This window comes from Eleutherodactylus coqui, chromosome 7 (genome assembly GCF_035609145.1).
Source record: "Eleutherodactylus coqui strain aEleCoq1 chromosome 7, aEleCoq1.hap1, whole genome shotgun sequence".
NCBI classification, from domain to species: Eukaryota; Metazoa; Chordata; class Amphibia; order Anura; family Eleutherodactylidae; genus Eleutherodactylus; species Eleutherodactylus coqui.
The window spans coordinates 65,109,521-65,228,283 of NC_089843.1; the positions used below are offsets into that span (position 1 = coordinate 65,109,521).

The 118,763-nt window shown below is 43.2% G+C and overlaps 1 protein-coding gene across 6 annotated transcripts; it reads left to right on the forward strand.

Moving 5' to 3' along the window:
• Positions 1 to 1,537: 1,537 nt before the first annotated feature.
• RBM47 (RNA binding motif protein 47) lies at positions 1,538 to 118,403 on the forward strand. Of its 6 annotated transcripts, none has more exons than XM_066573164.1 (6): positions 1,538 to 2,169; positions 50,189 to 50,388; positions 102,669 to 103,831; positions 110,729 to 110,935; positions 113,465 to 113,655; positions 117,804 to 118,403. In XM_066573164.1, the coding sequence occupies exons 3-6, from the start codon at positions 102,700 to 102,702 to the stop codon at positions 118,041 to 118,043; spliced, it is 1,770 nt and encodes a 589-aa protein (XP_066429261.1). In that variant the 5' UTR covers positions 1,538 to 2,169; positions 50,189 to 50,388; positions 102,669 to 102,699; the 3' UTR covers positions 118,044 to 118,403. The 6 variants fall into 6 exon arrangements, with proteins under 6 accessions (XP_066429261.1, XP_066429256.1, XP_066429262.1 ...); XM_066573159.1 differs by having other exon boundaries at positions 1,539 to 2,169; positions 110,726 to 110,935; XM_066573165.1 differs by lacking the exon at positions 110,729 to 110,935 and having other exon boundaries at positions 1,540 to 2,169.
• Positions 118,404 to 118,763: the final 360 nt, after the last annotated feature.

Here is a 118,763-nt window from a genome sequence, read left to right on the forward strand (position 1 = left end):
CATGGTCTATAATAGCTAAGAAGCTACTAAAGAGCTATGCAGGCAGAGCAGGACACCGCTGCTATCACTCAGCGAACAATACAGCTGTTCTGCATAAGCAAACAGCTGTATTGTTCTCTGCGATTACAGCTCACGTCCCACTGTGAACTACCAGCAGGACACGGGCTGTAAGAATACTATCAGCGCTGCCAACTGTGATAACAGCCTGCACTGCCGATAAGAGTTCATCGCTCAATTCAAGAAAACTAGAATTGAGCGAGGAACGACTCGTACACGAAAACTGCATGATGTCCGTGCATTTAGACACAACCGTTAGCACTGAAAAGACGGCTTTGAGTAATTTTGAGCGAGACACGTTGGGTCTAAATGGGCCTTTACATGCACAACAAATCTCCTTTTACCAAAAGAAGCCTTCCTCCCAAGCTCCTCCTTAATTTCCCTGCTTGTATACTCCTCCTAGCCTTACTCCACCCCCTTTCACCGTTAGCCTTACTCCACCCCCAGAATTGTAGCACTGTGATTGGCTGCAATTGATAAAACCTGCTGACAGTTTCCTTTTAAATCTTGAGAAGCTTGCATCCCAGCTACCTATGCTTCACACTGCTGCCCCTGTCATGTGCCTCACCCTGCTATACCTGTGGCTATGCTCTAGGGGCTATGCTCTTTCTTTATATTTTATCCAATGTACTTCAGAACTACATGGCTTCAGAACAGTTCTACCCTTTCTGTCGGGACGAGTGATGAGACTACGTGCTGGAATTTCCTTGTCTTTAAGGCCATATTTTATATTTGTATACTCTCATTGTCTTTATTATGTCTATACTGGCCACATTTATCATTCTGTGAAATTAAACAGACAGTGGAGTAATCTAAGGCCAGGGTTCGGCTCCGACATACTCTGTAAATCCGATTATTTTTTTTTTTCATTCAAGAGCTTATTGTTTTGTGTTCATATCTCTTCCCTGACTGTTAACTGACTCTGTTTACTATAAACGGTGTCTGTGTGTTTTAGCTAAGCATGCAATGAGGTTTGTCACTTGCTTCACCCCTGAAATATCTTTGTGCCCTTATTGTGCTGGGAGAAGTAAAAACAGCGTTTGGCTCAGTAGATCTGGGCATGGTTAAAACTAGGCTTGGCAGTGGTAGAACTGGTTTGACCTCCTGTTTTCTCTCCCTCGTTTCCATTTTGTATAGGATCTATAAATGAAACTTTAAGGTACAGAATTGAATTGGCCGTAACGTTAGTCGCCCCATGGTATTGTCACCGGTGGGCATCACCTGTATGGCTTGAGCTTCGGTTGTGTAAGCATGACCTACTATTAGATTATGGAAGTTTGGTAAATGCTAAGAAAAGGAAACAGGTGCCTTGACAGCAAAAAAAAAAACTAAACAAGTTAAACTATGCATGAAGCGTAGACGGTAAAATATGGAACTCCCTCCGTCAGTAGCTAAGACGAACCCAAATGAGCACACTATGATCAATTTTTCCTTTGTAGTAAAAGGTATCTGGAGAGGAATGTTGTACTGGCCCATGGCCAGTAAGGGCTCACTGAGCAGGATAAGATTTCAGTTTGGATGTGCGGGAAGTTGCTTGTGTTAGTTGGAAGTTTAGATTCTGGTTTGGTGAGTTTAAGGGCAGGGAGTATACCAGCGAGAGACGGGCTTTTCACTGCAAGGGAGCAGAGTGAAACCGATAAGACTGCCCCAGCCAACCTCAAGAGCCTGACTCTTAATACTACTTTTTTGCTTTTCTTTATAAAGAGTGGGCATTCGGTATGCCTTACGAGGATCATATACCTCTAATGATTTCCGTCTACTCAGGCTTTTATTAATTAAACACATCCTTCCATCTGCAGCCCTCTTTAAAATATTGGAATGTGCAGCGTTTGGGCAGGGAGGATTTGAGATTAGTGGAAACCTGCTAATTGAGAAAAAAAGTTTTCTTCGCTGTGCATTTTTCCGGGTTCTCAGAAGGAAAGAAAAAAAATTAAGAGGGTGAAGACTGAAGTGAGCGTTCAGGCTAGAGGGTTTGGTTGCTATCAACGACAGGAGGTGCTCCGAGATCTTTCTCCTGCAAGGAAAGCAGGAGATGCAGTAGTTTTTCGAGTCGCGCAGAGTGCAGGTTTATAGCACAAGGAAGCAACTTGGCCTGCAGAAACACGAAACCAGGTAAGTGTTCAACTTGAGTAAACGTGTTTATTGCAGATCATCAGTGAATAGAACAGTGCTTGCCCCAACATACTGTGCTAAGAAAGTTAAATATTACTTTTTGTACACTTTGACTATCTTGTGACATGCCGATGTTTTGCAAGGGGTTTATATTAAGGAATATTTTATTGTCCCGGTCTTCACTTATTGTACCAGTATATAGCAGGTAAACACGTGTTGCCATATGTTTAAAGGCTACTTTAGTGACAGATGATGTTTTCACATTAGGATCCCTGATGCTGTAGAGTATTCGTACCTAAAATTTTTGGACCGGAATTGCTTATTTTTGGGAATGTTCAGAAGTGAGACTTCTGCTAGAGACGGCGTAGCATATTAAACAGATTCTGGGGCACAGATAATAAAATTGGTGCTGAAAATGGCACATAGGCTTTCATCGGGATTGACCATTTACAATTTGGGGGTTTGGTTTTATCTGTCAAATGTCAGCACCAAGTATATATAAATACGGGAAACCAAAATCAGCCTATGCCATTTAGGGGTGCACAAGCAAATGGGTACAGGTGCAACATTTACAGCAATTTTATGACACATTGACATGCATCAAATCTACTTATAAGCCTATGACAGGTTAAGGAATTTAGCACACATCTGGTATATTTCGCCCCATTTTTAAAGTTGGCCCTTTTTCCCCATGTGCTCCATTGTTTTATGAAATACGAAGTTAACTTTTTTTTAGGGCTTTTTAAATAGTGGGGAATTGTATTTACTTTAGGTATTTTCATACACCCTTTATTGACCATTCTGTGCTATGTAGCATGCGGTCAGTGTATTGCTTACTGCATAAGTAGCATGTCCTTGAAATTGGGCAGATATGCCCTTATGACCAATACCTTTCCCCAGTTGTTATGTTATGCTGTCGATAAAAAGGTTCTCTTCTACATGTTGGCATCTAAGTTGTCTGGGATCTCTCTAGAAAACCCACTCATTCACCTGTTACCATAGACTTGGTATGAATATCCCACCCAGCAGGTGTAACTGTGTTAAAGGGAATTTTCTGCCCTGTCCTTATACCTACTTCCTGGAGTTTACATGTAAATTACCTGCATGCCACATCATCTTGTACCCATTGAAAGGGAAAGTACTTGACATGTTATGAGTGAATCTATTCATGCCAGAGCAAGGAGCTTACAGTTCTAATACCTGATTTGATACTTTTTAATGCTTATTGCTGTTTGAAAGAACACAGATTGTTCAATAGAATTATACAATATTACTGGTTAGATCCATCCACTACCCGGAGGTTGTCATGGGAAAGATTTATTTGCAAATCGCATTTCTCTGGTGGCCTCTTATTGCATAATGTATGATTTTTAGGTTGGTTTATTGTCACAGAACTAAGGAAGCATTGGGCAAAGAAGTATACTATCCTACCAAAAGTATTGGGACGCCCCTATCAGTAGAATCAATTGTGTCTTCTTAGCATGTCACGTGCCCTAAACCATGCTACATAAGATGCTGACCCTTGAGGTTTCAGCCATAGTTTTTTGATGGGTACTGCGCGCTATTGGATATACCATGGGTTATGCCGTTGCACACAAGCCGTCCATCACAAAGTGCAATGTATCGTGTCATCTACAATGGTACAATGAGCATCATCATTGGACAGTTGAGCAATGAGAGAACGTTCAATGGAGGAATCATACTAGTCCATCTTTAAATCAGATCGATGTACCTGAGTGTACTGTGCCAATAGTACGGTTGAGGTTATGTTATGGTCTGGGGAAAGTTTTACGTGGCATGGTCTCGGTCCGTTGGTTGTAGTGACAAGAACCGTGGACACACAGGTGTACCCTGACATTCTAGACAATAATGTGCTGCTGACAATGTGGAAATGCTCTGAAAACGGTCAGCAATACTTCCAACAAGACAACACGCCTTGTCACACATCCAACACCGTTTTAGGTTTGAGGACATGGATGTTCCACGATTGGACTGCCTACACAGAGTCCTGACCTGAAAAGCAGATTTATCTAGATGTTATGGTCCTTTATACCGTTTATCAGCCTGTACTTTCCCCCCAACACTTGTCCGCTAGACAATCAGACCGTGTAAAGGCCCATTTACACCAGTCGATGATCGCTAAAAAAAAAAAATCGCTAATCGGCAATCATTTTAGCAATAATCGGTGCGTGTAAATGTGCGCCCATGGTGCGCTTTTCGGGCATCGGCTGGCTGATCGTTAAATTCAGTCCAACCTAAAAATCGTCCTTCACTCTTATCAGAAGTTCTCCACGGGGAGTGCTGATAGCATTCTTTCCCCGTGGAGAACAAAGGATCTGAGCGCAGATAATAGCCTTGGGCTATTAACTGCATTCAGCGAAGGCTTCATTTGCGCACCTAATTGGTACTTAAGTAGCGATCTTTGAGCGATCATCTGCTGGTGTAAATGGGCCTTAAAAGGACTTACGATTAGTCAACAAATGAGCAAACGAGCAGCTCGTTTTATTGGCTGATCTTCAGTTTCAACGAGCTTAAAATACTGGCTGATTGGCTGTACTGTACATCTTCCCATGTGAACAGGGATGTACAACCAGCCTATGGTGATGAACAATGATATTTATGACCATTTGTCCTATGTGAATGAAAATGAAATGAGCGCCGATCAACATGTGTTTTGATTGGCATTTGTTAGACTGGCCTAAGAAATTGATTGCCTAAAAGGACACTTAGTTGGTGTGGAACATCAGACTCATTAACAGAACACTTGTTCTCAGCTATCTCTAGTAGTCCCACTGAACTGAATGGAGCAGTAGTGAGTGCACACATGACCACCTCTCCATTTATTCGGGGATCTTTGAGAGTTCCATTCTGGTGATTGGTGGAGGTCTCCATAGTCAGAGCCACCACCAATCAGACTTATCGCATATTCTGTGGTTAAACTTGCTTTGCGGGATGAAACCTTTAAATGTCAACTTTTATAAATTGGAGATTCCAGAAATTATCTGGTATTAGAATGTACTTTTTTCATGGCACCATTGAGCTTTGCATTTGGGTACAGGATTCTGTAAATGTTGATATGTAGTAATCAGTTACTCTTTGACCTCCCTACCTCTAGTTCTTCATGTAAGACAACACATGGAGGAAAGAGTGTTTGTATTTTCATATCTACTTTCTCTCCCAGTCCCAATTAGAACCAAATTATTCCAATATATTCATATCTGAATGGCTCTATAGCACAGGAGGTAAGAGCCCTCCTATGTAGTAGGGACAAGTCACTTATGTGGAGCACAGGTTTGCTGCAGATAGGATGCTACCTACAACCAGTCATGTGTCTGCTGTAAATGGGGGCTTCTTAATTGCATGTTTCAGTACATTTTCGATGTAAAAGGCCATGTCCACACAGAACAGATTTGCCAAAGATTTGCAATACAAACCCAACACACGGAAAATTAGCAGTATTTACAGTAGACGAGATTTCCAAAATTTGTTCCATACGCTGCAGAAAATATCCACACAAAACCTGTACAGAAATTGACATGCGATGCGGATTTCAAATCCACAACATGGCAATTATAGCACCACATAAGCTGCTGAATTCGGCCAATACACTGTAATGAAGGGGCCGAAATCAAGAGTCACTCCGTATCAAATCCGCAACAGCAGCTGTGGATTTGATGCGGATTTTCTTCAGTAGAGAATCCACGTCTGTACTAAATCTATAGCTGTGGATTTGAAAAGCAGATTTTCCATACGGGAATGCTGCAGATCGTCCGTACCCAAAATTTATGCAAAATCTGCGGCAAATCCGCACAATGTGAACATAACCTAAAGGTTGTCCATTTATTCCACTCTCCTATTGGCTAGAACGAAAAGCTATATTTTTGACAACTCTCAAATCTGAAGGACTGTAGGCGCTCAATGAAAACACTCATTGCTCTGTAATGCCTTATTCCACAATTTGGTTAAAATGTAGCAAAAAACAATGAAAATTGTTGCACAATCCTTGCATCAATACAGCCTTATATAAGTCGTATTCTTGATTGGAATCTTAGATAGTAAGACTTTTTTTGACTCACAAGGACTTGTAATCTTGTATTATAGAAGTATTGCCTTTAGGAGAAATTGCCACTGAATGAAATTGGAGTCATACAGAAGTGCGGTGTGGCCCTATAGACTTCTGTGAGTGCTGGATTACGTCTCTTGACAATCCAGAGCTTAGATTTTCTTAGTATTGCCCTTTACATGAGACTGATTCCATTAGGAAATGGAAATTATTTTTCCACTGGGAATATTGTCACCACTATTGCAAATAGTGGGGCAGATTTATGTATAGTGTCTCCAATTTGGACAATTTAAAATTAGACCAAGTAAGGATAAGATGCACCAAATGTACCGTAGTAGTGCACGCTGGTGCTTCTTACAGACATGTCAGACACTTTTCTCTATTTTATACCACCCTTTGGTTGTCTTACAATAGACAAGTATCTTTTGCCAAAATAATAATACATATTTTTCACAACTTGAGCCATATTTTTACATTTTACACTGAAAAAGCCAAAATGCAATACCTGATAGTCTGCAAAGCAGACATGGTCGCCATAGGTATGATCACCATAAGGCAGGCACAATCGCCACCGGCACAATCGCCGCAGGGCAGGCGCAATGGCCATAAGCCTTAAAGATATGCAGTCAGCCATTGTTTCCTCAGCTGGTAATTAGTAATCAATGGACATAAAGAAAACTTTTTTCCATTATTTGTACTATCTAAACTGGAAAATGATTGTTCCGGTGGATTATCAGGTCTTTAATCATTGATTGCTACTGGTTGCCATGCACCGAGTGCGCCGTGGCATGGTCATATCCTACACTTATAAGAAAAAGACAAGCACCTCATCTGAAGTCTCCAAGGGCACCAATATTAAAGGGGTTTGCCAGGCAAAGACTATTGATGATCTATCCTCAAGATAAATCATCAATAGTTAATTACTGGGGGCCCGACACACGGCGATCAGCTGATTGCCCGGCCCGCTGTCAGTGCAGTGGACCAGATGTCGTCATCAGGGGCAAGAGTGGATGTGCCATAACGGGCTTCACACCCAATGAAATCAATGGGAGATGAAGCCGGCTATTAAACTTCTGGTACTTCCACCTCCAACCACAGGGTCAGATGCAGAAGTGTAATAGGAGGCTTCAGTTCCCATTGATTTCAATAGAAGTGAAGCTGGCTATGGCACTTCCGCTGCCTATCCTGATGACGATGTCCGGGAAGCACTGACAGTAGGCTGTATGATCAGCTGATCCCTTTAGATCCCAAACGGCGGGTCCCCACGGATTAACTACTGAGGAGCTATCCTGAAGAGATGACGGACTGCCTGTTTACACGGGCTGATTGTCGTCTGATTTTCCATGCCTGCACAATCCGAATAACGAATGAATTATCTTTCCTCATTCAGATTGTGCTGGCATTTACATTGAATGATTACCGTTGAGCTTCCCATGATCTAAACGATAGTGAGAGCCTAAATGATAATCGTTCAGTGTGAAAGGGCCCTAAGAGTGCTTTTTAGTACTTTAGTACTGTTACATGAGAAAGAAACTTTCCAGATTCAAAGCATGTTGTCTCATGTACTTGAATAAAGGATATTAAATACAGTCACTGTGTCTACCGTGTTTCCCCAAAAATAAGACAGTGTTTTATATTAATTTTTGTTCAAAAAGGTTTAACTTTTTTACATGTATAGCTGCCTGGACACTGTTTAAATTGACTTTTTAAATTAACTGTTAGCAGGGCTTAATTTTGGAGTAGGGCTTATATTTCAAGCATCCTCAAAAAGCCTGAAAAATCATTTTGCATCCTCTAAAATTCTGGAAAATCATGCTATGTCTTATTTTCAGGGAAACAGGGTAATCAATCATATCCGAACTTATATCATTCAGTGCTCCGTTCCTCTACAGCATAGTCCTCTCCTAGCAATTTATGAATGAATTGACAACTTGGTGTTACTATTCTCCTTGTCATTGAGTTTGGTGATGGCAGCAATGCAGTCTGGTATCAGAGGGTGTAGAGACACAATCCAACCAGTAACACGCAGCTGTCAATTTATTCATACATTTCTAGGAGGAACAATACAACTGTTATAAGACATGATGCTCCCCAATTGTTTCATGGGAAATATAATGCTATACTAAAACGGACATGTCAGGAGAGCCAATAGGTAATCTTAACAGCCATAAGCATAGCCAGTGCAAATGATGCATAAGTGCATAGAGATTTGGGTAAATGGGGCAATCTAGTTTTCACCAGATTGTCCCAAATTTATATGAAAAAACTACAAACTTCTTATGCAGGGAAGTAACTATAGGGGATGCAGGGGATGCAGTTGCACCCAGGTCCTCTAGGTCCCATAAGACCTATTTTCTCCATATAGGGAGCCTTGTAGTATGAATAAAGCATCATAGTTGGGGGGCCCTGCTAGATTTTGCATTGGGGCCCCAAATCTTCACATTACGCCTCTGGTATGGGTACAGATGGAGGGAGGGGGGCAGCTGAACTTTTGCACCCAGGCCCCTGAGCCCTTAGTTACGCCACTGCTTTACTGCCCTGTTATGTGAATATTTTACATTGTTTTGTAGGAACAGGTTGCACAACCATGATCTTCTTTGGTTATTGTGGTGCAATAAGTCCCACTATATGAGGCTGGCAGGATATGTTCAAGCATGTAGTTTTACAGCAGCAGTAGGGTCAGTATTCGCTATAACTGAGTTAATAGATAAGCAGTCTTGGAGTTAGGTAGGAAATTTTCAAATGTTGATCCAGGAATTATTCTGACTGCCACTATGGAGTCAAGAAGGATTTTTCTCCCCAAAATGGGGTAAATTGGCTTCTGCCTCATTTTTTGCCTTCCTCTGGATCAACAAGGGTGAGGGGAGGGTGGAAACAGGCTAAACTGGATGGACTTTTTTCAGCCTATATTACTATGTAGCTGGACATTATGCTTGTAGTACCCATGAAAGCTTTTTTTTACAGCTCTTTAAAAGGATTGTCTCATGAAGACAATCCCTATCCATATGGGCAACATAGTGGGAGGGGTTTTGAGCTGGGAACTCCCCTGAGGTTCTTCCTTTGAAAGACTTAAGCCATCCTTGTTTTATATGGTCAGCCATCAGCTTGTTGGGCAAGTAATACTATAATTCCATAGGCAGCGTCAGCTTTCCCAGGCAATAATAGCTCATCAATGATTTAGATTAAACATCCCCTTTAACTTTTACAGGAAAAAATGTATAGTTTATGGCAGCTTCTACTGCATTTAAAGGGGTTGTAGCGGAATTCCAAGTTATTCCTTATCTACAGGACAGGCGCTTACAAGACCTTCATACTCCTCCTCACTGCAGGGGGTTCAATCAGCCCACAGTGAGGAGGGCAGGGGACATGGGACCGCCATGTTCAGGATCGCTGTGGGTCTCAGTGGTTAGAACCCCCACTGATCAGCAAGTTTTCCCCTATCTTCTAAATAGGAGAAAACATGTAATTCTGGTACAACCCCTCGAAGATGAATCCGCATAGAAATTAGTCTTGAAGTGGTTATTCAAGCTTTAAAAACTGATGGCCTAGCCTCAGGATTAGGTCATTATTACCTGATCAGTGGGGGTCTTCCGTCTGGGATCCCTGCCGGTCAGTTGATTGAGGCCGGCTTCAAACGAGCAGATTTTTGCTGATGAATCAGCAGTTGGCATCCGTACAGAGGTTCCACAGCAAATACCTTTCATAACACGTTATGTAAACTCGCTTTTTCCTCTACACTTGCGGAAACGCATTGAGATGTGCGCAAGCAGAGCAAAAACCTGCAGCATGCTCTATTTTGCTGTGGACTCCGCACGGATGGCTTCCATTGTAGTCAATGGAAGACGTCTGACCTGCAGCCCATCCTCAGTTGACATTGCTGATAGGTCGTGAGTACCCGCATCATCACCTAGCGACGGCAGCGGAAAAACGCGTATTAGAAAAAAAAATCTGTACTGCGCATGACCGGCGGTGAGCGTCTGATCAACTGCAGTACAGCAAAAGCAGATACATGGGGCCACCGGCTGGGATCATAGCGGTGGGAAACCGCATGCAGAATCCGTCTCTGCCATGTGCTGCCAGCTTAAAGGGGTCACCACACTTGTGCCAGTGCTGCCTCCTCTTCACTGTGTACATCTGAGTACAATCCTGCGATTACTCACAATACTACAGTTTTTACAGCAGCCGGTCTGAAGTGATTGGCACAACATCTAAATTGTATAAGCAGACATTGAGTTAATTCCTCTTCAGATCCCTTGAGGTTTAGGAAGCGTATCGGTCCTATTAGCTATAAACAATGGGTTTCGATTTTTTTGGATGGAATGTTACAAGTTTCTTGGATTCATCTTGGATTTATTATGTAAATATATGAAGTCCTAAAAGAGAATCTCATGGAAAGACATAGCTGGTATCATGCACAGCCTGGTATTGGAGGAAGGGGAGTCAAAACTGTGCTGCGCAGACATGACAGATAAGGTCTTGTGGTGGACGATGTCCAAAAATAAGGCAAAGCCCCGTTCAGATGTTTTCTCATACTACACTAGTGAAGCAGTGGGATCATCTTGTAAACTGTGAATTCCTTTCCCAGCTGAGCATCGATGCAAACATGCATGGACTGACTTCATATACACATCAGGCGGTGAGTATTACCAGGATACAATATATTGGGGAGGTGCAACTGAATCCTTAAAGGTTTTTTGCTGACCTTTAATATTGATGATCAACTGAAAAATGAGGTTGAGAACTGCATCTCCTTTATGGTTTACCCAGGCGCAACCCTGTCCAGTCTACTGTCCACGTGAATGGGACTGATTGCAGTACCAGGCACAGCCACACTTGGGTGGAGGGGGTTAGAAATGGAATATATTAACTATAAGGTTTCTACTAATTATAACCAGATGGTGAAACATTTTCCATATTTCTAATCTGTTTTTATTTTCTGATTATAGATTTTGTTATTCTATTGTCTATACATGCTGGCTGCCTTCTTGCCCAAGCTGCATGTGACAGCATTTAGAGATATGCTTTACAGCAGCCTCATTGGCCATTAACACAATGGACAAGAGGGGACCCATTGACATCTATTCATTGATTGTACTAGGCATGTTCTGTACCCTGTGCTGAGTTCATTATGCAGGGAGGGGGAAGAGGTGAGCTGTGATAATCACCTATTGCGAATAATGGAGCCTGTTTTATCTATATAGAGGTTTATATTTGGCTATAATGTGTGTGTGTTGTCCGTGGAATACACAGATTTCCCTCACTGTTACCAAGTGAGGTGCACTACACAACAATGCTTATCATAAATGGTGATGGTGCTAATGCTATTTACAGCGGGCTCGTTAAGATGAATAATAAACGGGCAAATATTGTGCAGTGTAAACTGTCCTTAAAGGGAAGGTGTCGTCAGAAAATGACTGTCGCTCGGGCAGCCTGTCTGTATATAAATTTGGTGCATTTTACTACACTCAACATTTTAAAACTACCTTACATTACTTTAAAAGTCTGACATATGAAACACCAGCCTTAGGGCAGCTTGACCATATATCGGACGGGTTTTCATGCCTGGCCGATATACGGCGTCCCTCTCTGCAGGGGGAGGAGGCTGGAAGAGGCGGGAGCAGTACACTGAGCTCCCGCCCCCTATTTGCCCCCTCTCCGCCCATCACCACCTTTTGCAATGGGAGGGGCGTGGCTAAGTTCTGGGACTTGGTCCCGCCCCCATCCCGACCCTCCCATTGCAAGTAGTGCCTCTTCCAGCCTCCTCCCCCTGCACAGAGGGACACAGTATATCGGCCGGGCTTGAAAACCCTTGAAAACCCGTCTGATATATGGTCGTCTTCGAAATTCAAACCGATATCGCCGGTTCTAGGCCTCTTTCACACGGGCAATAGCAGTATCGCCGCAAGAAAATCACAGCGATATTGCATCCGTGTTCTGTGCGATATCACTGAGTTTTCTCGCGGTGATATTGTGATTTTGGGTTGCTACAAAGTTGCACAACTTTGTATCGCTCTTTTCCTGGAATTTTGAGGGGGGCTTGAAATATAAGCCTTAGCCCGATAATAAGCCCTGGCTACATAAAAAAAGACAATACATCACCTAAGAGGCGCTGTCTGCTTTGTCTCCTTCTGAAGCTCCGGAACACTTGTCTGTAGACTTTTGTCAGCACTTCCTGGTCAGGGGTTTCAAAAACCCGCCCCGAGGAAGTGCTGGCTCTGATTGATTCTCAAGCGCCGCCTCTCAGCCAATCCCTGCATCACTCAATAAACCAATCACAGCCATCACATTGAATGGCTGTGATTGGTTCATCGAGCACTGCAGTGATTGGTTCTCTAGCGCTGTGGTTCAGCCAATCAGAGCCAACGCTTCCTGGAGGCAGGATTTTTTAACCTCCTGACCAGTAAGCGGTGGCTGAAGAGTACAAACAAGTGCAACAAAAATGCTGGAGAAGTACGGTGGAGCGGACAGCGCCGGTTAGTTACGGTTGCCCGTGTGAAAAAGGCCTTACTATAGAAGTGATGCAGTCGCTGATCTGTCACTGCGTACGAGACAAAAAAAGAGAGTCCAGAGTATAAAAGGCAGTGATTGGCTGAGCCGCGGCGCTTGAAAACTATTCGATTGTTGGCTGCGTTTACGCTGAACGATTGTCATTTGTTTTTGCTCGTTTGAAGGATATTTTTGAACGATAATCGTTCCGTGTAAAAGTGTCTTTATATTATACAGTTTGCAGTGCCAACATAATGTTTACTGGGAGGGAGACAATCATGTTTAGAATCCGTTAAAGCTGTTATCTCATGAAGATGACCCTTCTTGCAGATGCAGCTCATCCCTCAGTCTCGCAAACTCCTGTCAATCAGCTGCCGTCATAGGAAGTTTTACCTGCCAGACATTTGTCATACATGCAGCTGCATTCTGGCAAAAGGTGCAGATTGAGCAACCCCTTTAAGAGCGTGTAAAGTAATAATAATGTGCATGTATAAATACAATGAGTTCAATACAAGCTGTGGCTGTAGTACCAACCCAGGCCTCTGCAGTGTTGACAGCGCTATTTGCTTCCAATGCTGTCCACGATGACAACGGCCCAGCAAACAGCTGATCTGCAGGGATCCCAAGCGGCGGACCCCCGTTGATCAATTGTTAATTAATATAGATGAGCGAGTATACTCGCTAAAGGCAATTGCTCGAGCGAGCATTGCCTTTAGCGAGTATCTCCCCCGCTCGAGACTGCAGAGGGAAGGAGTTTAGCAGCCACGCTTCTAAATCCCCTCCCACCTACGGCCGCTGCCATGGGCTCCCATAGGAGCCTGTACAGCAGCTGGACGTATTCCGGTCAAAACACAGATCCAGAACTATGTTTTGGGTCTGACGTATAAAGCCCAGCGCTATATTGGCCGGCTGGCATTTTTACGTCTCACAAATACGCCCATGTGATCTGATGCATTGGAATTCAATGCATCAGATCACAGTGCTTATCGGCCGTCCGTGAAAATGCCGGCCGATATGCGCTCATGTGAAAGAAGCGTAATGCAATAGCTTGGCTGACTACTGACAGCCAGGCTTCTGCTCTAACAGCCAGTAGCAGCGGAACTGCAGAACCTGAGTGCCACATCTGCTTACATTCCACAAGCAATAGCAACTGCAACATGTAAGCAGATAACAAATGGAGGGGGTTCCTTCTGTTACCCATCGGCACCACGCAACGTGATCGCAAAGTAACAATGAGTTCCCATGCTAGCTGGAAGCCTGACAAAGTCCTCCATGTCTGTCATGTAACTCAGCCTATTAGGCCCCGCCTCTTGTGGAGTCTAATACACTGCTGTCATAGGCTTAGTAGAATGCACTATATAAGTAATGCAGTGTACTATACTAGGTATCGAACAATTGCCGCTTGTGTCAAAAAGTTTAATATAAAGAAAAAAAATCCAGTTAAAAAAACGTGCATTTTTCCCCAGAATAAAAAATGGAAAAAAGCAACACCTGATAGGAATTACCACATTCATAATGATCCAGACAATGAAAATATGTTGTTTTTTATCTCCCATGGAAGAAGTTATAATATTAGTTTAAAAAAAGCACTGCTGGAATTGTTATTTTTTTTGTTTACCACCTAAACAATAAAAAGCAATCCAAAAGTCACATGTACCTCAGGGTGCATTCAGACGACTGTATATCGGCTGGGTATTCACGCCCAGCCGATATACGGCGTCTCTCTGTGCAGGGGGAGGAGGCTGGAAAAGCCATGAGCAGTGCTCTGAGCTCCCACCCCCTCTCCGTGCCCTCTGCACTATTTGCAATGAAAGGAGGCAGAAAGGGGCGGGGCTAAGTTTTGGGAATTAGCTCCGCCCCATTCCGCCTCTCCTCATTGAAAATAGTGCAGGGGGTGGAGAGGGGGCAGGAGCTCAGAACATTGCTCTCAGCTCTTCCAGCCTCCTCCCCCTGCAGAGAGAGACGCCGTATATCGGCTGGGCGTGAAAACCCAGCTGATATACGGTTGTCTGAATGCACCCTCAAACCAATAAAAATGATAACTTTTCCTGCAACTTTTAATATGCAAACATGAAAAATAGAATATACTGCAAAATTTTATTATATTGTAGAAGTGAACAAATGATTGCGGATTCAAGTCCCCCAGGGGCCTAAAAAATTTAAAATGTAAGTGAAATAGAAAATAAATAAAAAAATGTTTAGAAAAAAATTTCAAAAACATCCCCCTTTTTATTTCCCCCCCCCAAAATAATGACAAAATTAATATAATTGTCATCACCATGTATGAAAAAGCCCAAACTATCAAAATAAAAAATACATAATGCCAGAACTGCGTTTTTTTTAACCTGTCTCCCCCCAAAAAATCTTCATAAAAAGTGATCAAAAAGCTGTGTTTATGCAAAAAGGGTAAACATAATCTGTCCCAAATCACAATCAATGGTTCCTAGCTATTAATTGGGACATGCTCTTATACTACAATGGCACCAAATATTCCTCGGGTGGTAACATTTGGTACTGTATTTGTTTTTTGAGAAATCTAAGCCCCACCCCCACTGGGTATACACACCAACGTTTTGCCGCACAGTTTATTCGCCAAAGGTCTTCTAGTTTAATTATCATCACCTTGTACTCCAGTTTCTTCCCAAACTCCAAGGAAAAAAGGATTTCTGTGACACGGGGCATAATCTGTGTGTAAGGGGGATATTATTGTGTAAGCGATAATTGTGAGTGAACGCAATCACAGCGCTGCAGAATGGTAAATACATTGTAGCAAATCTCATCTTGGCGCCGTCTATGTAGATACATTGCATAAGATTTCATCCATTTACATAGGTTTCATCAGTGCACTTCTCTGCTGTGTAATACATTTCGTTCTCGGCTGGCAGAGGAGTTATGGCCTGTGTGTCAAGGTCACCTTGTGAGGAACAATGCTGCTGGCAGTGCACTTTATTATATTTAGTTTGGTAACATTTGTCCTCCGTTCCAATTTTATATATAAAAAAAGTCATAAAAATGCACAGTGCCGCCATTCTTCGGGGTCAGAGGTAGACTGTTCATTTAACTTTAAAGTTGTACAAAAACTTATTCATAGAAAATACTATAAATTAAACAGGGACTTGCGTCAGAGGATATTGATCTATTGTGCCACACACTGGTTTCACTTTGAGCTTAACCCTTTCCAATCCACTGTCTGACATCTGAAGATATTATGATTTAAGGCTGTGCAGCTCCGATGTTGGCAGACGTCCGTCGGGGTTCTCTTACTGTATATTGCCAGCCTCTCTGCTGTCGGAGCCTATCCAACGTATCACCTCATGCAGTACTGGCTTTAGCCAGCATATAGCGCTGTTGTATAATGGCAGAAAAAGAGTAAGCCCCCTAGGAAAACTAGGATACAAATTGGATTGGAAAGGGTTAATCCAGAGGTAACAAATCAGGAACCCCGGTCTTCACCCTTACACTCCACCAGTCGGGATCTACGCTTCGCTGTGGGGTCTCCAGGCTGTTACATGAGAAGTGGTCCCAATTATGTGACTGCTAATGCAGCTAGTGACCAAGACATGGTACCAGAGGAGTCCCGGATCGAGGTAGGGCACACAGAATGTATTCAGACTGGTACAAACAGGCCAGGAGTCAAGACAAACAGGAGAATAGTCAATATAACGAGCCGAGGTCAGGAGTGGAGAATGTAGAGAAGTTGGGGTACAGCCAGAATTGGTAACTAGGAAATCAGCACAGGTGAACAGCACCTTCTGCACCTGTACCAAAACGACCAAAAGCTTCGGCACCTTCCTGAAGGTAAAAGCATCTGATATAAGCCTCCAGACTGGTGGGAGATCAAATTACACGACACAGCCCTGTAGCTGGCCCTTTAAGATTGCAGGAGTGAGTGCTCACACCCTTCGGGCAGCAGAGAGAGACTGACAAGGGGGGGTTGTTTATATTTCAGAGTGTTTGTTTTTTGGGAGGTTTTATGTTTTCTCTCCTGTCAGTTACTCATTAGCTCAAGTCCAAACACACCAGTCTATACTTTCCATTTCTGATGCCTTGTCTCTGTTATATTGCACTTTAGAGACCTGTGGTGACAATTTAAAAGGGTATTCTGGGCTTTTGGAACTGATTACCTATCTCCTGGGTAGGTCATCAGTAGTTGGTCGACGGCAGTCGATGGCTTGGGACCCCTGTCCATCAGTTGATCGCCCGCCCCACTACCAGTACCGTAGGTCATAGAGAATAGGTCATCAGTTCAAAAAACATGGAATACTCCCTTAAAAGGAGAAATCCATTCAAAATTGATCTTCAGCCATGACATATAGATGCCAGAAGATAATAATATTTTACTCCATTAGCTTGGACCACCAGCGATCTTTACTATAGAGGGGCAGGATTGCTCCTTGAGCCCTCAAACCTATTTTGCATCATTCAGACGCTTCAGAGAAATTGACAAAACATTCTAAACGAAGGGCCATTTAAATCAGGGGTAATTTAGCATGGCTTTACACCACACATGTCAACACACAAGGCCCACGAGTCGAGTCTGGCCCTCAACCTCATTTTATGTGGCTCACTGGCCGTGCAGCAACCTAACAGGCAATTCACTCACTTAGCCTGCAGCAGCGGTCAGACTGCAGCAGTGCAGAGTCTGTGACCACTGACCTCTCCCACAGACTCTGCACTGCCGCCGCCAGACTGGGGCTGCAGGCTGGGTAAGTGAAACACCTCTAGGGATGCTGCCGGACTAGAGGCCAATAAGGGGGTCACTATTACTACTATGGGAGTGACTATTACTACTGGGACCACAATGGGAGTCACTATTACTACTGGGGCCCCAATGGGGGTCACTATTACTACTGGGGCCTCAATGGGTTACACTATTACTACTGAGGCCTCAATGGGTTTCACTATTACTACTGAGGCCACTCTGTGAGACCCTATTACTACTGGAGCCACTATGGAGGTCATAATTATTACTGAGGTCATAATGATATCACTATTACTACTACGGCCACTATGGGGGACCTTATTTGTTATGGAGACCACTACGGGGTGTCACTATTATTACTGGGGCCACTATTGAGTACCCTATTACTACAGGGGCCACTAGGGGGTCATTAATACTACTGGGGCCACTATGAAGGTCACTATTATTACTGGGGTCACTATGGGAGTAAATATTATTACTGGGGCCACTATGGAGGTCATTATTACTATACAGCCTTACTATATAATCAGCCCTTTGAAGGCAACGATAAGGCTGATATAGCCCTAAGTGAAAAGGAGTTTGATAGCCCTGCTTTACATTACCATCCAAATAGTTGCTCGATGTGCATATGTAGGCGAGAGTTGTTCTCTGTGAACACGACCACCAACCAGGTGGTGAGCGAGCCTATGGCCAATCCACCTCTGACCCACGCCAAAAACAGGTGAGGGGTTCACGTTGACATAACCATGACATACAGCTTTGATTTAAGGACATAACAAAGACATAAAAAATGGAAACATACAGCAGAGGTTAAACACCACATTTCTGTTTCTTTTTCGTTCACATTGTACTATCGAAAGAGTTTGAAAACTGCTGTAAATGACTCGTTCTTTATCAGACATCCAAAAACAAAAAAGGGGGCACCCTAGTTCTCCTCTTTACCTTTCTTCTTGCACCTGTTTTTCCTATTTGCTGCGTAATCTGCACATATTTTTACACACAAAACTGTTGTTTTCCCACAGACTTTATAGCCTATAATGCCACAAACATGGCTGCCCTCACGGCTTGCATGGGATAGGTAAACTTTGGCAAACAATTGTCGATTCTTTGCCAAGCCTTCTCACTAATTGCAATAAAACGTATTTACTCCCTGTTGCTTATATAGCGTTTACATATCCTGCATCTCTGGACAAAGATCAACCCATTTCTTTACCCTGAGCCCAGGGGGTTCAAAATCTAATTTCCATGTGTCAAAACCAGGTCCAGTTACATAGGATGTTAATTATCCTTGTGATCCTATAGCATTAGGAGGTTGACTTACAACTTGAGAATGTTGTGTCGCTCCGGCCTCCTGTTAGTCAACTCTATTCTTCAAGCATAATGTCCCTTTAAATGAATGAGGGGTTAGTAATGGACTCTGCAAAAGTGAAATGTCTGCTGTGGGAAAGCCCACTTGACAATTATCAAGCAGCATGAATATCTTTTTGTTTTGGTATTTCTTTAATAGCTAGCTTCAGAGTACACCTAGACCTTGCCAAGATCAGGGGCATCTTCTCAGTATCCTACTCGGCACAATGTGAGCTTTGTGTTTTTAAGACAGGAGGGTTCAGTGACACAGTGAAGTCAATGGAGCAGTAAGATCTCCTTTTTAACCCTGCGCTGTTCAACCTGAAGCTTGCATAATTTCCAAGAAGCTGGCCAATGCCTTTCAGTCCTCGTCTCCTGCAACCCAACTGACCCCATTCAGAGTCGGTCTAAGGAATGTGCAGTTAGAAGTCATGACGCGGGTATATCGGATGTGACCTCTGTGACCTAACCCAAACCTCCCCCTTTCTTCAATTAAAACGCTGCAACTTCTAGCTTGGATAAATTTTTGGCCACAGCGGCCATTTATTAAAATTCTTATTAACAATTGATAAAAACATCAAATAAAACAACCCACTGAAAAGGGGGAAGTCCCCGGAGCCTCCAACCCCCTCTGTCGCCTCCCCAACAGGGAAAAGGATTTCCGTCCTGCCTCCCGCCGCTCTCTCCCTCTATCCGACTCGGGAGACTGAAATCCTTCCCGCTAAAACCCTCCCGTCGCAAGACAGCCGACTCGGGAGGCAACACACAACCGGTTGCCCCTAGTCGCCCTCCTCCTCCCGACTCAGAGAGGCGCGAGCCGTTCCTCGGCTAGCCACGTTTCTCTGCAGGGACTACGGCCTGACAGAGCCGGGAGGCGACAGGCTGACCACACACACTATACCAAAAAGGGGGAGGGGGGGGGGAGGTAGCCATCAGCCCCCGTTCCCCCCCCCCCGCCCCGCACATCAGCTGGCTCCAAGAACTCCCCCCCCCCCCCTTCCGAACGCCGCTATGACAATGTTACGATACCTCTACGACCCTTTCTACTAACTAAACTGCCCCCTATATGCTAAAGTAAGGGCGGGTGGGTGGGACTTCCTCGTGGCCTCCGTCTTCTCCTTCTGCTTCTTCTTCCTCCGTTGCCGCCTAGGGATGCTCCTCCCCCTGCTGTTCCCGCACTTTCTCTCTAACTTCCCCCTCTACTACACCCCCCCCTCTTCACCCTTCCATTAACCCTGGCCTCCCCGTTAACCCTGTCATGGGCTGCCTCCATATATATCCCCGGGGGCTACTATTCCGGCGCCTCTTTCTTGAGTTATAAGCACCTCAAGTATTACGATATTTCATTAAGACTATGTGATTAGAATAAATGAAGCAGTCACTGGACTCACGGCTAGTAAAAACAGAGCTAAAGTCATGGGAGAGAGGAAATAATACACGCCTTTGTTAGAAAATTTGCTGTTTCATGGTTGAAATGCACAGCAAGTGTCACTGGTATATACAGCCACTAAGAAGACTATAGCTTATTGTACCATATGTCATAGTAATAGTAACCTGTAATGCAACCATACAGTATATTGTTGGCTTAAAGGGAAACTGTCACCCACACCAAAAAACAATGAAGTATTGTACATTTCCAATGTTACTTTGTTAGACATCCTTGTGAATTCATACCTTTATCCCCTTAACCCTCCATGATGTAAAATTTTGTATGGAGTTGGACCGGGAGTCAATCCCCACTCTATACAATGCAGGTATTGGATGATCACAGCTGTTAACCCTTTAAATGCGGTTGTCAACTCTGACATAGGCATTTAAATGCCCTGATAGTAGATTGAGGGTCAAGAATGGGCAGGTTGTGGGGTGCCGTTCGGTTCCCATTGCAGACAAGGGTCTTCCGGGTATTATTGTATCTTGACGCCACCAGGAAGTCCTGGTGGAGCCAAGATTGACTGGACAGATATGGCATCTCCCATGGAGTACAGTGCCTCAGGGTTGGAATGGCCAATTTAATGGTCCAAATTCTCATGCAATAATAGGGCCCAGCCAGACTGTAGCTCATAGGGCCCAGCAAGTAACAATCTCATCAGAAGCAGACAATCGGTGCAGATCACACCAAGACTGCGAACTCTGAATTTTTGTATACCTTGGACATCTTGGCCTTAGGTCATTTTCACACACCACCGAATATTTCCATGCTAGGTGGAATCTACAACAACAAAAAAAGCGGAAGAAATTCTCCACTACATATACTGTGAATATAAAAGGTTGCAACATGATCTTAAGGCCTCTTTCACATGGGTGAAAGCTATATAGTAGTGGTATCGCATCTGTGTCCTATTCGATATTGCTGCATTTTCTCACGGCGATATCGCGATTGCTGTGATTTTGTGATGGGGCTTGAAATATAAGCCACACCCCGAAAATAAGCCCAAGCTGCATAAAAATACCCAATACATCACCTAACAGGCGCTGTCAGGTTCGCTACACATCTCCTCTGCAGCTCCAGCAGACTTGCTTGCAGTTTTCAGCCAGCACTTCCTGGACAGAGGTTCTAAATCCCCGCCTCCAGGAAGCGCTGGCTGTGATTGGTTCTCGAGCGTCGCGGATCAGCCAATCACTGCAGTGCTCGATGAACCAATCACAGCTATTCAATGCGATGGCACATACATGCAATTTGTAGCACTGTTGCATCACGAGAAAATCATGCGATTTTGTTGCCCGTGTGAAACTGGTTTTCATCTGTATGAGTTACTTTCTACAGCATGGGAATGGGTTTTTATTAAAAATAAATTCTGTAACGATCCGTGGAAAAAAATTTTAAACAAATTATAACATTTTGAAAGTTTACGATATGCAAGACATTGTGAATTAAAACTTAAATTTTTTGCAACTTGCTACTTTTTATACATTTCCAGCTGAGTCAGGCCTGCTTCTACCGCAATATTTGAGCAAAATAACACCTAAAATTGACACTTGTAATCCCTGGTACACCGGATTACATTGTTCCCTTTGTCAAACTGAAACGTATATTTTAATTCCCCATGAGAAAACAAACAAGCAAAAAGAAAAGGATAATTTTCTGGTCGTCTATCACTGTACAATCCCTCCTAGTTGCACAATAGGAGCCTAAGGATTTGTGTAAGAAAGTTAATCTAATGCTATTTTTTTCATGAATTATGGACTATAATGGATTTTTTTAAGTGTCCAACACAAATTGTGTTATATAAGAGCCCTTTTACATGGGACGAGTGTTGGGTGCACATGTGTCCACTAGTGGTACCAGTGATGATCGTTCCTGTGCTTTTATATAGGAGCGATCATCGCTCAGTGAATAGAGGTGGAGCAGTTTGGGGATCGTTCCGGGCCACCCACCTCCATTCACAGTACACAAACAGTATATATCTGTTTACACGGACTGATGTATACATCATTCGCTGGTCACTTGGTGCATGCATTTACACTGAATGATCATCTTTAAGGTTGCTGCAAACCAATGACAATCTGATTGATGATCAGCCCATGTAGAAGGGCCCTAAAGCGTCCAATTTGGGATGCAGATGGCTGCCCCAACCTTCCTACTTCTGTCTCAATAAAGCTGACCATATACCTTAGATAGCTGTCACTCAGCTGAACATGTATATGTTCTTGATGGGGAGAGAGGAATGAGCTGCTGCCAGATACCTCCGGCAACAGCTTATTGCCCTGAGAACAAAAGGATCAAGCATGTTGACATTCAGCTGCCCGATCCTGATTGGGCATGTTGACATGTAGCTGCCCGATCCTTTTCTCCCCTGACACCTGCCATTGTGTTAAGTGTTAAGAGGTCACAATACACATTGGATGGTCAGAGAAAATCAGCGGGTTTGGTCGATATATATATTTAATTTGTATGGTCAGTGTAAAAGGGTTGTACACTATTGACGACCTGTTCTGAGCATCGGCCATCAACAGTTTACAATTGGACAACCGCTTTAAAGCATCATACGCACAGCTGCATTTACAAAGGTGCACACAGTCCTGTGGCTTCATCCAACAGAACCATATCATGGTAGTCCCACCCCAGCAGGACTGTGTTCCAATTCATGGAGTTGTAGGATGCACAGAAAATAAAGTGATTGGCAATATTTGCTTTTTTTTTTTTTTTTTTTACTTAAAACATGATTATAAAGCAACAGTGTTCTGGCTTCATCGTATAGGGGACTACTGGAACAGCTCATAAATGGATAGTAATAAGATGGAGAATGGTCAAGTTATCTATAGTCGATCTGCTACACTACGACTACTGGTGATTTATTGCACCAGCAGGACCCCAGTACAAAAAGTGAAATCTCTTGGGAAGCGATCGACAAAGAGTTAAGTTAAATGATTTTTAATCTTTTGATCCTTGTCACACCACCCTGGTGCTATGCAGTAATACACTAAGGAATTTTCAGAAAGTAATATTTAGGGACTTAACTACTTCACTGCCTGGGTGGTCTGCAGCTTAAAGAGACTGTCACCATCTTTTTGCACCCCTCACCGAGGGCAGTATAAGGCAGTGACAGGCACAATGATTACACTGATATGTCTGTTGTGTGAATCTGAGCAGTAGTAATTTATATTTTATTTGTAGCTACAAATACAGAGAGGCCTACTTAAAGTAGTCCTGGATATTCATGAGCTGCAGGCTGGCTACACCCACCCCACCATCCAACCACTGACTGGCAGCTGTGTGCCTATTACTTGGAGCTGCCAATCATTGGCTGGAGGGTGTGTCTAGCTGCAGCTCATGGATGAACACGACTAGTTTTGTGTCTGGGTCCTACAAATTAAATGCAAGTTTCTCCCAAACTACTGCACAGATACACACAACAGATATATCACTGCGTGTGTGTGACAGGCACTACCTTATGGTGTTCTCAGTGATGGCTGCAAAATGATATTGATAGATTACCTTTATGTTTTTTTTACTATATTCATAACATATCTGATCATTTTAGTGGTCTGGTTTAACTGGCCAAAGACAAGCCGATGTCCCACTCGTAAAACAGTCAGTAAGAGATCTGCCTGTTCTCTGACTCAATGAAGATGTGTACTGAATCCTACTATGAGAAGAAAATAAGGAGGAATTATTAAGTGGCTATGGTATTATTGTATCTTGACACCACCAGAAACTTGTGCTTTGACAGGGGTTTTTAGGCAGAAATGCCCCTGTCACACCCATAGGTCCGGATTGGGTGAATTCCCAATTGTCCTGGAAGCTGGACGTCAAGATACAATAATAGGCATACAGGGCACCGGTGCTCCCAATACTGTGGTCCCCCATGCTGCGGGTCTGAGCGGTGCGCGCGGCCCAGTGTTGCGCAGCAGCGCTTACATGTGGGTACCGCTGGGTCTATCGCTTGTCATCTCCCAGACAGTGTAACGAGGTGCACGGATGGTTGCAGTGCAGACAGGTTGCGACTGGCGGCAGAAGCGCTCACATGTGGGGATCGCCAGGTCTATCTCCTGCCTTTTTCCACATTGCAAACCGCCGGGTGTATCGCCTGCCTTGTCCCACACTGCTTGATGTGGCGCATGGACTGTAGGAACGCAGACAGGTGCCAACCGGCGGCTGTCTGTGCTACCTTGGATGAGGAGGCTGAACGCCGACAGCTGCCCAGCTACAAAAAGAGGAGGTGGGACGCTACAGCCGCCAGGGAAGAATGCGCTGTTGCAGGTAGGCTGGGAAAGGGAATGGGAGCTGCCACTGGTGATCTATACTTGCCTACCAGCGGGGATCTGGAGTAGCTGCGGCAAAGGGCAGGACAACCAACTGCACCATCGGGAACCACACTGTACTGGCTGGGAGGTTTGCACACAGACAGCAGCAATCAGGTTCAATCACACCCTGCACCCAGGACAGCAGCCAGCACATGACACTTATAGTGGGCTGCCATGACCTACCGGGGAGCCTTCTATGCAGCCAATCAGCTACAGGGGGTGTCACCCCCCTGTCACTCTTGTCTCCACCAGGACTTCTTGGTGGCGTCAAGATACAATAATACCAGTGGTTAAACCAGTTTTATGGTGTAGGAAACTCACAAATTATGCACACTATATTTGCACTAGAATTTATGACTTTTCTCTCTTTAAAAGGGGAGAGGGCGTGGCCTAAAATGGTCCAACAAATTTACAGCACATTGAGCAAGTGGTGTAAACAGTGGTACAAATATACCTGTACATCTGCTTCAGGACAGTCTAAGATTTGTCAAATACAATTATGCACCTCTCAATAAATTTGAAGTGTATTATTCAACACACTTCAGATTACAACTAGTATATGAAACTCCAATCTTAAGGCGACCCTTCAGTTTTGGTACAAAATTTTGTCTTAGGACCGGAAGTAGGAGGAGTAGGTAGTATATTACCTACAGTTGTTCTTCTATGCCATCCCTCTGATCCGCCAGTTAATGGTCTTGTTATCAGCCATCCAAGATGGCCAATGCAAATTTCAAACTATCCAATCCCCACAGTGCATTGGTTGTGTTAGACTATCAATGCACTATATCTGTTCTCTAATTGGCTAGCAGTGCTCAAGTGATCAGCACTGCCCAATTAGAGAGAAGTACACATTGTGCATTAGTTAGTTAGAAAATTGTTTTGGCCCTCTTGGATGACCAAAAATGGGACCAGGAGCAGATCGGAGGGACAACAGAGAACAACTGCAGGTATTATACTCCCCATCCCCTTCTGGTCCTGAGACAGAATTTTTTCTTGGAACCAAAGGGTCGTATTTAATACATAGAAATTGTTCAGCATATTTTTTAGCCATCTGAAATATGCATTTCATAGAACATAGAACATAGAACCTAATTGTTAGGACATCACTTCACGCCATATATCTTGCACATACGTGTACATACTTAATATATTGCACCTTCTGAGAGAATAACGGCATGTGCTGCATGTGAGGCTAAAAGGACCCCATTGCCTGGTAGCTACCGCAGAGTTCTGGATATTTCTGGAATTTTTGATTCTTGGACACATTGCAAATAACCATTATTGCTGTTGAAAAACAAGGAACTGGAAGCATTACATCTGCCTACTGAAATAACTACTGTAGGCATTGGTGTGATGCAATGGTTGTATCAGTTCTCTACTCTGTTTCATAGAACACTTAACCCTGTATAACCTACAATATATGACACAATAGTGCATTTTAATCTTCTACAGAGTAACTGCAATTTCCAAAAACATTTAACACATCAAAAGTTTTAATCAGTGGGGAGTCTGGGTGCTGAGAAGCTCACTGATATGAAGGAGCTGTAGTACTGTGCACTTTCAGCTGCGTTCCTTGCTCTTCAGCAGCGATCAGTGAGGGTCCCAGCACCCAGACCCCCACTGATCAAAACTTTTGACCTTCCTCTATGAAGTATCAAATGTTGTACAAAAGTCCAGTTACTCTATAAGGAGAATAATTCATCTTCACATTTTGGTAAATGCATTAGGATTGTGACAGCCGTCAGCCCCGATGATATAGTAGTTAATTACATAGATTTGTAATGGAGTGGACTTGAAGAATTCTGTCACGGGTGACGCCACCATTCCTTATTCTGCGGGATGTCCAATGGGAATTTTAAAAGTCTGCATACGGTTAACTTGATAAACTCAGTTGCTGGGAATGGTCAACAACTGGAACTTTACTTGAAGATAGATAGCTTGATACAGGCTCACAATTTTCTGTGGGTAATTTTACACACCAGTGCAGGAAAGACAAGGATGGAGGTCAGGGAGGAAACACAAGATGACACCGGGCCTACAGTCGAGTTATCTGTATGACTCTGGAGGAGGACAAAACTCCACTGAACACTCACTTTTGGGAAGCTTCTAGACATTGCATGATGGACTCACTCTCTCTAGGGGTCCTGGGCATGAACCTCCAGGGTACCTTTCCTCTGCTTCCATTTTTTACCACATGAGGGTTGAAGGTACCCCCATGTGGCTGGCATTCACTCTCTGACCCTCTCAGACTGGTGAAACAGAACAGAAGACCACATTTGCACCTTGCAAACACATATATCAATAATGCTTACATGACCCCACAAATTGTTAGTTTCCAAACATATCCCAGACATTAACCTCTTACGTGCTGCAGCTGTGCAATACACATAACTAAAGACAAAACAATTTGCACAGAGCATCCACACTAAATACATGACATTTACAGCAGTTATAGACAATTATGAAATGGCCAGGAAAAGGCCCCCAAATCCATCCAGTCTTTTTCTCTTATGTGAGAAAACACATGTGAATAGCCTCATTGACTATAATAGGTCCGTATGCTGCCCATGCAAACTACATTGTGAACTTTGCATCATTTCTGACCATCTGTTGATATTATCATAAATGATGCTCATTTTAATTCCACTTCTTGTAATGGGCTTTTATCCAGCTTGTTAGAATGCTCCGTGGCTGTGTGACTCTTGGCTCACTTCTTTGCTCCTGTTAGGAGGAAAACTAACTCCATCTCAATTATCTGAACTTCATTTTGTATACACAAAGGCTAGGTGCACACTAGCCATGATCCAAGTTGAGCCCGAGAGACAGACATATGATTAGTACTTGCCATGGGTTTTTCACATGGACTATATACATAGCCTCACAGGTTATAATAAGGGCCTGTACTGTCTGTGGAGTGACACGGACAGCACACAGTCCCAAATATGTTTGTGTGTCGGAGGCCTTACAGACACAATACGGTTAGTATATTGAATGTAGATTAAGCCGTTTCTTTCCTTCTCTGGGTACAGGTGTATGATAGTGTTCTCTTATGCATGTGGCACACAAAATGAAAGTAAATACTAAAGACTTTTGCTTAACGGTGTTTAAAAGTTAAGGAAACCTTTGTTCATGAATAATCAATACACACATATCTTGCTAAGTCTCTGCAAAAATAATGATGCGCTAATCTGTTTTTTTATTCATTGAGTTTTCCTTCTCATGCATTTAGAAAGCATCATATATGGCTTGTAGGCTCTCCTACATTCATGTTTCTGGTTCAGGAAGGGGGGGATGTTCCCGGCATTGATCAGCTAGTCACTACCATGAATGCACATAAGCTCAGCTCCCCCTCCCTTCTCCTCTTTCAGAGGCCTGACCATGCCCACTCAATACCACACAGCTATCTCTCTATTCTCTCTCTGAGTAGCTACTAGTCTGTTCTCCCTCACTGGTGATAGGAGCAGAAAATTTACCCAAACTGAATCACAGCTTTCTGTAACAATAGCTTTCTCTGCTCTGCATCCTCCTGATCTCCTCCACCATCCCCAGCTAACATCATGATAGTCGTCCATCTGTCTACCATATTGACAAGTGCAGAACATGTTGACCTAGATCCACATAAACCTTCCAAACCCAGTTAGCTTGAAATTTGTCCAAGTTTGCCTGGTACTGATGTCACCCTTTCTGAAAGCCAATGTCCACATGGAGCAGATTTTCCAGTACAGATTTCGTCTTACACAAAAGATTTCACTAGCCTCTTGGCATCATAAGCATGTCACAGTCCTTGGGCCGTTAGAAGTCCTCTGCACGTGGCCCGTATGTTGTGCAGGCCTGATATACACATTGACATAAAATGCATGTATTGTATATACATTAACTCCATGTACCCTTGGGGTACTGTTTCTCTCTAATTGTTGTATGGGCATTCTGGAGGTTGTAGTTTCACGACAAGTTGTAGACCACTATTGCAGAACGAGCACACGGTTGTTCAGCCACATGCTGACACAGGAATATTTTAAAGGGGCAGCAAATATGGAAACAGTCCTAAGGGAACTGTCACATAGCTACATAAGAACATTATGTTACATACCTTGCATTCTAGCTTTGTTCCTACCAGCTATACAGTAATACAATTCTACTTGTCTCAACAACAATTAAAAACTTCATGGCATTCGTTATAAATATAGGTCAAACTCTTTCAAGCAAGTTCATAGTGACCGAAATAGCATATAGGAAAGCATGTTATGTAACGAACATCATTACTTGCACAACTTGGTGACTTCATAGACACGTATACACTGGGGTAAGGGGAGTTTTAGAACTAGCAAACATTACAGCATGCTAGTACAGATATACTATATTGGCAAAAGTTATACAACTAGTACCAGTATGAAAGAACACACTAGACTAATACATCTTTATAGGAAGTTGAGTTTGTAGGTTGTAGAGTTTCAAAGATACTAGGTTTCCCCAGGTATAGTCTGTATTTTTTGCAGGATTGATGCCACTATTCATTGGCTGCCGTTGGTATTGAAGCTAAATCCCATTGAAGGTTGCAATATCAGCTACTGTGTATTACATGAATGGCACCGATTTTGGAAGAAAGCAGATCCATTTTTCTGGTCCAAGACACTTCCTCTAAAGGGGACCTATCAGTGGGGCCAACCACAGCTATGCTGACTCTATCACCAGTTTTCTTTTCTTGCTTCTCTCCCTCATACAGCATCTCTTTAGATTCTTCTTTTAACACTTTAAATGTGTCAAGTGGGTGGTCTCCACCACCAACTATCAATAAAAGTGATGTTGCTCATTGATAGTGTCAAGTGGGTGGTTTCCACCACAAACTATCAATAAAAGTGATGTTGCTCATTGATAGTGAGTAGAAGGTCCCAACCACTTGACAAATTTACAGCAGGATCTAAAAAGCCCAAATGGGGGTGACTAGTAACAAAAGAAAACCGTCAATGCTCAGTGGGGATGTGGCTTTAAAGGGAATCTATCATCACCTATGAAAACCCTGAACTAAGTTAAGATGCTCATACACCAGGGTCCGTGTAATCTTCTACTCACCCAGCTCACCGCGCTGTTGCCCATGGAAATTGGCACCAGCAAACTCACCTCTGCAGCTGTGTATTCCCATAGAGAACAGTGTGTACGTGCACAGCAGACTCTTCTTTGTAGGCTGCGCATGCACATACACTATTCTCTATGCGAGTGCATGCTCACAGCTGCAGGAATGAGTCAGCTGGTGCCAAGTTCCATGGGCGAAATTGCAAGAATGCGCATCCGGGTGAGTATAGAATCTACATCTCTGGGCTCCTCAGGACCTGGCCTGTTAGAACAATAACTTAGTTTATGGTGCTAATAGGTAGTGACAGGTTCCCTTTAAAGCTATGTAGCTGGTTCTTCTGCAAAAGGACACAACAGATCCTCTTTAAGTGAGGGTTGAATAATATGGCCCATGTAATGCCAACCACCGTTGTTTGGTACCCTTTAACTTGTAACTTCCGGTTTCCCCCTTGTTCTGCATTACTTACGAGGAAATGTCATAACCCGTGTTTTGCTGATAGATTTACAGTGCAGGTGGGACATTGTCTGGCCTCATCTGTATCTGCACATACTGTAATCTTTGGCACTATCTGCTATGAGGATGCAGTAAAAACTGTCCGAACCAGTGCAGAGTTGAAGCTCTTGTATAAAGCCGGAAGGAGGGAGTGTTTTCTCAGTGGAAAGTAATACATGCTTACAAAAGAAACAGGTTTTAATAGGTTGCACAACATCTCTGCACTCATAAGGACACGTTGCATTTGGAACAGCTCGCTTTTTTTGTCCTGTTCTATTACAGCAATAATACAAGATTCCAAGAACTACTTTTCATATAATGTCAGCGTTAACAAGAAAGTAAGAAAACATCCTAGTTTCGTTAAACAGCACCTTACTGAATAGATAGACTGCAGCTTTCAGTGTGACTGCTTGATTTCCTGATTTTATAGTAAACAGATTAATTCTGATATCGGGGGGTTTCCATTTGGACAATCCCTTTCTGCTAGAAGAAAGTCCCAAAAATAAGCAGATCACTTTGTCCAACTGACAAAGAGATCATCAATCTGTTGGGGAACATTGGCGCAAGTGTTTGATTAAAGCCGGACTCACACGAACACATATACGTATTTGTGCTGCAGTTTTGCACGCAGTACTGCGGTTCTTACTGTACTTTTTATGCACGCAAATTGTGCACATTTGCGCTCGCAAGAAAAACCACAGCCACGGTCCTGTCCATTAAAATGGCTAATTAGCCTAATTAGTTTCATATGTTCTATTTCCCTGTGCGAATGCATAAGAAAATAGAACATGCTGCGTATTTTTTGCGTAACAGAATAACGCACGCAAAATACGTGTATGTGAATAAACCCACTGAAATAAATGGGTCTTATTCACTGCATATTGCACACACAAGTTTTGCATGCGCAAATACGCCCATGTGAATCTGGCTTTAGGCCTTGTTCACACGGGTGACAAATCACATGTATGTGAAGCCCATGCTTTCCAATGGGTTAATTGACACATGCGATGTTTTGGAGTGTGTGACATCCCAACCCAAAAACCTCGCGGGTTCGGCGATATGCCCGCGACTCATGAGGTTTTGTATCCCATGTTTCCCTATAGAGCCTTCCTCTCTGTTAAATTTCATGAAAACGCAATTTTCGTGCGGTGCGATGCGACTTTGACAGTAGAAAATCCTACTGTCAAAGCCATAGCCTAAGCCCTAACTGTAGAGAAAAATAAATAAAACGGTATACATCAGCTTAGAAGCACTGTCAGCCCGGCCACAACTTCTCCCCGGTCCCCGACACTATGCTTTTTCATATCTTCTGGCTGGGAATTGAAAAATCTCCGCCTCCTGGAAGCGCTGCATCTGATTGGCTGACACTTAACCAATCACAGCCAGCTCTTGGTGAACCAAACACAGCCATTCATCGAGTGCTGGCTCTAATTGGCTAAGCATCAGCCAATCACAGCCAGTGCTTTCAGGAAGCGAGGATTTTTCAATCCCTGGCCAGAAGAGATGAAGAAGATCAGTGCTGGGGACCGGTAAGAAGTTGCAGCAGAGCCCTGGACAGCACTTCTAAGGTGATGTATACTTTTTTTTTATAAAAAAAAAATTCTGCAGTTAGAGCTTATTTTCAGGATATGGCTTATATTTCAAGCCTTCCCCCCACCAAAATTGCGGTATCACTGCTAGGAACTGCAGAGAAACCGCACGGACCAGCGATGCGATATCGCTGTGATTTTCTTGCGGCGATGCCGTGTCGCCATTGTGAACGAGGCCTAAGGCTTTTCTTGGGAAAAATGAGGCATCGCGTTGCTGATAACCGCGATTTTCTCGTGCGACTTTAAAGCGAGAAAGTTAATAGGACTTTCTAATGTTGAAATCACATTGCACAAAAATCACAAGTTCATGCTATGCGATGCGATAAACAAGGAGGCTCCATAGGGAAACATGGGCTACAAAACATTGCATATTGCTGCTGTATAAAGCATGCCGTGATTTTGTATTCTCGCAATGTAACAGCCTACAAAACATCACTAATGCGAAAGAACCCATTGGAAAGCATGGGCTCCACATACATGCATTTTGTAGCAATGTTGCATCCCTACAAAATCGTCCAATTTTGTAGCCCGTGTGAAACTAGCCTAAGGCCTCCTTCACACAGGCGATATGGCATCGCCATAAGAAAATTGCAGCGATATGGAATCGGTGGTCCGTGTGATATTGCTGCCTTTTTTTTTACGGCAATACCACAATTTTGTGCCACTACAAAGTCGCACGTGGTGCTACAAAGTCGCGAGACTTTGTAGCACCACATGCCAGGATTTTTGTGGGTAGGAAGAAGGCTAGAAATATAAGGCAATGAATACAATGAATGGCTGCGATTGGTTCAACGAGCGCTAGCTCTGATTGGCTAAGCAGATGCCCTCAGCCAATCACAGCCAGCGCTTCCTGGAGGCGTGGATTTTCCAATCCCCGTCCAGAAAAGATGCTGAAGACCAGGGCTGGCGTCCGGGGAGAAGATGCAGCGGAGCCCCGGAAAGCAGCTAGGGCTTAGTTTAGGGGTTTGACAGTAGGATTTTCTACTGTTAAAGTTGCATCGCATGAAAACCGCGTTTTTGTGTGATGCGGTGCAACAAAGGAAGGCTCCATAGGACAGCATGGACTAGAAAACCTCACAAGTCGCCTGCATATCGCGAAACCCGCACGGCTTTTATCTTCCGCAGGCTACAAAACATCGCAAATCTTAAGTAACCCATAGGAAAGCATGGGCTTCACATACATGCGATTTGTAGCATTGTCACAACGCGAGAAAATCGCGCGACTTTGTCGCCCATGTCAACAAGGCCTAAGACCTCCTGCCCACGGCCGTTTCGGACTCCACCAGTGAAAAATCGCAGCAGAGTCTGACACAGCGCCCCCCAAAAACCCCATACTCACCTCTATGGATCCGCCGCTAGAGTCCCGTCCGGCGAGCCGGCGCGCATACGCAGTGCAGCGCATGACACGCCGGCGATGACGCGTTATCACATGATACTTCTGCTGTGCTCACGTCAGAAGTATTGCGTGATGGACGGCTTCCATTGACTACAATGGAAGCCTGCCACATGTTTTTCAGCAACAATTAGAACATGCCGCGATTTCTTTCACACTGCGGAATTCCATGGTAGAATTCCGCAGCGTGAACATTGAAAGGCAGAAAGCTATTAGGTTCAATTGAACAAAGCAGGAAAGAGGAATCCCTGCCGCAGATGTGAAGTCACTCTTAGGCCAAGTTCACATCTTTGGCAGAAGTTCTATTGAGGGCCTCTAGCACAAAATAGCGCAGCGTCTTGTGCTAGCTTGCTTGGGAAAATACAGATCTGCATCCCTGAAGCTGGATGGACCCCACTATAGTTAATGGGGTCTGTCCGGCATTGTTTTGTTCCGGCACTTCCAGTTTTTTCATTGTTCCATTCTAATTACTGAGCCAAACAATGGATAGGGACAGTGCTCTTGTGTACCCAACCTTAACTACACAACCCTATAAAGATTTGTTACTTTACATGTGATGAATACTTTGTATTGTGAAGGTCATGTAGTCAAGCACTTCAAGTTCATGGCATCTTTAGGAAAAGAAAGAATTTGTTTTTGTTTTCTCAATATTTGGGCCACAAATGGGCGGTTGGGAAGTATGTGTGTAAATGATTTTCCCTATGATAAGATTAAATAATCTGGTTTTAAAATAGTTGAGTTATAATCCAACGGGAATATATTCTGACTGTGCGTATACATCACATTGCCATCTTTTGGACATTTGAAGGGGTGTTTTCTTGAAGACACTCTTCTCATACGTCCTGCTAAGATTCCTTATGTAAAAGTGACTCCTACTCATGAATGTAACTGCCAGGGTAGCAGACATAGCAGCTGCTATGGGGCCCAGAAGCTAAGGGACTCCTTCTGCATTCAGAGATGAGGTGCTTTAACAGCATTACGGAAGGGAAAGAATGCAGATCACTACGGAAAGGAAGACATCGGTGGCAGGGGAAAGACCAAAATGTCCATCAACTTTTTATCATAACCTCACTTGTGGCGGAAGTTGCTCCTGGTGGAGTGGGGCCCATTACAAGCCGTGCTATGGGGTATCTTGGTCACTTGCTATACCCACTCTGGTGGGCCATTCATTTGAATGGGCCCTATGAAATGCTATATTTCCCTGTAGCAGCTCCCTGTGTTGATAACAGTTCATTGATGAAGGTTCAAAATGCTAGACTCAAGGCTCACAGCTGATCAACGGGCTAGCTTCTGTTTAAAAAGGTGTTTTTACGTGAAAGGATCTTTGAATAAATTGAAATAAAATGTACATTTGAAAGGGATGGTATCAATATTGAGAGCTAGAGATTCTGTCAGTTGGTGAAATTATGCTATACCTTCATTGTATTTGACTATAGCTAGGTCGGTATTGGTTTAGTTTCTTCTTAGGGAGAGCACCAACACCTATGTAAGGATACTTATAAAGCCATGCATGCTCCTCTGGGAAATTAATGCAAATGGGAAGATGGAACAATGCCTCTATAGCACCACCTATGGGAAGGCAGCATTCCTGCAAATCAAGGTCATGCCTTTAAACAAGCATTGTAACAATGACTGGGAATATAAGCCAAAGTCAGAGTCTTCTCCAGAAGGATAAAAAGCCAGACTCATCAATGTGCAGGAGGCTGCTGGCTTGGCTGGGTGAGAGGCCTATGACGTAGGTTGGGAAGGATATGTTTTCTCCTTAGTATATCACCTAGTGAAGAGACTTCTAAGACCATGCAATAGGCCTTTGATCGACTGCCTGTTCACGGTGCATGGAGGCGGGCAACTGGAAGAGATCTCCGTTGCACTCCGCGTCCATTCACTTAGACTAGTGCTCCTGTGAGAAATTGATAGTCATTGGGACGATTCTCAGGTGCTTAAACACTCAACAGTCATCCCTTGTAAAAGTACCCAACAGTTTATGATCACCTTTTGGTGGTAGTAAAGCCAAAGAGCAATGAGAAATTAATTCTCCAAGGAATCCCGTTCAGGAATTCTCTTTATTGATTTCCCCAAATGTTAATCATTCTGATTTTGCTTTATCAGAATGGATTTTACCTCCCCTACCTATCTATTAGCAGACACAGGCCATATTGTACATGGCAACCTGTAGACTACTGTTGAGTGTTACTCGGCAATTAGATTGCTTCCATATTTCAAATGGCTTCCATAGAACAGAGGACACCCCATTGAAAATAATCTAAACATGCCCACCCACCACCACATTAGACAGGTTTTCCTAACCTGGATAGAAGTGGTGGTTGGCATTTGTATGCCCATTTCTGGTGCTTGCTATCAAATCTGCTGCAGAGGGGTTCTGCACGGGTTTTAGTCAATCGATAGCCAAGGGAGTTGGGCCTACTAGGGTTGCACCACCTCTCCAAGCTGTCATGGCAGCCACATAATTGGCCTCCAACGTAGGTACGGTCTTGAGCAATTATGATTAAAGAAAACGTCTTCTCATTAAGAGATTATTATTGTACTATATGATTACCTAAATATAATGCAATGATGGAGTGGAATTTGTGACATTCCCTGCTGCCAAACTAAAAATCTCATGCCTGCCAATAATAGAACGTGTATTAAGTTAATAATTGATTATGCCTTCATTTGCATACGACTTTTAAAAATGCTACATAATTGCATTGTTAGTTTATTCTATGAGCTTTATAATGAAACACACCTTTAATGATGCATATCCTTAAATTAAAAAGTATTTACTAATCCGATATGTTAGTATTACCCCATCCTAGCTTTGCAAGTCATTGAACCGAAAAGGTATTTACATGTTCCTTCCTTCATAATTATATTTATAATAGTTAAGCAGTCTATATCATTCTATTCAGTGAGTGGATATAAATCAATCTGTACAGTGAGGGCGGCTGCTCACGAGCATAATTCGCTGCGCGCCGCCAGCCTTTGACAGTCGCGCGGGACGCAGCACGTACACAATAGTCAACTATATTGGGGTGTATGACGTGCCTGGTGCACAAGGTCCAACAAATGGGGTTGTGTCACAGTTCCCTGCATAGCTGGTGGTGCCACTGTGCAGGAAAACTCTGAAGGAGCTGTAGCACTAAACAAGCGCTTTAGCCCATTCATTTTTAGGTTCAGCAGTAGTGTCAAGCGAACCAAACCAGTAGAGCCCTGTTTCAGGTACAACTTTGCTTAAAGTTTGGTTTGACACGAACCTGAACCAAGTTTTTAGTAAAGTTCTACCCTAACAGGGTTCGCTCAACACTCAATGACTGTCTAATATATAGTGCTTTTATGACTCTTAGACAGTGTTATACACCAGCGTTAGGGGTACTGGTGAACTTCCAATTTGTTTCAAACTAATTTGTATAGAACCAAACTTTTTGCAAAAGTCTACTCAACCGGCCAACCCAAACTTTTCAAAAGTTCGTCCATCACTATTCAGTGGGGTCACAGCCATCAGATCGTTGTGATATGGAATACATTAAAAAAAAATGTATACACTACCAGCAGTCCAATCCTGATGGATGGCTATCCTGAAGATATGCCATCACTTTGAGATAGGCAAAGCCACGGTACGTAATGTTTTAGGTATTGTGCTGGTACTACAATACATTTGCTTGCAAGCGAGTCCAGTATTTATCCAGCATATGTTATGAGGCACATTACTGCTTCCCAACTTAATAGTACCCTATTCTCTATCATCATTCATGGTGTAAACCTACGCAGGTCTTACTTTTGATGGGCACCAAAGATGTATCGAAGAAGGAAAATACGAAAGGCTAAGTAGTAAGCATGCACATTGACTGGTCTAACCAGCACAGTTGACTGATGCATTGTTAGTGTTACCCCAACAACCTGGAACCCCAGTGTGACCGTGTAGTGTGTGTTGAACTTTTTAATTTTCCATATGTTCTCACCAGGAGCTGACCAGTTATGCAAGCTGTGATTTGTAATCCTCTTACTTTTATGCTTTTACAAACAGTGGTTTGTTTGGAGAAGAACTTAATACAGTCACATGTAATAAAGACTTTAGAGATCTTACTTAACCACATTAAGGCACATTCTGCTCATTTTCAGAATACAGTTTAGGACCAGCGGCCAGGTCAGGCCCTTGCAGAGATCAGCCGGACTCTCACAGGGCATAAAGTCGTCCATCTCATGCTAAAAAAAATGTGAACTGGTGGTGTGCTTCAGGGGTGGAACGTGGTCTAAATACCCAAGATAAGGGTTTCTGAATGTACCTGAGACTGCATGACTTATTCAATATTCTCAGGTAGTGGGAACTAATGCTGTATTGTATGAAGAGCCAATTTGTTGTAGAGCAGATATAACTTTCTGTGACCTCAGACAATTCAGGTACTTCCTGGGCAATGTGAATACATTAAAGAACAGACACTCAGTGTAAAATCTTGGAAAACTTTTAATCTCTTCCCACCCATTGACATACATGTGCATCATGGGAAGGAAATAGTTCCCACGAAATGTACATGTATATGATGTAACTGGCAACCGATGTTCTGCTACAATGGCCGGGCGCGGAAGTAACTTCAATCTCAGCCCTTAACCCCTCACAAGCCAGAATCAATGTTGACAGCAGCATGTAAGTGGTTAACAGAGGGAGGGAGCTCCCTCTGTGACATCATCAGCCAATCTAATCATGAAGAGATAGTTGCCTCTGGGTCTGCCATGGCTGGTATTATGAATAAAAAACATAATACACTACAGTATAGAAGTATTGCAGTGTATTATCTGAGTGATTATTGGATTGCTGGTTCAAGTCTCCTAAAAGATAAAAACCAAACTGGTAAAAAACATAAAAAACATATTCAAGAATAAAAGCACCCTTTCTTGTGCACTTTTCCATTTTTTGCATCTGTAAAACCTGTAGCATAAATTAAACACACTTTTTATCCCACATGGCAAATACTTAAAAAAATGTAAAAAGCTAAAATGCTGTTTTTGTTCATTTTGGCTCCCAAAAATACATTAAAAGTGATTTAAAAACTTGAATGTCTCCTGCACCTCAGCGACATCCCCACATACTTCTATAGGCACCCTGTGGTCAGGCATGGGAATGTATTCCATAGCTATGGTGATAGGATCCCCTCCTATCGTGATGTGGTTTCACATGAACCATGAGACGATGGAGATGAAAGACCTTACAGCATCTATCAAAGACTCGCCGGATAAGTTCTCCAAAACATGGCATTACTGGATTGAGTTCCTCAATTCTCAGGAACATAGAAATCTTAATGGCCAAGGTCCCCCCCTGACCCACTCCTCAGGCTCCCATGCCCCTCGCCCTCAAAAATTGGGGGTGAGGCGTTAAAGGTGCTTCCTCCTCTCCCCCCCCTTTTTTTTCTTTTCTCTATGCTCTTCACATCTTCCCCTGTGTTTGCCACTTTTTTTCTCCCCTCATGGTTCCCCCTTATTATCTCTAGCCAACCCAATCTACCTTGGTCCCAGTGAGCCAACAGACAATTCCAAGTAGAAAAGAACTCACAAACTTCTCAACACTGTTGGTTCACAGGGTCCAAACTCATTTACCCTCTACAACAACAGGTTCTCTATCCAGGCTACACCTGTCGTTGGGGTTAGGGATAAGCTTTTAAAAACATACATACATACTTGTAAATCACTGCTGTATTTAACAATGTTGTATTTTATTTACATTTGAAAAAACAAATAAAGAATTTTAAAAAAAATTGAATGTTCCCCAAAAATAGTGCCAATAAAAACTACAGCTCATCGTGCAAAAAACAAGCCCTCACACAGCTGACTTGATGGAAAAGCAAAATAAACAATTATGGATCTTTGACTGCAGTGATGTCAAAATCAAAAAAAAGGGTTTCTATTGTGCAAAAAGTGGAAAAACCTAAAAATACATAATTCAATATCTTCTTAACTGTACCAACCCACAGAAACGTAATAATTTATACTTCATGGTGAACACCATAAAAGTAAAAAATAGCAAAACTACAACTCTCCATGCAACAAACAAGCCCTCATATTGCTAAATGAAAAAATAAAATTACGCCATTTTTGAAAAGTGGAGATAAAAATCCCCAAAAGTCATTGCATCCTTAATAGAGATGAGCAAGCACACTCGGATAAAGCAGTTACTTGAATGAGCATCGCTCTTCTCGAGTAACTGCTTACTGGTCCGAGCAGGCTCGGGGGGGCGGCGGGAGGCAGGGGTGAGCGGGGAGTAGTGGGGGGGAGGGGGAGAGTGAGAGATCTCTCTCTCCCCCCACCAACCCCCGCTCACCCCCGCTGCCCCCCCCCCCTGAGCCTGCTTGGACCAGTAAGCAGTTACTCGAGAAGAGCGATGCTCGCTCGAGTAACTGCTTTATCCGAGCGTGCTCACTCATCTCTAATCCTTAAGTACCAAACTTTAAGTACCAAAGTTTAAATTTGATAGGTACATGGAGCTGTCTACCAGGTAGCATGCATAGAAGTTCCTATGGGGCCCAATGGTAGACCACCATCATGTAAAAGTGCCCAACCTGGTTCAGAAGGAAGAAAAAATAAGTCTCATACTACCTTAAGCTCTTCAATGAGATGCGACCCCCCCCCCTCCTTCTCCCCATGTTACACCCCTGGATAGATTTCCAAATCGAGTTAAGCAACACCGGTAAGCAAAGACTTTATCCTGATTTCATAAACACTGGCATTTTCTTATTCTCATGAGATCCCATTGTTAACAGCACAGATCTTTTGCTGATTGAGTAAATTCAGACTGTTAATACTTCCATTCAACAGATGGCAATATTGTGCTGCCTTACACTGTGCTCACGCAGTGGTTTCAGCATTTTATCTTTATAAAAAGTGCACTTTAAGCTCCCTTTAACCCATTAAGGACCGAGCACTGTAAATATACGACACTTGGTCCAGGGCTTTAATCCCAACCGATATTAAAAATACAGGCGGGGATTAAAGCCCCTGTTCTGCAATCAAGCAGAAGCAGGTCAGGTCGTCAGCTGTTAGTCACAACTGAGAACCCAAAGGAGAAGGGAGAATTCATTTTTAACCCATTCTGCCTTCTCCTTTCCCTAGTACACAGTGCTCAATGAGCGCTATGTACTAAAAAGTGAAAGTGGGAGTTTTTTTGTTCCATATGTGAACCAGCGGTCACGTGACCTCTGGGATCCCCTGACAAAGCAGAGCTGCAGGGTCATAGTAGACCCTTTTTAGCTCTGCCAGTGACTATTGTCACTACAGGAGATGTTTTCCCCTCTAACTAGGGCTCCTATGGATGCCCCAGCTACAGTGGAAAAGTATCAAATTAAAAATAAAAAAAATCATGTGAATGTCCCCCAGAGATCTTATATGATGTCATGGGGGACATACATGGTAAAAAAAAATAATTACCAAAATAAGTAAGAAAAAATAAAAAAATAAAATAAAAATATATGCATAAAATGAAAATAACCCAAAGCCAACGCCAAACAATATGATATATCAGAACGTCCAAAACAAAATAGGGAATCCATTCCCATAGTTTATTTTTTGCGTAAATATACTAATTAAAAAATATATAACTATAAATTTAAAAAAAACAACTTTTTTTTAGCTTTTTACTCCCAATAAATATCCGGAGAAAAGTCAGTGAAAAAGATATTTTTTCAAAATTGCCCTATATGTCATGGGGAAAAAACACAGCAAAAATAATTTTGGTAGCTAAAAAAAAATAGCGCAGCAAAAACAAGCACATGGGTAAAATCCCTAAGAAGTGTCTTGTCCTTAAGGTACAAAACAGCCTGGTCCTTAAGGGGTTAAAGTAAAGTCATAAAATAAGCCACTTACAATAATAACTACAACATACCGAATTGTGAAGGTAAAATAATTGACACAAGTCCAAATGGTCCTGTGTTTATCACAACTCATTATAGGATAGGTCATCAATTGTTGATTGGTGGGGGGTCTGCTGCTTGGAATCACTGTAGTTGAGCTGATCGCCGGGCCCGCTGCCAGTGCGGGCTGCACTGGAAGCAGATAGCGCTGTCAACAGTGGCCCAAATTTCCTGTTGCAGGCACAGCTTCCATTGAAGTCAAAGGGAGCTATGCCTGCAGTACCAAACCAGGCCACAGCAATATGGACAGCGCTATCTGCTTAGAGAGCTATTGACAGCAGTTCCAAGGATCAGCTGGTTGGCAGAGATTCTGAGCAGCTGACTTTCCTGAGAATAGGTCATCGATAGAAAAAGTCCCAGACAACCCTTTTAACTTTATAGACAAGAAAAGCAGTCTCAAAAGTGTCAGCATGAAGATACTGCCTGGCCTGTACTCTGGTGGTGGTTTTTTAAATCCACACCATATCCATGTGACAAAAATGTCAAAGGAAAGAAAGTGTTGTCATGGGAATGATAGAAAACGGGAAGCTGCAGCCTCAGGGCCCACTCAGGAATAAGGTAATTGAAAAGTGTTTTACATCTTTCACATACAGCGAAGAGTCTTGGCTTCTGTAGTTCTCTGTTAACACATCAAGTGATTATTGGAATTCCCAGAAATGTAATCTAACTTATAAATGGCACTTTTAAGACCAATGCAGATTTAACTCTTGAAAGCCCTGATGATGGCTGCAATGTAATACATGCACCATCCAGTTCTAACTTCTGATTCTTACAATTTCCCTGAAAATAAGACATACCCTGAATATAAGACATAGCCTGATTTTCCAGAATTTTTGAGGATGCAAAATGATTTTTCAGGCATTTTGAGGATGCTTGAAATATAAGCCCTACTCCAAAATTAAGCCCTGCTAACAGTTAATTTAAAAAGTCAATTTAAATAGTGTCCAGGCAGCTATACATGTAAAAATGTTAAACCTTTTTGAACAAAAATTAATATAAGACACTGTCTTATTTTCAGGGAAACACGGGTAGTAATGTCCAACTGTGGCTAGTAGAGCCTAAACTACTGTACATATGAAGTTCATATGCTCTAATAGGCGTATAGAATGTGGTTGTTCTAGAGTGATAACCCTTTTAAAAGTAATCTGTCACCATCATTATGCTGCTGGCTAAAAGCAGCATAATGCATTGACAGACACTGACTTCAGAGTTTGTCACATCTACTTGATGTAGTTTGAGAAATTTGCACTTTTAGTTCTAGAGCTCATATAACACTGTGGAAGAAATCCTTGGCACTGGCGTAACTATAGGGGATACAGGGGATGCGGTTGCACCCGGGCCCAGGAGCCTTAGGGGGCCCATAAGGCCTCTCTTCTCCATATAGGAAGCCCAGTACTATGAATAAAGCATTATAGTTGGGGCCCTGTTACAGGTTTGGCATTAGGGCCCAGGAGCTTCGGGTTACGCCTGTGGTCCTTGGTATTCATGAGCTGTGGGATAACCCCACCCTTTCACTGCTGATTGACAGTTTTCTCCCTATTACTATACATAGGGAGAAAACTACCAACAGTTACATGTACTTGCTATGTAGTTTGAGAAACTTGCAAGCACTGAAATTACTGGTAGTGTGTCTGTCACTACCTTACGCTGCCCTCTAAGGGCAACATAAAGTGGTGACACATTCCTTTAACACTTTGAAACTTTGATCATCATTATTATTAAAGGAAGTTGTGCACACAACTATACTTTTACTTTCTTCTAACATGTTATGAGAAGTCAGACAGTGTTGTGGGGATCTCAAAGCTAAGACCAGACACTAGTGTTGAAGTATTCAATGTCTCTAATCAGGAGAAAACATATGCCATTGACTGTAAAACTACTCATTCCACAACAGAAAACACTGACATAAGGCCCATTTAGACACAACGATTATCACAAAAAATTTGCTCAAACCGTCTTTTGAGCGATAACCATTGCATCTAAACGCGCGACCATCCTGCACTGTTCGTGCACTATTCGTTCATCGCTCATTTCTAGTTTTCTAGAAATGAGCGATGACTCTCATCAGGGGTAATATCTCAGCCATCAGCACTGATAAGATTCTCTCAGCTGGTATCCCGCTGGCAGTTCTCAGCAGGACACCAACTGAAAGCGCGGAGAAGAAATGAGCTGTATACAAAAGATAGCGCTTCAGCTGTCTTCTGCATACCCCGCTCGGAGCGCTCAGCTGAATACTTTTGACAATAGGTTTTGTTCAGTCTTAATTAATTCGAACCGAACCAGAACTTCACCGATACCCTTAAAACTGGTGCATCACACTAAAAGCCAATAAAAGTAATTATTATCCTGCTCTTTCTTCTATGTAAATCTGTAGGTGAACCCCCAAACCCACACAAACACAGGGAGAACATACAAACTCCATGCAGATGTTGTCCTAGGCCAGATTTTTCAACCTAGGACCCCAGTGCTGCAAGGCAAGAGTGCTAACCACTGAGGCATCTATCTTCTCCTCATCCACTGCTTCCTTATCTTCCTCCTCCTTCTTCTGTTCCTCTTCGCCCTCCCTACCCTCCCCTTTGACATGGTGACTCACTGGTTAGTACTATCGTCTTGCAACGCTGGGTTCACAGTTTCAAATCTGATCAAGGACAACATCTGCATGGAGTTTGTATGTTCTCCTTGTGTTCATGTTGGTTTCTTCTTTATAATAATCCCCTTTATTTATATATCCCATACATTTATTAAGAAGGAGCAGAGAAAGAAGATAGATAGCGGGTTTAGCCCAAACAAAATCACCCGAGGTTAGGGTTTGCGCCATCCCAAACTTTTAACAAAGTTTGACCGGAGACAGTGTTCAGCTTAATCTTAATTATGGTAAGGATGTTCAACATTGAAGAATTTTTTATCCACACTTTTGGAGCCATGACACACTCCTATAGCAGCCGTTTAGAACTGACTGAATGATCGCGTCTTCAAGAGGCTTCTCCTCAGCACTCCAACCTGTTGATGTCATACTGGTAGACACTGTGCGGAAGAACGCTTCACTTTACTTAAATGCATTTAAAGATTTTAATTTGCGCAATGAAACTTTTAGAGTTAGAAATGCAACCATTGCATTGTACATCAATTACAACCTGCTACTGGCTATGAGTTGGACTTTTGGGGTAATAGTCTTAACAATGTGGTAGAAGTCATTGGCTTAACATCGTGCAACCTTGTTCTTGTTTAGAAATGTCAGATAAACTGCAGTACCTAACTTCATATCAGCATTGTAAGGTGAGATAGGCTATTACAGGGATCAGAATAATGTTACACTGATGAACCTATACAAGTTATTCTCACATTACCTGTATAGTCTGCACATAGTGTCAAAATCACATGCTGAAAATCCCATGAAACTAAATCTCTGGCAATTTCATTCATCCCCACTCGGGTCAGGAAGGTTATGGTTTCTCCTTAGTGAGAGCAACCAAAAGGTGTATGGAGACTTATAAGGCCATCCACGCTCCTCTGGGAAATATATGCAAATAGAAAATCTGCCTTCTCATAGGTGGCGCTGTAGAGGCCTTGTTCCATCCTTGCATTAATCCCCACTGGGATGGATGGGATGCAGTGATTGCTGACTGTTGGTACCTGCTTCAGAACTCACTACTTCGCCCAATGCCTGTTTTTATTACTATTTTTACAGTCCTCTTATACTTTCTGCAATACATCCTGTCTGGTCGGCCCATATCGCTTATAATAGAAAGTTCACAACTATCACAACTAGGAACTTGATCAAGAATGAAGATTGCTCATTTTAGAAGTTGGTAGCATGCTTTCCATTGAAAAGCCACACTGCAGCTCTGGAGCGGAGTAAAAGTTGTAAGGTGAATCTTTGAACTTTATGTTCATACACGTCTTCAGTAAAAAGCTGCATCAATGTTGACCTCAGTGTGCAAACATGGGTTGTACCAGGTGTGTAGAGCCATGCCTTATGTCCTATAAATAGAGATGAGCGAGCGTACTCAGAGAAGCACCACTCGCTCGAGTAATGTGCTTTATCCGAGTATCGCTGTGCTCGTCCCTGAAGATTCGGGTGCCGGCACGGAGCGGGGAGCTGCAGGGGAGAGCGGGGAGGAACGGAGGTAAGATCTCTCTCTCCCTCTCTCCCGCCCGCTCTCCCCTGCTCCCCGCTGCGACTCACCTGTCAGCCGCAGCGGCACCCGAATCTTCAGGGACGAGCAGCGAGATACTCGGATAAAGCAAATTACTCGAGCGAGTAGTGCTTTTCCGAGTACGCTCGCTCATCTCTACCTATAAACATGAATGCTGTACCAAGCAGGGTGTGCATACTTATGGGGAGGCAAGAGAGATGGCAGTTAGCTTAAGTGTTCAGCTAACAGCTATCTCACATGCATGGCCGGCTTTGCGATCGTGATAGATTTTAATTACAGAAATAGTCGCAGTAGTCTAAAAACGACCTCTCACTTCCAAATGAACGCTTAGCTGTTGGCTGAATGGCCAGTTTTGGTCCTATTTCTGCACACCACAGTGCTGGGCACAATAAAGATAGAGATAAGCGAACTTTTGAAATGTTCAGTTTGTCCGCTTTGCCAAAATTTTGCAAAAAAATTCACTGCAGTCCGAATTAGTTCAAACGGAACTGGGTAGTAACCAAAACCCCTAAAATTGGTGTTCAACACATGTCTAAGAGGCATTATACAGGGCTTTCATGGCTTTCAGACAGTGCAATTCTACGAGTGTTCAGGACTAGTGTTGAACAACCCAAAGCAGAAGAACCCTGTTTTGGGTAGAACCTTGCTAAAAGTTCGGCTTGGGTTCATGCCAAACTGAACTTTTAGTAAAGTTTGACCCAAAACAGGGTTCTTCTGTAGAGATGAGCGAACGTACTCGTTTCGAGTAATTACTCGATCGAGCATCGCTATTTTCGAGTACCTGGCTACTCGGGTGCAAAGATTCGGGGGGCGCCAGGGAGTGGGGGATGGCGTGGTGGAGCGGGGGGTAGCAGTGGGGAACAGGGGGGAGCTCTCTCTCTCTAACTCTCCCCCCCACTCCCCTCTGCAACCCCCCGCTCACCCACGGCGCCCCCCGAATCTTTTCACCCGAGTAGAGAAGTACTCGAAAATCGCGGCGCTCGAGTGAAAAAGGAGCGTGGCTGAGTAGGTTCGCTCATCTCTATTCTTCTGGTTTGGTTCGCAAAGGAGCAAGCTTGCAGAAATTGCACTAGATTTACTGCGTACTCTGTTCACATGATGTTCATGTCTTCCGTCTCACCTATGTTAAATGGATGTCAGAGCCTCATGTGGGGCAGAGTGTTACGGCAGCAGAAATGCAGTCCTACGCTCTCGCTCATGACCTGAAGTATGCGTGTTCAATCCCTGTATGGTTCAGGTAGCCAACTCAAGGTTGACTCAGACATCCAATTTTCTGAGGTCATCAAAATGAGTACCCAGCTTGGTGGGGGGTAATAAATAAAAAATTACCTAAAAGGTAATTTAGTACTGTGGAATAAGTTGGTGCTATACAAATAACAAGATTTATTAATTGATTTTTTTAAATTCTATTTCCTATACATGATTACTGGGGTGGCCACCTTCCCTGGGTTCCAGTTACCAGCATCTAGAAATGTTTTACAGTAGAACTCATGGCCCATTCACACAATAGACAGGAGCTTAACCATTTACCTCCATGGGAGTGGTGTGGGCATGCTCGAACATGTGCAGAGGTTGTTGTGCAGGAAGAGGGAGGAGGTAAGCTGTAACTATCATCTACTGTAATGTTGCCTGTGACAATGAGAGGACTACTGAAAAGTTTCTCTACAGAACAGGAAGTGTCAAACTATTATTAGGATTAGGGTCCTTTAACAGAGCAATTAATTGTTGGAACAAGTGAATGAGCGTACGATTACCAAGTCATTTGCTTTTAAAAGACATCTGTTTACATTTTTTGTCTTATTTCCATCGTAGCTCATTCAATCTGTTGTTGGAAATCTGACATCTAAACAAGTGCAATTTACACAAAACGACTGGCAAACAACAAATGATAATATTTGTGCCAGTGTAAAAGGAATGACGAATGATTAGAGAATGAATTATTGTTCATCATTCAGTCGTTGGCCGTGTTTACACTGAACGATTATTGTTCATTTTTGCACAATTCAACACTTATTTGAACAATAATGATTCCATGTAAAAGGACCCTTAGTTTAAAACCAGGTTCCTGTGTGGGGTTGCCCTTTTCAGGGCAGTTACTTCACTTTCTCAGTTTTAGATTAGTGTTTAGGTAATGTTTAAAAACAGTACACTTTTTTTTTTGCGAACCCTAGTAATTTTTGTGTCTGTAATAGATATCTGTGACATAAGGGGCTTACATTCCTTGTACATTTGTGAGGCTTTAGTGTACAAATTGCAAGATTTTAGGATTTCTTTAAAAAAGAGATTGCGACATTGAAAATTTGAAAGAAAAAAAAATCACACTTCTTAAACAGCTTACATAAACTTAATGGGTAATTTTTTTGATGACACATTCCCTTTTAAATGACCATTTCCACAGGAGTAAGTGATAAATAAATATTGCTAGCACAGTATATGGTATCACAGTCCGGTGGAAGTTTAAGGATTTTAAAGGGGTTTTCCAGGGAAATACTATTGATGACCTATCATCAGGATAGGTCATCAATAGTTGATCGGCTGGGGTCCGTTGCTCGGGACCCCGACTGATCAGCTGAGCTGGTGCATGCTGTCAGCGCTGCAATAACACAGAGGTCGGTGCTGAAGCCTCCGTGCCAACCTTGGTGTAGTGGCCGGCGCTTGTAACTGCAGGCACGGCTCTCATTGATTTCAATAAGAGTCATGCCTGCAGTTACAAGCGCCAGCCATTACACGGAGGTCGGCGCTGAGGCTTCTGCTCCGACCTCTGTTATTGGGGCGCTGACAGCTTGTGCCTGTGCAGCTAATCGGTCGAGGTCCCGAGCAACGGACCCCAACCGATCAACTATTGATGACCTATCCTGATGATAGGTTATCAATAGTATTTCCCTGGAAAACCCCTTTAAGACAATTGAATGAGAGGGCTCTGGTGCTAGGCAAGAAAAGTCAAAAGTTAAACCTTGTTTTGAAAAAAATTAAGGGGCATGGATATATGAATTTGTCTTGGATATTAAGCACCGGGTTGTAGTAAACATCACACTTGTTGTTCCTCAGCCTTGACAAAATCTAATCAACAAAAGGAAAGCACACGACCCTTTACTGATAAAAGGCAGGAAAATAAAGTGAAGAATCAGCACTCATATTATCACAAGAGTTATTTTTACAAAGAAAAGCCCCGCTGGCCTCAGCTGACTCATATCCATGAGTGTTACACAGCATCACACAATGTGACAAGGGAATATTGCAATTAAATATTTCCTAATGTTAAATAAAGAACTAAAGACAACATCAGCAAAACCACAGCGAGAGTTTGTGTCGGCCCTATATATCCTCTTAAGTCTGCCCTTTTCTAGAAGTATTACACAAAACATGGACATAACATGGGTCTGCAGATAACTGGATTGAGCAAATTGAAAGACTGTTATGGTAAGATTTAATATAACTCCTATTTTATTAACCCTTTCCAATCCAATTTGTATTTTGGTTTTCCTAGGTGGCTTACTCTCTTTTTCTGCTGTTATACAACGGCGCTATATGCTGGCTAAAGCCAGTACTGCATGAGGTGACACGTTGGATAGGCTCTGACAGCAGAGAGGCTGGTAATATACAGTAAGAGAACCCCGACGGACGTCTTCCAACATCAGAGCTGTACAGCCTTAAATCATAATGTCTTTATATGTCAGACAGTGGATTGGAAAGGGTTAATCTAAAAGGAACCTATCACCAGGCGTTACCCTTTTGGTAGCAGTATATCAGTCATTAATTAAAAGGGTTTTCCGTTTTTTTTTCTATTGATGACCTGCCCTGAGGATAGGTCATCAATAGTTGATTGACTTGGATCGGCGCCACAACACAGTGTATGGAGCTGAAGAAGATCATTCTGACCCGAGTGTAGTGGATGGAGCTGATAATTGAATGAAAGGGGTCCCTGGGTAGATGTTGGGCTAAAATCTAGGGGCGTGTTGCTCACCTGAGGTTCTGGCTTTGTATCTTCTGGAACCACCAATGGTGGAGTTGAGCGCCTTTCGACTCAAGGACTTGTCTCCAGTGTGGCAGCGTTTGCTTGACACTAGGCCACAGTGTGCATTAAAAGTCCGATCACAGGGCTGTAAAACAGCATCCAAGAGCTTGCGGCAAAAGCCAAACATGTGCATAGCCATGCTGCTTATAAACCTTACTGAACAGTTGAAATATAGAACAAAGTTGTCAAACAAGAAGGCCTCACCAGGTTCAGGAATGGTTTCTTTAAGCTCAGTCCTTTGATAGCCCACTAAGCTGATGGTTGCATCCTGTACTGTGTCAATGGTTGGCGGGCACGCACTCAACAGAATTCACTTAGTGAAGCACAGTCGATGAGAATGGAGTCAGCATGCCTTCCCAAATCAGTGTCACTTTCCATCTACGGAATCGCTCTTACAGAGGCTTGGCTTTAGTACTGCTTCCAATCATGGTACCAACCCCGAATACCCCTTTCTGGGGCGATGTGGGCTGAGGCGATGAATACCCTCATGAAGTTTGTGGAGATGAGAGCAGACGAGGTTAACAAACACCCCTGCTTCTACGCAACCTGGCAACCTGGGATCTCTATCCGGATGTCCACGAGATTCGATAACTGGATTTTATCAGGGAAGGCCTAAGCCTGAGTAGTTGTAAATTGACCATTCCCACAATCGAATAGATTCATCAGTGTCCTGTGACCATTGTCCCTTCCGGCCTTCCCCATAACAACACCCCCACCCCACAACCCCGCCGTGTCCCTCCCCATCCTTTCTTCCCCATACTGTCTGTTTTAGTTTCAAATACTGGTTATTTTTGGTACTCAATTAAAATTTGGGACAGTGATGTTTCTCGGAACATGTATTAGCATTTCCCAATCAGGATTGAGTGATGTAACTCTTTCTTCTGTGTAAATGGTTTCTACATAATTCTTACTAGAGAAACTGCTAACTTAATAAAACCTTTTTGAACATAAAGTGAACTGGTCATTTTATGCATACTGTGCTACTTCCTGGCTTATCTGAGTTCCCCATCTATCTACAGATTATATTGCTCTACTAAAGTTTTTTTATTTTTTTTATATTGCAGGTATCACAGATGAACAGGCAGTGCAAAGGTCTGCCAGGTAGAGCGGTGTGGTAACAGCACCTCCTCAACTAATACTAAGTAAACACTGGAGTCCTCTGATGCCCTTGAGCTGTTTGAGCACTGAAAGTCAGACTTGAGAAAATCATTCAGAAAGCACACTATCCCATCGCAGCCCTCTCCCGTCCGCCGCCAGCTAACAGGTATGCTGAACATGCAAAGATCTTTCTATAATTTGGCACCCTGGACCTCTGAACTTTGCTTCCTTTTATTACTCATGAACGGCCTCCTTGGAGAAAGGGATTAACAATTTACCTACCTTACAAATTACGGAGTTTGAGAAGCAGATCATTTGTTGGGTTCTTTTAGCGTATTAACCAATATGCATCGTAAAGTAGAATGGATTAACCTTTAGATACTAAGGTGTTGCTTTTAGGTAATCAGAGTTAGACTCTGTTCATTCCATCCTGGAATGTGTCCTGAACTTTGATAGATTTAGAGAGGGACAACCACCTCTTTGTGCTACTTATGTTGTGTCCTCATGTAGGTGGATGAACTTTACTGACTTCTTATTTTAGATATATATACTTTGACAGAGTAGAAATCTCGCATGACTTCATTAGCCAGTCTTGGTTTTCTTTACTTTCAGACGCACCTTTTTCTTTATCACCTAACAACAGTACCAAAGGTTAGAGTGACTAATATCTGTTTTTAAAGATTCTTGGTTTTTTTACTATAGTAGAAGTGCGAAGAAATAACCTGAGCAGACCTCTGAGGCTGAACCCGTTACTGAAAAGTAATATTTCTTGTTGCTCACTTTACAAAGTACGGTAGCTCTTCCGATTTAGGAATTGGGCACCCAGCTCACTGAGGACATATTCAGATTCTCGGGAGCAACTCGCATCGAACAGCACATGGACACACATCTGTGTGCTATCCGATCCCCATGTAGGCATTGCATGTCCGATCGTGGTTCGTTCATCAGAACTGCAAGTTTTTTCTCACGGACCATAGCATGAACATAAGCTCATGTGAATAGCCTAATTGCCTATAATGGAGACAGAGAAATTGGTTGTCTTAATGAGTTCTCAGTAGTATTTTAACATGTCACTTTAGCATTTTTGTAGTTTTTTTCAGGTTTATGCATAATATATCTTTTATTTTAATGTACAGGGGATGGACAAAAATATGGAAACACTGTACAAAATGCATGCCTTAAATTGCATGGGATTATAAATCATATTTCAATAAAACATGTACAGACCAATTTAGTACTGGTGCACCTTGTCTCCACCGGAACTATGGGTGGAGACATGTGTATGTCCTGGGGGAGTTATAGGGAATGTCCATAGATCTCGATTGACTAACTTCACAGCTGTCACCCGTCGGGGGATGGAGAGACAGAGACCGGTGACGGCTTCTGTGGGAGGCTGGTGGCCCCGAGGACAAATTGTAGCGGAGAAGGGAGGTGGCGGCAGATGCGAGGACACATTCCAGCTGAGGAGTGAGGCCACCAAAAATACATTATTGTGTAGAAGGGAGGCTAGCTGCGACAGTGACAGCGGGGGACCGGAACGGAGGTATCCGCTGCTTATCTACCTGCAGTTGACTGCAGCGCTGGCTTCAGTGGCAGTGGTAGCCTCCATCTTGTCATGGTGAGAGTGGGGCTGGCTTCGGCAGTACAGGAGGAGGGCCGGACCACAGATTTCCAGCGCAGATGGCAGTGTGGCTGGGGAGACTGACAGTGCAGGAGCCGAGAGCAGACAAGGGAGAGCAGCAATGTGAGTGACGGGAGTCGGTAAGGGAAAAGTGAGAGGAGCCATGAAGGGATAGATCAGGAGCCCGGATTGTGGACTGGAGGGGAAAAGTGGACCGGAGCGCGGTGACAGGAGGGGAAGTTATGGAAATACATTAGGGACAGTGACAGGAGCTGTGAGATGGGAGAGGATGGCAGACCCGGGGAAAGTTACAGTGGGGTAGGGAGTGGACATTGCATTCCACCTGGGGTGAATAAGCCAATCCAGAGTTGGGGGGTCACCTAAAACTCAACCCGCCCAACACATATCTCCACCCATAGTTCCGGTGGAGACAAGATGCACCAGTGCCGACCGATTTTAAGGTAATATGACACAGATGCTGCTGGGCAGAAGTGAACATCTGCCCGAGCAACAAGGTTCCAATAGTCAGGAGTTTGAGCCACTCAGTTGCTGTTATCTGCTGGCTCCCAAAACCACCAAGAGCAGGGCAAGAGGTGACGTAAACACAAATTTTGTGGGAAAGCTCTCAGCTAAGCAGGGGTCAAAAGGGCAGCTCAGTGCTAATTGTTAAAACCCCGTGCATTTTTTATGGTGTTTCCATATTTTTGTCCAACCCCTGTATGTGCTTTTGCTTTTGCAAACCTTTTTCAAAGAACAATCTAGCCATTCTTTTTATTCACACCACTCCATCTGCATTTTCCAAGAGTAATGGCTGAGAGAAGAGTAAAAAAGAAAGTGAAAAATATATTTAAAGGAATTGTGTCACTAGGTTCATGATGTTAGCTGAGCTGTAAGTCATGGGCGGGCCGTTCCAGCTTCTCTTCACCTGCAACATGCAGACTGACAGCTCTCCCCTTTATTGTATAGATTGTCACTTTGCATGCTGTAGGTAGAGACAGGCTGGCATGGCATGTCATCAGCTATGAGTGAAAGTTCATGAACCTAGTGACAGAATCTTGTTAATGTTAAAGATAGAGATTCTTCTGTGTAAATCATACTTTATTTCACTGCCAAAAGTCTATTGTGCAACAAAATCTTCCTCCTCCGAAAGTGTAACCACAATGGTAGAGTTGGAAGGGACCTCCATGGTCATCTGGTCCAACCCCCTACTAAGTGCAGGATCACTAAATCATCCCAGACAGATGTCTGTCCAGCCTCATCTGTTAAACCCTACAAATTAAAGTGCAGTAGATACCATCATCGGGTCCCACTAGGACAATCACCCAAGGGAGATGCCCAACTAACATATAGGGAGCTGGGTAGCCAACGCACCACTGGCATGTTTTTATAAGGGCATCTGCTAGATACCCATAAGTTCCCTGTTTACAATGACCAAAGATTGGCTTAATGAATGTTCATTTACAACTATTAACCCATGTAAATATGCCCACAGTCAGCCAATAAACGCCCTTGTCAGCTGAGTGGATATGGGCATAAAAATCCTTGTTTGTCAGCAGCATTTTTCCTTATAGAAAGGGAATGTCCTGCCAACAAACATGGAAACAAAAACCTGCACAAACTAACGCAAGTTCTAAATGATTGTTCGTGCGGAGGTTTGCTTGGGCAATCTTTGTCCTGTCTGAAATTCTTTTTAAACAGGCGCCAATGAACTTCTTATATCGATCGGTGCTTCTACGGGTAGTTGGCTGCTCATGTAAAAGGACCTTTTGTCCTGAGGTCCATTGTCGAATCCAATCTTTCTATAATCTTCTTTAACCCATTGTGTTGGCTATTTTTGTCTTGGTTCGGCCATCTCTTTGGGATTTCGCGGTTTGACATATTGACAAGTGTGATTCAATACACATGACTATATGTATAAGGGCCAAAAAATGTATGGAGGCAATAACCAGATCTATGAAGGACCTTCCATTAAGAAAGAACAGAGAGAGAAAACATTGAACCAAACCAAGTTAAAGGGATTGCCATGCACCGTGGGGAGGGGATTGGGTTGCATAGAAAGAGGAGTAGTTCAGGAAATGGAGACGACCAGTGACCTGCCCACTTCAGAAGCTTAAAGGTTGTGACCAATGATGACAATGCCGCATCTGATCGATCCAACGCCCATCTATAAATGAGTAGCACAGAGCTGTCATTGAACTGCATAGAAACCATTTATACCAAGATGATCATAATGATTAAAGAGTTGTCCAGGTGAGAAATAACAATGTCAATGTTCCCTTGCTTGGATCCCCAATAATCAGTAGGACTTAGGGCTCTTTCACACGAGCAGATATACGGCAACAATGTTTTTACTTTTTTACACCTGCTCAGTATAAGCGCCTGAATGGGTGTTTTTCCGCAATCACGGACAGCGTTTTCTCAATCGTTCACATGACCGCGAGTGTTGTTTTTAGCGGAAAAAATACGCTGCACCCCGGAAAACTATCGCTCTGCCGAAAACCTCGGGATACCTTCCAGTGCCTATATAAAGGCACCTGTAAGCTTTTCGCAGCGCTGGACGCTGCAAAAATGCCTCCTCCTCCCTTCTCTTTCCCTGCTCCCATAGGAGTCTATAGCTCAAGAACTATCTTTTTGCTGAGCGTATATGCTGGTTTATGTAAATTAAAAAATAAAAATAAATATTGCAGCAGCTCCTATTCTGGTCCACGGATCAGAATTACCCATTCAAGTCAACAGGAGCATGAAAAAAAACAGATAACACAGGCGTAAAAAAAGGACACGTCTAATGCAAACAGATGTAACAGATATACATATGCATTGATTTCATTTGGACAGCCTCTTGTAAATAAGGTCATAATCTGTAGAAAAACCTGCCAGGAAGTATTTAATTTTCATGTAGCACCACCTCCCAAGGGAAAATAAAGCGGTTGTCCCATTTCTAGCCGTTCTACTGCAGGAAGTAGACAGCTCTGTAGATTGTATAGTGGCCCGGCTTGGTACTGCAAGTTGAGTTGAGTCCCACTTCACTTCAATAGGATTAAGCTTGCAGTATCAACTCAGGCCACTGCGTGATGTATGGAGCTGTCTGCTTCCTACAGCAAAACAGCTATAAGTGAGACAACCCCTTTAAGCATAGCAAAGTGTCCACTGAATCTAATGAACTACCTGTGTAATACAAGACAGGTGCTCCAGAGCAAGAGATGCTCTCGACTCTGTCCAGAGGATGAGGATCCTGAACAGAGGTCCTCTTTAAAAGAGTTACACCAAAATAGGCCTTATAGACTTTTATCTTCTATGCATAGGATAGGTGATAAAAATCTGATCAGTGGGGATCTCACTGCTAAGACCCTCACCAATACTGAGAATGGGAATGGGGTTCTGCCCCCCCCCCCCCCCCCACACACACACACTCTCTCTCCTTATCACTAAGGGCTCACTACACCCACCCGCAGTGATGTGGATATTGAATGGAGTGGCTATCACACATGCAAGGCACCGTTCCATTTATTGGGGTTGATGGAACTATCCAAGTACAAGTGCTCGGCTATCTCTGGCAGTCCCATTGAAAGTTAATATAATGGCACTGAGCATGTATTCAGTCTCCTCCTCACTATAGGGGGGTACATATGATCCCCAATCTCAGGATCGTGGGGTCTCAGCAGTGAGAAACACCCACAGATCAAACTTTTATCGCCTATGCTATGGTTAAGCGATAGAAGTCTATTTGGTGTAACATATGTGAGTGTATGCCTTGTAGAGTCTATATTGGGATACAAGTGCTACATCATATATTTGGGAACTATTGTGATAGCAAAAGGTTTTCCCTCCTCTTAGTGTTACTTACTGTACCCTCCTAGAACACCAAAATAAATGCCATGATAAAACAAGTGTCATAAACTTTCTCACAGCCCGAATCTTTACCACCTTGAAGGTTCGGTGTGACTGTTCCTGAATATTATTTTTCATCCCTCATACAATGTTTGCACTGAGGGTGGAACACAGAGGTTGTTTAGTGTCTGGTGAAACATTTACTAGAAGCAATCGACCGTGAGTTTGAAGGGCATTCCATTACCAGACTCGCTCTCTGAAGTAACAGGGTGAGAGGGGCAATCATGTTAGAAATTACAGACTGAAAGGCATAAAGCCCCGTAACTAGTACAACTTGTTTCATTAGATTATTGAGTGGATGTTCTAGTAACATTTTGTTTTTGTCCTTCTAACTTAGAGTAAGCTTATATAACATTGGTGCAGCACCATGAGCTTTTATTTCAAATTGTATGTTGCGATCGCTCACATACAGGAATGACATATGTAGATTATATATATATATATGTGTGTGTGTGTGAGTATATATATGTATTTACTACGCTCATTGTAAAAAAAAATTCTATGTGTGATTGTAACATTGGTATGTAAGTGATTACAATGTCAGAGCAAAAGGATACAAGATGGGATACGGGTAGGCATGGAGGCTCTAGTACCCTGATGTACCACCTCTAGCTTGGATACAAGATGTGATACAGACAGGCATGGAGGCTCTAGTACCCAGTTGTACCACTTCTAGCTTGGATACAAGATGTGATACAGGCAGGCATGGAGGCTCTAGTACTCTGTTATACCGTCTCTAGCTTGGATACAAGATGTGATACAGTAGGCATGGAGGCTCTAGTACCCAGTTGTACCACTTCTAGCTTGGATACAAGATGTGATACAGGAGGCATGGAGGCTCAAGTACCCAGTTGTACCACTTCTAGCTTGGATACAAGATGTGATACAGGAGGCATGGAGGCTCTAGTACCCTGTTGTACCGCCTCTAGCTTGGATACAAGATGTGATACGGGCAGGCATGGAGGTTCTAGTACCCTGTTGTACCGCCTCTAGCTTGGATACAAGATGTGATACAGGCAGGCATGGAGGTTCTAGTACCCTGTTGTACCACTTCTAGCTTGGATACAAGATGTGATACAGGCAGACAGGGAGGCTCTAGTATTCTGTTGTACCGTCTCTAGCTTGGATACAAGATGTGATACAGGCAGGCATGGAGGCTCTAGTACCCTGTTGTACCATTTCTAGCTTGGATACAAGATGTGATATGGACGGGCATGGAGGCTCTAGTACCCTGTTGTACCACCTCTAGCTTGGATACAAGATGCGATACGGGCAGGCATGGAGGCTCTAGTACCCTGTTGTGCCATCTAGCTTGGATACAAGATATAATACAGGTGGGCATGGAGGCTCTAGTACCCTGTTGTACCATTTCTAGCTTGGATACAAGATGTGATATGGACGGGCATGGAGGCTCTAGTACCCTGTTGTACCACCTCTAGCTTGGATACAAGATGCGATACGGGCAGGCATGGAGGCTCTAGTACCCTGTTGTGCCATCTAGCTTGGATACAAGATATAATACAGGTGGGCATGGAGGCTCTAGTACCCTGTTGTACCATTTCTAGCTTGGATACAAGATGTGATATGGACAGGCAGGGAGGCTCTAGTATTCTGTTGTACCGTCTCTAGCTTGGATACAAGATGTGATACAGGCAGGCATGGAGGCTCTAGTACCCTGTTGTACCATTTCTAGCTTGGATACAAGATGTGATATGGACAGGCATGGAGGCTCTAGTACCCTGTTGTACCACCTCTATCTTGGATACAAGATGTGATACGGGCGGGCATGGAGGCTCTAGTACCCTGTTGTACCGCCTCTATCTTGGATACAAGATGTGATACGGGAAAGGCATGGAGGTTCTAGTACCCTGTAGTACCATCTCCAGCTTGGATACAAGATGTGATATGGGCAGGCATGGAGGCTCTAGTACCCTGTTGTACCGCCTCTAGCTTGGATACAGAATGTAATACAGGCGGGCATGGAGGCTCTAGTACCCTGTTGTACCACCTCTAGCTTGGATACAAGATGCGATACGGGCAGGCATGGAGGCTCTAGTACCCTGTTGTGCCGTCTCTAGCTTGGATACAAGATATGATATGGGGATCATGGAGGCTCTAGTACCCTGCTGTACCGCCTCTAGCTTGGATACAAGATGTGATACAGGGAAGGCATGGAGCTTTTAGTACCTTGTTGTACCATCTCCAGCTTGGATACAAGATGTGATACAGGTGGGCATGGAGGCTCTAGTACCCTGTTGTACCGCCTCTAGCTTGGATACAGGATGTAATACAGACGGGCATGGAGGCTCTAGTACCCTGTTGTACCGCCTCTAGCTTGGATACAAGATGTGATACAAGTGGGCATGGAGGCTCTAGTACTTTGTTGTACCGCCAGTAGCTTGGATACAAGATGGCATACAAGTGGGCATGTAGGCTCTAGTACCCTGTTGTACTGCCTCTATTGTGGATACAAAATGTGATACGGGCTCTAGTACAATGTTGCATCACATCTTGTATCCAAGCTACTGGCAGTAAAACAGGCAACTAGAGCCTCCATGCCCACTTGTATCACATCTTGTATCCAATACTGTGTGAGTACGGCCTAAGGAAGATGATATATTTCGTTTTTTCTCTCCCAACTTCTCAGATCACAAACCATCATTGTCCTGGCTGGCTGATTGTTCATTATGTAGGTTTCTAGGCATAGAGTTTTTAGATCTTATCTTTCCATGTTTGTGCAATTACACAATGAAAGAATTACTTCAGTGACTCGGCCTATTGCCATTCTCATGTACTCAAAAAGTTCTAGATATGTTTCACATGCCGTATACATTTTGCAATCCTCATATTACATTACATTAATTGTATTATGAATTTGTTGTATTAGCAATGATTACGGTGCTAGGACTTTCTTTTGTCTCCTATTGCTGGTCACTTACTTGTGATTGCAGCTGATCTTGGCCCAGAATCAGAATCTAAAGCTGCCATATGCATCAGATGACCAGCTAAGTATGTGTGGGGGCGAGAAGGTTGGGGGGGGGGGGGGTGTAGCCCAACTCTCGCCCAAAGCCAGTGTCAGAATAGAAAGACCTTGGCATGTTGCATTTTGCTGGCAGCAGTTTATTTCCTCTTCCCCATTGAGAACATATGCACACTTGACTGAGTCTAGCATGCATGGGTACAAGGGGTCGAAAGGCGGCCAATACCCATCTAAGGGCCTTATACACAAAGCGATATCATTCGAATAATCGTTGAATTGTGCGAAAATGGACAATAATTTTCAGAGTAACAACGGCAACGATGAACGATAGTTTGTTTAAATATCATTCGTTGTTCATTTTATGCAGGCGTAAAAATTATTGGTTTTCCATATTTTAGGCGATTGTTCGCAAATCGTTCCCAGTCATTCCTATACTCCACTAAAAGACCAACGACGGACTGAATGAGCTATGATAAAAAAAATGTAAATGATTATCTGTGCTGAATATTTGTTCGCCTGTGCCAAAAATTAACTGCTCAGTGTATAGGACTGGCGATAACAAAAGGCTCCTTCACGCGGCCGTGTCAGTGTGCGTTTTTGCGCATGCAAAATCTGCACATGTTAAACTCAGAGTATAGAACCCATTGATTTTAATGGGTTCGTTTTTATAAACACGTTTTGCGCACGCATTTTATGTGTGCGTGAACAAAAAGGACCTGCCCTATTTTCCTGCGTTTTGCACTGCAAGGGCCCCATAGAAGTCTATGGGAGGTGTGCAAATATGCAAGGGGAAGCGTGAAACACTGTGCCAAATGCAGGAGAAGACAGGTGGACCTCATTAGGCTTTAATAGCCAATCAATTCCACAGAAGGGGAGTATCATGCGTGTGTGTGAACTGGTCCTGCGCACGCATATATTATATGTGCTGACAAACGAGTAACAGGCTGATGACGTGGCTCTTCAAACATCGTTCATGCGCAAATAATGGGACATGCAGCGATTTTTCTAACTTGGACTAAGAGAAAAATCGCTCATGTGAATTAATGGGTTATTTTCCCGCGCGAGTTCTGTACATCTCTGAATCAGACACAACTCACCCGGCAAAATCGCCCATGTGAATACAACCATGAAGGTGGCCATACACAGCAGACAGATATAGGTTGAAGTTTGAAGGAACTATCACCTGGTGAACAATTATATCCTCAATACAGCCATACACATGTTCGTCCATATTGGCCTTTACAATCATTCAAACTGACGAATGGCCCATTTAGACGCAATGATTATTGTTCAGAGCTGTTCAAATAACCGCGCTCCCGCAGGAACGATGATCGTTCCGTGTAAATGCATGCAGGAGACTAAACAACTGAACGAGAGTTGTTCAGTCGTTAAGTGCAGAAAACTGAACGACTATCTGCCTACAGTGAATGGAGGTAGGCAGGGGGGAGAGCGTTCCCCGGCCGCCCCACTTGCCCCTGTGTAACAGCATGGGAGCGAGCTTCAGTGGGTCACGCTGTTGTGCATCGTTTGCCTGACAACTCGCCCGAGTAAAATGAGGTTCAACCATATGTTTAATGACACTGGGTGAAGGACAAAGAATCGTTTATATGACTATTGGATGGAAATTTAAAACTTGCCCAACTTCTTTACAAACATTGATTTAGCAGTCAACTAAAACTTTTGTGCCTTGTTAAACTTCATCCAACAAACTTTTTTTTTTGGTTGAAACCATCCATTTTCAGCAACTTTGATGATGATCATTATCTGTTCAGTTGCATCCGACCTTCGGTCACTCTATATATCAATGTTCTCCATGTATTCCTGTCTTTCACGGCATCTCTCAGTTCGGTGATTGATATGTTCGTAGTGGTCTTGATTGTATCTAGCCATCTTGTGGTTAGTCGTCCTAATACTTTCTTCCCACTGACTTTGCCATGCATCAGTACTGTTTCCAGTGAGTTAGCGCGCATCACGTGGCAAAAAAAACTTTAGTCTAAAGCATTTGGACACATTAAAGCAACCCTCTGGTTTTGTGACGAAATTCTGTCCTGAAAGAGGAGGGTAAGAGGCGCCCTATATAACTTAAAGTTCCTCTCCACCGCTCCTCCAATCTGCTGGTTTGGGCCCCTTTTCAGTTGTTCTAGATGGCTGCAACAATTTTCTAACTACCTAATGCACACAGTGCATTGCTCTCTAATAGGCCAATGCTGATCACGTGAACAGCTCTGACAAATCAGAGGGCAGATATAGTGATTAGGTAGTCTAACACTGTCTTGGTCATCTTGGATAACTGAAAACGGGACCCAGAACTGGTGAATTTGAGGGATGGCAGAGAAGAACTGTAGGCAATATACAACCACTTCCCCTCCAGTCCTGAAAAAGAATTTTGCCCTAAAACCAGAGGGTCGCTTGAAGTTTCTTGACGATGATACAATATCCGTTAACTGGGTCAATGTCAAGCATATTTCTGTATATGGCCACATGTGTCCATTAAGTCTAAAAATGAGGCTAATCATCAAATTCATATGTTGGGGTACATCTTGCTCACCTTGGTCTCCAAACGTCCTCCATAAAGCTGGATTTACCCACTATAATTCTATGAAGTCCCAACATAAGTAACTTTGTACATGATTTGTCATATCTCAAGACTAGATTTGCAATTCCTATTTCCACTCCTATTTAATAAGACTTCTTAAAGGCCGGTCTGCATGAGTTGTACGATACCCTACAAATTTTCCATCATGCCTAATCATCCGTAGTTATATTTTAACTGTCAAATCTCTATATAGGCTACAAAGCTACACCATTAGAGTTGAATATTACCAAAGTGATAAACAGCCTGCCTACATGCAGTTGTTTTGCAATCGGTCAAAAAATTTTTTGCTGACGCTTTCCTGTATTCCTGTTATTGTACATATTATAACAGTAAAGGGTTAAAGAGACGTGAAGTTGTGAAACCAACTAGCTTGCTACAAACTTTTTTTCCTTGTCTATCTCCCACTGAGTAAAATCTTCTTGTGTTCAAGGCCATGTACAAAACATACTTGCCCTATTGGCCTCAGGGCTAGTTTCAATTCAACAATTCCTGATTTTGGAAACAATGCAGAGAGCCCTCACAGCTTCCCCTTTCTCCAACTGCAGACACATTGTCCTCCTGTTTGCATGAGAACAATATAAATGAAGACCTACGCTGGGAGCAGACACAGGTAGAGTATGTCCACTACTAGCCTTCTCTATCAGACAACCTTCTCATCTTATCTGGGGCTGATTGGAATAATTGGGATGCAAAGAAATGTTGATTGGTGGTGTTTTTGTGTTTTTAGGGGGTGAATTTCATTTTGTTTGTACATAGAGGAATGGAGACCCATATCTCACATATATGACATAGGGAATTGGTTCTTCACAAGGCACTGTCTACAATCTAGTGTGAGGAGCTTCAACGGGGACTGTAGTATTCTATGGAAAAATATACTCATTGCATTTTTGGATTTTTTTTTGCTGTGTTCCAAAGAATATTCCCGATCTCCCAGCATGCTTTACAGCTGTAGTCGTATAAGACATAGGTCTCTAGTAGCAGTGGGGTAAATGAACTGTAGCCGGTGTAACGGACGCCCCTGACACTGTTTTTTTTTTACTCCCTCCGTCATTGTTACTGCCTGTATTCATTCCTCACCAGTTCCCTTTAAACCAGGAAATAAGCACACGGGTCCAGCGAGCAGCTGTCAGGTCAGCGTACAATGAGGTACGGCCAGTGTTTGGCACTTATTGCTTCTACCGACACTTTATAGGTGACTTTATCAACAAATATTGAGGTGCGGCTGCCGATGCGATTATGTTGGCCTTCCCGTATATTGTTGTTGTATGACGCTTCCTTTTCTCTGTCTTTGCCATATGTCATTATCTACTAAAAAAGGAGTTTTTCCATGCGGGTGTAGGCGGTTTTAGTAAATACATATATTTAATATGACGCATATTTTCAGTGTTCCGGAATATATGTGAAGAAATTGGCTACTGGAATTTACTATTCACTTTGTAAATAGGATATCTAGAGAAGTGTAAGCGTATGTTCACACTGCGTATTTGGACGCGTATTTCGCACCACAATACACATCCCATTGATTTGTAATTAAAAACAGTGTCCCTGTCTCTATGGGACGTATTTAAAACATATCAAGTTGACATGGCAATTCCTTTTTATTTAAGGTTGTTCTCACACGTGCGTTCAGAAAACTCCGCTTGAAATCACGGCAATTTTACCGCATTTTTGAACGCACCTCACAGTGTTTGACAGTGCTTTATAACGCACCCCTATCGTTGTGATGGGTGATGAGGTGTAGAGATGAGCGAACCTACTCGGCCTCACCCATTTTTCGCCCGAGCGCCGCGATTTTCGAGTACTTCTGTACTTGGGCGAAAAGATTCGGGGGGCGCCGTGGGTGAGTGGGGGGTTGCAGCGGGGTGTGGGGGGGAGAGGGAGAGAGAGAGGGCTCCCCCCTGTTCCCCGCTGCTACCCCGCGCTCCGCCACGCCTTCCCCCGCCCCCCGGCACCCCCCGAATCTTTTCACCCGAGTACGGAAGTACTCGAAAATCGCAGTGCTCGATCGAGTAATTACTCGAAACGAGTAGGTTCGCTCATCTCTAATGAGGTGCGTTAAAAAGTGCAAAAAAATAGAACAGAGAGCACTCGGAAATCATGGGGTTCGAAATGCTGCATTCAAGTGCAGGTCTGCGAAGCCCCATTGTAATCAATTGGAGTGTTGGACCATGATTAGTGCGGCACTCGGTTTGCCACGCTAATCACGGTAAAAAAGCGGCATGCGTGAGAGTGGCCTTGCACGTCGGATTTCAGCTTTGCCATGATATGGGACTTCAAAATTCGCGTCATGAAGTTCGGATGCGTAAAAACCTAGAGTTCAAGGGGGTGTATTTTAATGCGTCTTTTTTCAGCCCTGTAAAATACATTGTGTGAATATACCCCGAGGCTAGCTTCACGCGGCCCAGCAAGATGCGAGGAGTTTGTGTCAAAAACGCCCCGCATCAGTTCAGTATACTTGTGATCCTCCGGCAAACTTTTAGCCGCGTCGGAGGCTTGGCAAACGTCTACTCGTGTGCACCTCGTACGCCATGAGATATGTCTTCCGGCCCCATTGGAAACAATGGGCAATGCGTTCCCCAGGATAAGGCATGCCGCAATGTTTTTTCCCACAGTGCAATATGATGCAGAAAAAAAAAATGCTCATGTATATGACCCAAATAAAAAAATAGGGTTCATTTTTGTGCAAATTTTGGGCATCTCGCCACGCAAAATCTATTGCAATTTTCTCAGCGGTATCAAAGCAGCCTAAGACTCGTTTCACATGGGTGATAAAATTGCCAGATTTTCACACGATACGAGAGCGTGTGAAAGCGCAAATTTTGAAACCCATGATTTTCAATGGTTTCATCACATTTGCGATGTTTTCAGTAAAAAAACAATTGCGGTATGCTCTATCTTTCTGTGTTTTGCCCTTTTTTAGTCGCCCATGTTTCCGTATGGAGCCTTCATTTTATCGTATCACAACGCACAAACTTGCGATTTTCATGAGATGCAATGCGTTTGTAATAGAGATGAGCGAGCATACTCACTAAGGACAATTGCTCGATCGAGCATTGCCCTTAGCGAGTATCTCCCCGCTCAGAAGAAAAGGTTCGGCTGCCGGCGCGGGTGACAAGTGAGTTGCGGCCATGAGCAGGGGGGAGTGGGGGGGAAAGAGGGAGAGAGAGATCTCCCCTCCATTCCTCCCCACTCTCCCCCGCCGCTCCCCGCCCGCCGCCGGCAGCCGAATCTTTGCTCCCGAGCGGGTAGGTACTCACTAAGGGCAATGCTCGATGGAGTAATTGCCCTTAGCGAGTAAGCTCGCTCATCTCTAGTTTTTAACATTAGAAAGTCTTACTGTCTTTCCCGTCAGAAAATCGCAGGCGGCAGTCATGTTTTTGTGAGAAAAAGCATCGCTGACACTCAGACATCTCATGAGCAAATTTGTGATATTGCCGCGATTTTCCCACAGCGATATCACGAACGCCCGTGTGAAACTACCCTAAGGTATTTGGTGTGGATTCTCTACAGTAGATAATCTCCATCAAATCTAGACCTGCGGGCTCCTTCAGATGAGCTTATTTCAAAAAACACTCGCTTCTACGCAACTTTTTGTGAAGAATACAAGTGCACTTTGCACAAGTACCTGTGTAAATACCGTGCGTATTTGCGCAGGCACCGCTAGGGCAGAGGCACACGAGCGTATGTTCTCATAAGCATGAAATTAGAACGAAAAAAATAGGACCTGCTCTGTTTTCCTGCTTTTGCGCAGTGAAACTGCCATAGAAGTCTACGGCAGGTTCAAAAATATGCAAGGGGTAGGATGCCTTGGAAAGGGTGCGTGAACTGATCCTGGGCATGCAAACATTACAGTAATATAGCCAATTATAGCCCTCTCCAAACCTCATTCTTGCGCAAATACGCCGCATATACGCTCGTGTGAAACCGCTCCTACAGTGTACCTGGAGGTGCCCGTACACACTAGACTAAAATTGCTGAAAATCAACAACTTCAACCAAAATGGTCGTTCAGCAGGTAAAACGTAACAATGAACAATCGTTTCAGCCGACCAATGACTGACAGTCTTCATGTGGAAAGGTCGGCCACATATGACATTTTCATCTGATTTTCAGATGGCGGATCTTTAGTCCACAAGCAGTCTTTTATTTGAAAGAATGTTCTCCAAACGATCTTTCATCCATCACACTGTGTCAATGAACACATATGGCCAGTTGGAATGACTATGAGCGCCAATACGAATTAAAATTTGTAAGCCTGTGTCTATGAAATGATCATTCCCCAGACGTTCAACTTCAGAATACACTGCTGAGTTCATGAGGAATTACACTTTTTTTTCTGGGCATTATATGACTTGTAGCCTGCATTTATTGCCAGTTTTCCCCTCTGTTGTCTGTACATCTGATTTTCAGTCTTCCCTGAGCTGGTGGGTGAAGTCTAGCTGTTACAATGGCTTCCATACACTGCATACATAGAGCAGCATATCTTCTGTAGCACAATGAACAGCAGCACGGAGGACATTATACAGCAGTATTGATTTCAGTAGCTATGAGACAGTATATCACTTTGATTAGTAGCAACCACCACTGTGTGAAGACTTTCCCTCATACTCTTGTTCTCCATAGACCTTTATTAGGCAACACTCAACGGCATTTCTTGTAGTCCATATTGGTGTCTCTGTTGCAAGATACAGATTTCATATAACATGCAATGGGGAACAAATTACAAGGAGGAATATTTCCCAGCACAAAAACATTTTAGTTAACTAGATAACTAGATAAATCACTTTATCGCATTGGCTATCATAGTCACACAAGTTGCCTCCGAGGTGGTAAAAGATTATAAACTCAGATAACCTCCCTTCTTAATGGTGGAAACTTTTTACTTAAGGCTGGGGTCACACAGGGCGGATTTGCCGCGGTTTTGCCGCAGCAGATCCGCCCGCGGCAAAACCGCCCGCGGCCGCTAAGCCCGGGATTAGCCAGCCATGTGGACGAGGTTTCTCAGAAATCTCGTCCACACGGGACGGCCAATCCGCTGCGGTAAATCCGGTTGAAACCGCGGCTGCGGCCGCCGCAGCCGCGGTTTTAAAAGAAGCAGCATGCTCATTCTTTTTTGCATTCCGCTGCGGCCGCGCTCTCCTCTATGGGAGCGCCGGCCGCAACGGAAGAGCAAGCGGCCGGACCGCTTCAAAGCCGCCGCGGCTTAAACCGCGGCGGCTCTGCCAGCGGAGATCTCGCGGTTTTTGCTGCGGCCAAACCGCGAGATTTCCGACGGCAATCCGCCCCATGTGACCCTAGGCTTAGTTTGTTGAAATTCTAGACCTCCTCAATTCTAGTTCTGCTTCAATGGGACCATCTATGACCAGCAGATCTGGTGCTATAGTAGTAGGACATACAGTATTCATAATTAACAGCATTTTACTTAACCTGTTTCTGAAACTTGGAGGTCAGAGTTTACTCCAAAGAGGAAGAAGTGCGAAACTGCTTGGTTCTATATAGAAGCGAATCTGAAAACAAGGAAGTGGATTCCTGCGGTACAAGTGCTGGTAACGAGGGGCTTTTGCATATCTGTGTAGGATGCAATGCGATGTTCATGTACTTCAAAAAATGAAGTGCTTCCAATAATTTTTAATGCTAAAAATCACATCGCACTCACATGCAAATCGCATGGCATACGAGAGCGATTTTTTCCAAAGATCCCATAAAAATAATGGGAGATTCTTTACAAGGAATAGCATGAAAATAAGACACGCAGCTATTTTTCAATCTCGCGGCATCGCTGCGAAAGAAAGGTTGCTCATGTGAATAAGCACATGGAAAGCAATGTGTTATTAACTCGTGCGAGTTCTGTCCATATCACTGTTGGACGGAGCTGGTGCATGAAACTCGCCCGTGTGAATACACCCTGAGGGTTGTTTCACACGGGTGAGAAAAATGGCACGATTTTCGCCTGATGTGAGAGTTAGTAAAAAAAAGCAGATTATGAAACCAATGATTTTCAGTGGTTTCCTTCCCATCTGCAATGTTTTCACTCATGCGATGTGCGATTTCTTTTTATCTCCCATGTTTCCCTATGGAGCCTTCTTTTAATCGCATGGGAACGCAACAAACTTGCGCTGCGCTGCGATTTCAATATTAGAAAGCCCAAGATGCACAGAGAATAGAACCTATTGATTTCAATGGGTTTGTTCACATGCGCGTATTTCTCCTGCCCATTTCAGTCGTGGAAAAAACCCTGCAGCGTTCTCTATTTTCCAAAGTCCTTGGAAAAGTCCATGGGGATGCGCAAATGCATGTAAAATACGTTAGGAGATGCGTGAAACACAGCGTAATTGTGCAGTAAAAAAATAAACATTTGGAACTCATTAGACTAGTAATTAACCATTTCAATCAGTGCATGTTTGTAGCCGCACGCAAATAACCATGCCGCGCACGTGGAAAATGTACAGTAAAATACGCCGAAAAGTGCACAAAAAAGCAATGTTGATTCTGCAAATACAGAGCACTCACGCGCACATTAATACGCATACGCCCACGTGAAAGAGGCCTTAGGCTAACTCCACACGGGCGAGTGCGATATCGGGCCATGAATCACCTGATATTGCGCTCGCCAATATGCAATTTCTCCGTGGATGTAAGGCTTTTTTTTAATATCCAAACCGTCTTGCATCATTTCAGGGAAGTAGTGATCCTCCAAATGGGAAAACCTCACATCGTGTTGTCTGTACCCAGCACATGGTGCATTGCTGCCACCAGCCCCATTGAAAACAATGGGCAGTGCCAGGGCACGCCCACAGATAGGACTGCCATGATTTGCGTATGAGAAACACACTTGTGAGAATGAACCCACTGAAATCAATGGCTTCGCTTCATCACGGTTTTATGGGGTGAATTTCTTGTGTGCAAAACCCCCCACAAACACGTTCTTCTGTTTAAGCCCTTGGGCCGCGTTCACACAGAGTGGATTGACTGCGGATTTTCCACAGCAGAAACAATATGTAGCAAATCCGCATCATTTGATTTGGGTGAGGATGTGGTGCCGCTCTGCATCAGGATTTCCCATTTTGAACTGCAGGGTTGAAATCTGCTGATGCTTTGCGCTATTTTGTCCGGCATAAATGCTGGAAGTTAATAGAGACCTCTCCATTTAAACAATGGACATCTATGGGGTCGTCCAGGTTTCTCTGAATCCCATTTTCATGGATTCAAACAGTACCGGGGGGACTTGCACCAAAATGAGGAGCAAATGCCCTCTAACCTATGAATATCTGCCCTGAGTAATATACCAACAAGGCCAGTCTCACATGCAGGGTCGGATTCTGCATGCAGGAGCCCGCAGTGGAATCCGACCCTGTGCCTGGCCGGCGTCTGCACGCTGTTGGTCCGGACAGCTTGCCGTTAGTCATGCGCAGTACAGTTTTCTTTTTTAATCCCTGCTTTTTCCGTGCCGTTGCTAGGCGATAACGCAGAATCTGTGACCTTTCCGCAATATTAATTGCGGAAGGGCCGTGGGTCAGACGGCTTCCATTGAATCCGTGTAAAAATCTGAGCAAAAATAGAACATGCTGCAATTTTTTTTCCACAAGCAATTGCTGTCTGTTCGTGTGAGCGGACATGCCAATGTTTATTCTTGCTAATGGATGTGGAATGCCGCAGATCGTTCGTGCAGGTGACGATCACGGATTCTGCCATCCAAATCCTTATTTTGCATATTGTATCACATTTCTCCATGAGATACAACATACAACAAACTTCTTGCGTTCCCCTTTGAGGACCATCTTTTTCGGGTTATCTGGAACATCTAGAGGAAAATACATTCAGACTCCTGTATATAGGCTCTGCTCCAGCAGCCGGCCAGGTAATGCAAGACCGCACAATCCACTCTCCAGCGGCTCCAAATGACAGAGCGCTCTGCAAGTCACTTCAGAGGTCATGAGAAGTAGTTTTGGGTTCTGCGTTACAATTATCTGTCAGCTGATCGACCACCTGAGAAATTCCCATTTCCTGTAATACAGAGACCGAAACTCATCCATGGTGCATCTTATATAGAGCTTTCACTGTCTGCATATACAGAGGCGAAGCAGCGGCTGCCCGGACCCCTGAGAGCCCGAAGACCCCTTTCACACATGAGGCATCAGTATAATAAACAGCACATAGCAAGGGCCATTATACACCAAGCGATTATCGTTCAGTGTAGACACGGCCAACGATTGAACGCGACCGATAATTTATTCGCTTCTCATTTATTTGATGCAGGCATAAATGTCATCATTCGCTCGTTACACGTAAACAGCGATCGTTCGGTCGTCCACATTCCCTGGTACTGAACGATCGAGCCAACCAAATGGAAGCAATTTATCTGCATGGCTGTATTCGCTTGGTTGCTCCTGTGAACGATTTCTTGTACCGTATGAAAGGAATCTAAGTGGGAGACACTATAGAACATTTTAGGATGTCCGCACACTGGCGTATTTGAGGGGGCAATTTTTGGGCTTCGCAATATGCAGTGAATAGAACCTATTGATTTCAATGGGTTCATTCTCACGGTTCTTTTTCGGTTGTCTGTTTATATTTTCCTTGCCTGCGGTAAAGCGGACTGACCTATGGCTAAAATGAGTTCCATTCATTACAGTGGGGTTTGACCGGGTTCTGTTCTACTGAACAGACCTCAACACAGATGTGACCGGAGCCGGAGACTTCTTCTATTTCAATTGTTCTCTACGAAGTGAAGATGGCTGCCTTGTCATGCGGTTGCACAACACTTAGAATTCGCTTGTGTATAAAAAAAACAACTTTTGCACACTTCGCTCCTTCAATCAACTGCAGCTTTTGGCACAGTAACAATATATTGGGTTGGTGTAATGTCTATTGGTATGACTGCTGCAGGAGCTTACGTAAATGTGCTACCGGCAGCCAAGTGACTAAAGTCATTGGGTTATTGTAAACCTGGCCTTTTTAACGGACCGTTCCATCTACAACTGTGGAATTGGACTCCAAAATCTGCAGTCTTAACTGCGGCATTTGATGCAGAACTGCAGGCAGCTTTAGGCTAGCTTCACACAGGCGATCGTGATCTTGCCGCGAGAAAATTATGGCAAAATCGTGTCGTGTTTTTTTTAAAGAGAATCTCACATCACTGCCGCTTGTGATAAAAAAAATTTTATTTAATTTTTTTCCCCCCAAGCGCAAAAGTCAATGAGACGTTCTAATGTTAAAATCGCATCGCAATACTTGTTTGATGTGATAAAACGCAGGCTCCATAGGGAAACATAGGAGATCAAAAAAATCGCACATCGCAGAAAGAAAGAGCATGCTGCAATGTTGAAAGATAAAAAAAATTGCATCAGTGAAAACATCGCTGCTGGGAAGGAAGCCATTGTGAATCATTGGTTTCCTAAACTGCTTTTTTAATGACTAACGCATCAGGTGAAAATCACGTGATTTTTCTCCCCCACGTGGAACCATTCTTAGGCTTTGTTCCCACAAGCGTATATCAACCACCATTTTCACGGCCGGCCGATATACGCTACGATCTGAGCAGTAAAAGCCTGTGAACAGGTGCACAAATCTAATATTTGTGCGCCCGTTCAGATGGCATGGGCCACGACGCATCTAGATCGAGGCAGTCACCCCTTCCCTCCCCCCTGCTGGCTCACGTAATCTCTCTGCCCCATCCCGCCTCCTCCCATTGCTGGCTGCAGACAAGGGGCGGGAGCTTGGCTCTGCCCCCTGTCCCGTCCCCTCCCATTGCAATTAGCGGGAAGGAAGGAGAGAAGAGGGAGTTTAGCAGTCACGCTGCTAAACTCCCTCCCCCCTCTCTTCTCTCATAGGAGCCCATCCAACGTCCAGGATAGTCCGGCCCAAAAGATAGTACCAGGACTATCTTTTGGGCCCAACGTAAAAGCGCCCGGCGCTATATTGGCCAGGCGTTTTTCCGTCACGGGAATACGGCCATGTGATCTGATGCCTTCGTAGTGTATATCGGCCGACCATGAAAACGGCCGGCTCATATACGCTCATGGGAAAGAGGCCTCAAAGCCGTTTTCAATTCTGCATCAAAATCCACAGGTGGCCTACTGATTTTGGTGTGACATTTACCGCGGCTTGCGGTGCTTTGTGCACCCTACTCTATCCCATGTGACAGGTCTCTAAGAACTGTTGTATAAATTGAATATATTGCAGTCTCCGCGCTGATTAAAATATTGGTAACGAGATTCTACTATACCACTTATCCAAAGCCGGTGCCCCACCCCTGAAACTCCTTATGTGCTCAGCCAAAACTGGTTCCTAATGATTTAGCTTGTGCAATGCCTTTAAAATAGATCCCTCATAAATCAGCTTGTTTGATTGTGTAATGAAGCTCTTAAAGAGTGTATCGATAAACTGTAATTATCAGGATGTGCCATTCCTCCAAAAACTAATTAGAAAGGCTTTTACTATAGAACCATAGTATTCTAATCCTGGGTATTAGGCCGGGCTCACATGACCGAATGTTCTGTGTATTACATTGTGCCGTACGCCCGTGTGATACGCAGTAACTTGCAGACAATCAATTACATTGCCTTACGCAGTTCTGCTCACATTAGAGTTGTGTAATATGCAAGTGCAAAATAGAACACAATGGCATGTTTTATTTTACCACGTATATACGTGAGATAGAGCCCATTGCGTATGGAGGGCGGTATACAAGTCATCGCTAAGCAACGGCATGGGAAATATAAACAGGAAAAAACAGGTGTACTGCGCATGAGAGTATGCGTAAGTATGCGGCCATGCACAGTACAATTCCGCCGTTATATGCGGCAGTACCCTGCGCTGTATCTTATACGCAAATAGGATGAGAAGAACATGTATAAGGAAACAATACTTTAAAGAGGCTAATTAAAGATTGTTGGAAAATCTTCTTCCAGTGACTCACTATTTTATTTTTTTTTTGTGCATGACATGGATTGTCAATGTTGTCACAGCAATGAGTGGAGCTCCGAGTATTGGAAGATCCCTCTTACGTGAAGATATTTTACCATGACTTGTAGCAGCCAATCAGATATTCATTTGCAGTAGTTAAATGACTTGTTTCACAATAACTGCCATCTCTACCCTGGTCCATAAGTTGAGTGTGGCCCCGAAGGCATCAGTGGGTCTCTTAAGCACTAGCAGCCAGGGTTGTTTCTAGCAACTGGAAAGAGTAGAGGTCCCAAGATGTATGTTTGTTCCCCACTTAAAAAAATAGAAACTATATATATAGGAGACTGTATATCTATAAGACAACCTTTTATAATACAGCAAGTTTGGATATAGTGTCTCAGATCTAGGATACCTCTAAAAAATGCAGTCCCCATATACTATTCCGATACCAGCTCTACACAGTGATAGTGATTACAGTGCAGTTACCTCCAGTGATCAAAGGTGATGTCTTCTCTTATTGGAATCGTTCACTTTCCGTTTTCTTTTATATTTGGGCCTAAACAGTGATAAATATATTTTTGTACTCTATAATTCATTTGCAGCGCTGCGGAATAAGTTGGCGCTATACAAATAAACATTATTATAAAGATTATTATTTGTGCAAACTCTCCCCATCCTGTGGCTACCTCCAATGCCCCTCTCAGTGCCTCCTGCCCATAGTAATAATGCCTCTTTTATGCCCCACAAAGTAATAGTGCTCCTACACAGTAATTCTCCCATAGTGCCCACCACAAGAAATAGTGCCTTCTTTGTGCCCTCAATAATAGTGCCTTACTTTGGCCCACATCTTGCCCCATTTATGCTCCACATGGTAGTAATTCACTTTTGTGACCCCCACGAGATAATAATGCCCACTTTGTGCCCCTGAAAAGTAATAACATCCTCTGCTCACAAAATAGAGCCCTTCTGTACCCTTTAAAGTACTAAAGCCCTTCTATGCCCCCAATAAAGTAAGAGTGGTTCCTCTGTGCTCCAACACCATCCTTCAGTCCTACCATCCACTAGTAGTCCCTTTCACTAACCTTGTCACGCTGCTCCACAGTGCTGCCTGTCGGGTTGTGCAACTGTTCATTGCATAGGCTGATTCCTTGCTATGTGCTATAAGCACGGGGGACAATTGGGCTATACTGTGCACAGAGCAGTATGATGGGTATAGTGTGTAAATGACTTCTGCTGGATGGTGAGACGAAAGTTGAGGGGTGGAGAACAGAGACTAGGTGGGCGGTGACCCTTACTGTGGCGAGCGGGCCCACCAGCAAATTTAATGCCTACACGATCTGACTGACAAACAAACTATTGTGCAGGCATTTACACTGAACCATTATCGTTTCGTGTAAAAGGGCCCTTAGACTACCAATGCAAACTAATAAACAGTGCATGAGGTAGTCAGTAAAGGTTCGGCGTCTTGCTTTAAGGCACCATTGCTGGGATGCAACGCTCCTTCTTTACCTGTCTGCATACAGATACAAATCCCTCTTCTCATTTCCAGTATTCGGCTTCATGTTCCTGTTTTTCAATGCCCTCTCCTCCCGTCCCCCACCCCCTGCTGTGACGTCCCGCTTGTCACCTGGCACCTTTCAGAGCACTGATTCTGTTTGCCCAGGGAGCGGGTACACAGGGCCCATTGTGACTCATGATTTGTGCATTCATCCTAAGTAGTATAAACAGATGCAATGATCTCCAACATCTTCTGTTTCCCGACAGCACTGAAATGGAAAGACCTCTCGCAATAAGGCCGGCGTCACGCGAATGTACGCGGATTTGGGCATGCATGAGCGCAGCGTTTTTGCGGAACGAACTATGCTTTTTTTTCCCGCACATGCATCAGCATATGTTACTGTAATTTTATAGCGCAAAAGCATGTAGATTGGCATGCGTTAAACTAATGCACTGATTGAAATGGCTAATTAGACTGATGGGGTTTTTTTCTCCACAATTACGCAGTGTTTCGCGCATCTCCTACTACTCCCCCATCATACTTGCAGTAATAGTATCCAGACCCCCTTTTTCTCTAGTCACCTGAGCTGGGGCAATTGTATTCCATACCAGACTCGGGGTTCGAATTGTTGGTGGATGTGTCGGAAAGTGCACATATCAAGACTAGCGCTGCGCCACTTGGGGAAACGGAGGAACTCTCACCCATCCTACACGATGCAGTAAAACTTGGTTTTGTTAATGGGTTGCAACAGTCTATACAACCCAGAGGTGTCAGGTGGCCCAGTGGTGGCAACCATAAGCCTAAGCTGGACGCACTTTTCTCAGTACTCCTACTTTTAGAGTCATTGAAATTAATTGCAAACCATCCTGTAGCCTTCGGCAACAAAGCAAACGCTGCTCTCTTGGGTAGCTAGTAACGCTCAACTGCATCATCAATATGGTGGCTTGACTCATTCCAATTCTAAATCCCTAGAACCACCTGCCATATCATTAAAGTGCAAAACGCCTTAATATATGGGCATAATAAAATACTTGAAGAAGAACCTCCTTACATAACACCCCCTCTTCTTGCTAACCTACAAACAAAAGGTATGTGCACCATAAAAGCAATCTGTCAGATAGCTGACAACCGCAGATGGGACCGCCTACCGGACTCTTCAGCTCAGAGTCAGCAGAGGTTTAAATGAATAAAATACAAGTAACACTGAATCTTTTCCCATAAAACTATGTATCAATCTGCTCTAACAAGATGCCTGCAGATTGGACAGCATGTTTAACCTGACAGATTCCCTTTAAGCCCACCCAATCTGACTTGACTGACCTCTTTGAGGACCATATAACCTAGCTTATGCGCAACGTTTCAGCCATGTTCCCTGTACTAGTAGATGTTAATCAAGACCGATTAGTAGGTATTAGGACACGGACAGTTTGATGTCTCTCGGCGGTGCAAAGTGCTCACTAGCATGTCGCAAATGGAGGCATTAAAAGTCATTGTAATGATGCACCTCTGAGCAGCTAAGGACACCTTTGCAGAGTAGATAAGTCGCATAGTAAACTCTACTAAACATCTTTGGGACGAACTGGAATGACAGGTCAGGAGATATGAACAGCATCAGTCTTTTTTTTTTTAGAGAACTCGACAGACATTTGCAGGATGAATGGAGGGAAATGTCAGCTGAAGTGTATTAGACATTAGAAAGTATACTACAGAAAGTAGCTGAAGTCATTAGAGCTAAAGGAGCCCCACTAGATATTAACATAGAAAAATAAATACAACTTTTAATTCTTGCTCAGGTGTCCAATTCCTTTTGGTAGGATGCTGTATATCACAGCAATGAGGTTTGTCTGGTCTTCTGCTATGAAGAAAATCTTTAGTGCATACAGTAAATAATGAGTTGGTGACCACATTTAGGAAACAGATTTTTTTCTCTTTAACTTCAGCTGATATTCCCTTCTCGCTTTCCTAATACGTCACTAAACTGTTATATGCAGATTTATTTGCTTGGGAGGAATATGCCTGAAAAAATGTATAAAACTGACCTATTTCTAGCAGGTTTTGATGAACTACAAACCTCAGCATGCCTTTGGCCAGGCTCTAGACTGGTTAAAAACTGCATATCCAACAACTGTCCTTTAACAAGTTTTACAAGCCTGCTTGCTGTCACAACTATTGTATGACAACCTGCCAGCTAGAGGCTATAGATGCCAACCATGCCAACTTAGCCTCTAACATCAGTGGTGCATCCAAAGATCTACATGACCAAGGAAGTTGGATGGATAGCAGTCTGCATCTTATGCAACCCCAGTTTGAGTGACCACAAATGCACAACCACCTCCCTTCAAAGTTAGCCGTCAAGGACCAAAACTAGCCAATAGTTTGGATTTTTGGGGTGCCAAAGACAACAGGCAAGTCAGTTACATTCAGAATGATTGTATATCATTCCACATGATATAAATAAGGCCCAATGGGTTGGCATGTGTATGAGATCTGCCCTGCAAATCACTGAATGAAGTATGGGGGGAAAAAAAACTTGCTGCACTACCATATCTTGCACTGCACTACTTCCTCTAATCCTTGTTGTGATTTATGAGCTTTTTGAACTAATTGTGTATAATCAATGACCTGTTGATTAGACATAGATTACTCCAGTCCTGTCAAATACTTCAACAGGAATGACAACCTAAACTTAGTACCAGGGGTGGCCCAAGCCTTTCTGCTTCCACTACCACGCACAAAGTACTAGTGGCCCCAGTAGTAATGATGCCCCTGTTGGTGGTCTCAGTAGAAATAGTGATGCCCATAGTAGTACTAGTGTTCCCCTTACTGGACCTCCAGCCTGCATCAATTAGATACCATCAACCACTTAATTCACTCCAATGTAGCGGCTGCTTGCTGTAATCGGACTGTGACTCCTGACCTATCCACACAACATCTTCACTGTATGCAGGATGGTATCTGCATGCGGGAACTTGGACATTGGGGGTTGGGGGGGAGAGGTAAGGGGTCACTGGCTGGCTACAGCAGCAGTGGCCTCCGAACGGAAGCTAAAGACGGAGTGAGTTATATGCTTGATGGTGTCGAGTTGCTACTTGGCTGGCAGCTGACAATTATTTTTTACTAGTCGTTAATGTAGCTGGGAAAAAATAAATATTGGCACTAGCCTTGAAGGCTGTTTGCTGAACACATACAATATATAGTAGATGATGTCAAAGACTCTTGTATAGAAAAAAGACAAAAGTATTATAGAGGTGATACCTTTTATGGGCTAACCAGAAAAACAATAAATGCAAGCTTTCAAGGCTATTAAACTGCATTAAAAATACATTTTCACTACAGTTGTGGCTGCATGAAACCCAACATATACTGACCTAATATACAGTATACCAAGACAGAGAAACTTTTGTCCCTGACAGCGGAAAGACTTGGTAGGTGTTCGAGCTATAGAACCAAGTAACGCATTACGCAGATGTATGTAAAGTCTTCTAGATGATGATCGCAATTATTGATGATTGCAATAAAATAAGTCAATAATTCATTAAGTGTAATAAAGCTAATGTGTTTTACCTTGAAGACTAAAATAGCATTCATAAGTTGTTCATCATACAAATTCCTATGCTGTCTCCACCCTGGTATGGGAATCGGGAAGTTATTGAGTTTATATTAAAGTTTTATTGAAATCCTTGTCAAGGAGAATCAATGCAACATATTTGTAATCCTATCCTGGCAGCACAGTTAACACCATATTGTAAAAAAAAAATCTTGTTATTTGTATAGCGCTAACTTATTCCGCAGCATTTCAGGTAATTAATATTTATTTATTAGCCCCCCACCAAGCTGGGTTCTCATTTTACCGACCTCGAAAGGATGGAAGGAGTCAACTTTGAGCCGGCTACCTGAATCATGCGGGATTTGAACTTGCAACCTTCAGGTTGTAGGCAAGAGCTTCCATATGTTCCAAATTTCCTTCCAGGGAATAAGGATCTTTTTTGCACTACTATGTATGAATCCATCAGGTGCTGTATTAGAAGCATGGCATCTGGGAAAGAAGAAAAGGATAGAACTGTAGTATGGGTTCACAGGAACGTCAAGTGCCTCCCTAGGAGCTCTGTGCACAATGAGCCTTAGGGTGAAGTCACACGAACGTATATCGGCTCGGTTTTTACGCCGAGCCGATATACGTTGTCCTCGTGTGCAGGGGGGGGGGAGGATGGAAGAGCCAGGAGCAGGAACTGAGCTCCCGGCCCCCTCTCCGCCTCCTCTCCGCCCCTCTGCACTATTTGTAATGGGAAGAGGCGGGGCAGGGACGGGGCTAAGTTCCGAGAATTAGCCCCCGTCCCACCTTTCCCCATTGCAAATAGTGCAGAGGGGCGGAGAGGAGGCAGAGAGGGGGACGGGAGCTCAGTTCCTGCACTTGGCTCTTCCATCCTCCCCCCCTGCACACGAGGACAACGTATATCGGCTCGGCGTGAAAACCGAGCCGATATACGTTCGTGTGACTTCACCCTTATGGATATATTTCTACCTGTAGAATATAATTAATGGCATTTTTAATTATTGGTGTAAGGGTACTTTTACACGGCCTGATAGTTGGCCAAATAATCGCTCAAACGAGCAATTACAGGTGACTCAGCTTGTATAAACATGGCACCCGAGAACTTGTTCAGTAGTTGCTAGTTGTTCCACGTAGTGACTGCTCACTCACTACAAACAGGCAGTTGTTCATCTTTCAATGACTGCCTGTTTTCAATGAATGGTAGCAGGTGGCTGGAAGATAAATCCTGCTGCGCTTCGCCTTCATTCACTGATTCCATATCACTCATGTGTGAAAGCATAGGAGCGATGGTCATCAGACTGGCTGTCAAGCTCTTAGGCTCCCGACAGTCATCCCATCTAAAACCACCCTTACACTATATGGGGAGTTCATTGGACATTTATCTGTTCAATCCAGACAGGTGGGCTGTAAGCCAAATCAAGGAATCCTCTGCGAATACGGTCCTTCAGTAAGGCACCGTAGAGCATCAAGCAGAGTGCCTATGGCCCCATAATAACTTGTAGGGTCTGCCATGTTGGTCCCTTACACAACTGCACCATACATGAGCCATTAGTCTTCAAGAATATGTAGCTATTGTAATTCCACGTCTACATTGGCTCCAAATAATGACCACAAAATTGTGGGAGCACCTGGTAAATGTCTATAAATTATAGTTGTGCTATCTCATCCTTGTATTACAATCGTTATACTAAACCACAAAGCTATAAGCCAACCGTGGGAATATAGGAAAGTACCTTACAGTCTGACTAGTAAATGTCATCTAAACATGAACCTAATATAAGGTCATAGAAAAGTCTATTAAAATGTCAGTCTGATCTTGTCATTGGCTGCACCAATCACTGGAGAGTAATTATTCACACACTGCAATGTGTAACAATTTTGTGCACATTAAAGAACTTGTATGAAAACGTATCTTCATGTAACATAGAAAAATTGGGGTTAGCAATAACATCTAATCAAAAATGAGGCATAATAATCAGTATAATTACACCCTCCTGCCACTTTATTCAATGCCATGACACTTTTATGTCAAAATGTGATTGTTCTCAGCAAGAGAAACGACGTAATCTTGTAGATATGATACCTTTTAATGGCTAACAAAAATACATGATGTAATAGCGAGCTTCTGAACCAACGCAGGGTTCTGCTTCAGGCTTATGGATTGGATCTGAAGAGGCATGCATATTTATACACACTTATAACATACATACTTATGACAAGGCACAGATATGGTTGTGATTGGTTCGCACTTAAAAGGAATTCTGCAACAGCAAACAAACTTTTGTTGTCTAGGCACTGATAGCGGAGTGAAAGTTTTATGGTCCCTAAATTACTGTTGGAGGGGGGAAAGTCAGCAGGCTTGAATTGCTACAATCACATTTTGCTCTACTGGCTAACACGGTACCAGATCTTTGTTTTCATTTTACTTTTATGTCAGAAACTGTGACTTTTAGGGTGTCATGTCACTTCATGTAGATACAACCTGGCGAAGCTCAAGATTTCCGTATTCCAACTTAGTGTTGCCATCTTGAGTCGAAGGCACGGTATAATTACATACTGGCATGCTGCTTGGCACTACACTGGCATTGGTGTGTATGCCCCATTATGTCTAGGAAACAATCCAAATATTATATTTTATGGAAAGTAAAAGCCAAACTAAACGCTTACAAAAACAAATGTGTGCATGAAACTAGCAGGTGCCCAATCATAAAAAAACAAAAATCATAAGGGAAAGGTTTGACTAGTGTCGATTGCACAGGACGACTATACACAAGACCGGGGTCAGGCAAAAATCATAAATGCTTAAAAGAGGATCTATCACCTTTTTATTTAGTTAGAAAATAAAAACAAATTAGACATTTTTTTTTTTTTTGACTGCAGCCTCTTTTTTTTTTCTCCTTAATTCTTCAATCTGTACATGTCTGTAGGGGTGGCCCCAATATAGCCTATGAGACTGTTTGACATGACCCATGGTTCATGTCAAAAAACATATGGCGTATCTTTTTCATGGACAGATAGAACATGTGAATATGCAGTTTCTGTGTATATTGGACGGCACGCGGACTGGTGTCCATGTTCTGTCTGATGTAAGCCTTTCAGGTGCAACTCGCAGTTACAGCTAGTGTGCACCTAACCTTAGGGCCAATTCTCACAGTCCTATTATAGCTATATACATGCAGTGAGTAAGGTTTTTTTTTGTTTTGTTTTTGTTTGTTTTTTTGTTTTTCCGTATAAAAAATGTCTCATGTGCTATTCTCACTTGTTCTCACAGAAGAGTAAGACCTGCAATGTGCAGTGACTGTGACACCCACAGATGGGTGCTGTCCAATGTGAGTTGTACCCAAGTTTCTTCAGAGAAACTTAAGGCCAGTGTACACTCATCCCCGCATATACTCGCTCCCCCACTGTCACACAGGAGCGAGTATCGCTGGCTTGCTCAGAGAGCGCCCAGCAGGGGGGGAGGGGGGGGCGGGACGAACTATAATCTATTCCTTTTATCATTTCCATTCCTTCTGAACATACTTCTTGCTTTAGATCAAACTGTATGTGAAAACTGGAGCATTTTTCGCAAAATCGTTGCGCAAATCTACATTTTCAATAAGCCTTGAGCAGGCAGAACAGCTACACAATGAAGCACACCACAATCTATTTATTTTTATATAGAATATGGTCTCCTAGGCTTTTATGGAGGCCATATTGTGTATCTGCACAACCCCAATACTTCCATATGCATTAGGCTCCAGAGTAATTACATACCTGATCATCCCCAACCAGAATGTTCAATGTGCCTCAGTTAATTATTCTTCATAAGTCTATACATTAATAAACAAGGTGCAATTAGGTTTACCCTTAATAAGCAATAATATATGTAAAACACCGCCAATAAATGTTCTTTATGATTCATAAAGATGTCAACCTCTTGTCATGTTGATAAAATGAATATCATTAGGACTGGTTGGATGGATCACATATTTTATATGATAAGTAATTTAGACTATGGATGGCTTAGGGCTCACTCACACGGGCGTTTTGACGTGTGTTTTTCTGTGCATATATAAAAAAAAAATCGCACTAGATAGAATCAATGCTTTTTTAATGGCAGCGGTCACATGTGCGAATTTTACATACGGAAAAACGCCTGCGGCTAAAGTTATAGGACACTGGTTCACAGAACGCATGTAACTGCGGCGAACCATGGTTTTGTGTACGTGCTGTCACATCCAGGGGTTTTACTATGCGCTGAATGGGGCCGGCGGCAGCAGTGCTGACCCCATTGAGAACATATAGTGAAGATTGCGATCCTCTGCCACAGCTGTCACCGCTGTGGTAGAGGAGCGCGATGTTCTCCCATTGAATTCAATAGAGCTGGCAATACAGCTGGCTCCATTGTAAGCAATGGGCTGCCGGCAAGCACTGCAGTGATTTTTGGGGAAGGGCTTAAAATATAAGCCCTTCCCTTAAAAAAATCAACCCAAAAGTGTGTGTTAAAAAAAAAAAAAAACTATACTCACCTCTCTGCAGCTGCCGGGCTCAGCCGCGTCCAGCCGGCTCTTCTCCTGCACTGCTATGAGGAGCTTTCAGCAGGTGGGAATTTAAAATCCCTTCCTGCTGAAAGGGCTGCCTCTGATTGGCTGAGTACTGTGAGCAATCAGAGGCAGCTCTCAGCTGTCATTAAATAGCTGATTGGTCCCTGCACTCAGCCAATCAGAGGCAGCACTCCCCCATTCATGAATTCATTGCCACCTCCATTGAATTCAATGGGAGAACATCGCGCTCCTCTGCTACAGCTGTAACAGGATTTCTTCATCTATGTGGGGAGTCCCATTCTCACTGGACACTGTGACAATGCTGTCAGTGTTTAGTGACAAAGGGACTCCCCACAAAGATAAGGAAATCCTCTGTCACAGCTGTAGCAGAGGAGCGCGATGTTCTCTGTATGTCAATGGGGCCGCTGCAGCTGCCGTCGGCCCCATTGACCACAGGTGAAACCCCTGAATGTGACAGCATCGAGGGGTTTCACATCCAAGGAATCCCTTGCTGCAGCTGTCACAGCCGCGGCAGGGGATAGCGGGCTGCGCTCTTTTTGAGCGGATAAACGCTGCTAGGTGTGTTTTTTTTGCCGTGACGCCAGCTTCGCTCACGCGAATTTTTGAACGCATCAGTTATGCGTACAAAACTTTGGGTGATAAAACGCCCGTGTGACTTAGCCCTTAAAGGGGTTGTCTCGTGGCAAACCTCAAAATTTTACCTTACCCAATTCCCCCTGTCACCCCCCCCCCCCCCCCCGGCATAAAATAGCAAATTAAAGCGGTTTTTAAACCGCTTGCTACTCACCGATCCGACGAAATAAGGACTTTAAAAAATCTTCTCCCAAAGATGGCCGCCGGTCCTTTCCCAGGGATGCACTGCGGTTTTCTCCCATTGTGCACCGCGGGTCTTCGCCCATGGTGCACCATGGGCTCTGTGCGTTCCATTGCCGATTCCAGCCTCCTGATTGGCTGGAATCGGCACACGTGACGGGGCGGAGCTACGATGACGACGCGGTGACCAGCTCTCCGGCACGAGCGGCCCCATTCACCAGGCAGAAGACCACACAGCGCAAGTGCATCTAAAAAAGCAAGAAGACATCAGAATTAGACGGCACCATGGAGACGAGGACGCTAGCAACGGAGCAGGTAAGTGAATAACTTCTGTATGGCTCATATTTAATGCACAATGTACATTACAAAGTGCATTAATATGGCCATACAGAAGTGCTGAACCCCACTTGCTGCCGCGGGACAACCCCTTTAAGGGGTTTCTCAGGGACAAAATGGAAATTCTGAAAATGCTTAAATCTAGGAGGTGCAGCCAAGTAGTAGCAATACGTACCTTTTATACTCTGGACTCTCTTCTTTTGTCCCATGCACAGTGACAGATCAGTGGCTGCAGCACTTCTACAGTAAGGCCTCTTTCACACAGGCGACATTAACTAACAGGCGCTGTCCGCTCCACCGCACTTCTCCAGCATTTTCGTGGCACTTGTTTGTACTCTTCAGCCACCGCTTCCTGGTCAAGGGGTTCAAAAATCCCGCCTCCAAGAAGCGTTGGCTCTGATTGGCTGAGCCGCTGTGCTAGAGAACCAATCACAGCCATTCGATGCGATATGCTAGGGCTTACTATACGGACAAACAGTAGGACTTCCTACAGTAAAAGTTGCATCGCACGAAAACCACGATTTCATGCAATGCAACACAAAGGCCCTAAAGGGAAATATGGGCTACAAAACACTGCAAATGGCGGCAGTACAAAGCATGCCGTGAATATATATAATGTATATATTTTTCCGCAATGTAGCAGCCTACAAAACATCACTAATGTAAATGAACATATTGGAAAGCACGGGCTTCACATACATGCGATTTGTAGCACTCTCACTCAAACGGACAGAACCTTACGGAACTGTGCGGTACGTGAGCAATACAGAGCAGTGCTTCCACTTCTGTCCTCCCATCATGCACTGCTCAGAGGAAGTTGAGGCTATGAACAGGGGAGGAAGTAGCCAATGTGGACAAGTAGTCAGAGGAAGGAGAAATATATTTCAGACAGGAGGGTCCCCTGACATAGATAGAAAATGAAGAAAGTAGCTAGTTTGCCAGGTACAGAGAACCTACTGTAAAATGACTTATTGTGGTGATGGTAGGAAGGAAGGAATTTAAAATGATGCATATTTGACTAGCATGTTAGAGTTTGCATGAGGTTAGAAAAACATGGCTGCTTTCCTTCAAGAACTGCTGCCAGTTGTCCATGGACTTGGTCTGGAATTACAGCTCTTCCATACTCAATTGCACTGTGCCTCTTCTAGAATATGCTGAATTCTTAAGATTCAAAACCTGTGCACGCTAAACACGGAGAATAGAGCCCACTGACTTCAAGGGTGTGTTTTCACAAGCGCATTTTGCGTGCACAAAAAAAATAGAACCGGCTCTATTTCCTACGTTTTGCACAGCAAAAGTGCTTAGATATCTGTCAGGAGTGCGAATGCACAAGGGCAAGAGTGCCGCACTGCGCAAAATGCAAGAAATGAAGATCTCAGGAGCTTATTACGCTTTAAATGGGCATTAAATTCCACGGAAAGGGTGTGTTGAGCGTGTGCACAAATATTACAGTAATATACACAGCCATGTGGGCAAAACGCTGATTATGTTGGACCTCAAGCCTTGTTCATGCGCAAATATGATGCGCTATGGCAAGAAACATTATGCAAACACTCGTGCCTATGCCAATAGTGTTGTTTTTTTTTGTTTTTGTTTTTTTGTGGGTGGGGGGGGCGTGAAGAGAGGGGTGAGAAGGTTCCCAGGCACATTCTTTGCACAGGAGACCTCTTCGCTCTATCCGCCCTTGCATAGACTTGACCACTATCTTTTTGGAATCCTCATGTAACTGCATTGTGTGCAAACGGTTCCATCTGCATTTAGTGGTAGAGCCGGGCCGTCCACATGTGATATGCAAACAATTGAAAAGTTCAATAGTAAACTAAAAACCATTCCCCCAATCTGCCTGGCGCTTCCTGCTGTCATCCATGTTTATTTCTGTGTGCTCAGTGGGGCATCTGACTATTAATCATAACCAACCCCCATCCCATCCATATGTCCCGCTGGTCGGCTGCTGTGCCCACTGAAGTGACAAATTGTAGGTTCAAGGAAAGGGTTTCAGTGGGAACTCCTTTGTTTCGTGGGTAATTGTGCTGTTTACTTTGCCTAAGTGCATCCATTGACTTAATGGCTATGCACTAATTACCGTCTACTATGGAAGACCCTTTCTAGCAAGAGTACAGATCTGGTTATGTATAATATACACAAATGTATAAGTGCTAACTTAATGGGGACTGGATGTACAGTATATGCGGCAGCACACATTAATAGGTTATAGAGAAGAACATTTCATAGTTCATAAAGGGATATTTAGATCAGAGCTTCTGAAACTTTTTGTACTAGGACCACAACAGACTCTCCAAGATAATGTTTGGGCTGAACCATCAGCAGTCAAGCCCAAGCCAAAATGAACTATTGCTCAATATACAGTAAATCTCAATTCCACCGCTGAACAATGAGGGGGATAATGTCCCCCTTCAAAGAGATGAATGGTGGAGGTGTTGGGAATTGGGCCTCCACCATTTGATATTGATGGCTTTTTCTAAAGATAGGCCATCAATATTGAAATCCCATATAACAAACCTTTTAACAACTTGTGTATGCATTTAAGAAACCATTTTGCTGAGACTGATTTAAAGCTACCCTCTGGTTTTTGGACAAAACTCTGTCCTGGGACTGAAGGGAGGGTATATTACAGCTGTTCTTCTCTGCCACTGCCTCTCCGATCTGCCAGTCCTGGGCCCCATTTTCATCCATCCAAGATAGCTGCTTCAATTTTCTAGTTACCTAATGCACCCTGTGCACCGTTCTCTGTTTGGCCATTAGGTAGTCCAAAGATTGTATCAGCCATCCTGGACAGCTGAAAATAGGACCTAGAAATGGTGGATCAGAGGGGCATTGGAAGAGAAGAACAGCAGGTAACATAACTGCCCCTTCCAGTGCTGGGGCAAAATTTGTCATGAAACCAGAGAGTCAATTTAAGTATACAGTCGGTAGTACTGAAGCTCATTAGAACAAGTGTCCATACACCTCAGACACATTTTGGCCAACTAATCCCACCAAGATCAGTGGATTTGCATATCTAATACGTGTAGTGACCCTCTGACTTTTCCTTTATTGCAGATGTCAGGTGGAGGGGTGGTAAGGAAGGGCAAATTTCAATATGCTTTAACTTTTTTTCTTAAAGGAAGATGTCTGGCAGAAGCTTGTTCCCCTTTCGATTGTGGCATTTCGGCATGTATATAGAAAAGGGTGTAATAGTCTGGAGGACTAGCTGTTGGCTGAATGCTTATTTGGCTGTTTATTGTATATGGCCAGTCTCTGAGCTACTGTATGAGGAGTAACATGCTGAAATATCTAGGGCTGAGTTAATAGGTGACTTTTGACCCACCCAGTTGGCCTATGTATGTTTTTGTCTTATGGCATATAACTTGCCTGTAGTGGACTGGTTGGCTCACCAATTTAAATACGTTAATAAGGAATCTGTTACAAGGACACATTTGCTTTAGCCAAAACACTTGTGTCCACTTACTACTGAACACGTGAACAGCTTATGAAGTCGTTAGGGTGTCCGTGTAGAAGCAGAGAGATCCAAAGAGCTAAGGACTTATTTTGCATATTGAACTCTTTCCCTTTGGAGAAGCGTCTGTTTCAGTACTATATATATTTTGAAATGTTGCATTTTCTCAACTTTTTAAATAACCTATTAACCAATCCTACAAGATACCCCTGGTGAGGGTTTGTGGATCGCTTTTTTTGCATCATGCCCACATCTCGACCATCGAGTTTGTGTCTGTCGAGCAGTTCTCTATTACGGCCATGCTGCCAACTCATTGGCCGCTTTATCTTATCTGCTAGGTAACACTGTTTGCACAACGCCTTGTGCTAGGGTAAAGTTGTTTGTACTTAAATCACTTTCCTGCTGACAGCCGTTATACCTTGAAAGGGTATATTTATACTAAATTCTGAACTCTTTTGGAAATTTTAGGGTTGCATCTGCATTTCTTGTTATGGCAAAAATAACAAAACAGAATCTGTTTGAGCCGCGCATTCATTGCGAAGATACTGTCCAGCATCTGGGACATGGAAGCTACGCCTTCTCCTAGTCAACCACACCTACCTGAACTCATTGCAGGTGCCCTGAGCAAATACCTTCCAAGGAATGTAAATGGCCCTTCTCTGCTAGCCAATAAACATATGCATGAGCTAAAAATCCTGTGACTGAGTAACTCCTCCAGCAGAGGAGTTTTGTACTACTGACCTGTCAGCAAGGCTTGAGAGGTATGGAAAAGCTAGTATACTGTAAGTTGTGTTCTTCTCTTTTTTAACTGCTGCCATAGGTTTCTATTGAATAGAATGGGAATATGTGATAATTGCCGGCTCTATTAATGCATAATTGTTGTGGTTCTAAAGACCTAATGTGCTGTAGCACCATTTAATGTTGACTATAAAACAATTTTATATTCCTTTTATGTAGATTTATTGAGACTTGATTCGTGTAAAATGTACAGATTTCTACCATTGTAGAATAGTCCTAGTGGTGCTCTACCAATAACACGGAGGCCGATGACTAAGTTCTAATGTAACGTGACCTTCCGAAAATTATTCATCACTAATTATAAAGATTATTAGGTGTATCAAGGTCAAACTGTTTCCATTATATCGCCTCTGGGTGCTCTAATATATGCATACACATGGCTGTAAAGAAGATTTAGTAGTAGAATTAATAGAACTTTTTAGTATTAGGATGACCTTTACCGCTTTTGAACTTCTTGCATTGAACGCATAGGCTTGGTCTTCCTGTGTAGTTAAATTCTACCTCTAGTTTGTCATTTGTTGCCCTACTCCGTATGTTAATATGATTGAGAATAAAGGTGAGCGTCTTTGCATGCACAGAACAGGAATAAACTATTTTACCTCATTATATCTATGGAAGTACTAAAGAAATTTAAATTTGATTGATTTGTTGCTGCTTTTTATATCTGTTGGTTGCAATGATGCCAACACTCATCTGGGGAAGAGGGTGGTTCAAGTTGAACAAGGTGCCAGATAAACATTTATTATATCAGGACTTTAAATCTAAAACTTTTAAAACTTTCTGATTTTGTTTTAAACTTTACTGCCATAGAAGTAATTTATAAGGGACCAATCCTGGATAAATATAGATGATTGTCTTAAATAGGGTCTGTTGTGTCCCCATGTTGTTGGGGTTAGCTGTAAAGCTTTGCAGCCATGACTCTGCTGACTTTATCGCAGCTTTTGCTTCGTTTCAACCCTCCTTCCTCCCCAATGCCAAGTCTTGTTAGATTTGGCTCCTGGCACTTTAACAGTGAGCTGCAGAGACTACCCACCTGATAGTCAATGTATGACATCTGATTTGATTGTAGGGGTGAAGAACGCCCACTTGACAGTGGCATAGTGCCAAGACTAAATCTAACCTTGATTGCTGTGGGAGAATGGAGAGTAGATGAGCTGCAATAGTCAGCAAGGCCATGGGTAGTCAGCAAGGCTATACAGCAGATCCAAGAAAGTGACTTCTTTAAGACATGGCTCAATAGTCCTTCTGGGAAATAGAAGTGAACCTACTGAGTTTTTATTAATGAAATGCCAGACATAACTTGAAGTGCAAAATATGTACAGTTTTAATACTGGTAGGGTTCACACATGGCAGAATTTACGTGCAGAGTAGACCCTTCACACAGAAAGCCTGCGGCATTTACAGTAGCAGCAAAATGGATGAGACTTTGACAATCTCATCCACAAACTTCGGAAATAATCTGCTCAAAACGCATGCGGAAATTGACTTCCGGTGCGGAATTCAAGTCCGCAGCAAGTCCATTTTTATTGCTGTCACCGCTGCAAAGTTCACCCTCTCTCAATGAGGGGGTAAATTCTACACCGGAATTAGTGATAAAACTCGCACCAAATGGCACGAGTTTGGAGGCAGCTTTTTCTGCCACGGAATGACCGCTGCGCACATCACGCTGGAAGTGGGCTCCATTTGGACCCGGCCGTACACATAAGATGATCATCCAAAGCTGCGTCAACTGATGGGTTAGCTGATCTAAATCTAGTGTGTACAGGGAACTTCCGAATCTCCCCTGGTGGTGGATAAGGACCAAGCAGTTTGTATATGACTGATCCTTTTAGTTCTCTAGGACATAAGCCACTCTGGATTCTGCATTCAGATCACATGCATGCTCAGCCGAGCGTGCAAATATGAGTGTTGGGCGAGACTGCTGCCGGCCAAACAAACATACGGCGGACAGCTATTTATTGTGCGTGGGTAGTCTTAAGCACCAGACAGTTCCGCAACTTCTACCTCTGCACCCTCTATAGCTTCGCCCTTACAATGTCATTCATGGTGGTCAAATGTCTGACTATATTAGAGCTCCTACCATACAATGGCTTTAGTCACAGAAGGTAGTTATGAAGTTAGAAAGCAGTTTAATAGAAGACATTGAATAGTACGAGCTCCTGGGGAGTGACTGGTACAAGATGTGTTTGTCTATGGCGTTGTTTTTACATGGTGAAGCACTTTAAGAACAGATAAGATAATGTAGTTGATAGGCCAGCCTAATCTAAGGTGGAGTAAACTTTCTAATCTACTAATTAGTTTCAATTCCACTTGAATGTGGCTAAATCCATTGAGTGGTAACTAGCTTGTGTTTTCTTTGCAGATGAATCATTTGAAAGGATGAACAATGCTTTGTAGGGCACTGAATTTTCTTACCTGTCTTTTCATTGAAAGGGTTAAGGGGGACAATGTATGCATTGTTCCTTGTGTAATCTCATGGCTCCCCTGACTCTATTGCTTGTTTGCGGTCTCTGTCACTCTCTGAACCTCACAGCATGTTAAAGGCCCTTCTTCTCATGGCCCCTTTACAGTTCTTGGTTAGTAATGCAAGTTCTACATTATGACCATGAGAAGATCATAGGTTCAAGGTCATTCAAGGTTATCAAAGGAGGACCCTAATAAAGGAATTATCTAAAGCAAGCAACCCCTTTAACAAGATGCTGTGACCTTATTAGGTAGGGTTTTGTGTTTGGTTTTTTTTTACATGGGGCTACCGTAGGACCCTAAAGTGCCCAAGAGTCTCAGCAATAACTGCACCTGTACTTTCACACGAGCAATGATTTTCTCTCTGAATGGAGATGGCTCCCATGTCACTTCGCACACCCACAGTGATCCCAGAATGCATGGAGCGCCAGGACCCTCGTTCTTAGGATCAGTGGAGACCCTGACCGATGATAAGATTTTCTATTCTGTGAATAGAGAACAGCTTTATATTTTGAGGTATCGCCTTTAAACAATGTCTTGTGGCTCCCTCTTCTCTTATTAAAGGGGTCGTGCCTACATCCACACTTAATCTTTTCAGAATGTAGAGACAGGGCCAATAGCTTATCCCCCTTTTGAGTCCTACTCTCAGCTGACGTTTGCCACAGCCAACCAGTGTAGTACAATAAGACAGCCACTTGCATAAATTGTCATCCTGTAATTAAAGGATGAAGTGAGGCCTGCCAAAATGGAAACCACTCTTATAGAGCAGCTTTCTGGTCATGGAGAAGAGTCCTGAACAGGGGATATCTCTTTGATGTTCAGATTGTCAAGTAGGGCATAAGAACAGGGGCTGCTTTCTTGATGCAACCCTTTTAGGGTTCAAAGTTTTGTCCCATAGGTTACAAGGCTCCAAAGGCCTCATACTCTGGGAAAAGATGGCCAAACAACCAGTCCACTATCTCTATATGGAGGACTCCTGATTCTCAGGATTGAGCATGTTGAATTTCAAAATCCTAGCCTTTTTTTTTTCGTTCTCTCTGGAGATAAGCTGTCAGTAGAGTTGTTGGGCAGTGGCTTTCTGCCCTCATACATGAAAACGCATACTAAGTTGGAAGCAATAGCTGTTGGATTGATCAAACAACAGCTATTGAAGGGTTATAAGCACCTTAAATGCCATCCGCCTTTGGCTGAGCTCTTGTGCACTTCTACTGAGCAGTGTTAGGGAATTCTAAGGCACATTAAACTCATGGCCTTGAGTCAATTACCATTTCTTTTGTTGGCTGTTAAGTGGAAACCCTATGCAGGTTCAATGCCCACAGGGAATGGGGAATATTTCAGCCTAAAGCCATGGTCCGATATGGGCGTGTGTGTGTATCACATAAAAAAGAAAAATCTTTATTCCCTTTCATTGGCAATGCAGCAGCAGTCTAACAATATTCGGTATTACAATTGTATGTACAGTATTGGCAAAGATGTATTCCTATTAGAGATGAGCGAGCGTACTCGGAAAAGCACTACTCGCTCGAGTAATTTGCTTTATCCGAGTATCGCTGTGCTCGTCCCTGAAGATTCGGGTGCCGGCACGGAGCGGGGAGCTGCAGGGGAGAGCGGGGAGGAACGGAGGGGAGATCTTTCTCTCCCTCTCTCCCGCCCGCTCTCCCCTGCTCCCCGCTGCGACTCACCTGTCAGCCGCAGCGGCACCCGAATCTTCATGGACGAGCACAGCGATACTCGGATAAAGCAAATTACTCGAGCGAGTAGTGCTTTTCCGAGTGCGCTCGCTCATCTCTAATTCCTATATAACCAGCAAAAAGTTCAAATTTAAAACCCCTGCACATGTGTCCTCATAGGGCTGGGGTGCCTTGCTAAAGAGGAATCCTTAACTTTAGGCTAAACTGTTCAGGTATAAACAAACACTTTTCAGCTTGAAAATATAAATGCTAGATATGCAAATATAAATGTATGGTGAACCTGGCCTTAAAGGGGTTGTCCAGCTGAATTTAATGGGAACTGTACCAGCAATACCAAAAGGGGCTGGGTATTGGTGTATCCTGACGCCACCAGTAAGTCCTGGTGGAGTCGAGAGTGACGGGGGTGACGCCCCCTGTACCTGATTGGATGCACAGGAGCCTCGCATGTAGGTCCTGAAAGGGCACTAAAATTTGCAGAAAAGCACATACAGCAGGTCGAAGGGGCTTGGTCGCTCGGGAGCCAGAAGCCGCAACCCCTCTGACTATGAAGCGGCTGATCCTGGGCGATTCTCTGTGGTTAGCGTATCTATCAGATTAGGCTGACCGCAGAGATCAGTCTGTGGCTCCCGCGGCGGAGATCTGCCGTGGGATACCGCAATGCCTGTGGACAGGGGGCCTTAGTGTTGTGCCACTACTTAGTGGTTTTTAACTACCTTACGTGGTTTCTTTTTTTTTTTCCATATTGGGACTAGTTTTTTAAAATTTTTATTCATATTAAAAGCTAGTGGATGGAGTACATGGATATTTTTTGTTGTGAAAGAGTTTATTCTATCCAGCACGTCCACCCAGGTCAACTTTTTTTTATCAGTGCTTATGTATATTCTATTAAAAGTATTTGGACACGTGAGCAAGAATCGTGATGGACAGCTTCTGTACAGTGGCATAACCCGTATATCCAGTAGTGTGCAGTCTCCGTCTTACGGTGCCGACACTAACTTAGTTTCCAGATTGTCAGTGTACTCTTGGATAGTGGAAAAGCGAGCTCTACAAACAATCCCGTCCAGCTGTTTGTCGCTTCGGTTAATATTTTGGATCGTTTGGTTGAAGCATGGTATGTCCTTCCTTCTTATAGCTTGTGATCCCATAACTACAGTTGATCTGACAATCTGGGTTTTAGCGGAAATGTCAGGAAGCGATGGTCCACTAATGTTGATTTAGGACACGTGACATGCTAGTAAGACACTATCTGTTCTACTGATAGGGCCATCCAAATACTTTTGACAGGATAGTGCATTATGGACAGAACACCTGGAACCTTCATGTTTCTATTGAACTGAAGTTGGAGGACCATACCTATAATGAGTACAGTTTGGTAGAACTTTGGGTAGTCCAGACCTTGGAGTTGTAATACATATGTTCAAATGCCTCTGTACTACAGCAGCCTGAAACCAAGAAGTTTTCAGAACTGTGTAAGAGGAAACGAAGTGATTAAACCTATAGCTGTTTTTGTCGAAGTGTTGAGCAAGTCCTAGTGTCACCTGAGCTGGTTTTTGTACTATTGAAACCTGTATGATTGTGTGTCATAAACTTACCCAAATCGTGCAAGGTGCAAAGATCTCCTGGCTTCGCCCTAAACCTAGTTAAACATTGGAATATTTTTATTGCATTAACCCTGTGCAGATGTCGGGGACGGTTCATGTAGTCCTTAGCAATCCCTTGTAAACATTTATTTCACAATTCCTATAATAAGGGTTATAAAAACATTTCAGATCAGAGGTCACTTTCAAATTGCTGCACTTTGCAGCTACATTCTGCCAATTTGACAGAAATAACAGATATGAAGATTGCGCTTCTCCCCACCCCTACCCTGAAATCAACAGCCGGTGAAATGCTTGATTTGTACAAGTCAGTCATTGGTACCTGGGATTAATAAGTAACTTCAAAAGCGGCTGAGTTTTCTGCAAAGCAACACATATGCAGAAAAGGTCAGATCGGAGAGCATTTACTGCTAGGGATAAGGCTGCAGCAAGAAAACAAGACTTAATAATAAATTCTACCTCCCTTAGATGACATTAAAGCTGCACAAAATGTTAAGTCAAATTCTTTGGGGCTGAGGAAATGTTTTCTGAAGCTGGATTAATAATAGCGAGAACTTCGCATGGTTTGTTTTAGGGCTTGTGTGCACACAATGCCATGTGCATGGGCTCTATCTGGCGGCATGGGTCCGTATTACCACTTCACTGTATGCCCCCCCTGAAAACTACTGTTAAAATACCTGCCATATTTATTAACCATGAACAACTTGGCATATTACATTCACTCTTTCCATGGTGCTCACATTTGGTGCCTGCTGTAGTTGGGAGTCATTGTATGAATGCAGTGAGTGAGAAAACACTGTTTGCACTATTGTAGACCTAGGAAAATCAACCTTTATTAAGAAGATTGTGCTCTTATTAATCTCAGGCTTTTTTTTTCGTTTCGGGTACTAAATATCACTCATATGCAAATTAAATTAGCACAATACTTTGTAGATAGTACAAGTTATGTTATGGATAGTCAGTGAAAGGCATAGGTGCATCCAGGGCACAGATAATGGAGTCAGCGTTTAGGATTTATGGGGAGAGGTTGGTCACAATTTTAAGTGACCCTATACAAAATATTGGCACCTTTTTATTCAAAACATATATTTGTCTTGACTTTTGATCAACTCTCAGCAGAACCACTTCAAGCTCTAGCATTGTATCACCAAATATAATCATGAAATCTTAAGTTGGGTGGTTAGGAGCCTTGCAGGACTTCTCTGGAATATATACATCTTAGATATTTTGAGAAGAAGATTAAAAAAACACTGAATCTCTATATATAAAATGAAGTTTTGCAAAAAATGGTAGTGGTGAATATTATGCCTTAATACCAATAACATAGTTTGTAAGACTGTAAACCTGTGATGTTGATCCAGAGGAAGCGGGGAACAGGGGGGAGCCCTCTCTCCCTCTCCTCCCCACTCCCCACTGCAACCCCCCACTCACCCACGGCGCCCCCCCGAATCTTTTCGCCCAAGTACGGAAGTACTCGAAAATCACGGCGCTTGGGCGAAAAAGGGGCGTGGCCGAGTAGGTTCGCTCATCTCTAACCCTAACATAAGTACTAATACGTTGGCTTGGCTGGCAATCACCTCAGCCATCTTATCAGCCCATGGGGAGATAATGCGTCCTGCGCCAAATGACACTGCATGTCTTGGCAGGTGAATTGTGTAGTCATGCGCTGACACCGTGACATTGCATGGGCTTTGAACAACTTGGCAGCGACAGTGCCATGACACCCTGCTCTTACAATTAAGAACCCCCTTCTATATCGATGTAGAAGCCTTCTCTCCTCTAGACTGTTCCTTGCAGTAGTTTTTACACATGTTCTTCCTTCTATATAGTTTTTTAATTTAAAAAAAAAGTAATTAGGGCATGCATTCATCATAGATCTTCATTATGTATGTCCATATAATTATATTGCAATTCTTAAGTGGAAACAAGTGCCAAAAAAAATTAGATTTTCTGGATACTTGGATGCCAGATTAAAGGAGGCACACTGTTTATTTGCATCTAATTTGCTATGGTAGTAGAAGAGTTGTCTAATAGGAAAGTCTAAAATGTGCAGGTCTAATTAGGAAAAAAAACATTACCATGAGCAGGTAATGTAACGCTAGTTTTCAATCAGGGCAAATTAAGATAATCCAGTTTGACCTGGTACATTTTGCCTCAGGGTGAAAAGGTTGAGAAATTTGCCTCTTAATAGTGAACGTGATTGCGGGCCGCTGGTTTTCAAATAAATGAGGTCATTTTATGGGCAAGAAAACAAGAGTAAAAACCGTAAACGGATTACCTGATAATGCAGAAGACTGTACATGTACAACAGAACTGTTTTGTGGCAACGAAAGTGACTTAGGTTGACACAAGCCAAATCGCTAAGATGTTGACCAGAATAAATCTTGAGTATGGATAAGATTATGTTGAAACCTAACATACGGTATGTATAATATTACGCAACATTTTTATATTTTTCCCCCACTTACATGCACAAGCTTGACTATAAATCACTTCATGCAACTATGAATATTCCTGAAGTTTCTAGAATGCAGCGCCAATCCTCTGTCTGAGCCAAAGTTGTATCCTTCTGCATGTCTTTTGGTGGGGTTCAAAAGGAAATGTTACTTCCGTTTCCTCCACATTGATGGCCATAGTGTAATGGCTGTCATTGCATTGGGCAGAGAAAAATAAGCTGTTGTCAGACTCTTCTGGCAGTGAATTCTCTTGGATTACAACACGTCCAATCATTCATTCATCTAACATATGCTGTTCGTATTTCTACCAAAATTGCCATTGGGAACAAGGGAAGCCACATACAAGGTAGATCGTCAGCCGTTCCCACTGAAATCAATGGTTTGCAGATAAAACAGGGGGATCATGGTGCCCTATACAGGAGCAGGAGAACGTCACTGAAGTTGAGAAGCTTTATTGTCATCTAGCCAATGTGTCTCTGCTTCAGACTCTAATCTAATAACCGGTCAGGCCACGGAAGTGTGACAAAGTTGTGGAGGCATTATCGTGACATCCTTGTGTGTTATGCTGCTGGAAAATGCCTCTTGGAAGCCACCATGAGAGGAACACAAGTGGCTGTAGGATGTCCTGAACATATCCCTGAGCTGTCATTGTCCCTCATACCACTACTAGGGGTGACCAACTGTAGCATGCAATGGCCCCGCAGACCATCACACCAGCATTGGGGACCATATGCTGTTCCATAATAAGGGCAGGATTGAGGCTCACCCCTGGGTCTCCAGACATGAACACGGCTGTTGTCAGCACCCAAATTAAACTTGGATTTGTCGTTGCAGACAACCAGATTCCACTCTAAGAAATGGCCAAAGAGGTCGGCTTCACGTGTAAACAAACTTGCTTTATTTATAAATGGTGCCATATATCGGGAACAGGACACGTTTCCATCTAATGCAGATTCCACTCTGTAGCGTTCTGTTTCGTCACTCGTGACACCACTGCAAATGGAGGTGACCGTGGGTGGGTGTCGAAAGCAGTAGACGTAATGGGCGCCGTGAGACCAAAAGTCCTTCAGCCAAGTACATTGAAATGGTTCAGACAGGGCCTGTAATGATGGAGCCACCTGTCCCTGGATGGTGAACAATGAAGCAGTTTGAGCTGCTTGTTCTTGTCACACGATCAGATGATCCTCTCTACCGGTGGTCTGTAGAGGGCATCCTGAGCACAGTTGAATTGTGTGCCCTCACACATCCACTGGTCCCAATACCTCCTAACAGTCTGGTCAGAACAGTCCAGGTGGTGGACTATTTGTTGATACGACCATCCAGCTTCTCGCATTCCAATAATGCCCCCCTCTCAAACTGTGTTAACTGGGTGAAATCTCTTTTGATTGCCCCATAGAGGCGTCTAGTGGTCAACAATTCTCACACAAGTGGAAAAAAATCACTACACACAAGTAGCCTCTGAGAGCCTTTTTATAGGCCAAGAGTGAAACCACTTTTAGGGCTTTAGGCGGCAAGACTATTCATCTAATCGCACCACAACTGAGATGTAACTGCATGCGGGGCTTTGCAGCAAAACAACAACTTATAGGTGCTTGGGCTTTTTTTTTTTACAGTATATTTTTGTCTGACATTCCTATTGAAGAAAACCATAGTAAGCCCCTTCCCAAACAGGAAGTCAAGAAAAATATCTGTCCCCACTCTTACTACTACTCAGTTGAGGACAAACCTTGGGGTCATTTATTAGAGAAACTTAAAGCTCATACACTGGTAGAGTTGGAAGGGTCCTCCAGGGTCATCGGGTCCAACCCCCTGCTCAGTGCAGGATTCACTAAATGATCCCAGACAGATATTTGTCCAGCCTTTTTTTGAACACTTCCACTGAAGGAGAACTCACCACCTCCCGTGGTAACCTGTTCCACTCATTGATCACCCTCACTGTCTAATATCTAATCTGTGTCACCTCCCTTTCAGTTTCATCCCATTGCTTCTAGTCTTTCCTTGTGCAAATGAGAATAGGGCTGATCCCTATGCACTGTGACACCCCTTCAGATATTTGTAGACAGCTATAAAGTCTCCTCTCAGCCTTCTTTTTTGCAAGCTAAAGCTTCCCAGATCTTTTAACCGTTCTTCATAGGACATGATTTACAGACCGCTCACCGTCTTGGTAACTCTTTTTAACATCTCTTGGTAGCTGTTATAGTGGGTAGAGTATAATAAGTTTTTACTAGATTATGGATATGTTTCATGACTGAAACCATGATCATATATAAGCAATAAAAAATTCTGCAATTCACTTTTAATGAAGGTTCACAAACTGTATCTGTTTTTCTGCTGGCACTCAAGTGATGTGGCATTCACCATGACAGCGGCATTCGAATAAACACATTAAAGTATAATTGTACCCACAAGCTGGTAGAACCAGTATGTCAACTGCTTGTGATCAAGGTCAGCTACGTACATCTGTGTAGGAATCTAGATAGTGTAGATTACGGAGATTCTCCAAGAAAAGTAACTTCATGTGGTGAAGCAGAATCCTAAAATGAGCTGGAGATGGGGAAACCTATTCCATTTTCCTAATTCCCTTTTCTACTTGTAGTTTTTTTTTTTTGTTCTGCTGTCTGAGTCTGGGGGCAGCCATCTTGCCTGAGATGCTATTAACAGCATTTAGAGAGATGCTTTACAGCAGCCTTATGGGCCATAGATACAATGGTCAGGAGGGGTCCTATTGACTTTATAGTAAAGAGTTGTGGGCATGCTCTGTGTGATTCTGTAGAGGTCATTGAGCTGGGAGGAAGGGAGCTGTAACCACCACCTATTCTGAATGCTGCATTATCTATATGTTAACAATAAGTGTCAGACTATTCGCTTGGTGGCCAGTATGAAAACTGCAAGATTGTAGGCTAATGTTTTACATGGCATTGTAAATTTTAAGAGATCACCAAAAATTCTTAACATATGCTTTAACATAAAAACTTTATTTATACAAAAGGTCACTTTTCTGATGATACATTCCCTTTACATTGTAAAGGTCTCAACTCCGTTCCTCAATTTTAATGGGAACCTGTCATATTCTAAGAACATTATAAACTAAGGTTATTGACTCATAGGACAGGGGCCATGGCATACAGGGGTGTGCTATTTCTACTGGCCTGGCTCCCCGTTCCTTTACTGTCTGCCTATTAATCTGCTGCTCTGTCTGTGCATCTGGCCAATCTGTCTGCATTGTATGAGAACTTATATCTGTATGCACGCCAACTGAAACGGGTAAACGGCTGAACGACTAACAGGAATTGGGAGGTTCTTGCTTGTTGGGAAGCTTCAGCCGGCATAAAAACCAGTGCCAACTTGTGCAGTTTAAACCCTGATCGTTCAGGATTGCACATCGGAATGTGAAAGACTAAATTATTAATGAACGAGAACTGGACTATTAATGAGAATCGGGCAGTCTAAACGGGCTATATGAGCGCTAATGAGCTGGTTACCGGCTCAGACAAACGAGAATCATGAGCTTCTCGGCCCCGTGTAAAAGGGCCATTATTCTTTACTGTGTACTAAACCTAATAAAGAAGTGATTACTAGTAACACTGCTATAGTAGATTGCGTAGATGGGAGCTGGTGACTGATTACAGCTGTGTGACATACATAAAACAGATTAAAGAATTCTCCACCCTGATGTAACCGTATTACCCCAGGTATACTCATGACTCAACTTTAAAGCATGTCTATTAAGTACTGCATAATAGCATGTCATTACGACCTGGGGAGCTCCGTGCGTGTATTCCCACATGGAGCTTGTAATTCTACATTTTACACAACGCTTGCATACAATTATTTTTCCAACACACTTTCCTTATACAATGGATAACATTACAAACCTTCATTCTAAAAACCAATTATGGGATCCCATGGTATTGGAAAGTGTAATCAATATGGTTGAGAAAAGGTAGGCAATGTAGGCTGTCTAGAGATATGCCAAAAGGACATATTATAGGCTTGGCATATACTCTGTACTGGGAGTATTTTATGGTGTTCATGCCAAATTGCACACATGGGGTGTGGTGAGAGCATAGCTTTAGGTTGCCCCTATACATTGGAGAGCTGTTTGGCCAACACTTGTCTTTCCCAACTTCCTTTTACACATGCTCAGCCAAGTATACATGTGCTCTGAATTTAGAGGGTAGAAAGCCACTGCCGGATACTTCTGGCAGTATATCATCTCACAAGAAGAAAAGTTCCAGCAGTTTGAATTTTACCTCCCTGACGTTTGTCTTCGGGGAGAGTCCTTACACATTGGATATAGCTTGGCCAGTCATCTTTCATGTATGGCCACTCTTATACTTTGCAAAGTAAAGCTTCTTTTACACTACACAATTGTGTAAATCGCTTGTTAGATTGAATGGTTTGCACAATAATTGTGAGGTGTGAACGCATGCAATGGAAGTTAGATCGGCAGTAAATCGCTGATCAGATCTTTCATACAGACCTAAAAATAATCGTTGGTCTGCTGCTGCATCGTTCTCTGTACACAGCCTGTCGTTCCTCTATGAACGATGGCCTGTTTACTGTGAGGCAGGTGAGCTGGAATGATCCCCAGTCCGCTCCACATCTATTCACTGAGCAATGATCCTTTAACCCCTTGAGTGGCGGGTTTCCTACTACCCTGTCAGACCCACCAGGGCAGGTTTTTTAAAATAGTCTAATCATTGAATTTCAACTAATTTTGCAGTTGCGTCTCAAGAGCCATAACTTTTTCATTTTTCCATTGACATAGCCATATAAAGGCTTGTTTTTTGCGGGACAAGTTGTGATTTTTTAAACAGGGGGGAGGAAAAAAAGAAATGGGCAAAAAAGTAAAAAAAGGGCCATGTCATTAAGGGGTTAAATAATGCATTAACTTCCTTCTCTGGGTCATTACGACGCATGGATACCACATGTGTGATTGTATTTTTGATTTTTTTTACCAAGTAAAGGGAGACAAGTGTTTTTATAATTTTTTTAAAGAATTTTTTAACTTTTGTTTTTTTTTTTACTTTTTTTTGTCCCTTTAGGGGACTTCTACAGGGACCCATCAGAACCCCCTGATCACATTCCGGGGGGTCCGATGGTGACAGCCCTTTACATGCTGCAGTGACAGCCCTTTACATGCTGCAGTCACAGCCCTTTACATGCTGCAGTCACATAGACTGCAGCATGTAAAGGGTTAACACAGCAGAGATCGGAGGTTTTCTCTGATCTCTGCTGTAAGAGCTGGTACCTAGCTGTCCTCTGACAGCCAAGCACTAGCTCTCCCTGCCACAGAGACCATCGACTTGCTTCTGGGAAGTAAGAAATGCATAATGTTATAAATCAAAGGCAGATGGCAATATCTTTCCATCATTAAGACCTCGTATGTAATAATGGGTTCCATGAAAAATGCCCATGGCTATGAATGCCTACAAGAAAATTGCCCACCTAGAAATTTGGCCAAACAGAAAAACTGCACACATGTGTTTTTGCAACATTGCAGCACCACAAGGTTATGGATCTATGATTTTTGAAAGACAAGGTGAGGATGTTCACATACGTGATCTGATTGTGATTTTTTGGGGGGGTTGACCTAGTGCAAAAATTTTAACCCTTTCCAATCCACTGTCTGACGTCTGAAGACATTCTGATTGAAGACTGTACAGCTTCGATGTCGGAAGACGTCCGGCAGGGTATTCTTACTGTATATTACTGGCCGCTCTGTTGTCGGGGGCCTCTCCAGCATGTCCCATACCGCAGTACTGGCTCTTGCCAGCAGATGTCGCCATTGTATAATGGCAAAAAGAGAAAGCCCCCAAGGAAACCCTGAATCCAAAATTGGATTGCAAAGGGTTAAGGATCTGTTCTTTGCAAAGACATGTTTGTACCAGTCTGTTATCAATAAATGGATACAGTCTGGTCTCATTACTTGTTGCTCATGCTTGTGCCTGCCCAGCACACAGCAGCATATGCTGAGCTCAGGAAAAAGCAGCGAGCAGTGTGACCCTCTGCCAATGCTATCTGTACACAATTATCATTGTGTTATCTGTGGTGTTACATAGGACTGCAGGTCACATCTACTACATCAGGCCTGCATAACAAACGGCCGTGTGCCACATTAGCCTGGCAGAGGATTTCTGGCGACCCGAAGGGCTGTGATAAGACTGATGTCAAGAGGTCAATCACCGGCCTCTTGACATCAGTCATGTCAGTCTGTGGCACGGGCATATTATGCTAGCCACTAGTGGTAAAGCCTAAACTTTACTGCTACTGTGACATGACTGTGCAGGGAAAAGGACCCTCAGTGAGTGACAATCATCTGACCTGCCACCAATTAGCTATTCTCTGGCCCAGTGCTCTAATGCACTGAGCTGATATCTGCAGGAAGCAGACAGCTCTGTTCCTACTGTAGCCAGGTTTGGTTTTGCAGGCTAAGTTCTTGTTAAAATGAATGAGAACTTGGCCTGCAATAGCAAGCTTGGCCACTACAGTGAGAACAGAGCTGTCTTGATTCCTGTAGAAATTAGCGCAGGGCATGAGAGCATTGGCCCAGTGAACAGCTGTTCAGTGGGGGCCCCAGGCGATGAAACCCTGCTAATGTACTGTTAAAAACCTATCCTGAGGATATTCTGTTACTGCTTAGTGTCTTTCTATTTTTCCCGATTTGGGAGTTGATCAGTATAATTTTGACCCCTGTGCAGGGATATGTTTGAAAATTTTGTTATATACTATTGAAAATCCAGTTAAACTTTTTTGAAAGTACTCATTATTCATATCTGATTGTAGGGCAGTTTTCTTTTCTTGCCTACATCTTTGTGTCTAGCTATCTTAATGAGATCTCCTAATGAATTGCACAGAACAATTACGCATATTAATGTTACTTATGTAAAAAAAAAAAAAAAATTGAACAAAAACCTTTTGGATAGCATTTCCCATTGATATCTTTGTATTCGTAATGATGAATGGAGTTCTATATTTACTTCCTAACTGTTGGGTGAAGGGTTTCTGCCTTCTGTTGAGCAAGTCGCTGCATGATAAGGAGTGTCTCTCACTACCAGAAAAGCTGCTATTTCTACATATATTTTATTGTGGCTCTAATTTAGCCAAGTTTTTATTTCTGACAAGTTCGTTCTGGAAATCGGTTTTAGACAAGGGGGGGGGGGGGGAGGAGATTTATTTAAAATGCTATTTTATTTACTCCGTACCTATGGAACATATATTAATTCTCTACCGTTCTTCAATAGGTTTCAGCAAGTAGTGCATGACTTTGGCATAATGACAGCAGAGGATTCCCTTGCCATAATGAGTAACGATTCTACTAATATGACATCAAAGATCACAGAGGGAGTTGCCGGTGCACCAAACGAAGCTGCTCTCATTGCACTTATGGAACGTACTGGTTATGCAATGGTCCAAGAGAACGGACAGAGAAAATATGGAGGTCCACCACCAGGTTGGGAAGGGCTCCACCCCCCACGTGGGTGTGAAGTGTTTGTGGGAAAAATACCCCGTGATGTGTATGAGGATGAACTTGTTCCAGTTTTCGAAAGTGTGGGTAGAATCTATGAAATGCGTCTAATGATGGACTTCGATGGGAAGAACAGAGGCTATGCCTTTGTCATGTATACCCAAAAGCACGAGGCCAAGAAGGCAGTCAGAGAACTTAATAACTATGAAATAAGGCCTGGAAGACTTTTAGGTGTTTGCTGCAGTGTGGATAACTGTCGACTTTTTATTGGGGGCATTCCAAAGATGAAGAAGAGGGAGGAGATCTTGGAAGAAATCTCTAAAGTCACCGAAGGGGTTCTAGATGTCATTGTCTATGCTAGTGCTGCTGATAAGATGAAAAATCGAGGCTTTGCATTTGTTGAATATGAAAGCCACAGAGCTGCTGCTATGGCGAGAAGAAAACTGATGCCTGGAAGAATCCAACTTTGGGGCCACCAGATTGCTGTAGACTGGGCAGAACCGGAGATTGATGTTGACGAAGATGTGATGGAGACAGTAAAAATTCTTTACGTAAGGAACTTGATGATCGAAACGGCTGAGGATGCAATTAAAAAGATTTTCGGCCAGTACAATCCAGGGTGTGTTGAGCGCGTCAAGAAAATTCGTGATTACGCATTTGTGCATTTTACCAGTCGTGATGATGCAGTCAAGGCCATGAGAAACCTCAATGGGACTGAACTGGAAGGATCTTGTATAGAGGTTACTTTGGCCAAACCTGTTGATAAAGAACAGTATACACGTTATCAGAAAGCTGCTAAAGGAGGCACACCAGCCACAACTACCACCACTGAAGTCACTCAGCCGAGTTATGTTTACTCTTGTGACCCCTACACACTAGCCTACTACGGATACCCATATAACGCTTTGATTGGACCAAACAGAGATTACTTCGTGAAAGGTTGGTAACTCTAACATGTAAAGTTGTGTCTATAGCTTCAGCTTCAAGTCAGATAAATATTGTAGTCTTTGGTTATCTGTATTTGTGTATATAGTATTAATGGGGAATTTTATAGAAGCTAGTGCAAAATAAATGAAGCTGTTGTCCAAAGCAACCAGGTATATACCTCGAGGCGTATGCTAAATGGCTTAGAATAAGATTTTTTATTTTAATACTGGAAAAGCCAGCTCTGTTTTTGAAGGGTTTTTGCGGAACTTGAAACATCATCAGGATAGGTAGGTCATTGATATTTGATTGGTCCACATCCCAGGACCCTTGCCAATCAGATGTTGGAAGAGGCCAAAGCACTCGGGTGAGTCCCTTGGCCTATTCAAGGCACAGTGCTATATATTTGGTAATGCCTGTGCCTGGTAAAGCAGCTTAATCCCATTTGAGCAGCTGAAAAGCCATTTGAGAAACTAACACTGTCACTGCCCATGAAAAGTGACCTTTTCCAACAGCTGTTTGGCAGGGGTCCTGGGCAGCGGGCTTTTACAAATCAAATATTGGTGAATTATCCTGAGTATAGGTCATCAATAACCTAGTCCAGAAATGATTGTATAGGGTAGACATTAGGGATAAGCGAGCATACTCGCTAAGGGCAATTGCTCGAGCGAGCATTGCCCTTAGCGAGTACCTGCCCGCTCGAGACAAAAGGTTCAGGTGGCGGCGGCGGGCAGGGAGCTGTGGGGAGGAACGGAGGGAAGATCTCTCTCTCCCCCCCCCTTCCCCGCTCCCCCCAGCTGACTGCCGCTACTCACCGCTCCCCCGCACCGGCACCCGAACCTTTTGTCTCGAGCGGGCAGGTACTCGCTAAGGGCAATGCTCGCTCGAGCAATTGCCCTTAGCGAGTATGCTCGCTCATCTCTAGTAGACATGCATTATGAGAAATAAGCTGTTGCAATAATTTATTTTGTTGACTCTACCAAATGAAATACCCTTCATGTTGTATCCTTTATCTAACACATCCTTCTGTCTTTCTTTCTGCAAATTTGCAAAGATCATCTCAAATTTTTATGAAGAGCAAAATTCTCCAAAATGTTTGTATAGTCCTAAATATCTGTAGCAAGCACTTTACTATGTGACATGAAGTCTCATTGTTCTGCCATTTCCATGATTGCTGACTTTAGTTATGTGGTGCACTGTGACCCAGTAGAAGTTAAAGCATTCGAACAATGACTGATTTAGATGTAATTGAAGCCAGTATGTTAACAACAAGTATAATTGAGAGAAAAAATATTTGACTAGAATCAAAATGTGAAAATTTGTACATCAAAATGCCAAATACATTTTAGTGCTTTTTTAGACCCTAGTTAAAGTGGAAGAACAACTAAAAGAGCAGAAGACCACTGGCCTTTATACTGATTATGTGGCCCTTGCTTTGACACTTAAGCCCCATTTACATGCAACGATTATCGCTCAAAATTAATTCAAACAATGGCTTTTGAGTGATAATTGTTGCGTGTAAATGCTTCTTTTTTTTTTTTTTTTAGGTGGGCTTAAAATCCATCCTTCAGCTGGAGAAGAGATAACACAGACCCCAGGGGGAGCCCTGATTATTCAGCTGACAGCCTGTGCGAGAACAATGAAGCTGATTACAGAGCTCAGACCACCTGCTGATTTCAGCAAGCAGCTCCTGGAGGCTCATTTACATGCACATGAAGCTAATAAAGTGCTAATGGGAATTAATGCCCATTAGCCACTTTATGCAAAATGATTGTTGAAACTGTCAATCTTTCAATCATTTGAAAGGTATCTTTGCATGTAAATGAGCCTTTAAGTGTAATCACCGTCCCCAATGGAATGTCCCTTCCAGATCTAGAGCATGTGTAGTGGTCTTTGGGTTCCTAACTACTTACAAACCTGGTTACTCTGCTTGGATAGCCACTCGGACTGAGTCCTTGTGCCAACAGTCCAGTAAGATGAAAGGGCATAGACTGGTCAATTTATAATTTAGTGAAGGGCGTTTGTCGTTGAACCTTGCAGAGCTTTCTAGCTCAAAGGGTTGGGGCTTTCAATAAAAACATACAACAGATTAAAAAAACGCCATTCATTAATAAAATTCAATAAATTCAAGTAATTAGCAATTTGCATAAGCAATGCTAATAACCTGCTCCATATTACTAGGTTATACCCTAATAAACCATTTTAAGAATGACTTGATTGAAACTTAATCCAGTTTACCTCAGTACTGTTATGTTACTGGCTGTATTTCTGTATTTCTACCATATGACAGTGTAGAAAGGTCCTTTTACATGGGCCAATTAGGAAAACTTTTGTACAGACGTTCGTGTCTGATCATGAACCCATGTAGATGTGCCCATTAGCCAACAAATGAGCAAATGCCTCTTCGTTAGCTGATTGGATCTATTTCAAGGCATAAAAATTGTTAGCCCATCTCCCGATGTAAACAGCTATGTGCTGCTGACCAATTCTGTGTATAGTGAAGAACAATCCTATTGGCAATCATCTTGTTCTCATTCTACTGATCTTTTATCATACCTAAAGGTCCTTTTACATTGGCTGCTTCTCAACCCATTTAACGATCGCCAATATAACATGTAGATAGGTGTCACTGTTTACATGTGGCTGTGGATCAACAGTATGGAGTGAATCATCATTGATATGATCATTCGTCCCCATACAGATAGAATTTGTTAGCATGCCTCCCTGTTTATACAGGAACATGTGCTGCTTACGAACAAGCATTTTTATACCTGTGCAAGGCCCCCTGTCCACGGTAAACCGCCAGCGAATCACGCCGTCTGAAGCTTTCCATAGCATTGCTATAGAAAGCACCGGCCCCCTGTTCATGAACAGAGAATCATTGCGATTCTCCACTCGTGGACGACAATTTGCTGCGAATTGCCCCGATTCTCCGCCGTCAGCCTATATATCAGATTAGGATGACCTGCAGAGAACCGTCTGTGGCTCCTGCTCCCGGGCGGCGGCTCCCGTGGTGGAGATCCGCCACAGGATACCGCAACGCCTGTGGACAGGGGGCCTAAGGGTATGGGACAGGCTAAAAGCAGGAGATCAGGGAGACACTTGTGGTAGGTCACGGCAAACTGTTGTTGAACATCACTAGGCAGGCGTTTCAAATATAGGCTTGGTACACTGAACATGACCATATCACGGCATGGTACTTATCTGCTTACAACTCAACTTTATTTCAACGTGGACTCCCATTTAGAGCGGAAACCACGATGCTCTGCTAGATCCATCCTATAACCGATACTACCAGTGCTCAACTGATTCCATTGACTTATTGTGAAGTCCATTATATTCCCTTGTAGCTTCTATGGCTTCAACAGACAGAAATGTACTGCATGTAGTGCTATTCTTTCCATTAAATCTGCCAAGACTGCCAGTAATATCTCTGATGGCCTAGAGTCTTAGGCTTTAAGTAATATTTCTGGACAAAATGGTTAGTTTATATGGTTTCTGGTTATTGAAAGTTTTGGTGGTTTCGGAGTTGATGAGTACATGCCTAGATTGACTACCTTTGCTTAATTTTATACCAAACGAGTCCCAAAAATTGTGTAGATGGCAGACTACAGTATATTGTACCATCAAAGCTATCGATGAGCAATACTCTTAAATATATGGCAAAATGGTGCCTGTTTGTCTCAAAGAAATCTATGGGAACACTACATACTGTAGTGTTCCCATTGGTACGATTGGTATGTTACGTTTCATCCAGGCTGTAAATGCCACATGGTAAATTGGGTCTTGTTACAGATTTTGAACTGTGACCTAGGAGCTTTAAGCTATCTGCCTGATTATCTCTACGGTACAACTACTAATCATCTGTAGGCAAACCGTTTGAGTTCTTGCCCCTCATTAGAGCAGGGTAATGGTTGGATGAGGGACCAGAGAGCAATACACAATGAGTAAAAAATTGCAAATAAGCCAATTTCAGCCAGACCTTTTCACTACTCCAAAAAGAAGAGCAAACCACTCATCTGTTCTAGGGGGATATAAGCCGCCGCCATAGGTGCTGACAGCAGCTTACTCCACTTTTCTCATTGAGAGCACATGCATATGTATGGGAGTTGAGAGGAATAGTTGTCCGCCAAGCAAGTGACCACAATCTAAAGAGCATGGCTGCCTTTAGAAGGTCTTGAGCTCCTATATCGGCCAGATATGTATATCTCTATTTTGAGTTGATAGAGCTATAAAACTTCAGGGCGTGGAGGGATACACAAATGTACTCTACCCTTGTAATGTGTGAGCAGGGCAGATAAGCGAACATGATGAAGGTCACATGAACACTTTATTTCTTTCTGCTCTTGGTCACAGTGCACCCATGTCTCCATTATCAGTAAATCCTTGTTTGTCCCCTGATTACCTGGTAGTTCTACTTCTGACATGTCATTATGCAACTATGATTTGTTTTCTTATACCTGGCATGTATTTTACATCCCCCTTTCATACTAAAGCCATGAATCCTTTCGCAGCTAAAATACAAGTTTTACCTATGTCTAAATATACCTTTCTAAAACGTCACATATAATAATAATCTTTATTTGTATAGCGCTAACTTATTCCGCAGCGCTTTATGAGTAGTGATAACCCTTGTCAGAATGCAAAATATATAACCTACATAGCTCTTGAACTGTTCCATGCAGAAGTTATGACATTAAAGGGGTTCCACTAGAATTTCAAGTATCTCCTATCCACAGAATAGGTGCTAACTTGCTGATCGGTGGAGGCCTCACCGATGAGACCCCTTGCAATCTCAGGAATGGGGGTCCTGTGCCCTCTGTTCTCCTCATTGCGGGGTTACTGCACGTCCGTAGCGAGGAGGAACAGAATAAAGTATTGGTTGAGCAAGTGCTACATTCAGTTTCAATGGGCCGGCAGAGACAGCCAAGTGGCACCCGCTAGGGTATTTCCATCAGACTCTTTGAAATGAATGGAGCACTGACTGCGCATGTGTGCGGCCAGCACTGCATTTAGATTGATGTCATTGCCAGGGAAAGAAGTGAACCCCTGCAGTGACAGGAAAGAGAGTCCAGGGGTCTCAGCGGTGAACCCCCACTGATCAGTAAGTTATCCTCTAACTTGTAGATGAGGGATAACATGCAGTCATTAGCACAAGTTGGCACTGTTCTGCTTGCACATTGGTAGTGCGAATGTAATCTAGGCTCCTCCGAGCATTTGGACAACTACCACTACAAATGCCTAGCTGAAAGTCCATGGTATAACTATTTAGGCTACAGGGGTGAAGGGCTGCCAAAACCTCTTTGCTTGTCACCTGAACATCAATTATTCTTTCTCAATGTGGTAGGATGTACTCTTGCAAATGTCTGTCCTACCAAAAGGAGGGAATTATTTTGATGTTGGCCAGGCCAGTACTAGGATGGGGCCCCACTTTGATTTTTACATATGCTTCATTTGGACACTCTTAAAACTTTGCAGTTTTGAGTATATTCAAAATGGACTGCCATCTATTCATAAAGGCAAAGGAGTGCAAAAAATTTTGCAAAAATTTCTCTGTTGAGAAAGACCTGACGGTCGATACGCGTTCAGCGTCCTCACATTTCACATCCATGTGTGCCATGCTCTTTTACCAATAAAGGAGGAGTTTTATGGTTGCAGCTATCCTCCACTTTTTTCTTTGCCATCTATTCAACCAGCACTGATCTAAACACTAGAACAATTTTGGGTAAAGAGACAAATTTCTCCTGTTATCACTGGTTCATCTATTTGCAGTGAAGTTTTCCTTTACCCCCCAACATATGCCAATGGACAATCATGACATTGACCAGACTCCCCCATTATATAAAAAGTGTACGATGCAGTATACCATTCTTGTGAGACATCTGTATTGAACAGCATAGTCAACTATGTTTAAAATGTTTTCAACCTGTAACTCTCTGACATGCCAAGAGGGCACTCCTTTGTCATCTGTTAGTTCAATGGGCCCCAATGGATACAGTCATAATATGGGGAGGGAGCTTTTTAGTGTTAACTTGGCCTTATGAAGAGGCTTCACTGTTCATATATCTAGCTTCATAAATTTATAGGTAGATGGATAAGTAGATAATATGGGAGCAATTTATTATGGGCCTTGCCAAAAACTGCTTCCTTGTCGTCCTCCACACATGACCGTTTGGCTTGTCCGAACATTAATGTGTGTGTTAAGGAGGTAAGCTATCTTCTGGTAAAAAAAAAGCCTCAGATGTTTAAATTCAATGCCCCAATCTTTCTTCCCTCAACATCTGTTGGGGAAAGGGGGTAAAGTTGAGTGACCCTCGTGTACACAAGGGCATCTGACCCTGCCGTCATTCGCAGGATTGGACAACTAAACACTGTACATGGGGGGCCTTTTTGCTTAAGACTGGAGTATGTAATACTCCCCTTAATAAAATACCCCCATATATACAAATGATCAGGGAGTTTCAATCTATGACGTTAATTATTTTGCATTCTGCCAAGAGCAAGCCTAGATTTAAAACGTCTTCAGTAATATCTTAAGTTTACTTGTATTTTAGCTCCTCTTTCCCCCAAACTGCATTTTGCTTAACTTGTGTTTCCATTTTGAAGATGACATTGCATCAAGACCTTTACCAACACTACGCAATCTTGAGAGGAGTTGGAAAACTTTTTTTTTCTTTAAAATTCTAAGTTCATGGAAATCTCATTGGCAGGTTCGACTTTAGAAAAATGGCGGAAATCTTTTGCCAGACTTTTCTAGAAAGAGGGGCTGAGAAAACTCTACTATTGTATTCATCATTGCGTGTCATTGCCCAAAATGGAAACACCTATCCATTGCTCTCAGGCTACGCTCATGGGGGCTTTAGTTGTGATCTCCTGTGATTTCTGATTGTGTTATGTTGGTATTACAAGCAGGCAGCATAAGAGGCAGAGGAGGGCGAGGTGCAGCTGGCAACAGAACCCCTGGTCCCAGGGGCACGTACCTGGGGGGATATTCGGCTGGCCGTGGCATTTATAGCAGATATCATGAAGGGAAGGGTAAACTGCAAGAAAAAGGCTTTGAACTTGTACCCAACCTGGAGTTATCAGCCGTCAATCCAGTTGCTCTTAAACCCGGTGCAGGTTAGTCTTAACGTCTAACATTTTACACTGATCCCTAATAATAATTCAATTCATTCCTTTAGTGGAAAAAAATGGATGGTGTTTATGGAAGTAGAGAATGGAAAAAATCAATTAAAAGTGGAGTTAAAATTGGCAACCAAATGCAGACCCTAAAGGGACGCTAAACCTAAAGTCAAAATTATCTACACTCCCCGTATGGTTGAGTGCAATTTGGTCACCGTAAGCGGCCTCCTCCGGCTGGAGAGAAGCTGACTAGTGTTCATTAATGGGATTACTATCAGGAAGTTCAGGGAAATCCTTGGCCCATGATCACAACTTTATCTTGCATAGCTTCATCTCTTCTATAAACTCTAATTTTCTAAACATTGTACTCTAGGTTTAGTGCTCCTTTTTTAAAGGCGTTGTATGGGATTAGAAAAGTATGGCTGCTTTCTTCCAAAAACGGTGCCACTGTTGTACGTAGGCTGTTTCTAGTAACCTTTTAGCCACCGAATGGAGCAGAGCTGTAATACCATAACCAACCAATGGCAAGGGAGGCGCTGTTTCTGAAAACAGGCATGTTTTGCTAAACTCTTACAACTCCTTATATATATTGTAGATTATGAAAGGGACTGGCTACAAGTATGTGTCACAAATTACTCCACAATCCATACTTCCTAACACAAATATACTGCTAATGAATCAGCCTTTATTGCAAGGATCTGTGCCTGAAATTGATCAATCATTTTGTGTTCCTTGATCATTATTTTCCAAATCACTCATTCATGCCTTCTTATCTGCTAGACTAACATGCTGTAACTATGGTATTAAACTCTTTTTACAAGTCATTGGATAGCTTTTTAACGTACATTGCGTATAGTGCGGAGGAAAGTCTATTCATATATGCAAACCTTATCTGCCCTAGAAAAAGAGAAGCATTTGTTAATTAGATGGTGAACTGTACCTGTTAATTATACACAGAGGAACCAAGGCTGTTATGCAATTGATAAAAGTATCGAATGTTAGAGGTTGTCTCACAATAACTGTCCCTTTCCACGTGTCCTATTAGAATACATGGATGTTGTGGAGGGGAATACTCCCTCTAGTGGATGGGTGTTCTCACGATTTACGATTTCTTCATAACCCCTCTGCCCTTGCTGCTGAACAGAACTTGTGACTTTTGCAGCCAATCACTAGTAATGGGTCACTACTGTGGTCAGTGATTTGCTTGAGTATCAGGAGTTCTGATGAGACTTCCCCTTTAAAGGCGATGGACAACTTGAGGGGGATTTTTTTTTCCACTTAAATGCTGACTAAAATTGTTGCAATAGGGTTTTGTTAAAAAATTTTGCACCGTTTTTGTCTTCTGCAGCTTCTGCATATCACTGTATAGACACACTGCAGTCTACATAGGAGATCCGTCAGTGTGCTGAACTGAGGAGGCCCTTATGTCTTCTCTCCTGCCCTTTTTTTGAGTTTATTTATGATCACAGAGAGAAGAGACGAGGACTGAAAACAAAGTGTCAGTCAGCTTGATAAAGACCCCAGCGGGGTTGAAATGCCGCGCATGGTTTTATATCTTTGGAAGCAATAAAGGAGCATCCATCGGATGCATTGACTCTGCATTGGAGCTGTATGCAGAGGACAGCAGGTGGTCTGTTCTGTGCATTCATAATCTTTGTTATGCCATGGGCTGCTGTGAGCTTTCTGATGAATACAATGTAATCAGCAGCTCCCGTGGAGAATAAAATGTCAGGGACAGCAAACACAGCATGAGGTCTGTGTTATCTTCTCTCTGGCTGAATGATGGATTTTATGCTCACCTAAAAATCATCGTTCAGCCGAAGAGTGAAAGATGGGAGCATTTACATACAAAAATTATCGCTCAAACTATGGCTTTTGAGCAATAATCATTGCATGTAAATGGACCTTTAGACTGCTGTCTCTAGACTCATATGTAGAAGCTGCAGAAGACAAACTGTGCAAAATTTCTAATCAAACTCTATTGCAGAAATGATTGTGTCCCTCACAAAGGTTTTCATAGCCTTTAAACTAATATGGATGCATTTTGGCATCAATACCTGAACCTTCCATGGCTCTAGTACAAGTGACTTGGATGACCAAAGGATCCAGTAGTGACCTAATTCAGTTCAGCAGAACCATGGTAGTTACAAGAGGGATAATATGGTCTTAGAATGAAGTTCCACCTTTAATGTTACTTTATTGCTGAGATTTTTGTTATGTGGGGTGGGTTTTAGGAACTTTTGTGACTACCTTAGAGATCCGACAGCAGACACGTGTCTGCTGACTCAAGGCGATCATAAACGACAGCCTGTAATTTGCTGATGCGTATTAGGAAACAATGATGCTGAATGGAGCATTTTCTGTAATTATAACTTATTAGAGGATAGGGACTTATGCCATAGGGTGGCACTTTGACCACGTTAAATATTCTTATGAACATTAGTCAGTCGGTTTATATTGTTGCCTTCACTTAAAGGAATAACTAGTCTTAAGACTGTGTTACTCATTATTTTATATATGTTTCAGTGGCCATTCCAACCATCGGCGGCCAGTACTCCGTATTTCAGGCTGCATCTGCTGCAAAGCTGATAGAAGAAGGCAAAATTCATGGGATGGAGCACATGATGAATCCCATCACTGTGCAGGCCGACGCCGCTGCTGCCGCTGCAGCGGCTGCTGCAGTCCTGCCGTCAGTGTCCACTCCTCCACCATTTCAGGTTGGTATCTGTAGTATATAGAACTATGATTAGTAATTATTTGGAGATTTAAAGGAAAGTTTCACTTATGAAAACTTCTGTGCTATGGAATATTTTGTAGAAATCTGTCCTGACTCATGTCAATGTTATCCACATTTTAGTCACTGGCCCATTACTGGTCGCTGTGGACAACATGGCCCCCTTTTTTTTTCTGAAGACCTTAATTTTGATGAGGGACTTTCCTGGTGCAAACTGAACCATAGAACCAAATTCGCCTGATAGAGGTCAATTTGGCTTCAGTTTGCGTGGTTTCCATTTCATTATATGGTAAGCCCGCCACTGCCTTGCAGTGCTGTAATTGTAGGTTCAAATCTGGCCAAAGATGCTGCTGCTCTTGAGATTTGAACCCAGGACTCCAGCATTGCAAGGCAACAGTGCTAACAACTGAGCCACATTCATTGAAGGGGTACCACCACCATCACATCCTTTTAAATGCTGAGAATTAGAGGTGTGTATGTGTGTGTGTGTGTGTGTGTGTGTGTGGCTAATCTCACACGGGTGAGTGCAATATTGGGCTGTGAAACTTGGCCCGATATTACGTTCACTAACAGGATTTTTATTTTATTTTGTTTCCCCGCGAATGTGAGGCATTTCTTGTGTCAAATGTCTTGTATCGCTTCAGGGAAATGGTGATCCTCCATCGTGGATAACAGCCCCAGCAGGGGATCACGGAGTGCTTCCTATTTTTAATGGAAAACCTCGCATCGCGTTGCACTCGCGCGCTCCTAGCACGTGGTGCGATGCTTTGCTCGCCCCATTGAAAACAATGGGTGATGCGAGATCATGTCCAAAGATGGGACATGCCACGATTTTTCTTTTAACTTTCTTATTTTCCCACAACGCGGGAAAAAGTTGCTGAAGTATATCGCCCCATTCAAAAGAATGGGGTTAACATTTGTGCGTCTCACAATGCACAAGTCTTGTGCCGGATTCTCGGCCGTGTGAAACAGGCTTAAGGGACCTTTTTTACAGTAACAGATAATAAGCCGGAACTGAATATATAGCACGTTGGTCCTTGCATGTTTATTACTCATATCTTCATGTTGCGAATATTGTGACCAGTTTGACAAATGATCACTTGTATAATCTTTCATCACATCCCCTCTGTCTCAAACAATATGAACCAGTAGCACATACCCTATGTACAAGAGATGTACTGCCGACATAAGATGTGCCAAACAAGCATTTTATTCATCTAATCGCTGGACAATGATGGGGAGCAAGCGTTCATGCAAATGATCATTTGGGTGATCATTACCTCATGTAAAATACCCTTAAAGAGGTATTCCAGGGACACTGAACCCTCATTCTGATGATCATTGAGGGTTCCATTGGTCAGACCCCCAACTGATCAGTTGGTTATGCCCTATCCTTTGTATAGGAGATGACTTAATATTACTAGAATACCCCTTCAAAATCTGTGGACACCTTTTTGGGGGGCAATTTCAAATGCATCTATTTTGGGCTGACAATCATTTTTTGCAATAGGGTTTAATTAGAAATGTTTCACCGTTGATCTTCTGCAGTTTCTACGTATCACTGTATAGAGACACTGCAGTCTAAGGGCCCATTTAGACAGGATGAATATTGGGTAAACTATGCCCAACATTTGTCCCCGCACATACTCGCTCATGCTGCTGCATGGGAGCTAGCATCACTGGCTCACAGCCGGGTGGCTGGAGATTTCTCTCCTCACTCTCCCCCATCCCTTTTCATTGAATTAATATAGCAGTCGTTCAGTACTGAAGGGCTGCCATTTACACTGAGCAATCAGCTCATTGTCCATCATTTATGCAGCATAAACGATGGACGATGAGCTGATCGCTCAGTGTAAATGGCAGCCGTTCACTACTGAATGGCCGCTATGTTAAGTCAATGGAGAGGGGTGGGTCCTCGAGGAGTAAAGTCTCCTGCAGCCTCCCCGCCCCCCTGCTGGCCGCTCTGTGAGCGAACCAGCGATACTAGCTTCCATGCAACAGCACAGGAGAGAGGACACACAGGGACGAGCGTCAGGCATCGTTTGCCCGACATTCGTCCCATCTAAATGGATCCTAAGTCTCAGTAGATCCATCACATTGCTGGACGGATGGCTTAAGGCCCGTTTATACACACAGATGATCGCTCAAAAAATAGCTTTTGAGCGATCAATTTGCATAATCTAGTAATTGGTACTAATGTCTATTAGTACCAATTAGCAGCATGTGAGCAGCCAGGAGCTGAATTTATTCAGAGGACCACCCACTGTTCTCTGAATAAATTCCTTTTGTTCTGCAGGTGGGCTGACAGCTGAGAACAGCTGAGACAATGCAAACAGTCATCAGCTTTCCGTGGGCAGAGCACAGCGTGCCATCCGTCTTATCAGCTCTTCTTCTAAACAACTGTTTTCAAGCCGAACTGAGGGCCGTCGTTCGGCAGAAAACTGAAAGATGGGCCCATTTAGACACAACGATTATCGCTCAAAAGATGGCTTTTAAGCGAATTTTGAGCGATAATTGTTGTCTAAATGGGCCTTTAGTTTCCCTCTGCTCTTTTCTATCTTGTTAGTTAATTTATGACCACAACAAAATTTGTCTCTGTGGTCACAAATTAGCTGATAAAAGTGCAGCAGACAAGCGATAAGGGTCCCTTTAGTCCAGCACTCTGACAAATCTCATGTCACAGTGCAGAGGGATCAGCCCTCTTCTCATTTGCACAAGGAAAGTCTAGAAGCAATGGGATGAAACTGAAAGGGAGGAGACACAGATTAGATATTAGAAAAACTTTCTAAAGACCCATTTAGACCCAACGAGTCTTGCTCAAAGCCGTCTTTTGAGCGATAACCATTGCGTCTAAAAGCACGGACATCGTGCAAGAGTCATTCATCGTTCAATTCTAGTTTTCTTGAATTGAGAAATTAACTCTTATCAGCTGTGCAGGCTGTTATCACAGTCAGCAGCGCTGATAAGATTCTTTCAGCTCGTGTCCCGCTGGTAGTTTACAGCGGGACTTGAGCTGTAATCGCAGAGAACAATACAGCTGTTTGCTTATGCAGAACAATGTGTTATTCGCTGAGTGATGGCAGCGGTGTCCCGCTCTGCCTGCATAGCTCTTAAGTAGCTACTTTAGACTACTGTAGCCAATAACAGAGCTCAGCAATCGATCACTTGATGATCGCTCAAACTATCACTCAAACTATTGTTTGAGGGACTTTTGAGTGATCATCTGTCAGTGTAAATGGGGTATAACAGTGAGGGTGATCGATGAGTGGAACAGGTTACCACAGGAGGTGGTGAGCTCTCCTTCAGTTGAAGTGTTCAAACAAATGCTGGACAAATATCTGTCTGGGATGATTTAGTGATCCTGCACTGAGCAGGGGGTTGGACCCGATGACCCTGGAGGTCCCTTCCAACATTATATTCTATTATTCTATGATTCTAAAGTATCTCAAAATTGACATTTATGGCCCTTTTTACACTGGATAATTGTTGGGCAAAGTAGTGCCCGACAGTCGTCCCAGCATTAATTAGGAGTGATCATTGCCCAGTGAATGGAGGTGGACACACACACACACACACTCTCACTCTCACTCTCACTCACTCTTGTCCACAGCCTTTTAAAGGGGTTTTCCAGGCAAGTTTTATTGATGACCTATTTCAGCATAGGTCCTCAGTCGCTGGGTATCTCTGGGGATCAGCTGATTGTCCATCCCACTGTCAGTGTAGCGGAATTGGACCTTATCGGGATCAGAGCAGGTAGCCTCCAAGGCGGCTCCAGTCCCACTGAAATCAGCAGAGAACAGATTGGGATTCCAAATCCCAAACTTGCTTTTATAACCTGTCTGATCTTGAAGGTTTCTAAAAGTTAGAAAAGTGTCTGTCTTAGGACACCCCTTTTAAATCCAGACCACTATACTTAGTGATATTTGTGCATTTGTAGGGTAAGATGAAAAGAAACAAAATACCAAGAGGTTCCCTATGATGGAAACCAGAAACGGCACATACCAGGGCACGATTTCAATGGGGTTGTTGTCTATATGCATCCCAGGATTGGAAAAAAGATATGCAAAGTTAATGTTTTCCTTTACATTATGGACTTGTGTATATAAAGTATTATCATTGCTTGTGTTCTAGGGCCGTCCAATAACTCCAGTGTATACCATGGCTCCAAATGTGCAAAGGATTCCTACTGCAGGCATTTACGGCGCAAGCTATCTTCCCATCGCAGCTCCTACCACAGCCACATTAGCCACACTACAGAAGAACGCCGCTGCTGCAGCAGCCGTATACGGGGGATATGCTGGTTATATACCTCAAGCTTTTCCTGCTGCAGCCATCCAGGTTCCATTACACGACATCTATCAAACCTACTAAAACTGTCATCTCAAGGAAAGGGGCAGGGGACTGAAGGAACTCTAAAAATATTTATGAAGAAAAAAATACTAAAAATATATACTTAGAAGAATATTTTATAATATGTGAATTTTATTGTTTTTTTGCAAAAGTCTGTTTTTAAGATACAATTGTTCATACATTTCTCTTTGCGTTTTTATGCTTTAACCATATAGTTTTATGTTATGTGGTTTGGTTGCTTAGGTTTTTAACAGTATATGCATAGGCAACATATCTGGTATGAAGGTTTGTTTTTATATAATATATATAATTGTGCACTAGAGATATAAATATATGAACATATCTGTATGATGTAGTATATTAAATAATATCGCAACTGGAGTGTCTGTAAAAGTACATGAGCAGCTATAGCATACAGAGTAAATATTCCATATTTAAGAAATATATATATGTAGAGAGAGAGAATATATAGATTTTTGGAAGGTACTTAATTTATAAAGTTATACTGGAGGATCTTGGGAACAACTAGTAAGGCTAAGTTCACATCTGCACTAGGGATTTCGGTTTCCTGCTCCGTTATGGGGGCAGGAAAATGGAATCCCTTGGATGAACAGATTCATCTCATTATGGAACCGAACTGTGCCGAATGGACTCCACTGACTATAATGGGGTCCGTTCAGTTCCTGCACATGGCTGGCATTTTTACAGGATGAAGAAGTCCTGCATGCACAACTTTGTCGT

Bases quoted from the DNA above. Each gene is read 5' to 3' on its own strand.
- RBM47 (XM_066573159.1), top strand. From the start codon at position 102,700: ATGACAGCAGAGGATTCCCTTGCCATAATGAGTAACGATTCTACTAAT. The intron at 103,832-110,725 runs GTTGGTAACTCT...TGGTATTACAAG, and splicing joins CAGAGATTACTTCGTGAAAG to CAGGCAGCATAAGAGGCAGA. The intron at 110,936-113,464 runs GTTAGTCTTAAC...TATATGTTTCAG, and splicing joins TGCTCTTAAACCCGGTGCAG to TGGCCATTCCAACCATCGGC.